At 50.5% G+C, this 117,026-nt stretch overlaps 3 protein-coding genes and 1 pseudogene across 3 annotated transcripts; 2 read left to right on the plus strand and 2 right to left on the minus strand.

Moving 5' to 3' along the window:
• Window positions 1-3,300: 3,300 nt before the first annotated feature.
• On the plus strand, window positions 3,301-35,929 carry LOC128848363 (zinc finger protein 420-like). The gene is made up of 5 exons (XM_054048344.1): window positions 3,301-3,914; window positions 7,558-7,684; window positions 11,177-11,290; window positions 11,711-13,223; window positions 32,966-35,929. Exons 1-5 carry the CDS (start codon window positions 3,801-3,803, stop codon window positions 33,966-33,968), a joined length of 2,871 nt encoding a protein of 956 aa, XP_053904319.1. The 5' UTR covers window positions 3,301-3,800; the 3' UTR covers window positions 33,969-35,929.
• Window positions 35,930-55,987: 20,058 nt separating this feature from the next.
• LOC128847919 (zinc finger protein 239-like) lies at window positions 55,988-60,592 on the minus strand (annotated as a pseudogene).
• An 8,313-nt stretch (window positions 60,593-68,905) lies between these two features.
• Window positions 68,906-111,584, minus strand: LOC128847920 (zinc finger protein 420-like). The gene is made up of 8 exons (XM_054047649.1): window positions 110,995-111,584; window positions 110,221-110,309; window positions 109,132-109,237; window positions 108,703-108,816; window positions 107,097-108,340; window positions 88,817-89,350; window positions 71,655-71,949; window positions 68,906-71,194 (listed from the first exon to the last, which is right to left on the minus strand). The coding sequence occupies exons 2-8, from the start codon at window positions 110,242-110,244 to the stop codon at window positions 70,086-70,088; spliced, it is 3,426 nt and encodes a 1,141-aa protein (XP_053903624.1). The 5' UTR covers window positions 110,245-110,309; window positions 110,995-111,584; the 3' UTR covers window positions 68,906-70,085.
• Window positions 72,128-78,062, plus strand: LOC128848306 (zinc finger protein 664-like). Its single transcript, XM_054048229.1, has 5 exons — window positions 72,128-72,518; window positions 72,718-72,806; window positions 74,970-75,096; window positions 75,709-75,822; window positions 76,112-78,062. The coding sequence occupies exons 2-5, from the start codon at window positions 72,783-72,785 to the stop codon at window positions 77,164-77,166; spliced, it is 1,320 nt and encodes a 439-aa protein (XP_053904204.1). The 5' UTR covers window positions 72,128-72,518; window positions 72,718-72,782; the 3' UTR covers window positions 77,167-78,062.
• Window positions 111,585-117,026: the final 5,442 nt, after the last annotated feature.

The following is a 117,026-nucleotide window of genomic DNA, read 5'->3' on the forward strand; positions in this document are numbered from 1 at the left end:
CCTCACACCCCAACACACATCCAGCCTTCTGCCCTGCACCCCCCACACCCCCCAGCCCTCTGCCCTGAACCCCCCACCCCAACACACACCTAGCCTTCTGCCCTGCACCCCCCACCCCCCCAGCCCTCTGCCCTGAACCCCCCACCCCAACACACACCCAGCCTTCTGCCCTGCACCCCCACAGCCCCATCCCTCTGCCCTGTACCCCCCACACTCCAACACATACCCAGCCTTCTGCCCTGCACCCCCCCCAGCCCTCTGTCCTGATCTCTGACCCCCCCACACACCCCAGCCTTCTGCCCTGAACCCCCTCCCCCAGCCCTCTGCCCTGACCCCTGAAACACCCCCCCCCCCAGGTCTGGGCTCCCGGCCGCAGGCCCTGATCAGCCCTCTGCCGGCCTAGGTGAACAGAACTCCAGGCTGGCAGCGAGCTGAGCAGGCTGGTGGCGTAAGATCAGCATTTTAATTTAATTTTAAATGACGCTTCTTAAACATTTTGAAAACCTTGTTTACTTTACATACAATAGTTTAATTATATAATATAGACTTATAGAAAGAGACCTTCTAAAAATGTTAAAATGTATTACCAGCACGTGAAACCTTAAATTACAGTGAATAAATGAAGACTCGGCACACCACTTCTGAAAGGTTGCCGACCCCTGTCTTAGATGTTCCTCCTGTCTACTTATTACAGCACTGTCCTTACTGAACCTTTCCCAGTGGCTTTTGCCAGCTCCAGGAGGCAGAGTTTACATTGCATTGCATGTCTGGCAAGTACTACATCCAAGTATTGCCACTGATATCAATGTCAGGTGTGTCTAGGTAGCAAATTCACAGATCTCTTTGCTTACTAAAAATTACAGTACAAAATTCAGTTTGGGAGGATCTAAATAATATGATAGAACAGTGCATTTTTGAATATTTGGGGGAAGTAAATTCTGCAACAATTAGTGGTGCGTGAAAAAGCACTAATGGCTCGTCTACACAGGCATCTTATACTGGTGTAAGCTAAGGTGCGAGTTTAAGCAGATCTTGTCATATTGGTATGAATCCCTATATGGACACTGCCAGTGTGGTACAGCAGTGGGATTTTTTGGTTTAGCTGATGTCGCTTGGGAAGGGGTTTAACTAAATTGTGGGGGGGAAGCCACTATTATACCAGAATAGGCATTTCCACATGGGGGGTTTCCTGGTATTACTACACCCTTATAACTGGCAACAATTTCCAGTGTAGACAAGCCCGAAGGGGTTGGATACCGAATCAAGTGTCCTCTGGCAGCTCAATACATCATTTCAGACAGAGTAGAGCCGCTGTAGCTGTGCACTGGGCTGCTCTGTGCCTTTAATGTCGCAGCCCTGGATAGGAGATGCTGAGATGAACCTCCCAGCAAGGACCACCAGCCTCTCTGCCATCCACACCCTCTTCTGGCAATCCCTGCAGATGGATCACTCCCTCTGTGGTAACTTTTATCCCCTCTGCCACTGTGTGGCAGCACATCTCCCCAGTTCTGATCCCCAGCTCCCGCTCGATGTTCCTGATTTTGCCAAAATGCCCCTCTCCTTCCTTTTCCTCACCAGTGTCATCCTCCTCTGAACACACTGTGGCCCCTGCACAAGTTCTGCCCATCCCTCTCATCTGATTTGCCCCCTCAAATCCTTTAGCCCAGTGGTTCTCAACCAGGGGTACTCAGAGGTCTTCCAACAGTTATATCATCTACTCTAGATATTTGCCTAGTTTTACAGCAGGCTACATAAAAAGCACTAGTGATGTCAATACAAACTCAAATTTCATACAGACAATGACTTGTTTATATTGCTCTATATACTATATGCCAGGACTTCTCAAACTGTGGGTCAGGACCCCAAAGTGGGTCGTGACCCCTTTTTAATGGGGGCACCAGAGCTGGTGTTAGACTTGCTGGGACCCGGGGCTGAAGGGGAAGCCCAAGCCCCACCATCTGGGGCCAAAGCCCAAGCCCCACCGGCCCAACGCTGAAGTCAAACCCAGAGGGCTGCAGCCCTGGGTGGTAGGGCTCAGGTTACAAGCCCCCCACCGGGGGCTGAAGCCCTTGTACTTTGGCTCCTGCGCCCCAGGGTGGTGGGGCTTGTGTTCCCCCCACCCCCTACACACACACACACACACACAGATGGGGCTCGGATGGGCTCAAGCTGTGGTCCCCCCTCCAGGGGCCATGTAGTAGTTTGTGTTGTCAGAAGGGTGTCGTGGTGCAATGAAGTTTGAGAACCCTGCTATACACTGAACTGTAAGTACAATATTTATATTCCCATCGGTTTATTTTATAATTATAGGGTAAAAACGAGAAAGTCAGCACTTTTTCAGTAAATCTGTCCTATGACACTTATGTATTTTTACATCTGATTTTGTGAGCAAGTCATTTTTAAAAGAGGTGAAACTTGGGGGTACACAAAACAAATCAAGACTCCTGAAAGGGGGACAGTAGTCTGGAAAGGTTGAGAGCCACTGCTTTAGCCCCCTTTTATACCAGGGAGCAGATTCTGATGGCAAGGGAGGGCAGAGGCTTCTTCAGCCCATGTTACTGAGCATGTCTGGATAGTTCAGGCAGCTGGGTAACAGCAAAGTACCAAATCTCCTCCTCCCTCCCCCAACAGAAATAATCTGAAGCAAAACACTCGTCCTTATGCTTCAGCCGAGGAGAGCGATTGGGGAGGTCTCAAGAGGGGATTTGCCCATTTCACACCCTGATTCCCCCAGGCTGTGTCCCTGCCGACAGACTCTGGGCTTTCCTTACAGTCGGTCCCAGGGAGGGCTGCAGCCCGGGTTGTTATCCAGGGGCACAGGAAGCCGGGCTGGGAGCAGCGGCTGAGAGCTGTTGTATCCGGCGCTGGGGCGAGGGAAGGGGGAGAGTTCAAGGTAGGTAGGAGGCGTTAATGATAGTCACAGAGACCACGCAGCTCCTGCATTTGAGTGATCGGTGATCAAGGCAGCGGGAAGAAGCTGCTGCTGCCGCCTCCATTGTGAGCCGGGAACCCGGGCTGAGCCGCTGCCGCTCCCCAGCGGGGTGTGTGCGGGGAGAGACCTGCACTGACCTCCCTTTGCATCCGTTCCTCCCGGTGGGGACTTTCTGCGGGGGCTGGAACCAGCCCCGGGCTCTGCCGACACCAGCCCCGGAGCCGGAGCCTGCAGGTGAGGGGAGAGACCCGGGGAAAGGGCTGGGGCCGGGCAGGAAAGTGACTCCGCACCACCGGCCCCTCCTCGCCCCAGCTCTGCTCCCGGGGCGGGGGTCTGCGAGTGCCTTGGGGACAGTATCAGGGGGGATCTCCGAAACCAGCTCCTTTGATTCTGCTCTTTTCTAAGGCCAGGTTCACACTAGGAAATTAGGTCAGTATAACTCTCTCACTCAGGTATGTGAAAAATCCACCCCCCAAGAAAAGCAACACAGTTAAACCATCTAATCCCTGGTGTACACAGTGCTAGATTGACAGGAGAATTCTCCCGTGGACATAGCTACTGCCTTGTGGGAGGTGGAGTACCTACCTCGACAGGAGAAGCCTTCCTGTTGGCGTAGGTAGCGTCTTTACTGAAGATGCAGCTGTGCTGCTGCAGCACTGTAAGTGTGAACCTGCCCTAAGATTTGGTTCAGAAACTTTTAAAAATGTCTCCGTGGGTTTAGTCCTGGTGGGAAGGGCTGGATCTGCGCTGCAGTAAAGTGACCAAGTGTTTTTGCAGCCTGGAAGAATCTAGAATCTGGCTTCAGGTAAAGAGCCCCGGGGGAAACTGGGGTGTAAAATGGACTAAAACATTTTCTAATACCTGCCCAATGGCCCTTCTTGCCTTGTCAGGCTGCAGAATGACATCCACATCTTGCTCCAGATCCTGCCATCCTCCCAGGGCACAGGGAAGAGACATGGCTGCTGCAGTTGTGCTGGCTCAGGTAAGTGATTGGCAGGGAGCCGGTGGGGTTGGTCTGGACGTGGGGGAGGGACAGGAAATACAAGAGGAAAGTTGAATGAGGAATGAAAAACCTCTGTTGAGTCCTTTGCTCTTTACAGAACAAACACAATATGGAAACACCACAGGGGCACTGCTAGGTCCCAGATAACCGTGTTTAGTAACTACACAGACATGCAAGGCCTAGCTACGTATTTACACTACTGCTTAGATTAGTCCTTGACAGCTTCTAAACCATAGAACATAGTGAGCCACCAGACAGCTCACAAAACGCTTAAAGGGATGTAATGGGGTTTTATGGATTGCTTTATCTCTAAAGGCAGCTAATCAGGGGAGCCCTTACCGTGTCCCTCTGCTTCAGCCACAGTGGGTTTCAACCGCCTGGGTTCTCAGCTACTAGCTGATATTGCCCTCACCTGACTGTTGAAGGGAGCCAGGAACCCTACCCTACCTCCCTATGCAGTTTCAGTTATCCCTGACCCGGTCCTTACCCCCAGGACTGGCCTGATGCCTCCATACATACCTTCCGTAATGGATGAACCAACAATCAACGTACACATTATTTAGAAGGGGAAATATACAGGAAGCCTATAAAGGGAAGGGAAAGATGGACTTGAAGTCGATACTTCAGTAACTCTATACAACTCGCAAGTAACAAAACCCCTAGGGTGGGTTGCCCGGGATTGACGAGTCCAGTTTATTCCATGCTAGTGGGCTGCATAAGGTGGAGGATCCCATGTACCCTGATGAGATGTTGTAGGCCTGAAGCTGCTGGAGTGCAGTGAGGTGATAAGAGTGCAGATTCACCCAGGGGTCTAACCTCTCTGTGGCAGCAATAGGCGTTATTCACAGTGGAAAAAGTCCCCACAGCACAGGGAGGCTCCTCGGCATTTCCCAGGCCAGTTGCGTCTGCCAGAGTTCGGCAAAGCAATTTGAGGACAAAAGCGGCAACACATTGGGAAGGGGGAGACAATCAGGGGATCATCCGCGCTCCCCTCAGGCAGTGGGGAGACTGTCGGGGCATCGCCCGCGCTCCCCTCAGGCAGGGGGGAGACAGTCGGGGCATCACCTGCGTTTCCCTCAGGCAGGGGGTGACAGTCGACGGATCGCTCGCATTCCCCTCAGGTGCGGGGAGACAGTCGGGGGATCGCCCAGGCTCCCTGCAGGCATGGGGAAGACAGTCGGGGGATCGCCCGTGCTCCCCTCAGGCAGGGGGGAGACAGTCGGGGCATCGCCCGTGCTCCCCTCAGGCAGGGGAGAGACAGTCGGGCATCGCCTGCATTCCCCTCAGGAAGTGGGGAGACAGTCTGTCCTCCTCTTATCCCCCCTCCAATTGGCTTACCCAGCCTTCCATCCTCTAGGGTTCACCCAATCACAAGGTTCAACACCCTTGATGAGGTTAGCACACTGCAGTCCTCCCCATTTCTCATTACCCAGCAACTTGCTTGGCTCCCCTTTTCATCAGAACCATTAACCCGGGTGACTGGGATATTACCCAATTCCTGCATGCTATGGACTCCTCCCTCTTTAATGTAAAAGACTATTGGGGGGGAAAAAAATCTCACCAACACATTACTGTCAAATTGACTATGGTTAAGAATCCAGCATGCTACAAATTCAATTTGAGTTGTTTTACATCTTTTTTCTGAAGACCATTGCACTGGCATCACAACAGCATCTAGCTAGAATCTGTACTTTCTGGCCTAGCTGTGTCAGCCACATCTTCCCGCTATGTGACGCTAGGGTCACTTGTAGTGGAAACAAGGTCGCAAGTCTCAGTGGTGCTGACACAAGTCAATGTCTGTGGCTGTACTGTAGGATGGGTGTTTTCAATAGGCATCACTGGGGTAGGAAATCCTGCTGAACTTGTGCTTAAAAGCTGGTTTAGGCAGACATTCGGTGAAAGACATCAGCTTTCTTGTGCATAAGTTCAGCTAATCTGTTTTGTATCAGAATCAATAATAATAATAACAACAATGAAGGGCTTTTATGCTCTGCCAGTCCAGTTGAATCCATGTAATTCTCTATTATTTAGTACTGGATCCTTTTACTCCACAACATACAGGTTCAGCATATGTTCTTTATTTATGTTACCTTCACTTTAATAAGACCTCAGGGAGAGAGGACGTCCATTGTATGTTTTTAGTAGCACTGAGGTTTTCCACAACTTTACTTCTGTAAGTAGCCTCTGATAATCCTGCTATGAAAAAGACAGAGCACACCCTGTATCAAGCTTCATTTGAAGTCTAACTTCATCTCCATTGTAAAGAATTCCAAACAACATTTTGTTTTCTTCTAAATGTAACAGTTCTAGAGATGCTATAACTGTCCCGGGGCTTGTCATGACTGCAAAGTTAACTGTGGTTATAGCTCGAGCGCTGCCCCTAACTTGAGTCACATCCACACACAAAACCCTTAACTTGAGAGCAGCTCAGCTGCCTGCAGAGTGAAGAATCGTAGGATGTGCCCCCAAAAGTCTTAGCAACACACACAAGTGAGAATAACACCAGTGTGGACACAGTAACTCAGGTGTTATTTTGCTGTGTGGCCTCTCTCACTCAAGCTAGGCTAATTTATGAGGAGTAGCTCATAAACTGGAGTTAACTCTGCAGCGAAGACATAGTCTCACTGGCCTCCATGTTCTCTCTCGATATCGGTGGAACAGTCCTCTACTGAGCTATTGTACAAGCCCATTTTCTCCAAATACCAGGCACTTTTAACCCTTCCCCCTTCCACCCTGATTTAATGAACAGTCCAACTGGCTGTAGGTAGCAATTTCTTTGTAGATTCACTTTTACTGGCCCTCTGCAGTCACTATTCCACTGTATTCCCAGATTTGGACCATGTCCTCAGTGCAAATTGTTGTGTCTTTTTACTGTGTAATGTGCCGAAGAACTCGATGAAACCACACAAGCATAGTTGGGTTCCAAATAATCACGTTTAGTAAATTTACACAGACACCCAAGGCCTAGCTACATACACACTGCCGCTCTGACTGGCTCTGGAGGCTTCTAAAACCTAGAATATAGTGAGTTCCACTAAAGAGCTCATAAACCATTTTAAGAAATACTAACCTAACCTTATACACTACATCTTCTTAAGGTAGGGCCTGGATTGTAGGGATAGGGTGGAAATACTCCTTTGTGAGGAAACAACCCCCCGAATGTGTTGATACCAAAGCTCTGTTGCCATCCTACAGCACTCAGAAGCCAAGAGTAACTCTGGAGGTGGGTTCACAAACTGTAGGGAAATGGTGGCTATTTTGAATAAAGGTAGTTTGACTCTACCCCCCTGAAAGTAATGGGAGGTGGCGGCCATGTAGAACAAGGGAGAATGTGTGAGTTCTGTGCAAGGAATTATGAGATCATGGGAAATGCCCCAAAATCCAATTAAATATTGTGAGACTCATGATAAAATCAGCAGAGTTGGCAGCTCTTGGCATCACTGTTTCACCATAAAAATAGTGTGTTTTTAATGACAGCTTTGAGAAATTTCCCCTTCCCCAGGGAAAATGTCCTGCTCTCTGTGGGGTGGGGGTGAGGGATTTTGCAGCCCTGCCTGTGACTGAGCTGGTGGGATTGTGGCTGGGGCAGCAGGTTCTGAGAGGGGGACTCTGGCTGTTTCAGGGGCTGGTGACCTTCGAGGAGGTGGCTGTGTATTTTACTGAAGAGCAATGGGCTCTGCTGGACCCCAGTCAGAGAGCCCTCTACAGGGACGTCATGCAGCAGAACTATGAGAATGTGACCTCGCTGGGTAAGGATTCCTGTCCCCTCGGGTATTAGAAGGAGTGGGAGTCTCTGAAGCATGCAGGTCGGCTTCTACTCAGGTTCTTCCCCGGTCCCTTAGATTTCAGGAGGATCAGCCCCCGAAACCATGTGAGAGAGACTGTTCCCTCCTGATACCCCTCCCAGGGGAGAGGAGATTCAGAGACATAGTGAAGAATCTCATCCCCAGAATTTCCAAGGGCGGGGATGGGCTGTATGTAGCACTCTGTGTTTCTAAACACGGGCTCACTCACACAGAGATGTCTCCTCTCCATCCTTTCCCAGGACTATCTCCATGGCTGGAAAGGGCTGTGGTCTCAGCAGGGCTAGGAAGGAGCAAGAGGTTGCACAACTGTGTTGTGCCAAAGTCATAAAAACCCCCAGTGTGTGGAGATTGCTGAACCTCCTGCAGGGGGAGCTGTACACCTCCCAAGAACCATCTGACCTCCCCAAAGGGTCTTCAGGAACATCTGTTTGGTTTATGCAGCTTTGGTTGATGAAGGCAGCTGTGTTGATATCATATACTTGGATTTCTTCAGGGCATTTGACTTGGTACCACATGACATTTTGATTTAAAAAGCTTGTGTTATATGGAATGAACAAAACCACACAGTAGATGGATTCACAACTGGCTCATTTACGGATCTCAAAATGCTTTTGTTAATGGGGATAAGTCAATGAGCAGGGCTGTTTCTAGTGGGTGTCCTAGGGATCAGTTCTTGGTCCAACACTACTTATTATTTTTATCAACAGTCTTCATGATTTTGTAAAATCTTTGCTGGTAAGGTTTGCGGACGACACAAAGATTAGTGGGGTATCAATAATGAGGACAGGTTATTGTTACCGAGTGATCTGAATTTCCTGCTTAAATGGTCATAATCCAATAAAATGTGTTTTAGTACCTGTACGGCCAAATGCAAGGTAATACATCTGAGAAAACAAGAATTCAGATTATATCTACAGTATGAAAAATTCTGGGCTTGGCTACGCTATGGAGGCTAGAGCAGCATAGCTACTGCACTGTAGCTGCGCTGGCATAACCCCATAGATGTAGCCTACAACAACGGAAGGGGGGTTTCAGTCACTGTAGAAACACAGCCTCCCTGAATGACTATCTTGCATGGTGTCAAGTATCGGGGTAGCCGTGTTAGTCTGTATCCACAAAAACAACAAGGAGTCCAGTGGCACCTTAACGATTAACAGATTTATTTGGGCATAAGCGTTTGTGGGTAAAAAACCTCACTTCTTGTATCTGAAGAAATGAGAATTTTTACCCATGAAAGCTTATGCCCAAATAAATCTGTTAGTCGTTAAGGTGCCACCGGACTCCTTGTTGTTTGAGTAACTATCTTGACGAAGCATTCTTCTGTCCACCTGTCTGTGTCTACACTAAAGGCTAGGTTGGCACAGCTACGGCAGTGTAGCTGAGCGCTGTAGCTACATCAGCCTAAATTGTAAGTGTAGACCAGGCCTCTGTCTTAGAAACGACTGATTTAAGAGAAGGTCATTAGAATCACTGAGTTTTAAGGCCAGAAGCGACCACCAGGTTATCTAGTCTGACCTCCTGTATATCACAGGCAGTCAACACCCCTCAGCACCTGCACACAACCACACAACCAAAATTAGACCGAAGTATTACAGATCTCAGGAGACTAGACCATTATGTGCAGCAGGCAGCGAATAAGAGGAACCAAGGTGCACAGAGTCTGAGGCCCCAACAATGGCAGGGAAACGATTAAGTTAGATACACCCACAGAATCCTGGCAAGTGACCCGCAACCACATGCTGCAGAAGACAACAAGGTGAACAAACCCTCAAGGTCACTGCCAATGTGACCTGGGGAAATTCCTTTCCAACCTCACGTACAGCAATCAGTTAGTCCCCAGTGTTGTGAGCAAGAAACAGCCAGCCAAGTACCTGAGAGAGAGAATCCTCGGTGCGACCTAAGAGCCCCGGCCCACCCCGCCCACTGCCCCATTTCCAGCCATGATCATCCCTGATGCTTCATAGGAAGGAAATACAAAAAAAAAACCCTCCCAGAATACATTGGGGGGATCCTTTTCTGATCCCTGCTGGTAGCTGGCTGAAACCCTGAAGCATAATTGAAGGGTGAGTTCACAGCTATCAGTCTCAGCAAGGTCTGAGTCACTAGTACCTCTCAGTAAAGGGACATTTTTGAGGGGACCTGTAAATCGAGAACTCCTCAAAAGACCCCACACCTCAAGGAGGCATGCAAAATGATCTGAGTAACCATTCAGATTTTAGAGCACTTACAAGAGTTGAGCTTTAAAGCCTATAAAATGGCAGGAATGGAAACCCACTAAATGTTTTTCTGTATTGGTGCGTGTGTACTGTAAAAAGTGTACATTTTCTTAAATCCCATTCTCAGTCTGGATCCCCCAAAGATTTAGGGAGTGCCATACACTATTTTGGGTAAAACTATTGAGACCAGCGTCACATCAATAGTTAGATCTCTAGCTCTATGCAAAAAAACAAACTAGAAACTCTTTATAAATGGCTGTTTTTTTCAGGTCTTATATCTCTGGCACCTCTAGCTCAAATGACCCCAAGTTTGGGTCACTAACTGTACCCTACACCCGTCTGACAAAGGATGTCAATTTTAGAGGACTTAGAAAGGTGAACCTTTCAACAGAAGTCGTGATGCAACCTTCACTATAGTGGCACTGCCATGCCAATACAATTTCCTGGTTTTTCAGAAGTTTGAGTTTGAAATACTTTAACTCTGTATTTCCTGGGTTTTTGGAGGTTTGGGTGTCACTGAATTTATTAAGTGTTTTTTCTGTTATTGAATTGTTTTTTGCGGTTTAGTTAGTCGTTTACAGTGGTCAGAAAAGAACATTTTACCCTGATGTACAAATGGCTAGTTGTGTTCTAGGATGGGGTCTCCGTTTGTATGTTTTCCTCCACTGAAGCATAAGAGATTGGCCACAGTTGAAGACAGGACACCAGACGGGGTGGACCAGTACTTTGAGGTGGTACAGAAGACCCTCTTTCTAGATTCCTGGCTGGTGTGTCTTACTCACATGCTCAGGGTCAGACTGATCGCCTGATTTGGAGTTAGGAATCAATTTTCCTGCAGCTCCAAATGGCTGGAACCTTGGTGTGGGAGGGGGTTAGCTTTCCTGAGTGTGCAGCATTGGGCCTAGCTCACCTCCTGGGATCATCTGAGCATATCTTGCCAAATAAATGCCCTGCCAGTGCAGGGGCCTCAGACATTAATAGCATGTTGATCTCTCCTGTTCTCTCCCTGTGCCACACAGTTTTACTGTCCTGGGGACTGAAAAGTCTCTGGGCTTAATATAGGGGGTACATCGGCTGTGATACACATTAGGTCAGACTAGATGCCCTTAAACTCTGTGAAGAATACAAGGACACCCACTCATTCAGCACATCTGGAAACCGCTGTGTCTCAGAATAATTGTAAAATCCTGGTCTCACCTGCTTTCTTTCCCCGGAGCAGGATTTCCAATTGCCAAACCCAACATAATATCCCAGCTGGAACGAGGGGAAGAGCCGTGGGTGCCAGATCTCCCCAGCTTTGAGGAAAGGGACATCCTGAGATACATCCACACAGGTGAGCAAGTGATTAAATAGACACAGAAACCACCCAGCATTGGCATAATCAGCTGGGATTCCCACAAAGGGCCCGTGAGCTCCCCCACTTCTGCTTCATCTCACCCAGGTCAGGATTGTGACTAGCTGGTGTCGTATCCTCATGTCAGATGCAAGTCAGGGCTTCCCATCCATCCTGACTGACACCTACCAGTAGCTTCCTCCCCACTGGGTGTTCACTTGGGATGTGGAGGCAGAACTGGTCCCCTCCTCTCTCCTTTCTGGGGAAGGGTTTTGGGGGGAGGGATTTGGCTCCTGATTTTTCCATCTCCCCAGCAGGTATTTGGTTTATTTCCTGCCAACCCATTCACTTTTTTGAGGTTCCCTTTCCCCTCGGGCACAGGGAATGACTCCTGTCTGGATTATCTCTCTGTCCCTGCAGGTGATGGGATGGTGGGTGAGAGCGAGGAGGAGAATCCTCAGCAGGAAGTTCCTGAGCAAGTGGAACAACACGGAAATCTATTAGGAAAAACAGAAGAGGACGTTTCCCAGAGTCCTGAGCAGAGAGAAGCCTGTGACAGACAGCAAGGAAATAACCCAGGGATGAAATTGGGTAAATCCACTTACCAAGTGGGAGGCCTGAAGGACCTTAAGAAAACCACAATCCAGCCAAGAGTCTTCAGTAAAGAGGAACCATATGACTGTGCTGAGTGCGGGAGACGTTTCAACCGGAAATCCTACCTTGTTAGACATCAGAGAGTCCACACTGGCGAAAAACCCTATAACTGCCCCAGCTGTGGGAAGTGCTTCAGTCAGATATCGCACCTTATTGTACATCAGAGAATCCATACAGGAGAGAGACCCTATAAATGCCTTGACTGTGAGAAAAGTTTCAAGCACAGTTCAGACCTTGTTTCACACCAGAGAATTCACACAGGGGAGAGACCATATAAATGCCCAGACTGTGGGAAGAGCTTCAGGCAGAGCTCAGTCCTTATTTCACATCACACAATCCATACGGAAGAGAAATCCCATAACTGTCTTGAGTGTGGGAAATATTTTGCTTATTTCTCATCCCTGATTTCACACCGGAGAATCCACACAGGAGAGAGACCCTATACATGCCACGACTGTGGGAAAACCTTCCGTCAGAAAGGTACCCTTATTATCCATCAGAGAATCCACACTGGAGAGGCACCCTATAGCTGTCTTAAGTGTGGGAAAAGCTTCAAGCAGAGATCAGACCTTAGTGTACATCAGAGAATCCATGTGGCAGAGAGACCCTATAAATGCCCCGACTGTGGGAAAGGCTTCAGCCAGAGTTCAAACCTCCTTAAACACCAGAGAATCCACACAGGAGAGAGACCCTATAACTGCCTGGAGTGTGGGAAGCGTTTTTCCAATTTCTCTTACCTGATTTCACATTGGGGAATCCACACGGGAGAGAGACCCTATAAGTGCCCCGACTGTGGGAAAAGCTTCAAACAAAGCTCGGACCTTATTTCACACAGACGTATTCACACAGGAGAGAGACCTTATAAATGCTCTGTCTGTGGAAAGAGCTTCAGCCAGAGATCAAACCTCAACGTACATCAGAAAATCCACACGGCAGCAAGACCCTATAACTGCCCCAAGTGCGGGAAAAGCTACAGGCGCAACTCAGAGCTTATTTCACATCAGAAAATCCACATGGGAGAGAAACCCCATAACTGCCCTGAGTGCGGAAAAAGCTTCAAGCGGAGGTCAGTACTAATTTCGCATCAGAGAATCCACACGGGAGAGAAACCCTTTAAGTGCTCCGAATGTGGGAAAAGTTTCTGTCAGAGATCGCAACTTATTAGGCATCAGAGAATTCACACAGGACAGAGACCTTATAAATGCTCGGAGTGCGGAAAGAACTTTACCCAGAGCTCAGCCCTTATTGTCCATCAGAGAATGCACACCGGAAATAAACCATATACATGTTCTGTCTGTGGGAAAAGCTACAAGGTGAAGACCTCACTAATATCCCACCAGAAACTGCACACAAGGTAGAAGGTGTTGGGAGCTCTCCCTGTGGTCTGTGTCCTCTTGAAGCAAAGTGTAAATGTGCTTCATTTGAGGGGGGTCTGGGCAGGGGCAGCAGGTGGGCACAAGGTTTGGGGTTTTAGTGGGCAATGGTTGATGGGGCCCAGAAGAGGCAGGAACGCTGGATACTGGGGAGCTGCGTTGTTTCTGGGTCTGAGTGAAGCAGATGATGAGATTAGTAGCAAGATGTTTCTATGGCTTTGTGACGAACCGGGACTGTTCTTACTGTGGTCTGTGAATGCTGACAGGGGAGTGTGGCTAGGATAGTCTGCATTGGGGGATGGGAGTCTGCCCGAAGGCGAATACCTGAGCGTGTAACATGAGAACCCAGGAAGGGGTTGGAGGCCAGGTGACACCTTGGCCCGGGAAACTGAACAAAGGCGGTGGGAGGGGTGGCTGAAGGCAGAGTGCTGGAAGCGGGCTGGAGAGATGGCTGGGAGGCAGAGATGGCTCTGACCCCCCAAAGGGGGGTGGGCTGGGATGCCCTGGGACCCCAAGCTGGACCTGAGGTGGGCCCTGTTGTCTGTGCCTGCAAGACCTGTCTTGGACGGTATTCCTGTCATCCAAATAAACCTTCTGCTTTACTGGCTGGCTGAGAGTCATGGTGAATCGCAGGAAGCCGGGGGTGCAGGGCCCTGAGTCCCCCAATACTCCGTGACAACTGGTGGCAGCGGCGGGATCTACTGCACCCCGTGGACGGCGCTTCCTGCAGTAAGTGACTGGGGAGCAGTAAAACGAAGGGGGATTGACGGGGCCCAGGCGTGCTGAAGAGTGAGAGAGAGACGGTTATTACTCCTGGGAGTGTGTGACCAGCGAGAAGGACTTTTGCAGTAACAGGGTCCCCCGGGGGGATCGCAGTGAGTGGTCCCAGGGGCGGAGGAGTCTGCAGCTTGACCCTGGCAGAGAGGTGGTGACCTCGAGAAGGGCTGGCACACTAGGGGTCACCCTGGGAACTGTGGGGAGCTGTGAGCACACCAGGCCGGTGAGTGGCCAGCAGGAAGATGTATGCCAAGCGGCTTAAGAGCGACCTGGTGGAGCTGTGCAAGCAGAGGGGGCTGCGCATTGGGAGGCTCACCAAAGAACAGCTCATTGCCCGGCTGGAGGCGGAAGATCGCGCGAATGAACTGATCCCTGTGTCTCAGGGAAGCAGCCTGGCAAATGCAGCGCAGGCACCAGTGTCTGTCCCAGCTGGGAGTGGTCAGCCGGCTGCTGAGGGCTTCCCAAGACCCCTCCTTCCTATGCCTAGGGGAAGGATGGGGAGGAGCCCAGCAAATACCGAGGGCGCCGTGACCCCCCCGGCCAGCAGGGGATCCTCCCGGCGAAGCTCGCCGGCCAGCAGAGGATCCTCCCGGTGACGTTCGGCATCCGTGGAGCGGAACTGGCTGGAATGGGAGAAAGAGCTAAAACTGAGAGAGCTGGAGGGTCGTGAACAAGAGAGACAGCGTCAGTGTGAACAGGAGGAGAAAGAGAGACAGCGTCAGCCTGAACTGGAACTGGCAAGATTGAAGGGCAGCGAACCCCCGGCTGCGGTGAGTGAGGGGGGACCCAGGACTGCATGGAGCTTTGATAAATGCATCCTGGCCCCACACAAGGAGGGGGAGGACATGGATGACTTCCTGGAGGCCTTTGAGACGGCCTGCGAGCTGCACCGGGTTGATCCCGCGGACAGACTCCGGGTCCTTACCCCCTTACTGGACTCCAAAGCCGTGGCATTGTACCGCCAACTGGAAGAGGCAGAGAAAGGGGACTACGAACTATTCAAAAAGGCCCTGCTACGTGAGTTTGGGCTGACTCCTGAGATGTACCGGGAAAGGTTCCGGAGTCAGGATAAAACCCCTGAGATCTCATATCTGCAACTAGCCGTCCGCATGGAGGGATACGCCAGCAAGTGGGCTGATGGGGCCCAGACGAAGGAGGACCTGGTCAAACTGCTGGTACTGGAGCAACTGTATGAGCGGTGCCCATCCGACCTGAGGCTCTGGTTGGTGGACAGAAAGCCAGAGAACCCGCGACATGCAGGCCGGCTGGCTGATGAGTTTGTAAAGAGCCGGTCAGGAGATAACAGGGAGGAGTCCCAAAGGAACAGTCATACCACAACGCAGAGAGAGAGTCACCATGGGACCTCCCCGTGGGAAAATACAGAAAAACCCCATCAAAGGGGAGCATCCGGCGTCAAGACCATCCGACCCACTTAAGGGGACCTATGGGACATGGGCTGCTACCACTGTGGCCAAAAAGGCCACATACGGGCCCAGTGCCCCAGGCTCAGGGACAGACTGAGCAGACCGAACCCACAGAGGGTTGACTGGGTAGAGACCCAGCCCGGTGAGAGGCAGCATTCCCAGGGAAGGGGGGCTGGCAGAGTACCACCTGCTAAGGAGGGAGGAGAGCTCCAGGCCAGCTCCTCTAGGGGGCTGGATGCTCCAGACTCAGGGTTTTTGGTTTATACGGTAGGCGCGGGGCTGTCCCTCCGGAGAGAGTACCTTGTTCCCCTGGAGGTGGATGGGAGGAAGGTCAATGGATACTGGGATACGGGCGCAGAGGTGACGCTGGCCCGGCCCGAGGTGGTGGCCCCAGATCAGGTGGTGCCCAACACCTACCTGACCCTGACGGGGGTGGGCGGAACACCAGTCAAAGTGCCCATGGCAAGGGTACACCTGAAGTGGGGGGCCAAGGAGGGCCCCAATGATGTGGGGGTACACCCGTATTTGCCCACTGAGGTATTGATGGGGGGGGGACCTGGAGAACTGGCCAAGCAACCCCCAAAGGGCACTGGTTGTGACCCGCAGTCAGAGCCGGCGAGGGGCACTGCGCCCTGGCCTTGGGGGGGGGTGCCTTGCCTGAGGCGCAGGACCCTAACCTGGTGGGGAGGGAACGCCCAGGGACACGGTTCAGGGAGGCTGCAGCTTCAGACCCAGCCGGCGAGAAAGAGCAGGTGGCCATCCCTGTCCCAGCTGCTGAGTTCCAAGCCGAGTTGCAGAGAGATCCCTCCTTGCGGAAGATAAGGGACCTGGCCGACCTCAATGCGGTACAGACCATGGGACGAGGTGGCCGGAAAAGGTTCCTGTGGGAGAAGGGGTTCCTGTACCGAGAATGGGCTCCCCCAGGGAAAATGGAGTCAGGGGGGATCAGGAGGCAGCTGGTGGTACCCCAGAAGTATCGCCGCCAGCTGCTGGGCCGGGCCCACAGGCTTGTGTGAAGAAACACTTCCTTTTGTTAGTTTTTACCTGCTGCCTATTCATTTCATTGGATGACACCTGGCTCTTGTGTTATATGAAGGGGTAAATAACACTTCCTTATTTACTTTCTCCACACCATTCATGATGTTACAGACCTCTATCATAACCCCCACTTAGTTGTCTCTTTTCCAACCTGAACAGTCCCAGTCTTTTTCACTGCTCCTCATATGAAGCTGTTCCATACCCCAAATCATGTCTGTTACCTTTGTCTGTACCTTTTTAATTTCTAACATATCTTTTTTGAGATGGGGAGACCAGAACTGCAAGCCATATTCAAGGAGTGTGTGCATACCATGGATTTATATAGTTGCATTATGAGATTTTCTGTCTTGTTATCTATCCCTTTCCTAATGATTCCAAACATTCTGGTAGCCTTTTTTGACTGCCACTGCACACTGAGTGGATGATTTCAGAGACCTATCCACAATGATTCCAAGATCTCTTTCTTGAGTGGTAACAACTCATTTAGACCCCATCATTTTATATGTATAGTTGGGATTATGTTTTCTAATGCGTGTTACTTTGAATTGATCAACATTGAATTCATGAGGGGGAACTCACCCGTTCAGCTCAAGAACAGAGGAAATGTCTGAGATTCCCTGGAAGACGGTGGATTTGCAACAAACATTTTATTAGGAATTTATTTGGAAAAAACAGAAACCAATCAAAGTAAAAACTTCAATGAGAAATAAAGATGAATCTGAAATCTGATTTTCTAGAAACAAGAGACCCTCCCCTCGCCCACCATCCCAAAACAAGGAGAAAAATTCCTCACAGGGCAGTTATTTCAGGAAAAATCCCATGTGCGATGTCAGCTGAGCCCCTGTCTGAAAACAGGGATGAGGAAATCCTGCTGAAACCCTTTCCATAGGTTCAGTCACTCATTCCGCTGACACAGTGAGCCAGGAAGGGGCAGACGAGGGTCAGCACCTCTGGCCTCCTGAGTCACTTCTCACAGAAGAATTAGTGACACCCCATGACTCCCTGTGAAGGGGAGCAACTATTATCCCCATCAGAGACTGGAGAAGAGGAGGCTGCACAGAGAGGAGGGGGAGTGACTGGCACAAGATCACGCCAGGAGACACTAGCACGAAGCATTATTGAACCCAGGGGTCCTGTCTGCCCATCTCTCCACTGCCACCCCACCCCTCCCACCTCTAACTGTGGGTATGCACAGAAGATGCTCTGTTATTGGCATAATTCGCCCAGTCATCACCTCAAAGAGTGTGTGATCTGTGGAGGCAGCTGGAGTTGTCCTGAGGGCCATTAAAATGAGTGGAATCAGGGTGTTCCGATAGTATCCATTGGCACCTACCACCTTCCGGAGCATTCGTTTGATGGCGGGATTTGACACACTCCCCTCTCAGAACTGGGAAGTGAACCTAGGAGTCCCAGGGTCCCAGCCTCCACTGCTTTAACTGACTAGCCCTTACTCCCATACAAGAGCTGAGAATAGAACCCAGGAGTCCTGAGTCCCAATTCCTCCTGCTGTCACTATTACATTGCCTGGGGATGTTTTGAAGGACAAAAGTATAACTTCAAAAAGAATGAGATAAGCTCAAGCCAAAACATTCAGGGATGGAACCCCATGCTCTGGATGTCCCTAAGCATCTCACTGCCAAAAGCTGTGGGGTTGGACAACAGGCTGGATCACTCGAAAATTGCCCTGTTCTGTTTATTCCCTCTGAAGCACCTGGCCTTGGCCACTGTGGAAGTCAGGACCATGGGGTAGAATGATGGACCATTGGTCTGACCCTGTATGGCCATTCTTATTCACTCCCCCTCAGCAGGAATCTCTCACTCCCCCTATCCAGCCCCTTTCACTGATGTGTCTGCCCATCCTGCTTTAAAAGGGATATCTGGCACCTCCATGTCTTTGCTCTTGCAGATCTAAGTGCCTCTGATCTCAGTCTCTGAGTCTTCCCCTCCCCTATACTCTGATGTCCTGTTCTTGGTCCCAGACCCCAGCTCTGTGCTGTACCGGGGGCCATTGAACCCCAAAATCAGGGCTCTGATCACAACCTAGAGGGGAGTGACCAATTGCAGCCACCAGACAAAACACCCCCATGTGTTTGTTGCTGTCTGAAATTGTCAGCCCAGACATCGCAGTGCGGGTGTTTGAAGCAGCCCTGGGCCATCATCTGAGCTGCAGGGAAACAGAGTATCTTTATGGGGTATCTTTAGTGTATGCTCAGTAATCCTTGCCCCTCAGAATCCAAGCAGCATGAAGATACAGTTCCTCCTTGTTAAGGCTTCTTATTCCCTCCCCCCCGCCCCCCTCTGCTTTGAGTTGCAAGTTCAACTGTTGGGAGGAATTCACTCGCATCATGTCTCCTAGTTTGTCTGGTGTCAATGGGCTTTCTCTTTCGGGCTGGATATAACCCTTGTTGGATACTAGTATGTCACGCTAGTTAATATTTCTCTCTTGTCTGGTGGTTTACACAATTACAGAGGCTCACAATGCAAATGCTCAACTATTACCTTACAATATGGGATGCAGTTATTATAAGTGAGATTAAGGTACGCAGCACTTACAAGCATTCAAAAAAGTCAAAACACTAAGCACATTTTTATAACTCTACCACCTATTTGACCAGTACTAACACACAGGTGAACCAGACTGGTTCTGGTTGTTTTTCAGTATCTAAGTGAGGCCCAGGAATCTTGGCATAAAGTGGCACCTGGTTTGCCAATGTCACACCAGAAACCACCTGAGCTCCCTAAAGAGTCTGCAGGAAAATTTTCCCATCTGTTTTGTTTATAAAAGGACCCATCTAGCAACAGCTCTGTCTCAGGACAACTGTAAAACCCTCATCTCACCTGTTTTCTCACAACAGGTTTTCCAATTCCCCAAACTGAACATAATTTCCCAGCTGAGAATTGGGGGAAGAGCTGTGGGTCCTGGACCTCCAGGGCTCTGAGGAAAGGCAGGTCCTGAGAAACATCCACACTGGTGAGGAATTGGTTAAACGGTCCCACAGAAACCATCCATCATTGGTATAAGTAGCTGGGATTGTTTTAAAGGCCCTGCAGGTTCCCTCAGTTCTGCCTTATTTTGCCCATTGTGCCCAGCCGATGTTGTATCTTTATGGCAGATGTCACTCAACTGCACAGCCACCCACGGAGACGCCCTGTGAGGGTCCCCAGCGCTCACTCTGCACCCGCACAGCCACCGAGGGAGACACCCTGCCAGGGTCCCCACATCCAGCACCCACACAGCCAGTCCAGGCCCACACTTGTGAGTGAAGCAGCAAGAACCTTTGGGAACACATCTACTCACACCAGGCACCAGAGCCTCCCCAGAGGGCAGAGAGACCCCCAGGCACGGATTGCACCCCTCCCTCATTAGACATTCCACTTGGGGCGGAGCTCCCTCTGGATATGACTCTGGGGACAGGGAGAGCCACTGCCACACCACCTGCCCTACCAGGGGCAGAGCGTGCCCTCCCGAGGCAGGAGGAGAGATTCCCTCTAGAGATCCTTCTCCAGACCGAAGCCCACCTCAGTTCTTCCTTCAGTTCACGGAGCCACTTGACACATGGGAATTACACAACAGTGGGACAGGTGCCTCGTTGGTGTAAATCAGTGGTTGTGACATTGGGGTCATTGGGCCAGAACCCCAGAGGGTGTTATTGAGAGAATCCAAAAGGGGGCATCTCTCAGAGCTGGCACAGGTCACAGCATCAGCAGAGTCTCACAGCACAGCCTGGCCAACACCTGTGACTTCCCTAGCTGGATGCATGAGTGTCTTCAGCATGGCTCAGTATCTGGGCTGTGACAGCCACATTTCCTCGGAGCATGGGGGTGGGGAGACATGTCACACACACTGGCCAGTGGGTTACACAAGCGCTGTTGGTGCCTGACTGTCTGAGCCCTCATGCAGGTGCCTAACTCTCAGGGTTTCCCCCCAGAGTGACCCTCCACATGTTGGGGTTGAGTTCATTCTGTGACCTGGGGTCATACAGGGAATGCATTAAAGTACAACTAAGCAGAATCAACCAATTCCTGGGCATTGCACGACTCCCCCATCACAGTGGGGGAACGCTAGAGAACCTTTGGGTACAACTGGGCCAAATCCCTCTGGGCCCTGCAAAGAACACACCCAACCAGAGATTTCCCCAGCCTACAGGGCTGCAGCTCCCCCAACCCCGGTCTGTCCTGTCCCCACTTACAGCTCACCCTCTCCCAGGCCTTTCCTCTTTTGGCCAGGGACACTGGGGTCTCCCTCCTGTCCCCAAAGGTGGGCTGCTGTCCTTAGTTCCACCCCTCCAAAGTCTGGTTGGCTGAGGACAAGGCACTCAGCTGTCCATCCCAATCTCCAAACTGACCTGAAGCTGTAGAACCTCAGCCACCTGCCAATGGGACCCCTACCCCGAAACGTGGTGCAGAAGGGATCCAGGCACAACCCTTTTCTCCTCCGTGAAACCTCCAGAGTGAATGAACCAGAGACAGAGTCCCAGAGACACGTGCCCTCTGCTGTCATCCTGGACTTTGGTCAGCATCCCTGGGGCCTTTTAATTTTGAGGCCCTCCTGGGACATTCACAATTCCTTACGGTCCTGTATTCCCCAATGATACCCCCTCTCCAGAGACACAGTCCTCCCTCCAGAAGTTTACAGGGCACAATCCATTTATTGTGGTCTAATTAATAGAAGAAAGCCCATGGGAAATAGAGTCATGAGGCAGGAATACCTGGGTCCCTGTAACTCAGTGCTCTGGGCTTCCACACTAGGTCCAAACATCCAGACAGGGTCTCCCCAGAGTGAGTGACTCACTGCCTTGCTCCATGCTGTAGGGACACCCTTGCATACACAGCCCCCTAGAACTGCTCTGGCCTTTAATGCTGCCCTATTACAGGGCAAACTACTATGTCACTCCCTCTCCCCCCATGTGGTCTCTCTAAGCCAGTGGCTCTCAGCCATTTCAGACTACTGTATCCTTTTCAAGAGTCAGATCTGTCTTATGTATCCCCAAGTTACACCTCACTTAAAAATGACTGGCTTACAAAAATCGGACATAAAAATACAAAAGTGCCAAAGCCACTATTATTGAAAAATTGCTGACTTTTGCATTTTTACCATATAAAATAAATCAATTGGAATATAAATATTGCGCTTACATTTCAGTGTATAGTATGTAGGGAAGTATAAACAAGTCACTGTCTGTGTGAAATTTGAGTTTGTACTGATTTTGCTACTGCTTTTTATGTAGCCTGTTGTAAAACATGACAAGTCAGACTCCTGAAAGTGGGACAGTAGTCTGGAAAGGTTGAGAGCCACTGCTTTAGCCCCCTTTTATACCAGGGAGCAGATCCTGATGGCAAGGGAGGGCAGAGGCTTCTTCAGCCCATGTTACTGAGCATGTCTGGATAGTTCAGGCAGCTGGGTAACATAACAGCAAAGTACCAAATCTCCTCCTCCCTCCCCCAACAGAAATAATCTGAAGCAAAACACTTGTCCTCATGCTTCAGCCGAGGAGGGCGATTGGGGAGGTCTCAAGAGGGGATTTGCCCATTTCACACCCTGATTCCCCCGGGCTGTGTCCCTGCCGACAGACTCTGGGCTTTCGGTACAGTCGGTCCCAGGGAGGGCTGCAGCCCGGGTTGTTATCCAGGGGGCACAGGAAGCAGGGCTGGGAGCAGCAGCTGAGAGCTGTTGTATCCGGCGCTGGGGGAGGGAAGGGGGAGAGTTCAAGGTAGGTAGGAGGCGTTAATGATAGTCACAGAGACCACGCAGCTCCTGCATTTGAGTGATCGGTGATCAAGGCGGCTGGAAGAAGCTGCTGCTGCTGCCTCCATTGTGAGCCGGGAGCCCGGGCTGAGCCGCTGCTGCTCCCCAGCGGGCTGCGGGGAGAGACCTGCACTGACCTCCCTTTGCATCCGTTCCTCCCGGTGGGGACTTTCTGCGGGGGCTGGAACCAGCCCCTGGGGCAGCCCCGGGCTCTGCCGACCCCAGCCCCTGAGCCTGCAGGTGAGGGGAGAGACCCGGGGGAAGGGCTGGGGCCGGGCAGGAAAGTGACTCTGCTAGGGTTACCATATTTCAGCAAGCAAAAAAGAGGACGGGAGGAGCCCCGCCCTAGCCCCTCCCACTTCCCGCCCCCCCCCCAGAACCCCCAACCCTCCCCCCGTTCCTTGTCCCCTGACTGCCCCCTCCTGGGACCCCTGCCCCTAACTGCCCCCCAGGACTCCACTCCCTATCTAAGCCTCCCTGCCTCTTGTCCCCTGACTGCCCCAACCCTTATCCACACCCCCACCCCCAGACAGACCCCTGGGACTCCCACGCCCCATCCAACCACTCCCCACCCCCTGACAGCCCCCCCCAGAACTACCGACCCATCTAAACCCCTCTGCTCCCTGTCCCCTGACTGCTCCGATCCCTCTCCCCACTCCTGCCCCCTGACAGCTCCCCCCCAGAACTCCCAGCCCCCCACCCCCCCGCTCCTTGTCCCCTGACTGCCCCCTCCTGGGACCCCTGCTCCTAACTGCCCTCCAGAACCCCTCCCCCTACCTAAGACTCCCTGTTCCTTGTCCCCTAACTGCCCCCTCCTAAGACCCCCCCAACTGCCCCCCAGGACCCTACCCCCTACCTGTACCCTGACTGCCCAAAACTTTCTCCACTCCCCCCAAAAAGCCCCCCCCCCGTTTCTTGACTGCCCCCTCCAGAACCTTCCTGCCCCCTCTCCTGCCCCCTCTCCTGCCCCCTGGCCCCCTTACCCTGCTGCTCAGAACATGGTGTTGGGCTCTGTGCGAGCCGGACACGTGGCTGCGCTCCCCAGCACAACAAAACCCGGTCCTTGGCCCTGCACAGTGCTGCCAGACCGGGCTGCAGGGGAGAGCTGCCGGCTCAGAATGCAGGGCGGAGCTCCTCTACAGCTGCTCCGGAGTCCAGCCCGGGACTTTCCTGCAGCCCTCCCAGCCGCTCGCTCTGCTCTGCCGGGGGAGGGGGGAAATCCCGGACATTTTGAGTGATTTACAAATTCCCCCCGGACGCTATTTTTAGCACAAAAAGGAGGACATGTCCGGGTAAATCCGGACGAATGGTAACCCTAGACTCTGCACCAACGGCCCCTCCTCGTCTGCGAGTCCCAGAGCTGCTGCCCTCCCTGACCCCCGCGCTCTGCTCCCCTGAGCGCCTGCAGGAGCCGAGCCAGCTCCGGGAGAGCGAACGCGCCGGGCCAGGGACTGAGTCTCCCAGCCCGAGGGGAGGGGGCAGGAGGGAGACAGGGGAAGAGACTGGCAGGGGCAGCAGGAGCAATCAGTGGGGAGGGAGGTTCCCGGCTCCCAGCCCTGCCCAGCCCCATTCCCTGCAGCCTCCCGGGGCAGATTGACTTTCCTGGGACAAGGTGAGGAGCAGGAAGAGGAAAAGCCAGTTCCTGCCTCTGCCTAATCCCCGCGCTGCTGGGGGGATGCGCTGCCCTGGGGACAGTGTCAGGGGGGATCCCCCAGAGCGGCTCCTTTGATTCTGCTCTTTTCTAGTGTTTGGCTTAAAGACTGTGTTACTGGAGGGTTTAAACATGTTTTAGTGGGTTTAGTCCTAATGGGTGGGGCTGGGCTGGGCTATGCTGCCATAAAGAGTCTAAATTTAAAGTATCTTTCTGCAAAGAAAGAGCCTGGGGAAATCGGTGTGAAATGGACTAAAACCTCTTCTATAGCCTGCCCCATTGCCCTTCTCGCCTTGACAGGCTGCAGAATAATGTCCACATCTTGCTCCAGGTTGTCCCATCCTCCCAGGGGACAGGGAAGGGAACGGAATGTAATGGAGCCAGTGCAGGTAAGTGATTTTCAGGGAGGTGGTGGGGTTGGCCTGCATATGGAGGAGGAACAGTAAATACAGACAGAGGGAAAAACTGGAAATGAAAAACCTTCTGTTGCATAGTTTGCTCTTTATACAACACACAATATAGAGAAACCCCAGGGGGCACAGTTGGGTTTTTCCAACTATACACTGCAAGTTTGCAAATGACACTAAACTGGGAGGAGTGGTAAATACGCTGGAGGGTAGGGATCGGATACAGAGGGACCTAGACAAATTAGAGGATTGGGCCAAAAGAAACCTGATGAGGTTCAACAAGGACAAGTGCAGAGTCCTGCACTTAGGACGGAAGAATCCCATGCACTGCTACAGACTAGGGACCGAATGGCTAGGCAGCAATTCTGCAGAAAAGGACCTAGGGGTTACAGTGGATGAGAAGCTGGATATGAGTCAACAGTGTGCTCTTGTTGCCAAGAAGGCTAACGGCATTTTGGGCTGTATAAGTAGGGGCATTGCCAGCAGATCGAGGGACGTGATCATTCCCCTCTATTCGACATTGGTGAGGCCTCATCTGGAGTACTGTGTCCAGTTCTGGGCCCCACACTACAAGAAGGATGTGGAAAAATTGGAAAGAGTCCAGCGGAGGGCAACAAAAATGATTAGGGAGCTGGAACACATGACTGATGAGGAGAGGCTGAGGGAACTGGGATTGTTTAGACTGCAGAAGAGAAGAGTGAGGGGGGGATTTGATAGCTGCTTTCAACTACCTGAAAGGAGGTTCCAAAAAGGATGGATCTAGACTGTTCTTAGTGGTACCAGATGACAGAACAAGGAGTAATGGTCTCAAGTTGCAGTGGGGGAGGTTTAGGTTGGATATTAGGAAAAACTTTTTCACTAGGAGGGTGGTGAAACACTGGAATGGGTTACCTAGGGAGGTGGTGGAATCTCCTTCCTTAGAGGTTTTTAAGGTTAGGCTTGACAAAGCCCTGGCTGGGATGATTTAGTTTGGAATTGGTCCTGCTTTGAGCAGGGGGTTGGACTAGATGACCTCCTGAGGTCCCTTCCAACCCTGATATTCTATGATTCTAAGTGCAAGGCCTAGCCACCTATATACATTTACTTGGTCTGGTTTCTGGCAGCTCCTAAGAAACACAGTGAGGGCCACTAGAGGGCTCACAAACTGTTTGAAGGGATATTACCCACTTCCTACACACTGGCTACTCCTGCCTCTTTGATGAAGGAGAGCATTTAAAAAAATAATGTAGCAATATGTTACTATCAATACTACTATTACTAGAAGACTGCACACTTTGTTGCTTCTGTAGGCCAAACTTATTGTACACATCAGGGGCTCCTGGCATCTTTTCATTCCCCTTGGCCCCCACAGGTGTGCCATCCTCCCATCCCTATTTTAGGGGCTCCCTGCAACCCCCCCCCACTCCCTCATGCAAAGGGTCTGCGTGCCCCCCCCTTCCCCATGCCAGAATCCCTGATTCTTCCTCCCATGTCCTCCCCAATTCCCCTCTTTCCACATATCGTGTCCCCTATGCCAGGAGAGCTATGTGCCACTGTAACAGGACCAGACACCTCCTGAGCACCCCGTCATGGACCGAGGTTGCGCTGCAAGTGTCCTGCCTCAGTTGCCCTCGTGGTTCCTCCATAAACTCAAAAGGACTTCTCTCTGTTCAAGAATACCCCTCCTTAGGGTCTGTTTTATTAGCAAAAAGTTCAAAATAAACCCCAAAATATCTTCCTTTCCACCCCTCCAGCCTTAAACTGCACACAGTCAATTCCCTGACATATTGTCCCCAAACTCCCAAGGTCTTCCTTGCAGGAGCCTTTCTCATTCTTTGTCACTGCTTCCTCTTCCTGTTTCCTCCTCTCCTCTGGCTCTTTCTAGAGTCCTCTATCATGCCCCATTGTGAGGCTGTTAATGAGGCACAGGCGGGCTGGACCTGTTCTTTCTTAAAGGGCCCAGTCCACCTTGTGGCAGCCGCCCTATTCCTTCTCTTCCCTCTCCCCTCTCCCCAACCCTTGCTTAAGGCCAATAGACTCTGTGGGTCCCTTATTATAGTCAATAAACCCACCACCTTTGTCTCACTGTTGCAGGGGTGTGCACAGGAATAAATTTTGGCCGCTTTTGGAGGGGCACTTTCTGTGCCTGCCCCCCATGGCCGGAGGAGCTGGCTCTCCCCTTTGTAGCCCCAGCGTTGGAGGACCTGGGGCTCCCAGCCACAGCCCTGGGGCCGGAGGAGCTCGCTCTTCCCAGGCAGCTGGAGGAGTTGGATCTCGCCCCAGAGCCGGAGGAGCTGTCGTTTCCTGCCCCGCCCTGCCCTATGGCCAGAGGAGTTCACTCTTCCTGCCCTGGCCCTGGAGGAGTTCTGTGCCCACAGTGATTGGGGGGGCCCGTGCCCCTGCTTGCGCCCCATTGCGCGTGCCCCTGCACTGTTGACACTGTTAGTAATTAAATACTGTTCCAGCTCTCCAGAGGACGAGCCCTCTGCTGAGCTATCAAACAAGTCCGTTTTCCCCAGCCAGCCAGAGATTATTTTTTTTTAACCCTTTATTTGTCCCCACTCAATGAGCAGTTTACTGACAGTCCCACTGGCTACAGGCAGCAGTTTCCTTTGAGTTCCATTTCCACTGGGCATCTGCAGTCACTGTCTATTCCACTGTGTTTCTGGATTCAGATCCCATCCCCGTTGCCAGTTGGGTCTTTTGCTCTTCAAACAACACAAAGAACTTGGAGAAAGTACACAGGAAGAGTTGGGTTTCAAATAGCCATATTTACTAAATACCCACCGACACCCAAGGCCTAACTACACACACTGCTGCACTGATTTCTTGAGGTTTCTAAAACTAGCACACAGTGAGCGCTACTAGAGAGCTCACAAATTATTTAAAGAGATACTAACCTACCCTTATACACTACACCATCTTTAATTTGGGCCCTGAATTTGTGGGACAGGCCCAGTGTAAATTACTATACTTGAGAAAGCAAATGCCTAAAAATGTTGATATCCAAAGTCTACAGCCAGAATGCAGAACTCAGAAGCCGTGAGTCTCTCCGGAAAGTCAGGAGATGGGCATAGATTCATAGGAAGTCAGAATGGACCATTGTGATCAGTTAGTCTGATATCCTGTATAACACAGGATTTAGGACTCCCCTGAATTAGTTCCTGTTTGAACTAGAGCATATCTTTTAAAAAAACATCCAAACTGAATTGGGAAAAAAAAAAATGCCACTAATGGAAAATCCATGCTAAGTTTTTCCAGCGGTTAATCACTCTCAGTGTTAAAAAGTTTGTGCCTTATTTTGGATCTGAATTTATCGACATTCAACTTCCAGCTATTGGATCTTGTTATATATTTATCTGCTAGATTGAAGAGCCCATTATCAAATTTCTGTTCCCTGTGTAGATACTTATAAACTGTGATTAAGTCACCCCTTAACCTTCTCTTTGTTAAGCTAAATAGACTGCGCTCCTGGAGTCTTTCACTACAAGGCATGTTTTCCAATGTTTTAATCATTCTTGTGGCTCCTCTCTGAATCCTTTCCAATTTTTCAACACCCTTCTTGAATTGTGGGTACCAGAACTGGCCACAGTATTCAAGTAGCTGTCGCAGAACTAGTATAACCTTTCTACTCATACTCGACATTCCCATGTTTATTCATCCAAGGTTTACATTAGCCCTTTTGGCCGTCCCATCATTCTGGGAGCTCATATTCAGCTGATTATCCACCATAACCTGCAAGTCTTATTCACTGCTTCCCAGGATATAGTCCCCCATTCTGTGTCTATGGCCTGCATTCTTTCTTCCTAATTGTATGATTTTATATTTGGCCATATTGAAATGCAAATTCTTTACTGACACCCAACTTACTAAATGATCCAGATCGCTCTATACGGGTGATCTGTCCTCTTCATTATTTACCACATCTCCAATCTTTGTGTCATCTGCAAACTTTATCAGCAATGAGCTTGTTTTTTCTTCCAGGTGACTGATAAAAATGTTAAATAGCAACAGGGCCATAAACCAATTCCTGTGGGACCCCGCTGGATACACACCCACTTGATGACGATTCCCTGGTTACAGTTACAGTTTGAGACCCGCCAGTTTTTAATCTATTTAATTTCTGCCATTTTAATTTGATATTATTTTAGTTTTTTAACTAAACTAATGTTGTGCAGTACCAGTCAAACACCTTTCAAAATGCTAAGTATGATCAGCACTATTACCTTTATTAGCCAAACTTGTCATCTCAAAAAAGGTACAAAGTTAGTCTTCCAAAAATTCATCTTGATTTGCTTTAATTACATTACCTTCCTTTAATTCTTTAGTAATCGAGTCCCACATCAGCTGCTCCATTCTCTTGTCCAGGATTAATGTCATGCTGACAGGCCTATAATTACTCAGGTCACCCTGTTTACCCTTTTTAAAAATTGGCACAACGTTAGCTTTCCTCTAGTCTTTTGGAACTTCCTCGGTATTCCCAGATTTATTGAAAATCAACATTAACTACTCTTCAGCTACTCCTTAGCCAGCTCTTTTAAAACTCTTGGATGCAAGTTCGCTGGATCTGCTGATTTAAAAGTGTTTAACATTAGTAGCTGCTGTTTAATATCTTCCAGATATACTAGTGAAATAGAAGGAGTTATCATCATATGATGAGACTATATTATTTAATTTTTTTAACATTCCAATCATGCCGATCTTCCCACCAAGTTTCAGTAATAACAAGTAGGTTGAATTTTTTCTCATTAACAAGCAATTCCAATTTCTTCTGTTTTTTACACAGGCTTCTAATGTGTAGACAATTAAAGAATTTCTTCTCTTTGTGACTCTTGGTGCCTTGAATAATTTTATTCTCAACATCTTGATCATTTGGTCTGAGTACTCATTTGTTCCCTCATTTGTTTTCTCCTTTTGTTTTTAGTTTAATGTCCTCTTGACTACTCTAGCCAGCTTTTCCCCTAGCAGATTGGTTTCCCTTCAACAGATATGGAGGCCATCCAACCTGTACAGCCCTCTCTTCCCCCTAGAAGATGGTCCAATATTTCATAAAACCAAAACCCTCCACTACTTACCTAGTCGGTGGTTCGCTTCCAGAACCTTCTGCCTTCCTTCGCTCCCAGGACAAGAAGCATCTGAGACTATCACTTTCACGTTCCTTTCCTTTATCACCCTTCCAATTTCTCTGAAGTTGCCCCATGACACAGTGTTATTAATGTTGATACGGACCATCACCACTGGATCTTTGCCCACTGACTCCAGAAGCCCTATCCAATCTAGGGCTCCGTCCTGGTGTCTGCCTGTCCCTGGCAGAATGTTCTTTCCATTCTTCTTAGCACAGAATCCCCAACAAGGCTCGTCTGCCTTCCTTGCATGGGTGGAGATCTCTTTGTAGGCATGCTTGATTGTCTTGTGGGTTGGGCAGGCATCCTCAGGTATGTCCTGTACAGGTCTCCATTCTATTTGGTTAGCTAGATATTGCAGTTTCCACACTGAGAACATGATAACAATGGGATACTTCTAGCTGTGTGGAGTTCCTTCTGGTCCTCTTCTCTCTGGTGTTCACGGTTTGCTCATCCTCAAATGCCTCCAGCTGTGGAGAATGTCACCTGGTCCTCCCGCCGCAGTGATTACAAATTGCCACGGCTCCTCTCCCTGGTTTTGTGGTGGCCAGTTCCATTCTTGAATCTGGGGTGCTGATGCTTCCTGAATTTGGTTGCAAGAACTCCTCAGCATCTCTGTATCTGTACTTGTCCTGTCAAACCACTAATCTTTCTTCCAGCGTAGCCACCAACTTGCACTTCATCCAGAGGAAGTTTGATCTGACCTCCTTCAGGAAAGAAAATGTGGCACGTCTGTTGCAGGTCACAACCATTGTTCCATTGCTGGCCATGTAAAACTGTACCTAGAAGAAACCTCTCACACTCCCTCCAAAAGTCCTCTGTTTGCCTCTCCAGTTCACCTTAAAAAACACTAGTATAAAAAAATAATAAATTTTGCAGCAATTTTATTTGCTTTCTGTGTTTTCAGTGTTGGGGCAGGGCTCCTCCCTCCCACCACCAGGGGCTAAGCTGCCTGGCCCCCAGTGTTTGTGTATTGCATTGCAGCCACGAAACTCCACCTGCAACAGTACATGTGCACAAATTAAACCTCCCTGCCGCTGCTCACAGGGGGACACCAACTACTGACCCTCCCCTACTGCTGGGAAGGGGGAGCTGTCCTTCTGGCCCTCTTCACCCCCTTCCCTTCCCATTACTTTGTCTCCACTCTGCCCCAACCAATGTCTTCCTGCACGGTCTCCAGTCTCTTCCCCACCTGCCCTGTATTCATCTATCTTTCCCTTTGCGGTCTCCTGTTTCTCACATCTGCAACCCATATGCCCCTGCAGCTCCTCAGCCTCTCTGGCCCCACAAATCCCCTTGAATCCCCCTCAGCCTCCTTCTGACCCCCACACATTTCCATTTATTTTCATAGTTTCCTGTCCAGTCTCCTAACCACAGAGTCACAGCCGTGACTGAGGAGAGCAGGGCTTAAGTCTCATTGTTTTCAATGTGAATTGGTGGCTGTCTTTACCAAGGGCAGCCTCACTCTCTCTTCCACATGCCAAAACTGCAGGGAATTGGTGGCCATCTTGAATCAGGGTAGTTTGACTCCAGCTCCCTCCCCTCCAAAGTAATGGGACCATGTTGAACAAGGGTTCAAACATGTGAGTTCTGTACCAGGAATCATGAGATTCCTATGAGAGCATGGGAATGTCCAAAACTTCCAACTAAATATTGTGAGACTCATGATAAAATCACCAGAGTTGGAAGCTCTGGGCATCATGGTTTCACCACAGAAACTGTGTTTTTAATGACAGCTTTGAGAAATTTCCCCTTCCCCAGGGCAGTTCCCTGCTCTCTGTGGGGAGGGGGATTTTCCAGCCCTGCCCACAACTGAGCTGGTGGGATTATGCTTGGGGGAACAGGTCCTGAGTAGAGGACTCTGGCTGTTTCAGGGGCTGGTGACCTTCGAGGAGGTGGCAGTGTATTTCACCAAGGAGGAGTGGGCTCTGCTGGACCCCAGTCAGAGAGCCCTCTACAGGGACATCATGCAGGAGAATTATGAGACTGTGATATCTCTAGGTAAGGATTCCTGTCTCCTTGGTTATTAGAAGCTGGGCAGTCTCTGAAGATTCTGGGTTGGCTTCTGCTCAGGGTTCTTCCCTGGTCCCTTAGATTTCAGGAGGATCAGCCCCATTGTCCCCAGAACCCATGGGGAAGCATCTGCATCCTCTATGACCCCTCCTATGGGAGAGGAGATATGGAGACACAGTAGGGTGCTAATACATCCCCATCCCCAGCATGTCCGAGAGAGAGGATGGGTGGTATGCTCCTATCTGTGTTTTTAAATATGGGCACACACTGGTACGCAGAAAGATGTTGTGTGTCCCTCCCTTCCCAGGACTGGCTCTATACCCGGAAAGGGCTCTGGTCTCACCAGGGTTACAAAAGGGTTAGAGGTTGCACAACTGTGCTTTGCCAGAGTCCTATAATCCCCAGTGGGTGGAAATCCTTGAATTTCCTGCAGGAGGAACTGCAGGTCTCCCAGGAACCATCTGACCATCCCAAAGGATCTCCAGGAACATTTTTCCATGTGTTGAATTTATACAAGGACACCTACCCAACCCATCTCTGGGTCAGAATAACTGTAACATTCTTAAAAAGAACAGGAGTACTTGTGGCACCTTAGAGACTAGCAAATTTATTGTAGCATAAGCTTTCGTGGGCTACAGCTTACTTCATCAGATGCATGTCTGAAACCTGTAAAATTCTTCTGTTTTCTTTTCCCTGGAGCAGGTTTTCCCATTCCCAAACCGGATGTGATCTCCCAGCTGGAATGGGGGGAAGAGCCATGGGTCCTGGATCTCCAGGGCTCTAAGGAAAAAGAGATCCTGAAAAACATCCACATAGGTGAGGAATTGGTTAAATGGATGCAGAAACCACCCGCCATTGATGTCAACAGCTGGGATTCCCACAAAGGCCCCACGAGCTACCCCAGTTCTGCCCCATCTCACCCAAGTCAGGATTGTTCCCACGAGGTGTCGTGTGATTCATGGCTTCCCGCCCGCCCTGCTTGACACCTGACTGTAGCTCCCTTCACCCGGAGTTATTGGATGGGATGTGGAGGCAGAATTGGTTCCCTCCTCTCTTCCGGAGCAAGGTTTTGGAGGAGGGGACATTCAGCTCCTGCTTTTTTCAATTGTCCCAGCAATTATTTTGGTTTGCTCCCCACTTTGCACTCTCCTTTCTGAGGTTCCCTTTCATCCAAGATCAAGTTGATATTCATGTCTGAATTTTCCCTCTGTCCCAGGAGGTGGTGGGACGGTGACTGAGGAGGAGGCGGAGAATTCTCAGCGGGAAGGTCTCGAGCAAGTGGAACTGCATGGGATGCAATCAGGAAGAGCTGAAGGGAACAGTCCCTGCTCAGGACTCCAGGAAGCAACCTGCAAGAGTCAGCTCAGGCCAGAGAGGCAGCTGGGAAACCACCGAGGGAAGACACGGGGTAAATCCACTCACCGTGGAGGAGTTTTGAAAGACCTTCCCAAAGACACGATCCAGCCAGGAATCTGCACTAAAGAAAAAACGTATGATTGTGCTGAGTGTGGGAAAAGCTTCAGTTGGAGATCACATCTTATTGTACATCAGAGAAACCACACGGGGGAGAAACCCTATAACTGCCCCGAGTGTGGGAAAAGCTTCAGTCGGAGCTCTACCCTGATTATACATCAGAGAGTCCACACGGGAGAAAAACCCTACGAGTGTCATGACTGTGGGAAGAGCTTCAAGCGCAGCTCAGAACTTCTGTCACATCGACGAACCCACACGGGAGAGAAACCCCATAACTGCCCCGACTGTGGGAAAACCTTCAGTGATGGCTCAAACCTCATTAAGCATCAGAGAATCCACACGGGACAGAAACTCTATAACTGCCCAGAGTGCGGGAAGAGCTTCAGTCGGCGTTCACACCTTATCACTCATCAGAGAATCCACACGGGAGAGCGGCCCTTCTACTGCCCTGAGTGTGGGAAGGGGTTCAATCGGAAGGCTCATGTCATTACACACCAGAAAACCCACACTGGAGAGAGACCCTTTAGATGTCCTGAGTGCGGGAAAAGCTTCATTCGGAGCTCAGACCTCACTATACATAAAAGAATCCACACAGGAGAGACACCCTATAAATGTTCCGTCTGTGGGAAAAGTTTCAAGCAGAGCTCAGAACTTATTTCACATCAGAGAATCCACACAGGAGAGAGACCTTATAACTGCCCCGACTGCAAGAAAAGCTTCAGTAATAGCTCTGACCTTATTGTGCATCGGAGAATCCACACAGGAGAGAAACCCTATAAATGCTCCGATTGCGGGAAAAGCTTTGGTCACAGCTCGGCCTTTATTAGACACAGGAGAATCCACACTGGCCTGAGGCCCTATAACTGCCCCGAGTGCAGGAAAAGTTTTGCTCAGAAATGGCACCTTATTAGACACCAGAGAATGCACAATGGAGAGACACCCTATAAATGTTCTGTCTGTGGGAAAAGCTACAAGGCAAAGGTCTCCCTCATGTCCCACCAGAAACTGCACACAGGATAGAAGGCAGTGGGAGCTCTCCCTGTGGGGCAATGGGTCTGTGCTCCCCTGAAGCAAAATGTAAACCTGCTGCAATTGAGGATGGGCTGAGTGCGGGCAGCAGGCAGGTGGATGGTTTGGATTTCAGTGAGGGCGGCTGGTGGGGCCAGAGGAGGGGGAAATGCTGGGCATTGGGGAGATGAGTCATTTCAGGGTCTGGGGGAGCAGGCGATGGAATTAGTGGGGAGACATTTGTGCAAGTTCCAATTTAGCAGGGAGGTAAAAATTTCCCGTTGCCATCCAGTCATCCTTGCAGCTCCTAAGGCCTTGAGAATAGATGCGCTGGGATGTTCTGTAGGGCAGCACCAAGTAGCCGTATGGGGCTATAGTTATAAGGCAGCCAAGAGCTACTGCTCTGAAGTAACAGGATTTCAGAGCAAGTCTCGGTGTATTGAACATCCCTGTAGACGCTTGGGGGGAAGGAGGGGAGAGAGATGAACTGGACATTGGGGAATCCAGGGGGGAGATTCTCCAGAGAGGTTTGATTGCCCTGTAAGAGCCGGGGACTTGGGACATAGCACTCCTGGGTTTGGCTCCTGGCTCTGAGAAGAGAGTGTGGTCAGGTGCCTAGAGAAGGGTGAAGGAAGTGGGAGTTAGGACTTCTCGGTTCAGTAGCCAACTCTCTTTGTGTGACCCCGTATCAGTCACTCCCCCCCTCTGTGGTGCCGTTCCTCCCGTCTCTGCCCTGGGGATAGTAATAGTCGCCCACCTCCCTGGAGAGTTGTGGGGTGTCACTAATCACTGTGTGCTCGAGTCTAAGGCCACAAGGGACCACTGTGTTCCCCTAGCCTGACCTCCTGCATAGTGCAGGCCATAGGCCTTCTGTGAATTAATTCCTGTTTGAACCAGAGCAGAACTTTTTTTTAAAAACATCCAGTCTTGATTTAACAATTGCCACTGATGGAGAATCCACCACAACCCTTGGTAAGTTGTCCCACCGTTGAAAAGTTTGTGCCATATTTCTAGGCTGAATTTGTCCAGCTTCAAATTCCAGCCATTGGCTCTTGTTCGATCTTTGTCTGCTAGACTGAAGAGCCAATTGTCAAATATTTGTTTCCAAGATACTTACTTAGAGACTGTGATCAAGTCACCTCCTAATCTTCTCTTTGCTAAAGTAAATAGATCAAGGTCCTGGAGTCTTTCACTATAAGGCATGTTTCCCAAGGCTTTAATCATTCTTGTGGATCCTCTCTGAACCCTCTCCAGTTTATCAACAACCTTCTGGAATTGTGGACACCAGAACTCGACACAGTATTCAAGTAGCTGTCACACCATTGCCAAATATGGAGGGTAATAAAACCTCTCTACTCCTACTCAATATTCCCCTGTTTAGACATCCAAGGAGCACATTCGCCCTTTGGGCTATTGGCAGCTCACGTTCAGCTGATTATCTATCATGACCCCCAAGTCTTTTTCGGAATCACTGCTTCCCAGGATACCGTCCCTCATCCCTGTAACTAAGGCCTGCATTTTTTGTTCCTAATTATGTTAGTTTATATTTGGCCATACTGAAATGCATATGGTTTGCTGGCACCCAACTTTATAACAGTCCCCAATCTGTGTGTCACCTGCAAACTTTATCAGGGATGATTTTATGTTTTCCTCTAGGTTACTGATGAAAATGTTAAAAAGGATACCACAAAAAAATGATCCCTGCAGGACCCCCTGAGAAACACCCACTCAATGATTCCCAGTTTATAATTATATTTTGCGACCTGTCAGTTAATCAGTTTTAAATCCATTCATGTGTGCCATGTTGATTTAAACCCATTTAATGTGAGCCATGTATCATTCTAGTTTTTTAATCAAAGTATCATTCAGTACCAAGTCAAATGTCTTACAGAAGTCTAAGTATATTCAATCAGTACTATTACCTTTATCAACCAGACTTGTAATTTCATTAAAAATAAATCAAGCTAGTTTGACAGGATCTGTCTTCTATAAACCCATGTTAATGGGGATTCATTATATTACCCTCCTTTAATTCTTTATTAATCAAGTCCCGTATCAGCTACTCCATTAATTTTCCCAGGATCTTCAGCTACTCCATTAATTTTCCCAGGATCTGTAAGGCTGGCAGTCCTACTATTGCCTAAGTCATCCCATTAACCTTCAAAGCACAACATTAGGTTTCTTAGTCTTTTGGAACTTCCTCAGTGTTTCAAGAGTTATTTTTAAAATCAACATTAATGGTCTAGAAAGTTCCTCAGCTAACTCTTTTAAAACTCTTGGATGCAAGTTATCTGGACATGCAGATGTAAAACTGCTTAACTTTAGTAGCTGCCATTTAATATCCGCACAAGATACAATTGGAATGGAAAGAGTGTTGCCGTCATACGATATAACTACATCATCTATTTCATTTTTGTTCCCACATACAGAACAGAAATTATTGAATACATCTGCTTTTCTGCATTATGTTTGATAATTCTGCTATTTCCATCTAGTCAGGAACTAGTACTATTGTTAGGACTCTTAGTTCTTAATATACTTAAAAAAACCTCTTTCTTATTGTCCTTAATTTTTTTGGCCATGGAGTTCTGCTTGTCTCTTTTTGATTCCCTTCTCAATTTTCAACAATTTCTAGCTTCTGATTTATGTTCATTATTATTAACTTTCCATTTCTTCCATTTGTTAATATATTGTTTTCTTATTTTTATAGCTGTCTTCACTTCTCCTCGAAGCCAAGTTGTTGCTTTTTAACCAGTTGTTGAATTTTGGACATCTAGTAAAGTATTCTTATTCCTGGTTACCATTTACATTTTTCTGTTTAAATTCTTCCTCGCAGCTGATTTGTCTCATCATTGTTTTCAGCTTTGTGAAATCTGTCCTTTCAAAACATCAAATATATACAGTATTGGTTGGGACTTATGATGTTTGCATGTAACACAGGTGATTGAGTCATGATCACTTGTGCCTAAGCTACCACTAATTTTTAGTTCTGTGATCAATTCCTCCTTGTATGTCATGACAAGATCTAATATAGAATTCCCCTGTGTTGGATGCAACACTTTGAGTTAGGAAGTTGTCATTTATAATATTTAGACACTCCAAGGATGTTTTATTAGTGGCTGCATGAGACCTCCCACGTACGTCACTCAGACTGAAGTCTCCCGCTCATGTAGCTTTTTCCATACACATATTAAAGGTAGATACTTAAGGAGTCAGTCATCCTGTTGTTCCCTAGTGTGATTTGGTGGTCTGTAGCAGACACCAACTAGTACCCCAGCTTGTGCTTTATGTGTTAGTACCTTGATCCATAAGCATTCAAGATCATTTTATTCCTAGTTATCAGTAACTTAGAAACAAGTAATGCTATTTTGACAGAGTGCCACTCCCCCTTCCTTTTGTCCACTTGATCTTTCCTGACTAGGTGAAAACCATTGATTTTAGCATTCCATTCATGTGCATTATCCCATCAGATTTCACTAATAGCAACACAGTATCAAGTGTCTCATGACAATAATATAAAATGGGAAATGACTGCATAGGCAGAAGTACTGCGGAAAGAGATCTGTGGGTCATAGTGGAGCACAAGCTAAATATGAGTCAACAGTGTAACACTGTTGCAAAAAAAGTGAACAGCCTTCTGGGATGTATTAGCAGGAGTGTTGTAAGCAAGACACGAGAAATAATTCTTCCACTGTACTCCATGCTGATTAGGCCTCGACTGAAGTATTGTGTACAGTTTTGAGCACCACGTTTCAGGAAGGATATGGACAAATTGGAGAGAGTCCAGAGAAAAGTGACAAAAATGATGAAAAGTCTAGAAAACATGACCTATGAGGGAAGACTGAAAAAACTGGGTTTGTTTAGTCTGGAAAAGAGAAGACTGAGAGGGGACATAAGTTTTCAAGTACATAAAAGGTTTTTACAAGGAGGAGGGAGAAAAAATGTTGTTCTTAACCTCTGAGGATAGGACAAGAAGCAATGGGCTTAAATTGCAGCAAGGGAGGTTTAGGCTGGACATTAGGAAAAACTTCCTAACTGTCAGGGTGGTTAAGCACTGGAATACATTGCCATGGGAGGTTGTGAAATCTCCATCATTGGAGATTTTTAAGAGCAGGTTAGACAAACACCTGCCAGGAATGGTCTAGATAATACTTAGTCCTGCCTTGAGTGCAGGGGACTGGACTAGATGACCTCTCGAGGTCCCTTTCAGTTCTATGATTCTATGAATATTGTCAAGTATCAGAGGGGTAACCATGTTAGTCTGGATCTGTAAAAAGCAACAGAGAGTCCTGTGGCACCTTTAAGACTAACAGATGTATTGGAGCATAAGCTTTCGTGGGTGAATACCCACTTCCTCAGACACATGTATTCACCCACGAAAGCTTATGCTCCAATACATCTGTTAGTCTTAAAGGTGCCACAGGACTCTCTGTTGCTTTTTATGAATATTGGCATCTTCAGCTAGAAAGTTTCTTTATTATTACTGTATTTTATTATTCTGCCACTGTCTCATTCTTCCCTATCTCTCTCTGTCAGGGGAGTGTTTTACTGAGTTGAAGGGTTTTAGCTGGATTCCCTTGTCCCTGATTTCAAGCAGAGACTCAGAACACACTGTGATTATTCCTGAAATGATTGCCCTGGGAGGGAATTCACCTTGCCTCTGGATGGTGGGGGTGAGGTCTTGTGTTTCTGGACATTTAGATTTTGGTTGAGTCTTTATTTCACATTGAAATTTTTTCAACATTGGTTTCTGCTTTTCTGAATAAAAGATTTGTTGCAAACCCTTCGTCTCCCTGGGCATCCTGGGGAATTTCCTCAGTTCTTGAGCTTAGCACAAGACTGGATATACAGACACCTCCAGAGGGGTAGCAGCTTGTCTCCTCACCAGCAGCATCTCCAGTGTCTATTCTCTCTTTCAGCTCAGTGAGGAATCTATTTGCTCCTGGGCAGAATCTTGACATTTCCCCGAGGACACAGAGCAGCTAAAGGACTCTCAAACATCCTGGCTGGACTCCATCCCAGGCGTTTGCTTCCCACCAGGTGTCTGGCTCCTGCTTCTAGTTTTTTGGTGCTGTGATACTAACTCTGTGGTGTCTCAACTGTCTCTATTGGGGAAAAGGGGATTTATCCCTTAGGCACTCTGCTATCCTGTTCTCTGTCCCAGATGCCAGCTCCATTGATCTATAAATTGAGCCATCAAACCCCAGGCTTGATTTCACCCCCTGCCGTGGACCTGCTTTGGAGGGAAATGAACAACTGCAGCCACCAAACAAAACATCCACTGTTTTGTTATTTTTTTGTTCTACATTTGTACAATGCCTTGCACAATGGGGTTCTGGATCATGACTAGGGCTCCTTGGTAATACAATAATAGAACAATAATATAAGGTTCCTAAAAAATCCCCTACCACAATTGGATCTGCTGCAGCCATTTCCATTCACCAACCCCTAGGAGGACGGAACAAGGTGAAGCTGTCTGTGGTGGTTATTTTGGCCATAGATTTCTCCTTCTGTCCTTTTGATTCCCTTATCAATTTTCTATCATTTCGAGAAGGGCAATTGGGGAGGGTTCAGGAGCTTTAGTGCATTTCACAGCCAAGTTCCTGAGTCTTGTTTCCATTCCAATCCCTCCCTCTTGCTGTCACACTAGAGACTCTGAATCCCTCTACAATGAGAAAAACTTGTAGTTTCAAAAGCCAGTTACAGTTGCTAGGCACCAATCATTTTCTGACCTCTCCCACCATTTACACATTCCAGTCCTGAAGAGCAAGGACAGGGGAAGCTGAGGCCTTCTAGATCCTGAATTGTGCCCTTAATAAAAACTCCTCAGCAGATTTTTCGGTTTGTATTGATGTGAACAAACAGATCAAAGCAGATTACCTAGTAAATAAACAAAAACACAAACTGAGCTTAATATACTAGAGAAGTAGGATATGAATTACCAAATTCTCACAAGGAGTGATAAAGTGGCTGGCAGATTCTTAAGGCATAAGCTGCCATTGCTTTGCAGCTTGAGTTTCACAGGTTTTCATACGCAGGCTAGAAATCCCTTTAGCCTGGGATCATCACTTCGCCCAGTTCAGTCTTTGTTTCCAGGTGTGTTGTGGTAGGGAGAGTGAGGTACAATCATGTCATTTCCCCCTTTTATATCTTCTTCCCACTTGCTGGAAAGCTCTTTTGCTGTGACCTGGGTCAAACAGTTCCCATTGTGTAGTGCTATCTCTGAGAGGGTTCTATTCTACACAGTTCCTGGGGTAATCCTTGTGCTTGTGTGCATTTCCTCAATAAGCCATTAACATTGTTTGGCCTTTTTACTGTTGTACCTGAAAGGCTGCTTGTGGGTGTTTTCAACCTAACAACATGTTTCAGTAACATACATAGCCCAACTTCATAACTTCACATACAATGATAGTACATACAATCTAATGAGATATTATAGTCTAGCAAATCAAAACTTTTAGAATGATACCTCACAAGGCATACTTTGTCCAAAACATATCCTAATTATATGACTGGTGAATATGGGGGTGTTGGTGTCACACACCCATCCTCTCCCTTGGATGGGGATGGATTAACATCTCCACACTGTCTCTGAATTGCCTCTTCTCTGGGAGGAGTGTAGAGGGGATAGGCTTTCTCTCAATGGTCTGGGGACTATTGGGATGATCCCCCTGAAATATAGGGGACCAGGAAAGGATCCTGGGTAGAAGTGATTTAGGTACTTCAGAGATACCCCTACTTCTAATACCCAAGGCACTAGGGTTCCTTACCCAGCAAGGTCATGTTTTGATAATTCTCCTGTATGACGTTTCTGTAGAGGGTCCACCAGAACTCCCTGTCCCTGGTTGAAATACACAGCCACCTCCTCAAAGGTCACCAGCCCCTGAAACTGCCAGAGTTCCCCACTCAGAAACTGCTGTCCCAGTCAGAATCCCACCACCTGAGACACAGGAAGGGCTGCAAAATTTCTCTGCTTTCTCTAGGGAAGAATGGAAAAAATGTTCAAAGCTTTCATTAAAAACCTCCACTGTTTCTGTGGAAAAACTATGATGCCCAGAGCTGCTAACTCCAGTTATTCCATTATAGATCTCACAATATTTGTAACATTTCTCCATGCTCTCCCGATTCCTAGCAGAGAACTTACACGGTCCCTTGTTTGACATGACTGCCATGTCCCATTTCTTTCACGGGGTCTGGAATCAAGATGCCCGTATTCAAGATGGCCACCATTTCCCTCCAGTTTTGGCATGTGGAAGTGAGGCTGCCTCTAATAAAGATGGCTACCAACTCCCATTGTTTTCCATGAACCAGAAGCCATCTTCTCAGGGAATATGGCTGCAGCTCCATGGTTAGGAGACTGGACAGGAAACTGAAGAGTAAAGGGAATGCAGGGAGCTAGAGACAGAGTGGGGGGGGTGAAGGGGAATGATTGGTGCACACATAAAGCAGACGGGGTGAAGGGAAAGTGGGGGCATGAGGCAGACTGTGGGCAGGTGCAGTGTAATGTGGGGTGAGGCAGATACAGGGTAAGTTGGGAGCTCATGGGAGTCTGAGCGTAGTGCAGAGTGATTTGTAGGGGGCAGATTGACCCTGAAGGGTTTAGGAAGATGTGGGGGCTTGGCAGGGAAGATGTAATGGAAGGAAATTGGGGTGCAGGGAGGAGGTTTATGAGGCTTCAGGGGAAGGTGTGTAGGAAGGACAGTGAAGAGGTGCAGGAAGGAGTGTGAGGACTAAGGGTGGGCAGGGGCATGTAGGGACATAGCAGAGGTGAGAGGTAAGAGACTGAAGGGAAAGAGAGGTGAACATGGGGGTGGGGCAAGCATGCAGGAGACTATCTGAGATGGAGAGAAGACAGGGTGCTGGTAAGCAAGCAGAGAGGAGAAGGGCAGTTCCCCCTTCCTGGGGGTTGAGTGAGTAGTGTGGACCTTCAGTTTTGCATGTGTGGTGTTGCAGGTGAAGATTCCCCCTGTAGTGACACAAACACACACACACTCTTCCCTCTCCCCCCTCAGGAGGAATGAAATCCACCCTACAAACTCTGACACTGGAAGGGAAATATAACTGCCCCCAAATTTCCTGTCAGAGGGAAGCGGGTCCCGATGCACCACTCAAAGGGATTTCTCCCTGTGTCTGTGATGTGATATCTGTTGGACACTGCAGCTGACCCATTCCAAAATTCCAGGGAATGTTCTAGGGATCCACTGGCAGCATCCTGCTGATTGGGTGAAAATGAAAACCAGAAAAGCCTGATTCAGAGACTAAATCCAGCCCGCAGGGTGCCCACTGGGTGCTGCAGGCACAGGAATCCCTCCGGTGCTCCCTGCTGCTGTGTGCACATCACAGGCAGTGGCTGAGCTGTGTGCACATCACAGGCAGTGGCTGCATGGCGAGATCAGACAGCCTGGACTGTACCAGACATAACACAGCCTTAGAGGACAGCTTTTGGGGGGACCTGGAGGGGAAGAAGTCGGGTTTGGGGGAGAAGCAGCAGGGAATATAGGGGTGGAAGGGTGGTGGAGGGGAGCCAGTGAGAGTGGGGGGAAGGAGTGACCCTGGGGGGGGGGGAAGAGTGAAAGTGGAGGGAAGTTGGGAAGAGTGTGGGGAAGGAGTGAGGAGGAGAAATGAGGAGTGTGGTGGGGGGAGTGGAGGGAATAGAACAGGGAGTGTTTATACTCCTGAGTGCAGGGCTGGGGGTGTCTGTGACTCCCATGACCCCCAAATATGCCCCCTTGCTCCCCACTTCCCTCCCCCACTCCCTACACATCCCCTCCCCACCCACCACATTGCAGCATAATCTGCCATCACCTGCTGTTCTCTATACAGATCATATTTCACAGGCAGAAACTTCACAAGCTGCTCTCTCTCATGGGGTGCACAGCTCAGCCAGCATGAGCGAGGCACTGCACCGCCCTGCAGTGATTGGTTAACCCCCTGTGAGATGCAAGCCCAGCCCCTGCCTTTCCAGGAGGTTGATAGCTGGGGCACAATCTGCACTGGCAATAGGCCTCTGATATCAGCACATCCAGGGCTTTGTTTCCTCACAGTGAGGAATTTCCACCACCCCCTGCTGGGCATGTCACAGAACTACTAACTGTGATATGTAACCTGTCACTCAAATCAGCTTCTGTACCAGATGACTGAACGATAGCTAATGTGATGCCAATTTTTAAAAAGGCTCCAGAGGTGATCCTGGCAATTACAGGCCGGTAAACCTAACTTCAGTACCAGGCAAACTGGTTGAAACCTTAGTAAAGAACAGAATTATTAGACACATAGATGAACATGATTTGTTGGGGAAGCGTCTACGTGGTTTTTGTAAAGGGAAATCATGCCTCACCAATCTTCTAGAATTCTTTGAGAGGGTCAACAAGCATGTGGACAAGGGTGATCCAGTGGATATAGTGAACTTGGACTTTCAGAAAGCCTATGACAAGGTCCCTCACTGAAGGCTCTTATGCAACACAAGCAGTCATGGGAGAAGAGGGAAGGTCCTCTCATGGATCAGTAACTGGTTAAAAACAGGAAACAGAGGGTAGGAACTGGGACTGTTCAGCTTGGAAAAGAGACAACTAAAGGGGGATATGATAGAGGTCTATGAAATCGTGAATGGTGTGGAGAAAGTAAGGAAGTGTTATTTACTCCTTCACATAACACAAAAACCAGGCATCACCCAATAGGTATCAAATTTAAAAGAAACAAAAGGAACTACTTCTTCACACAATGTATAGTCAACCTGTGGGACTTATTGCCAAGGGATGTTGTGAAGGCCAAAAAATAATCAGTTATGATCATGGAGGATAGATCCATCAATGGCTATTAGTCAAGATGATCAGAGATGCAAAACCATGTTCTGGGTGTCCCTAGCCTCTGGCTGCCTGGAGTTTGGAGTGGACGACGGGATGAATCACTCAATGATTGCCTGGTCTGTTCATTCCCTCTGAAGCACCTGGCACTGGCAACTGTTGGAAGACAGGATACTGAGGTAGATGGACCATTAGTTTGACTAAGTATGGCCGTTCTTATGTAATTCAAGGCCCACATTTAAAGAATCCAGCAGAGATTTCATGTTCTGTTCTCCTCCCCTTTTCCTTCCCGCCCCCCATTAATTTCTGACCAAACTTCCAGCAGCTGCTGGACAATCTACTACCTGAGCATGTTCCATTTCCCTGCCCTGTCCCCTGGGAGAATGGGATGATCTGGATCGAAACACGGACGTTATTCTACAGCCTGTCAGGGTGAGAAGGGTGATGGGGGAGGTTTCAGAAGGGGCTTTAGTTCATTTCACACCCCAATACCCCCACCCCAGGCTCTTTCCCTGCAGACAGAGGATTTAGACTCTGCTAGTCTGGGAAAACATTTGCTCACTTTATTACTCACGTGAGCCAGCATCAGCCTTTGAATTTACACCCACAATTATTTCCAGCCATTCCTCTCCCCTTCTTCTACTGAGTGTGCAAAGGGCATCGTGTGCACAGCTACAGCTCTGTGCCCACTGCACTACCCTGGCTGGGGGCACATTCAGAGGCTAATTCACAGGCACATGTCACTGTGTTGCCCCTTTCAGTTCTGGGGTTGGGCAGTGCCCGTTTTCTGTGGGAAACCAACTAACCCATCACCCCGACACAGCCCTGCCTTTCTCTAGGGCTTTCGGGCTTCACCCCCATTCACACACACCCAGCCTCCCACCCCTGGGCAGAGGGTCTGGCTCAGGGCCAGACCCAGAGACCTGCCCGAGGTGAACAGACAGTGGGGACCCAGCTCCCTGTGCCCCTGGCTGGAGCTTTTCCCCAGAGATCTCCTAGCGCTGTGCAGAAGGGCCCGGTCTCCCCTCCCAGCCCCAGCGTGGTCCCCCCAGGTCTCTGCATCCCCTGCAGGCTCCAGCTTGGGAGCTGGGGCGGCAGAGCCCGGGGCTGCCCCAGGGGCCAATCCCAGTTGGGCTGGGCACAGAGCGAGATTAATGCAGGTCTTCCCCCAGCATAGATCCCGCTTCAGCCGCTGCTTGGTCCCGCTCCCAGCTCCCAGACAATGGAGGCAGCGGCAGCAGCATCTGACCCAGGAAGCTCCAACCATGAGCAGAGTGAGAGGCAGCGATTGCAGCCTCCCGTCCCCGAGCAGCCCCCAGCAGCCCCTGATGGCCTTGGCTAATGAAACCCGCTGCCTGTGGGCTGGAAACGTGGCACATGTCTGGATCCGGCCTGACTCTTTCTCCCAGCCTGGGAACATGTCCCACAGAGCAGCACCCCCTGCTGCGGGTCCCACCCCCTGGTACTTCCACTGCTAGGGACAGTTCACCCTCAGGGTTGGGGGAATAAACATCCCTGAGAGTCAGGCCTGTCCTGGATCACCAGATCCCAGCTACATGGGAGTGATTTGCGGGTGGTGAGAAGCTGGTGGAGAAGCGAGGACAGGGCAGTTTCAGAGGCAGGAGTATGATGATGCACAGAGCCCAGGTAGGGGACTGAGAAAGCTCCAAGTGCTAGAGGGTGGACCAATATGGGATGGGGTGGGTCTGAGAGCCCCGCAGGGCGATGAGGTGGCCCAGAGAACATGTGGGGTTGTGGGGCTCAGAGATTATGTGACTGAGAGACAGAGAGTGAGAGGGGGTGAAAGAGGTGAGAATATAACGAAAGGAGGAAAGTAGATGAGAAGGGAGGGGATCAGGAGGTGAAAGTGACACAGAGCTAGAAGGAAAGGAAGAAATAGTAACAAGTGAGGCACAAATGGGAGGTGAGGGGGTAAATGGTTATTTAGCTCAGCTATCCCTGCTGCTTCAGCCTTACCCTCTGTCCCCCAGCCCCTGCTGCAGGTGTCCCTGTCAATCTGATTTCCTTTATAAGTTGTCTGGCGAGCCAGGGTTCCTCTACATTCACTTCCCCCTCCTAGCACTGCTAGCTCGGTAGGAATCAGGAGCCTGAAGAGATTGTGAGGTGACCAGAGACCCATGGATCCAGAGAGATCCCCAGTCAAAAGGACCCCATGAGGTGAGACACAGCCCTGAGGAGCAGCAGGGGATGCTGCTCTGTGGGACACATTTCCAGGCAGATTCTGGCCGGATCCCTCCTGAGCTCAGTTTCCATCCCCAGAAGGCGAGCACAGTGAGGGAGTTTCATTAGCTGTTGCCATCAGAGGGCTCTTGTTCTTGCTAAGGAGGGGAGGCTGTGCTGTCTTCTTCTTTCTCTGCTCAGGTATCAGTGTTGATCTCCCTGGCTCAGAGGGTTACTCAGAGACAGGTGGTTGTAGATGTGCTGGGTGGGTGGCTGCCCTTCTACAATCCCAACAGAAGGGAAAATGTTCCTTGAGACTCTCTGGAGATGTCAGCTGATTCCTGGGAGATGTGCGGTTTCCCTTGCGGGAGATTGAGGGATCTCCACACACATAGGAATTTTATGACTCTGGCACAGCACAGTTGTGCAAACTTTTACCCCTTTGCAACTCTGCTGAGACCAGACACAGACACAGATCCAGTGCTTTCCAGACACAGAGCCAGTGCTGGTGAGGGAGATTCAACATCTTTCTGTGTACCATCATGCAACCATGTTTAAAAATGTTCATAAATGAGCTGGAGAAAGGTGGCAAAGTTTGCAGATGATACTAAACTGCTCAAGATAGTTAAGACCAAAGCAGACTGTGAAGAACTTCAAAAATATCTCACAAAACTAAGTGATTGGGCAACAAAATGGCAAATGAAATTTAATGTGGATAAATGTAAAGTAATGCACATTGGAAAAAATAACCCCAACTATACATACAATATGATTGGGGGCTAATTTAGCTATAACAAATCAGGAAAAAGATCATGGAGTCATTATGGATAGTTCTCTGAAGATGTCCACGCAGTGTGCAGAGGTTGTCAAAAAAGCAAACAGGATGTTAGGAATCATTAAAAAGGGGATAGAGAATAAGACGGAGAATATATTATTGCCCTTATATAAATCCATGGTACACCCACATTTTGAATACTGAGTACAGATGTGGTCTCCGCATCTCAAAAAAAGCTATACTGGCATTAGAAAAGGTTCAGAGAAGGGCAACTAAAATGATTAGGGGTTTGGAACGGGTCCCATATGAGGAGAGATTAAAGAGACTAGGACTTTTCAGCTTGGAAAGGAGACTAAGGGGGGATATGATAGAGGTATATAAAATCATGAGTGATGTGGAGAAAGTGAATAAGGAAAAGTTATTTACTTGTTCCCATAATATAAGAACTAGGGGCCACCAAATGAAATTAATCGGTAGCAGGTTTAAAACAAATAAAAGGAAGTTGTTCTTCACTCAGCACACAGTCAACTTGTGGAACTCCTTGCCTGAGGAGGTTGTGAAGGCTAGGACTATAACAGGATTTAAAAGAGAACGGGATAAATTCATGTAGGGATATTAAAGAAGGTACTAACAGTGATTCCCCCAAGTGACAGTGCCCCCCCATAATTTGTCCCCCACACTTTAAAATCCAACAATTTCACCAAGTACAAAAATCTCTTGGGTCTTCTGTTAAAACTTGTAAGCTACTGTCTGTAGAAACCATTGATTGTATCTGTTTTGTGAAAGATACTTTATTACTATGTAAAACTTACAAACAAGTTAATTGACTTTGTTCTTGAAGTGAGTACTATGTTACCACCCCTGCTGTGAGCCTTAAGCCGTTAAGTGACTTTCACTTAATTGTAACAGCAACGGCTCCTAGGAACAGACCCCCACCCTCTGTGATTAAAGGGCCGGGAGTCTCAAATGAATTAGCACACACCCTGAACGTGGTGGAGACAGTAAATTAAAATATGGTTAAGATATGGAATGTATGCTGATGAATGCTTGATGTACATGAATGGTTAGTATCAGGGGGTAGCCGTGTTAGTCTGTATCTACAAAAACAACAAGGAGTCTGGTGGCACCTTAAAGACTAACAGATTTATTTGGGCATGAGCTTTCGTGAGTAAAAACCTCACTTCTTCGGATGCATAGAGTGAAAGTTACAGATGCAGGCATTATATACTGACACATGGAGAGCAGGGAGTTACTTCACAAGTGGTGAACCAGTGTTGACAGGGCCAATTCAATCAGGGTGGATGTAGTCCACTCCCAATAATAGATGAGGAGGTGTCAATTCCAGGAGAGGAAAAGCTGCTTCTGTAGTGAGCCAGCCACTCCCAGTCCCTATTCAAGCCCAGATTAATGGTGTTGAATTTGCAAATGAATTTTAGTTCTGCTGTTTCTCTTTGAAGTCTGTTTCTGAAGTTTTTTTGTTCAATGATAGTGACTTTTAAATCTGTAATAGAATGACCAGGGAGATTGAAGTGTTCACTTACTGGCTTGTGTATGTTACCATTCCTGATGTCCGATTTGTGTCCATTTATTCTTTTGCGGAGGGACTGTCCGGTTTGGCCAATGTACATGGCAGAGGGGCATTGCTGGCACATGATGGCATATATGACATTAGTGGATGTGCAGGTGAATGAGCCCCTGATGGTGTGGCTGATGTGGTTGGGTCCTCTGATGCTGTTGCCAGAGTAGATATGGGGACAGAGTAGGCAACGAGGTTTGCTACAGGGATAGGTTCCTGGGTTGGTGTTTCTGTGGTATGGTGTGTAGTTGCTGGTGAGTATTTGCTTTGATACAACCGAATTTGCTCCAACCCCTCAGACAGAGACAAACACCTACAAGATCTTTATCAAGCATTCGTAAAACTACAATACCCACCTGGGGAAGTGAGGAAACAGATTGACAGAGCAAGACGGGTACCAGAAATCACCTACTACAGGACAGGCCCAACAAAGACAATAACAGAACACCACTGGCCATCACATACAGCCCCCAGCTAAAACCTCTCCAGCGCATTATCCCCAATCTACAACCTATCCTGGAAAATGATCCCTCACTCTCACAGACCTTGGGAGGCAGGCCAGTCCTCGCTTACAGACAACCCCCCAACCTGAAGCAAATACTCACCAGCAACTACACACCACACCACAGAAACACCAACCCAGGAAATAAGTGGTCAAACAACATTGTTTACTTTTATCTTTTGCTTTATTATTATATTTATAATAAATGTGGCATCTTTGCCTTATCCCTCTTAATAAGATCCTGCTGGTTTTTATTCTATTGGTATAACATTCATGGAGGTTAAGTCCATTAATGGCTATTAGCCAAGATGGGTAAGGAATGGTGTCCCTAGCCCCTGTTTGTCAGAGGGTGGTGATGGATGGCAGGAGAGAGATCATTACCCTGTTAGGTTCACTCCCTCTGGGGCACCTGGCATTGGCCACTGTCGGTAGACAGGATACTGGGCTGGATGGACCTTTGGTCTGACCCAGTATGGCCATTCTTATGTTCTTGGGGGGGGGGGGGGGAATAACACAGATGTGACGGGATCCCCAGGTACAACCTGGCACTGGGGTACCACTGTGCCCCCTTAACTCTCTAGCCTGGGCTGTCTCTTACAATGCTCTGCCAGTGACAAGCAGCAAACCCCTCCAGGCGCTGTGATCACTCAGCCATCAGTGTGTGGAGACCCACACCCACCTACACTGCATGACGGCTCTCTCAGCCAGTCATGAATTATACAGAGAGAGGCACCAGAAAATCACTCCAACCCCCAACTTTGCACCCCATCTTATACTGCTCAAGACTCCCTTGGACTGTGCAAGCTCATTTATTAGTCCACCACTCCAACCAATTGCAGTGGACATGCAACAGCCCTTATTAACCTGAGCTGAGATTCCCCTAGCACTTCAACCAAAAACACCATTTTCAATAAAACATAAAGCAGGATTATTAACTATAGAATGGTAGGTTTTAAGTGATTATAAGTAGCAGCCCCAGAGATCAAAAGTTGGTTACGTAAGAAATGAAAAATAGAATTGCAGTCTAAATTCTACAGATTAAGCAAGATTTGAATCAAGCAGTTTCTCACCCCGCTGGATGTTCCAGGTAGTTTACAGTTCTTAATACACAGACTTAATACTCTCAGCCTGGGACGAATCTCCCAGTTCAAAGTCTTTGTCTTCCACACAATCTTCCAGGTGCTAAGATGGGGGAGGAGAGAGGCCCAGCAGTGATGTCATCGTTCCTCACTTATACTTCCTCTACAGGTGCCAGAAGGATCCTTGCTATGATGTGGGGGTTAGGCAGCCCCCATTGCATATGTGCTCCCTCTGAGAAGTCTTAGACAGTGGATTCTTCTTGCTGGGCCATAAACATCTGCCTGGTCTGTGACAGTCGCTCCTTTGTTGCCACTGAAAGGCCAGCTGTGGGCGTTTCCAAATTACCACACATTTCAGTAACAAATCTATAGCAATACTTTATAACTTCACATACAGTGACAGTACATACAATTCAACAGGATATTAATCAGATACCTCACAAGGCTTGCATTGTACAAACATATAATCCAATCACAGTGGTGGTTCCACTGTGTGCTATTTTGAGGGTCAGAGACCTTGGCTACACTTGAGAGTTACAGTGCTGTAAAGGTTCCCCAGCGCTGTAACTCACTCCCCGTCCACACTGGCAAGGCATTTGCAGCATTGTATCTCCGTGGTTGCAGTGTTGCATGTACTCCACCTCTCCGAGAGGAATAGCGAGTATTGCGCTGCCGCTGCAGTGCTGCGGCGCCAGTGTGGACACCCAATGCGCTGTGAATGGCCTCCAGAGTTATTCGGCAGTATCCCACAATGCCTGTTCTAGCCACTCTGGTCATCAGTTCAAACTTTACTGCCCTGGCCTCAGGTAACCAACCATGTGACCCACCCTTTACATTCCCCGGGAATTTTAAAAATCCCCTTCCTGTTAGCTCAGCCCGGCGTGGTGTGCAGTGCTATCAGCGAATCTTTCCAGGTGACCATGCCTCCACGCACCAAGCGAGCCCCAGCATGGAGCAATGGCGAGTTGCTAGACCTCATCAGTGTTTGGGGGGAGGAAGCTGTACAGTCCCAGCTGCGCTCCAGCCGTAGGAATTACGATACCTTCGGGAAGGTATCAAAGGACATGATGGAAAGGGGCCATGACCAGGATGCCCTGCAGTTCAGGATTAAAGTGAAGGAGCTGTGGAGTGCCTACTGCAAAGCCTGCAACGCAAACGGCCACTCGGGTGCTCCCCCCACGATCTGCCAATTCTACAAAGAGCTGGATGTGATACTTGGGATTAACCCCACCTCCACTCTGAGCACCACCATGGACACTTCAGAGCCGGGGGGGGGGGGGAGAAGATGATGATGAGGAAAACAGGAGTGATGGTGGTGGGCCGGATGGAGACACCCCGGAATCCCTGGAGCCATGCAGCCAGGAGCTCTTCTCGAGCCAGGAGGAAGGTAGCCAGTTGCAGCGGCCAGTACTTGGTGGAGGACAAACAGAAGAGCAGGTTCCTGGTAAGCGGGGTTTTTTTTTTTTTTCGGGAAGGAATTTTTTTGGTGTGGGCTCTTTGGGAGAGGAGGGTTAGGCATGCATGCCTAGATGCGGAATAGTGCATTGATGTAGTTTATCACATCGCGGTAATCGGCCTCGGTAATTTCCTCAAATGTCTCATCCAGAACTTGTGCAATGCGCTTGCGCAGGTTTATCGGGAGAGCCACCGTGGTCCTTGTCCCAGCCAGGCTAACATGTCTGCGCCACTGTGCTGCGAGGGGCGGGGGGACCATTGCTGCACACAGGCAAGCTGTATATGGGCCAGGGCGGAAGCTGCATTGCAGTAGAAGACCCTCCCTTGCTTCCCAAGTCACCCTCAGCAGCGAGATATCGTCCAGGATGAACGCCTGTGGAAAATGTTGGGACAGTGTTCAGTGTAGGTGCCCCCTGAAGCTGTTGGCTCTCCCCAAGGCACAGAAACCCAGAGGACAGTGCAGCCCTGAAACAACCAGTCCCCCTTACTCACCATTTTGAGGCTCCCGTGGGATATGTGTGCTCTGTTTTGGACAGGAAAATTATGCTATTGTGTAGACCCTGTGTGTTTTCTACTCCTTAAGTGCGGGGGGAATCATTACTCTGTCTGGTATAAACAATGCTGCCTCTGTTAAATGCTGCATTTTGCCTATACAGCTGCATCAACCTTGAGACCTCAGCCGTCCCTCTTATCACCTGCTCAGAGACTGCAAAGACTCAGGAAGAGACCGTGAAAAAGCAAAGAAGACATGCTGCAAGAAGTGATGCGGCAATCTATTAAAGAGAATGAGAAAGCACAGAACTGGAGGGAGAGAGAAAGCAGGATCCACCAGGAAAACGCAGCGCACCGGTGGCAAAGCACCGCGCACTGGCAGCAAAGCACTGATAGGCTCATAAGCATCCTGGAGCACCAAGCAGACGCTATCCAGGAGCTGGTAGCCATGCAGAAAGAGGAGCAGTACCGCAAACGCAAATGCCACCCCCCCCACAGCCCTTGTCCCAAAACTCTTTCCATTGTGCCCCACTGTCACCTCCAACCCACTTTCCCCAACTTCCGTGTTCTTCACGCCACCCGCTGCCTCCAACACCAGTATCTTCACCACCCAGCCCTGAAAACCACGACCCTTACCCTCTGCACTCAACCCCCATCACCATGCAGTATAGCTGTCCTGAAGTGCAGCACTCACTGCACAGCACACCAGACAGGACATAAGCGAATCTGTGATTGTACCGTTCCCGACTCCACCCCCTTGTTTCTTTTCAATAAATGGATTCTTTGGCTTTGAAAACATTCTTTATTATTGCATAAAGTAAAAGACTCCTTAGCCCAGGAAATAAACAGGCACTGCAGTCTGCTTGTCTGCTTAGCAAACACTGATTTCCTAAAGATTGGAACTACTGCACTTCACTCCCGTGCAGGGCACCAGATATCACTGCTGGTTTTCAGCCTCAAATTGCTCCCTCAAGGCATCCCTAATCCTCACAGCCCCGCGCTGGGCCTCTGTAATAGCCCTGCTCTCTGGCTGTGCAAATTCAGCCTCCAGGTGTTGAACCTCAGAGGTTCATGCCTGAGTGAAGCTTTCACCCTTCCCTTCACAAATATTATGGAGGGCACAGCACGCAGATATAACCGCGGGGATGCTGTTTTCGACCAAGTCCAGCTTCCCATACAGAGATCGCCAGCGGCCCTTTAAACGGCCAAAGGCACACTCCACAGTCATTTGGCACCGGCTCAGCCTGTAGTTGAACCGATCCTTGCTGCTGTCAAGGCTCCCTGTGTAGGGTTTCATGAGCCACGGCCTTAGTGGGTAAGTGGGATCTCCAAGGATCACAATGGACATTTCAACTTCCCCTACCGTGATCTTCCGCTTTGGGAAAAAAGTCCCGGCCTGCATCTTCCTGAACAGCCAAGTGTTCCGAAAGATGCGTGCGTCATGCACCCTTCTGGGCCAGCCTGTGTTAATGTCAATGAAATGCCCCCGGTGATCCACAAGCACCTGGAGAACCATAGAGAAATACCCCTTCCGATTAACGTACTCGGATGCTAGGTGGGGTGGTGCCAGAATAGGAATGTGTGTCCCATCTATCACCCCTCCACAGTTAGGGAACCCCATTTGTTCAAAGCCATCCACTATTTCCTGCACGTTACCCAGAGTCACGTTTTTTCTGAGTAGGACACGATTAATGGCCTTGCAAACTTGCATCAACACAATTCCAACGGTCGACTTTCCCACTCCAAACTGGTTTGCGACCGACCGGTAGCTGTCTGGAGTTGCCAGCTTCCAGATTGCAACAGCCACCCGCTTCTCCACTGGCAGGGCAGCTCTCAATCTCGTGTCCTTGCGCCGCAGGGTGGAGGCAAGCTCCTCACACAGTCCCATGAAAGTGGCTTTTCTCATCCGAAAGTTCTGCAGCCACTGCTCATCATCCCAGACTTCCATGACGATGTGATCCCACCACTCGGTGCTTGTTTCCCGAGCCCAAAAGCGGCGTTCCACGGTGCTGAGCATGTCCATGAATGCCACAAGCAATTTCGTGTCGTACGCGTTACGCGTCTCAAAAGCATCATCGGAATCCTCACCCTCACTCTCACTGTCACTTTGGATCTTAAGGAATAGTTTGACAGCCAAACGTGACGTGCTGGCGAGACTCATCAGCATACGCCTCAGCAGTTCAGACTCCATTTCCCGCAGACAGATCGTGCTGCACAGAAACCGTTGAAAGATGGCGCCAAAGATGGACGGAAACAAAGGGATTTCTGGGATGCAAAACGATGCATCATGGGGCATTGGGACAGGACCCAGAATCCCCTGCACCCACGCCCCCTTCCCACAACCCACGGCACCAGAATGGGAAAAGGTGCTCTGTGGGATAGCTGCCCATAATGCACCGCTCCCAATAGCACTGCAATTGCTGCAAATGTGGCCACGACAGTGCGCTGGGCAGCTGTCAGTGTGGACAGACTGCAGCGCTTTCCCTACTCAGCTGCACAAAGTCAGGTTTAACTCACAGCGCTGTACATCTGCAAGTGTAGCCAAGGCCAGAGTGTCACAACAGGAGATACCACTCATCCTCTTCCTTGGAAGCTCTGGGAAGGGGTAAATTTGTAGGCCCGGTTATCACAAAAGTTACCACTGAAGGAGCGAGAGCATCAGAGAAACCACAAGGAAACTGGGAGCAGGAGCAGGCATCCAATAGGAAATGAAGGCCTGGGATGGAATCTGACCAGGATGGCTGAGAGCCTGCAGCTCTTCTGCATTCATGAGGAAATGTAACAATTCTGCCTGGGAGTCACAGGACTCCTCACTGAGCTAGGCACGGAGACACTGGAGATGCTGCTGGGGAAAAGGAGATGGGCTGCTCCCCATCCAGGAGCATCTGGCTATCTAGCCTGGCAGAGACCAGCTGCTTCAGTTCTAAGCGACCTCTGGGGCTCAACCCAAGCCACAGCTCCTGAACTCTGCCTCTGAGGCTGTTTAACCCCTGCACTGATTAAACCTGCCGGACAGGGGAAGGGAAGAGACAGAGACTGAACCCAGAGGCACTCAGAGGCATGAGAGCAAAGATGTGGAGGAGCCCAGATCCCCTTTTAAAACCAGATGGACAGAAACATCAGCAAAAGAGCTGGATATGGGGAATGAGCGATTCCTGCTGAGGGGCAGTGAATAAGGGAGGAACTGACCTGGTTTGAGGCAGTTTGCCCACCACCCCTCAAGAAGAAACTTGTGGGACGCCCACGGTGATGAGAGACTCATTCAAACATTTTATTATTTATTTGGAAAGCCAGAGACCAAGAGAAGTACAAATGTAAACAAGAAAAAGACTCTCCCGAAATTCCAGAAACATGAGACCCTCTCTCCTCCCTGACCATCGACAATAAGATATAAAATCCTCCCATAGCCATTACAGTCAACCACACATGTCATTTGGAACCAGAAGTATGCAATTAGTCAGAAGCAGAGACAAAAAAAAAAAAAAAAAAAAGCAAATACAGTACAGTACTGTGTTAAACATAGACTAAGAAAAAAATAAACAAAGTTTTAAAAAAAGATTTAACAAGGTAAGGAAACCATTGCTTATTTCATTTAAATTAAGATGGTTAAAAACAGCATATTTATTCTACATAGTATAGTTTCAAAGGTGAATTAAGTTAATGTTCAGTTGTAAACTTTTGAAAGAACAACCATACCATTTTGTTCAGAGTTATGAACAACCTGCATTCCCGATTTGTTCATAACTCGGAGGTTCTACTGTATTTCAGGAATAATCCCAATGTGTAACAACATGAGCAGAGCCTGTCCCTGCAAACAGGGTCAAAGGAAACCAGATGAACTTTCCCTTTGGCTCACTAAAAGTTTCCTAGCAGAAAGATTCAGGGGAAGGGCCACTCGTATAAGGTCACAAATGTAAATATTAGTAGAGCTGGGAACGGAACCTGGGAGTCCTGATTCATAGTTGTCTCTCCTGTTCTAGCCCATTAGACCCTACTCCTCATGCAGAGTGCAGAAGAGAACCCAGGAGTCCGGATTCCTAGTCTCCCTGCTCTCACTATTACACCATACTGTCCACACAGCAACAGTGCAATACCCCAAAGATCTCACCCCACAGATAACACCCCCACACATTCCCCAATCTGCAGCCCACCTCTCTGTATCCAGAAATATTCCATACCCTGAGCACTGCTTTGAAATCCTGAGACTTCACATCAGCAGCTCTCACTGCCTTATAGCTACAGGCCCCATGGCTGCCTCCCTGAATAATGTCCCCTTATCCCCACCACGAGGGGCCTTCGGAGCTGCAGAGATGGTCAGACACAAACCGTGACTGGGTATTTTTACCTCTTCTCTACATTGGAAAGTGTGTGTGGAATCCACAGAAATGTCTCCCAACTAATCTCTTTGCCTGCTCCCTCCAGACTCTGAAATGACCCATCTCTCTAGTACCTAGCGTTCCTCCTCCCTGGCCCCCACCAACCTCCCACCACTGAAACCCCAACCATCAACCCGCCTTCTGACTCTACCCAGACTCTCCTCAAATGCAGCACATTTATACTTGGCTGCAGGAGGGCACAGACCCATTTACCCACAGGGAGAGCTCCCAACACCTTCTATCTTGTGTAGAGTTTCTGGTGAGCCATTAGCTCCAACTTTGTCTTGTAGCTTTTCCCACAGACAGAACAGCTGTAGGGTGACTCTCCTGTGTGGGTTCTCTGATGTTTAGTGAGGACTGAGCGCTGACTGAAGTTTTTCCCACACTGGGTGCATTTATAGGGTCTTTCTCCAGTGTGGATTCTCTGATGTCTACAGACAGGAGCTGTGCTTGAAGCTTTCCCCACACTCAGGGCATTTATAGGGTCTCTCTCCCGAATGGACTCTATGATGTACAATTAAATTTGAGCCACGAGAGAAGTTTTTTCCACACTCAGAGCATTTATAGGGTGTCTCTCCTGTATGAACTCTCAGATGTGCAGTGAGCTTTGAACTACGACTGAAGCTTTTCCCACACTCGGGGCATTTATAGGGTCTTTCTCCACTGTGGATTCTCTGATGTTTAGTAAGGTCTGATTTCACCTTGAACATTTTCCCACAGTTGAGGCATTTAAAGGGTTTCTCTTCCTTGTGGATTCTTTGATGTACAATCAGGTTTGATCTCCGACTGAAGTTTTTCCTGCAATCAGCACATTCATACGGTTTCTCTTTAGTGCAGATTCTTGGCTGGATTGTAGTTTCATTCAGGTTATTCAGATCTCCATCTCGGTGAGTGGATTTACACGATCTCTGCTTTTGGTGGTTCCCCTGCTGCCTCTCTGGTCTGGGCTGACTCTCACAGGCATGTCCCTGCTCCAGACTCTGGGAAACTCCCTCTTCACGTCTTCCCAGTAAGGTCCCCTGCAGTTCCACTTGCTCAGGACCTTCCTGCCCAGGTTTCTTCTCCTCATTCTCACCCACCAACACATCACCTGCTAAGATAGAGAGAGAATCCAGACATGAGTCCTTCCCTGTGCCAGGGAGAAAGGGAAGCTCAGGAAGGGGAACGGAAAAGGGGTGGAACAAACAGGAATAACACTTGGGGAGATGAAAAGGACAGGAGCCATGAGTGACGTATGTCATGAGGACACAATACCTGCTGGGGACAATCCTGAACTCAGTGAGGTGAGGCAGAAAGCAAGAAGCTCAGGGCCCTTTGTGGGAATCCCAGCTGTTTATGCCAATCATGGATGGTTTGTGAATCCATTTAACCAATTCCTCACCTGTGCAAGTGTTTTTGAAGAGCTCCCTTTCCACATAGCCCCATGGTTCTTCCCCTTGTTCCAGCTGGGAGATCACCTCGGGTCTGGGAATGGGAAATGCTGCTCCAGGGAAAGAAAAGAGGTGAAACTAGGTGTGACGCTATATGAAATATGGGAGACATTTTAAGATATTGTTGATACCAAATTTATAAAATTGTAAGCAATCTGACCAGATATACCATGTAAAGTGTCTGTGAAAATGTTATAATTTGTTAAGTATGATAATTTTGTTTATATGTTTGTATCACCTTTGTATTATGAGTTATAGATGTGTAGGGTACATCTGTATTTCAAAACTTGTGCTGTATTTCTGGGTGACACCCCCAAGACAGATTGGCATCAGCACTGCCTAGCCTGTTCAATGGCCCATCAAGGGTCATCAGCTGTACAATGAACCCACTGAAAGAAGCCAGGGACTACACCTTATGAGCCAGCAAGTCATGTAGGGGCATGCTTATGGAAGAGAACTCTAAGGCTTTTCCATGCCATGGGCTAGGCACTAGCGTAGCTAGTGGGGTGCAGGGGAAGCAGCCGCTTCCCCTGCCTTTCCAAAAGCGGCTGGAGGAGCGAGGGGGCATGCAGGCTGGCGGCCGGGCCGGAGAGGAGCAAGGGGGGGCCCAGGCTGGTGGCCCGCAGTGCAGCCCGGCAGCCATGGCCGGGCCAGAGGAGCGAGGGGGGATGCAGGCTGGTGGCCCGGCAGCCGCGGCCGGACCAGAGGAGCAAGGGGGGACGCAGGCTGGTGGCCCGCAGCCATGGGGGGGCGGCGGGCACGGCCGGAGGGGGGGGCACAGCATGGCGGCCGGAGGAGCGAGAGGGGGGGCCACGGGGGTGGCACGGCAGGGACGGAGGAGCCATGGAGGGGGAGGGTCGGTGCGGCTGGAGGAGAAGCCAAGGGGGCATGGCCAGAGGAAGAGCCAAGGGGGGGGGGGGCGCCTTTTTTATCTTTGCTCCCCCTCTTAAAAGCTGGCTACGCCACTGGTGCTAGGCAGCTTTTGTTTGGGACACAGGAAGCTGGTAGTGTTTGGGCAGCCCGGCTCTTAAACAGAGCCGAAGAGTCAGGGAGGAACAGAGCCGCCATTTTCCCGGACATGTTCGGCTTTTTGGCAATTCCCCTTGGACGGGGGTTTGACTGCCGAAAAGCCGGACATGTCCGGGAAAAACAGGACGTATGGTAACCCTAGCTTACCTCAGGCGGCTCCCAGGTGGCGGCGCAGTGGGGATAAGGCAGGCACCCTGCCTGCCCTGGCTCTGTGCCACTCCTGGAAGTGTCCGGCAAGTCCCTGCAGCACCTGGGGGGGCCCAGTGGACTCTGTGCTCTGCCCCTGCCTGCAGGCACTGCCCCCGCAGCTCCCACTGGCTGCAGTCCCCAGCCAATGGGAACTGCAAAGTCGGCACTCGGGGTGCAGGCAATGCACGGAGACCCCTGCCCCCACTCCCCACCCACCGCAGAGACATGCTGGCCACTTCCAGGAGCAGTGCAGAGCCAGGGAAGGCAGGGAGCCTGTCTTAGCCCCGTTGCGCTGCCGGACTTTTAGCAGCCTAAAAATCTCCCAGTTGGCTTCAGTAGCCTCCAGGAGACCAATTCCAAGAGACTCCTGGCGAAACCAGGAGGGTTTGCAACCCCAGATGGGGGGGTGCTCCCTGCACGGGCCCTGCAAGAGCTGAATTGGGTTAGTTGAGCCCAATCAGCTAATTCGGCTGCCAACAGGGGAGCGTTAAGCTAGAGGCAGCTAATTAGAGAGAGGCTCACTGTGCAGGGACAGGCGGGGCCTATATAAACCAGGAAGCTGGCTACAGACAGGGGCAGCAGGCAGGCTGCAGTCACTCCCTGGGAGGAGGGAGCTTGGCTTGGCAAACCAAGAGAAGGGAGAGATCCAGAACGGGTGGTAAAGCTCAGGGGGAAAGCAGCGAGGTATGGGGTAGACCAGACTTGGGCTGCTGCTGAGAGAGCCCTTGAGCCAGGACCCAGAGTAGAGGTGGGGCCCGAGTCCCCCTACCAGCCACTGAAGAAGTGGTACTGGCAGGGCAGCGAACAGGAAGACTGCCTGAGCCCCAGATTGTCAAGAGGGACTTTGGTACCCTGGAAGGGGGGGGAGGAGACGTAGGGTGATCAGGCCTGAGTCATGAAGGGGAGACTGCAGTTCCAGCAGTGAAAGAGGCCCGCAGGATGATGGGAGACACTGACAGAGGAGAAGCTAATCCCCCAAGCTGCCAGGAGGAGGTGCCACATGCCATGAGTCAAACCCATTACAGGCAGGGCTGGAAAATCTCCCTGCTTACTCTGGGGAAGAAGGGTAAAGAACCAGTGGGGGGAAGAAGTAACCCGGAGGGAGGATTGAGGAGGGGAAATGGGGATGTGGTGGGGGGGAGATGAGAGGGAGTAGAACAGGGACTGTTTCTAATGAGCCCCAGATTTCATCAGCTCAACCTCAGCAAATATGCGGGGGGATGGGATTTCTGGGGTCAGGTGGGAAGGGGAGGGGGCAGAGTAATGAGCAAATGGAGGGCAAAGGGTAAAGCAACTCAGTGCAGGGCTGGGGCATCTGCAACTCCCATGACCCCATCTCTGTCTCCGCATCCCTCTTACCCTTCCTACACATCCCCTCCCCACACACCACAGTGCAGCCTACAGAGGAAACCCCCCAGCTGCCACCTATACAGACCACAGTCCGGGGGCAGCAGCTTCCCATGCGGCTTACTCCTTGAGAGAGGCAGTTTGAGATTCAAGCCCATCCCCTGACTTTCCAGAGAGCTCGTGGCTGCTGTGCAAGGGCAATGGGCCTCTGATATCCGCACATCCAGGGTTTTGTGTCCTCACACAGGGGAATGTCGCTGGATATCAGGCCCTTCATTCACAGAACCCAGCAGAGAGATTTCATTTCCTCTTCTCCTCCCCTTCTGCTTTCCCTGTCCCCCCAAGAATTCACTCCAGACCAAATCCACCATATCCTACCTGAGCTTGTTCCACTTCAGCCATTTCCCTACCCTGTCTCCTGGGAGAACAGGACAATCTGGAGTGAGACATGGACGTTATTCTTCAGCCTGTCAGGGTGAGAAGGACAAGGAGAGGGAGGTTTTAGAAAGGGCTTTGGTTCATTTCACACCCCAATACCACCATCCCCATCCCCCCCAGCTCTTTCCCTGCAGACAGAGGATTTAGACTCTGCCAGGCTGGGAAAACGGTCACTTTATTACCCGCTTGAACCAGCATCAGCCTTTGAATTTACACCCACAGTTCTGCACCCACAGTTATTTTCCAGCTATTCCTCTCCCCCACTGAGTGTGCAAAAGGAATCCGTGTGCCCGTGACACTGCCCTAGCAGAGGGCGCATTTGGGGGCTAATTCCCAGGCACATGTCACTGTTTTACCCCTTTCATTGGGTTTGGGGCAGTGCCCCTTTTCTCTGGGAAACCAACTAACCCATCACCCCACTGCAGCCCTGCCCTTCTCTAGGGCTTTCCCTGGAGAGCTCTCAAAGGGCTTCACCTCCCAACCCCTGGGCAGTGGGTCCGGCTCAGGCCCAGCCCAGGGACAGACCCAGAGACCTGCCCAAGGGGGTCAGACAGCAGGGACCCAGCTCCCTGTGCCCCTGGCTGGAGCTTTCCCCCAGAGATCTCCCAGCACTGTGCAGAGGGGCCCAGCCTCCCCTCTTGGCCCCAGCATGGTCCCCTGGGTCTCTGCATCCCCTGCAGGCTCCAGCTCGGTAGCTGGGGCAGGCAGAGCCCGGGGCTGCCCCAGGAGCCAGTCCCAGTTGGGCTGGGCACAGAGTGGGGTTAATGCAGGTCTCTTCCCAGCACAGACCCTGCTGCAGCTGCTGCTCGGTCCCAGTCCCAGCTCCCAGACAATGGAGGCGGCGGCGGCAGCAGCAGCGTCTTACCTGGGAAGCTCCGAACCCGAGCAGAGCGAGAGGCAGCAAGTGCAGCCTCCGTAGCCCCCTGGTGGCACCAGCTAATGAAACCTGCTGCCTGCGGGCTGGGAACGTGGCATGTGTCTGGATCCGGGGTGTCCTGACAAACCCTGCTACAGACAGAATGTGCTGCATGACTTGTATGTTTGAATCACTAAAAACATTGTCCAGGGAAACATTTGCATTCTATTGATATGATTAAACGTGTGTTCTGGCAGTACCTTCTCCAAGGATTACTGGGGGGCAGGGCAGATTTATATATTTAGAGATATTACTAACACAAGAGAGCTATGTCCCTTATATGCAAACGTTTGAGCTATAATTTTGAGGAAAAAATTAACTGTACAGTTGGTAAAGCAGCTTCTTAAAGAGATGGTTTATGAACTCATATATGTATTGCGCACAGGGACTGAGCATCTGCTGAAGCCGCTGGCCTCGCTCTTGCCTCACTTGGAATTAAAATCTGCTGCCTGCTGTTCACAGAGGGGCAAAGGGAGCACATGGGGGATGGAAGGAATGGGCAGGGTCTGGAAACTGACTGTGGGGGGGCGGGGCAGGGAGGGGGCCCACGGGCAAAATCAGGGATGTGGGCAGCAGGGCCATTTCAGGTGTGTGTGGGGGGAGACTTTAACCATTATTCCATTCCAGGGGCTACTTGAGGACTAATGACCCACAACAGTTTGCTAGAAAGTAGCATGTTTATTACACTGATAGCTAAGCTCAAAAAAGGGGGGGGGGCACACTCACACTTGCATACTCACACTCCCAGGACAGGCACAGCACTGGAGATGTCAGGATCCGTCAAGGTAAGTGTCCCACAGCGCAGTGATGGATGGTGTGATGAAGGTAAGTCTTCCCGAGGCACGATGGAATGCAATGTGGTAAACCACTGGCCAGGTGGTCCGGGCAAAGGGCCTTCATGGGAGGTACAAGCTTGTGAGTGCACTCCTGAGCACATGGCCCCTTCCCCTTTTAAGGACCTGCTCCTCATGGCCTGCGACTAGAGATGACTTGGCTGCGTCTGGTTGGTCACACTCCACCTCAGGAAGTGTCTATGCAGCGTCCATGCATTGGGTGTGTGAGTGCTGCCTAATTAGAGTCCCAGACACCTTATCTACCTGGGAGTTCTTCTGATCTTCCAGCTGTTCAACCAGCTCATTCATCCCACAAGCATTCCAGAAGGGAGGGGGAAAGCCACTCCACAGGTATTCAAAGAGGGAGAGGAGACAAAGGGGGGTGGGGGTGTAACAGACCTTTTGAGCATACAGGTTATACAGAGCATAGTCATACAGAGCATACAGATCACTGCTGCTCCTACAACAGTTTTAAGTGTAATTTAAACAATATTTGTGGTGGTGGCAGCTCAGGCTTGTTTCTTCACAGCAGGGAAAGATTACAAGTTCTCTGTTCTGCAGCACGGCTCTTGCACCCTGGCTGTGCTTTACTTTCTGCATTTATCTAAGTGTAGACAATGGAAAAAATCAGTTCTACAACTTAATTCATTTCACTTTCAATGTCCTAGTGCGCCAATGTTTAGGTTTCAAACACTGCACAGGAATCTTGGTCTAAGAACTATTTTCACTCAGATATGTCGCCTTTTAAAAAAGGTTTTGGAACCTTTAGTAGACTATGGTTTTATAACTTATATTTTTTTAAAAGCTAAGTTATTGGTGCTGGAATGAGGGATACTGGGGGTGCAGCACCCCCTGGCTTGAAGTGGTTTCCATCACATACAGGGCCAGCACAGTGGGTGCATGATCTCTAGATTATTCTTGGACATGACATTTTTGGAGATCTTTCTAATTCATCATGAAAGACATTTTCAGGTTATGTTTTGTAACTTGGTCTTTCACCACTAACATAAATGAGCTGATGCTAAATTACAGGGGTTAAAATGAACATTTAAAAGTTTGTCAAGGGCGAAAGTAGCATTAGAAAGTATGTGCATTAATTAACAAAGGAAGGGAGGTGAAACTAATGATGGCTCAAAAGTAACTGAGGTACCAGATTTTTAAAAAAAAAAAAATCTCTTAAAAAGTCACCTCACTACATAAATTAAATGATGGATGTTAGCAGCATGGATTTACAAATGTTGGCAGCCAAATCTTACTAATTGTTCAGATTGGCTTGGGTTTATGTGCCCTGAAGGGTTAATACAAATAGTGATGATAAATACAAAGGATTAAGTTGGAAGAATTTGAGAGAGTAAACAACATATCAATGAAATTCACGGGTGGTACTCAAGTTTGTGAGACTCTGCCACCCTCAGAAATATTAAAGAGTAACTAAACAGAAGCTAAGATTACTTACCAGTTGGAAGAGAAGGACATACAGCACAGCAGACACACAGCTATAAAATGGCTGCTTAGGGGCAGCAGTTGCTTGTATCTGCACAAAAGGACCAGTAGCTCCTCAAAAGGGGGAGGGGGGGGAGAGATCCTAGAAAAAATGCAACCCTGAGGAGATTTGGTAAGATCAAGGCATTCCCAGGGGAATCAGTATTTGTGTGTAACAGCCTATATAGCCCTACCTGGTAACCTGACCCAAAGCCCACTGTAGGCAAAGGAAAACCTCTCAGACAAGTAGGACTAACTGGCAGAATTAATGGCCACACTGGGGTACTGCCATTCCCCAGATTGGAGAATTGGAAAAAATTGGAAAGTTTTAAGCATAATGTAAGTAATATTTGTGGCGTGACATGTCATATTTGTTTCTTGACAGCAGGGGAAGATCCCAGGTGGTCATTCTTCAGCACCACTCTTGTAGCCTGAAACTTGAGCTAGCTGTGGGGATAATTATTCCCCGAATGTGTGTGGGGCAGCAGCCCCCTCCTCCCCTGCCTGAGCAACCCTGTGTCTACTGGTGCCACAAGGGGCTTGCTCCTGCCTTTGTAACATGTGAAGGTGAGGGTCAGTCTACGCAGATCATGATGACATTTGCAGCAGGCATCTTCTGACCTAAGCACAGAGCTTCCTTCCCCTGACCGCTCCCAGTGAGCATGTTTGTTTCAATGAAAAGAATGAATTTGAAAAAAGTGCTGCAGAAGCCCCCAGCCTTGCTATTGGCTCTGCCAGATACACCTCTGCATTCCTATTGGCTGAGCAAAGACTAGCCAGCACAGGGAGGGGTGGGGGAGGAGAGTGAGTGACTTTCAAGCAGCTTGGCTCTGGTTCCTGGCTTGGGGGGGAGGAACAAGCCGCGTAGCTTTCACTGGGGAGGAGGGGGAAAGAGGAGGAGTAAGCCAGGCAAGCAAAGTGACTGCTGCTGTCTCCTTTGTGTTTTGCATTTGCTGCTGCAGTTCTTGCCAATCGGGAGATGGAACCAGTATCTCAGGAGCTCTGACTCCAGCTGCTCCTGATTTCTTGACAGCCAGGAGCCAAGCAGGAGTTTGCATTGGCTGGGCCTTTTGTTCTGCTTGATGAGTGTGACTGCTGCTCTCACTCAGGCTGGGGAGGGGGGGAGAAGAGCGAAGTGACGCTAGCAGCATGCGGCTGGGGGTGGGTAGCAGGGAGCCAGGGCTAAGCCCAGGGGTGAGGTGCTGCCAGATGGTGGCTGAGGGCAAAGCCCTGGGGCACAGGGAGTGGCAGAGGGGGTAACAGCAGGGGAGCTGGAACAATTTGTACAGTGGGGGTGCTGAGAGCCATTGAACCAAACTGCAAATCCTGTATATCACGGAAACCACTTCCGCATCTATGGGTAACAGTTACCCCAATGGGATGAGCCACCTGCCATGTTTGCAAAAATAGAGTGTAGGGCAGAGGGACTTTTTTATTCCCCCTTGCACAGGACAGTACGTCTCAGCACAGGCTTCCCAGGGCTGGGTTCTTAACGGCACAGGTATCCCAATGCCTAGACATGGCAGCGTCTCTATCGGATATAACGTGCTGAGATGCTGTACGAGACTTGATTCCATGAACAATTTAACATACACCCCCAAAAAACTGTGTCACACATCTTGAGTATTTAAAAGAATCTCTTATCACTTTATATGGCTGCATAGAGCCTCCTGGCAGTTGACACATTTGTTTTATCTGCTGCTGGCATTCCCTGAATTGTGCTCCCTTTCTTGTAATTTATTTTAAATATAGTTTTGCTCCTTCTAATTGTTTACCTTTTACAATGTCGTTACTCTTGGCACTTCATCATTTACCTTTGTCAACACTATGCAGATGGATGTCATTGTGCTATTTAATTTCTATTTTAATAGCAAATCATTGAAAATATTCAGAAGTAAATAGTGGCTAGTAGTTTTAGCAATGACGTCTGTGTTTCTAGTAGTATAGCACTTCCTAGGCTTTTACTGTGACTTTTAATTTGGAATTTTTAATTCTAAATTTTTATTTTTGTAGCGCAAGTTTATTCTGTTGGATCCTGTGACTTCCAGCCTGACTGATCTCCTGGCCTGGTGTCAAAACATCTTCATTTTCATTTGATCCACCAATGGGGATTGCTTTTCACAACTGTTGCTTTGCCTCTCAATCCAGCCCTTACTGCCTTTTTGCATGTCTCTGCTTGCAACCGTGTAGAACTTGGTTCCCAAATATTCACTAAGGGCAGTATGCAATTTGCTATTAAATCCTCATCAAAGGCAAAAATCTATAATTTTTACTGAACATAAAAACGGCCACACTGGGTCAGACCAAAGGTCCATCTAGTCCAGTATCCTGTCTTCTGACAGTGGCCAGTTCCAGGTGCTTCAGAGGAAATGAACAGAATAGGCAATCATCCAGTGATCCGTCCCCTGTCATCTACTCCCAGCTTTTAGCAAACAGAGACTAGAGCAGGGGTAGGCAACCTATGGCATGCGTGCCGAAGACGGCACACGAGCTGATTTTCAGTGGCACTCACACTGCCCGGGTCCTGGCCACCGGTCTGGGGGGCTCTGCATTTTAATTTAATTTTAAATGAAGCTTCTTAAACATTTTAAAAACTTTATTTACTTTACATACAACAATAGTTTAGTTATATATTACAGATTTATAGAAAGAGACCTTCTAAAAACATTAAAATGTATAACTGGCATGCAAAACCTTAAATTAAAAGTGAATAAATGAAGACTCGGTACACCGCTTTTGAAAGGTTGCCGACCCCTGGACTAGAGACATCCAGAGGATGGGGTTGCATCCCTGATCACCTTCGCTAGTAGCCATTGATGTACCTATCCTCCAGGAACGTATCTAATTCTTTTTTGAACCCAGTTATAGTTTTACAACATAATGAACACACCTCTACAACCCAAAGACTGCTTGACAACCAGAAGAATTCAAAATTCATGAGTTATATGCCCTCAAGTCATGGAATTTAAAAAAGAAATAAATATTGGGTTTTTTTTAATATGTCTTTTTGTTCCTGGCCCTTTGGGGTACAGGAGGCTCAGATCCACAAAAGTAGGAGTCTAATCCCCTGAATGAATGTTGGCCTAGCCTCATAGTTTTGCTGTTACCTCTCCCAAATAATTCATATACCTAAAGCCATATCTACACTACAAACTTATGTTAACTGAAGTTACACCAGAATATAGTTGCTGCAGTTAATATGTCACTTGTGCACGTGCCTACTTGGCTCCTCGTGTTGGTGGGAAGCGCACTCACCAGGAGTCTTTGATTCCGAGTGCAGTGCACCATGGGTAGGTATCCCACTATGCAACTCGCCACCGTCCAACGCACTGTATTTTGGAAAATTTTGGCAACGCGCAGTGGGGTCCAAATGGGTCACACGGGGTGACAATTTTATACATATCCCATAATTTTTGCATCTTTTTTCCTATATCCCACAAACCAGCGTGGCCCTCCTTACTGTCTGCCATCTCTGACAGAAGCATGGAGCCTGCACAGCTCTGCACTATTGTTATGAGCGTTGCATGCTCAGGGTGCATGATCCTGCAGTATATGCAGAGCCACAGGAATAGACGTGGGGGAGATGAGGAGTCCATGCAGAACAGACTGCTGTGGGACAGAGCGACAACCAATTCAAGCTTGTTGGTGGCATTCACGGCGCAGTCGCAGATGGTGGAGCTCCGGTTCTGGGCCCGAGAAACAAGCACCAACTGGGAAGATCATGATCCCACACCTGCATTAAGATGCGAGGAGTGGCTGTAGAACTTCTGGATGCACAAGGCCACATTCCTGGATTTGTGTGCAAAACTCACCCCAGCCTTCCAGCGTAGGGACACCAAAATGAGAGCTGCACTGACAGTGGAGAAGTGAGGGTCAATCTCACTGCGGAAACTTTAAATGCCCAATTGTAACTGGTCAGTCAGAGTCTCTCAACTAAATACAGGGTGGAATAGATTTATGGTAAGTAGTTAACACATATTAGAAGAGACCATTCCATGTCAAGTGGCCTGTTAACACCTCCAGTCAAAGGGGCATTAGTGGGTTACACACTCTTGTCTCTTACAAGGCTGGGAAAAGGGAGTTGGAGCGAGGACTTGAATCCTTTTGCTCTCCGATTCCACTGGGGTAGTGCGGAAGCCAGGAAAGTTCCCCACAATAGCGGAACCGTTCCCCCACTTACACAATTGGTGTCACGAACAAGATCCTATCTGTAGGATTTGCCCCATTTGTTTACTGGTTGAGTTCTGGTAGCACTGTCCAGGTCTGGTTGAGAACCCTACAATGGCTGGAATTGAAGCACTATGGGCCTAGTTTGCAATGGAGCTGGGCTCTAGGACAGAGAACAGGACAGCAGAGTATGGGGAGGGTTGTTTCTTAGAGTGTTACAGTGATGCAGTTACCGCAGCAAGGAGGCAGAGCATCAGCGAAACCTCCAGGAAACTGGGAGTAGGAACCAGGAATCTGATGGGAAGTGAAGGCCTGCAATGGAGGACATCTGAGAGCCCTACAGCTGCTCTGTGGCCCTGGGAAATGTCACAATTCTGCCTGGGAGTCACTGGATTCCTCACAGAGCTGGGCACAGAGCAGGAAGAGGGGACAGACACTGGAGATGCTGCCAGGGAGGAGATGGGCTGCTCCCCCTCTGGAAGCGTCTATGTATCCAGCTTTTCAGGACCAGCCCTGCTCCAACTGTGTGTGACCACTGGAGCTCACGCCCAGCCAGGGCCCCCGGATTCTGCCTCTGAGGCTGTTTATCCTCTGCACCAATTAAACCCCTGGGAGAGAGGAAAAGAAGACACGGAGTCTGAGCCCAGAGACACTCAGAGCCGCAAGAGCAAAGACATGAGGCACCTGAATCAACCCCCTCCTTCTAAAGCCACATGGGCAGAGACATCAGGGAAAGGGCTTGATACAGGGAGTGAGCGATTCCTGCTAAGCGGGAGCAAATAAGGGGAAAACTAACCCAGTCTGGGGCACTCTGCCCAGAGCTGGAGAACAGAGGAAATTCCAGGGATACGCTGGGAGATGAAGGAGAGATGCACAACAAACATTTAACCAGGAATTTATTTGGAAAATCAAAAACCCATTGAGGTAAAAACTTCACTGAGTTTTCATTGAGGTTAACCTGAAACCTGAATGCCCTGAAACACGAGACCCTCTCCCCTCCCAGACCATCCTAAAACAAGGAGAAACTCCCACCCAGGGCAGTTGTTTCAGGAATAATCTGAGTGTGTAACAGCCTGTGCCTGAGAACAAGGACAAGGGAACCTAGCTAAAACCCTTCCCTTCAGCTCTGTAACACACTCCCCCTGACAGAGACCCAGCAAGGAACAGGAGAATGTCACATAATAATACAACGCATTACAATAATGGTAATAATGCAACTTTCCTCCCATGGTGCCTCTTTCCTCCTGAGCCACTGAATACACAGTAACTAGTGACAATCTCAAAGCTCCATGGGGTGGTGAGTGACTGCTAGTATGTGCGTTGTAGAGATGAAACAATAGATGCACAGAGAGGAGGGGACGTGGCTGGTACAAGATCACACCAGGAGACACCAGCAGAGTTGGTTATTGAACCCAGGAATCAGGGCTCCCAGTCCTCCCTGCTCTAACCCATTAGACCTCACTCCCCTCTCAGAGCCGGGGTCCTGTGTCCCAATGCCCCCTGCTCTCCCCATTATACAATACTGCACTCATAGGAACAGTGCAAAACCCCACCTTGCTGGGGAATCTCCACCATGAATTCCCAAATTTCCCCCACCCTGTCTGCAGAGGATTCCAATAAACAGTGAATTGCTCTGATATCCTGTCACTGCAGATTGGCTGCAATCTGCTTTATCACTATGGCCCCACAGGGCCCCTCGCTGCTTCCCTAAATAAATCCCCCTGCCCCAAGAGGGCTTAGCAGCTACAGAGACAACTCAGACGCAAAGTGCAATGCAGCATTTTTACTTTTTCTCTACATTGGAAAGTGTATGGGGAACCTGCAGAAATGTCTCCCCACTAATCCCATTGCCTGCTCTCCCCAGACCCTGAAATGACCCATCTTCCACCGTACCCAGTGTTCTCTCCTCCTCTGGCCTCCACCAACCACTCCCCACTGAAACCCAAACCATCCGCCCACCTGCTGCCCCTACCCAGACCATCTGCAAATGCAGCATATTTATACTTTGCTTTGGAAGGGCAGAGACCCGTTGCCTCACAGGGAGAGCTCCTGCCACATGCTATCCTGTGTGGAGTTTCTGGTGGGACATTAGAGAGACCTTCACCTTGTAGCTTTTCCCACAGACAGAACATTTATAGGGTGTCTCTCCCGTGTGGGTTCTCTGGTGTGAAATAAGATGCGATTTCCGAGTGAAACTTTTCCCACAGACAGAACATTGAAAGGGTGTTTCCCCGGTATGGATTCGCCGATGTCTAATAAGGCCTGAGCTGTCACAGAAGCTTTTCCCGCATTCAAGGCAGTGATAGGGTCTCTCCCCCGTGTGGATTCTCTGATGTACAAGAAGGATGGAGCTCAGCTTGAAGCTTTTCCCACAGTCGGGGCATTTATAGGGTCTTTCTCCGGTATGGATAATTTGATGTCTATTAAGGTGTGAGCTATAACTGAAGCGTTTCCCACAGTCAGAGCAGCGATAGGGTTCTTCTCCCTTGTGGGCTCTCTGGTGTGAATCAAGGTGTTTAATAAGTTGTGAGCTCCACCTGAAATGTTTCCCACAGTTGGGGCACTTATGGGGTTTTTCTCCCGCGTGGATTGTCTGGTGTTTAACAAGGTTTGAGAAGTGAGTGAACCGTTTCCCGCAGTCAGGGCAGCTATAGGGTCTCTCTCCCGTGTGGACTCTCTGATGTACAGTAAGGTTTGATCTCTGATTGAAGCTTTCTCCACAGGTAGAGCAGACATAGGGTGTCTCTCCGGTGTGGATCCTCTGATGTTTAGTCAGGGCTGAGCCGTCACTGAAGCTTTTCCCACACTTGGGGCAGTTATAGGGTTTCTCTCCTGTGTGGACTCTCTGATGGACAAGAAGGTTTGAACTCCGATTGAAGCTTCTGTCACACTCAGCACACTGATACAGTTTATCTTTGGGGCAGATTCTCGGCTGCATCAAGTCTTTATTAAGGTCTTTCAAACTGCCCCCCTGGTGAGTGAATTTATCCTGTCTGTTCCCTGGGTGGGTTCCCTGCTGCATCTCTGCCCTGTGCTGACTCTCACAGGCGTCTCCTTGCTCAGGACTGTGGGACATGTTCTCTGATAATGCTCTGTGCCGTTGCACTTGCTCAGGACCTTCCTGAGGCAGATTCCCCACTTCGTTCTCACTCCGCGTCCCATCACCTGCTGGGATAGAGAGAGAATCCAGACAGGAGTCACTCCCTGCACTGGGGGAATGAAAACCTCAGAAAGCAGAAAGGCAAATGGGGGGAAAAATCAAAATAACTGCTGGGGAGATTGAAAAATCAGTAGGGGACTCCCTCCAAACCCTGTTTCTCCCCGGGAAAGGAGGGGACCAATTCTGACTCCACATCCCATCTGAACACTGTGGGGGACCGCCAGGTGTCAGTCAGGGTGGGTGGGAAGCCATGTGTAACGTCTGCCATGAGGATATGACACCTGCTGGGCATAATATGGACCTGGGTGAGATGACAGAGAATTGAACGAGAGCAGGGGTTTACCATGATTCTGATACAGAGTTGTTTTCCAGATGTGCTGGGTCCAGGGAAATCTAAGGGACCAGAGAAGAACCCTGAGCAGAAATGAACCCAGGACATCTAATACCCAAGAGGACAGGAATCCTTACCCAATACGGTCACGTTCTCATAGTTCTCCTGCATGATGTCCCTGTAGAGAGCTCTCTGATGGGGGTCTAGCACAGCCCACTTCTCCTCCGTGAAATACACAGCCAGCTCCAGTGCTGCAGGCACATTCACATGGCAGCAGGTCCCCAGGGCCTGTGAGATCAGAGAGTCACTTTCCTGCCCGGCCCCAGCGCTTTCCCCCGGGTCTCTCCCCTCACCTGCAGGCTCCGGCTCAGGGGCTGGTGTCGGCAGAGCCCGGAGCTGGTTCCAGCCCCCGCAGAAAGTGCCCGCCGCTGGGCACAGAGCGGGTTAGTGCAGGTCTCTCCCCGCACGGAGCCGCGTTACTATAATTCTCATTTACGCTTTGCAGCGCCGAAGCCGTTCGAAGCCCTGAACTCTCCCCCTTCCACCCCGGATACAGCCGCGCTCGGCTGATCCAGCCCCTTCCTGTGCCCCGGCTGCCGTCCGGGCTGCAGCCCTCGCTAGGGCCGGGCCACGTTCCCCGCCCGCGGGCAGTGGGTGTCATTAGCCGGGGCCACCAGGGGGCTCCGGAGGCTGCGCTCGCTGCCTCTCGCTCTGCTCGGGGTCGGAGCTTCCCGGGTCAGACGCTGCTGCCGCCGCCTCCATTGTCTGGGACGTGGGAGCGGGACCGAGCAGTGGGCGGCCGCAGCGGGGTCTCTCCCCGCCCCAGCTCCGGAGCCGGAGCCTGCAGGGGATGCAGAGACCCGAGGCACCGCGCTGGGGCCGGGAGGGGAAACAGCGCTGGGAGATCTCGGGGGTCCTGGAGAAAAGCTCCAGCCAGGGGCACAGGGAGCTGGGTCCCCGCTGTCTGTCCCCCTCGGGAGAGGAGTGGCTGGAAAATAACGGTGGGTGCAGAACTGTGGGTGTAAATTCAAAGGCTGAATCTGGCTCAAGCGAGTAATAAAGTGACCAAGTGTTTTCCCAGCCTGGCAGAGTCTAAATCCTCTGTCTGCAGGGAAAGAGGGGGGGAGGGGGGAGATCGAGGTGTGAAATGAACCAAAGCCACATCTGAGACCTCCCCAATTGCCCATCTCGCCCTGACAGGCTGCAGAATAACGTCCCTGTTTTGATCCAGATCGTCCCATCCTCCCAGGGGACAGGGCAGGGAAATGGCTGAAGTGGAACAAGCTCAGGTAGGAGATGGTGGGTTTGGTCTGGAGTGAATTCGCGGCGGGACAGGGAAAGCAGAAGGGGAGGAGAAGAGGAAATGAAATCTCTCTGCTGGGTTCTGTGAATGTGGGGCCAGAAATTCAGTGACATTCCCAGCAGGGGTTGGGGGATATTCCCCCGTGTGAGATCACAAAACCCTGGATGTGCCAATATCAGAGGCCCACTGCCCTTGCACAGCAGCCATGAGCTCTCTGAAAAGTCAGAGGATGGGCTTGAATAAGAACATAAGAAGGGCCACTTGCCCCATCTCCTATATTCACCTCTTTTTCCCTTCACAGTCTCATACCTCTCACAGCTGCTATATCCCCACATGCCCCTGCACACCCAAAGTCCCCTCACACTCCTTCCTGCACCTCTTCCCTCTCCTTCCTACACCACACCTTCCCCTGAAGCCTCCTAAAGCTCCCCCTGCACCCCAATTCCCCTCCACTCCATCTTCCCTGCCAAGCCCACACATCTTCCTGAACCCCCTTAATGTCAATCTGCCCCCCCCACAAATCACCCTGCACCCCGCTCAGCCTCCCTCTAGCTCCCAACACTTACCATGTATCCACCTCACCCCATTCCCCACATTACATAGCACCCTCCCACTGTCTACCCCACACCCACACTTTACCCTTCACCCACTTCGTCTCTCATGCCTTCCCCACTCATTCCCTTCACCACCACCACTCTGCCACTGACTCCTCACATTCCCTTTTCTATTCAGTTTCCTATCCAAACTCCCAAGCACAGAGCAGCAGCCGTATTCCCTGCGGAGAGCATGGCTCCTGTTTCAAAGAAAACCATGGGAGGTGGTGGCCCTCTTTATTAGGGGATGCCTCACTTCTACATGCCAAAAGTGTAGGGAAATGGTGACCAGTTTGATTTCAGACCCCCTGAAAGTGATGGGAGATGGCAGCCATGTCGAACAGGGGACAGTGCAAGTACTGTCAACCTGTGGAACTCCTTGCCAGAGGATATTGTGGAGGCCAAGAGTATGACAGGGTTCAAAAAAGAACTAGATAAATTCATGAAGGATAGGTCCATCAATGACTGTTAGCCAGGATAGGCAGGAATGGTGTCCCTAGCCTCTGTTTGCCAGAAGTTGGGAATGGGCGACAGGGAATGAATCACTTTACGATTATCTGTTCTGTTCATTCCCTCTGAAGCACCTGGCATTGGCCACTGTTGAAGACAGGATACTGGGCTAGATGAACCTTTGGTCTGACGCAGCATGATTGTTCTTATGTTCTGTGCTAGGAATTGTGAGATCATGGGATAATTTTATAACTCTCAACTAAATATTGTGAGACCTGTGATGAAATCACTGGAGTCAACAGCTCTGGGCATCATAGTTTCACCATGGAAACAGTGTAGGTTTTTAATGAGGAATTTGAGAAATTTTACCCTTCTTCCCCAGAGAAAACAGGGAGATTTACCAGCCCTACCCATCACATGGTTGACCACTGCACATGGCACCTCCTACCAGGTGCTGCCCTCCTCTAGCAGTGTCTCTCCCATCATCCTGTGGACCCTCTCACTCTTGGAACCGCAGTCTCCTCTTCATGACTCAGCCCTTGGGACAGGTCACCATACATGTTCCCCCCTTCCATCCGGGCTATCAAAGTCCCTCTTGACAATCCGGGGCTCAGGCAGTCTCCCTGCTCACTGCCCCACCAGTGCCACTTCATCAGTGCCTGGTAGGGGGACTCGCCCCCCTCTGGGTCCTGGCTTAAGGGCCCTCTCATCCGCAGCCACTCTCTGGCCAACCCCATACTTCGCTATTTTTCCCCTGAGCCTTGCCACCCTCTCTGGTTCTCCCCTTTCACTCGGTTTGCCAAGCCAAGCTCCCTCCTCCCAGGGAGTGACTGCAGCCTGCCTTTCTGCTGCCCCTGTCTGTAGCCAGCTTCCTGGCTTATATAGGCCCCGCCTGCACCTACATAGGCAAGCCTCTCTCTAATTAGCTGCCTCTAGCCTAAAGCTCCCCTGTTTGCAGTCTAATTAGCTGATTGGGCCCAACTAACCCAAATTCAGCTCTTGCAGGGCCAGTGTGGGGAGCACCCCCCATCACACTGCCTGTGACTGAGCTGGGGGCATTGTGTCTGGGGGAACAGGTCCTGAGTGGGGGACTCTGGCTATTTCAGGGACCAGTGACCTTCGAGGAGGTGGCTGTGTATTTCACAGAGGAGGAGTGGACTCTGCTGGACCTATGTCAGAGAAACCTCTACATGGATGTGATGCAGGAGAATTATGAGAACGTGACCTCGCTGGGTAAGGATTCCTGTCCCCTTGGGTATTAGAACCAGGGGGATCTCTGATGAACCAAAAGTGGCTTCTATTCAGGGTTCTTTCCTAGTCACCTAGATTTCAGGGGGATCAGCCCCATAGTCCCCAGAACTTTTGAGACACAGTCTGTCACCTCCATACCCCTTCCAGAGAAGAGGCAATTCGGAGACAGAGTGGAGATATTAATCCATCCCCATCAAAGGGAGAGGGTGGGTGATGTGTTCCTCTTGTCTTTTTAAACATGGGCTCATTCTCACATACTGGGATTTTGTGTGTCCTGCTCTTCCCAGGACTGGCTCTGTGCCTGGAAAGGGCTCTGGTCTCAGCAGGCTTACAAAGGGGTAAGAGGGTGGATGAAATCTTGTTCTATGCCAGATTCTTAAAATCCCCCAGTGTGGAGATCCTTGAATCGCCTGCAGAGGAAACGGCACATCTCCCAGGAACCAGCCAATCTGCTTGAATGGTCTCCAGGAACATTTCCCCATCTGTTGGTTTATTCAAGGGCACCCTCCCACCCAGCACAGCACATCTGGAAACATCTGTGTCTCTGAGTAACTGTAAGACCCTGGTTTCACCTCTTTTCTTTCCCTGGTGCAGGATTTCCCATTCCCCAACTTGAGGTGATCTCCCAGCTGGAACAAGGGGAAGAACTGTGGGTCACAGAGCTATGGGGCTATGTGGAAAGGGAGATCCCGAGAAACCTCAGCCCAGGTGAGGAATTAGTTATATGGATTCACAATCCACTCATTATTGTCACAAACAGCTGGGATTCCCGCAAAGGGCCTACAAGTTTCTTGCTTTCTGCTTCACTTCACCTGGGTCAGGATTGTCCCCTGCACGTACTGTCCCCTCACGGCAGACATCACTCATGGCTCCTGTCTTTCCTATCTCCCCAAGAGATATTTCTGTTTGTTCCACCCCTTAGCCATTCCCCTTCCTGAGCTTCCCTTTCTCCTCGACACAGGGAAGGACTCATGTCTGGATTCTCTCTCTGTCCTAGCAGGTGATGGGTTGGTGGGTGAGAATGAGGAGAAGAATCCTGAACAGGAAGATCCTGAGCAAGTAGAACCACAGGGGACTGTACTGGGAAGATCTGAAGGCGATGTTTCCCAGAGTCTGGAGCAGGGGAATACCTGTGAGGGTCAGCCCAGACCAGAGAGGCTGCAGGGAGACCACCAAGGGGAGAGACAGAGTAAATCCACTCTCCGAGATGGAAGTTTGAATAACGTGAATGAAACTATGATCCGCCCGAGGATCTGCACTGAAAAGAAACCATATGAAGATGCTGGATGCAGGAAAAATTTCAGTGGGAGTCCAAACCTGTTTGTACATCGAAGAATCCATAATGGAGAGAAAATCTATAAATGCCTCGAGTGTGGGAAAAGCTTCAGTCGTAGCTCAAACCTCATTGCACATCAGAGAGTCCATACAGGAGAGAGACCCTATAAATGCCCAGAATGTGGGAAAAGCTTCAGCCGCAGCTCAAACCTCATTGCGCATCAGAGCATCCATACGGGAGAGAGACCCTATAAATGCCCTGACTGTGGGAAAAGCTTCAGCCGCAGCTCAAACCTCATTGTACATCAGAGTGTCCATACGGGAGAGAGACCCTATAAATGCCGCGAGTGTGGGAAAAGCTTCAGTTGTAGCTCACATCTCATTGTACATCAGAGAGTCCATACGGGAGAGAGACCCTATAAATGCCTCAAATGTGGGACAAGCTTCAGTTGTAGCTCACATCTCATTGCACATGAGAGAGTCCATACCGGGGAGAGACCCTATAAATGCCTTGAATGTGGGAAAAGCTTCAGTTGTAGCTCACACCTCATTGTACATCTGAATGTCCATACAGGACAGAGACCCTATAGATGCCTCAACTGTGGGAAAAGCTTCAGTGGTAGCTCAAACCTCATTGCACATCAGAGAGTCCATACTGGAGAGAGACCCTATAAATGCCCCAAGTGTGGGAAAAGCTTCAGTCGTAGCTCACATCTCATTACACATCAGAAAGTGCACATGGGAGAGAGACCCTATAGTTGCCTTGACTGTTGGTAAAGCTTCAGTTATAGCTCAGTCCCTATTAAACATCAGAGAACTGATACTCTAGGGAGACCCTATAAGTGTTCTGTCTGTAGGAAAAGCTACAAGGCAAAGGTTGCTCTAATATCCCACAGGATAGAAAGAAAGTGGTGGGAGCTCTCCCTGGGGGCAAATGGTTCTGTGTCCTCCTGCAGCAAAGTGTAAATGTGGAGGGTCTGGATAGGAGTAGAAGGCAAGTGGATGATTTGGATTTCAGGGGAGGATGGTTGGTGTTGGCCAGGGAGGAAGGAACTCTTGGTACTGAGGAGCTGGTCATTTTATAGTCGGGGGGAGCAGGTGATGGGATGAATTGGGTGACGATTCTGTGGGTTCCACACACACTTTAGAGTACAGAGAAGAGTTACTGTTTGTGTCAGGCTCATCTCTGCCTCGGGACGGAGGTAGGGGGATGTTATTCAAGGAAGCAGTGAAGGGGGCCTGTGGGTCTGTAGTTATAAGGCAGTGAGAGCTGCTGGTCTGAAGTGACAGGATTTCAGAGCAGTGCTCAGTGTACTGGCTATCTCTGCAGACAGTGAGGTGGGCTGGAGCCAGATGAGGAGGTGAGACCTTTGGGATATTGCACGGTTGCTGTGTGGGCAGTATGGTGTAAGGAGGGGATTAGGAATCAGGACTCCTGGCTTCTGTTCTCCACTCCGGGTGGGGTATAGGATCTAAGTACTCCTTGGGGAATTCTGCACCAAAAAATTAAAAATTATATGCCAAAAAAATTTAAATTCTGTGGGCAATATTTTAAAATTCTGCAAAATTGTATTGGTCCAAATAACACTACATAATCACGCCAGTTTCAATTATTTTAGTAATTTATTTCAAAATACCTGTCAGCAAGTATTGCTACAGACATACACAAAAATTCCCCCCAGGAGTAGTTTCAGAGTAACAGCCGTGTTAGTCTGTATCCGCAAAAAGAAGAACAGGAGTACTTGTGGCACCTTAGAGACTAACAAATTTATTAGAGCATAAGCTTTCGTGGACTACGAAGTGGGCTGTAGTCCACGAAAGCTTATGCTATAATAAATTTGTTAGTCTCTAAGGTGCCACAAGTACTCCTGTTCTTCTTTTTCCCCAGGAGTAGAGAGTTAAAGAAACCGCTATGATAACCCAGTTCCTGTTTCTCTGCCCCCTCCATCCCCCAGAACCCAGTCAGGGGGCCAGAAACCCACAACCCCTTCCCTCCAGAGCCCAGATGTGCCCCCCCAGCCAATACACCTGACCCCCCTACCTCTCAAGAGCCCAGCTGCAGGGTCCCCCCGGCCCATATACCCACATCCCTTCCCCCCCAGAGCCCAGGGATAAGCCTGATGCTGGGTCCCAGGCTTGTGTGGAGTTTCCTGCACTCCACCGCCTGGTTCCCTCAGGGCGTGCTAGGAATTGCAGCTGCCAAGAACCCTCCTCCCCCCACCCAGCAGTGTTGTCTATGTGCGAGCTCTGCTCTACTGGGTCCAGCAGCCCCTAGTGGCGGCCAGCAGCTCTGCAGCCCATTTCTGTGAGGGAAAGGAAATTCTGCGTGCACATTAATTTCTGCAAAATTCTGCATTGCGCAATGGCACAGAATTCCCTCAGGAGTAAGTCTAATGGGTTAGAGTAGGAAGGACAGCTATGAATCTGCAGTCCTGCATTCCATTCCCAGCTCTGCTAATGGTTACATTTGTGACCTACCAGCAGCCCTTCTCCTTTCCTGGCTTTCCCTGGTGGGACACTGTTTTAGTGAGCCAAAGGGAAAGTTTTAGCAGGATTCCTTTGTCCCTGTCTGCAGGCAGAGGCTCTGTTCACGTTGTCACACGCTGGGGTTATTCCTGAAGGAACTGCCCTGGGAGGATTTTTCTCCATTTTCTGGATGGTCTCGTGTTTCCGGAAATGTGGGTTTCGGGAAAGTCTTTTTCTTGTTGACATTTTTACTTGTGTTGGTTTCTGCTTTTCCAAAGAAATGCTAATAAAATGTTTGCTGCAATTCTCCCATCACCCTGGGTGTCCCACAAGATTCCTGTGGTCTTGAGCTCTAGGGATGGTGGGCCAGGTGTCCCAAACTGGGTCAGTTCCTCCCTTATTCACTGCCCCTCAGCAGGAATTGCTCATTCCCCCAGATCCAGCCCTTTTGCTCATGTCTCTGTGCATCCGGTTTTAAAAGGGGATCTGGGCTCCTCCACGTCTTTGTTCTTGTGGCTCTGAGTGACTCTGGGTTCAGTATCTGTCTCTTCCCTTCCCCTGTCTGGCAGGTTTAATCAGTGCAGGGGATAAACCACCTCAGAGTTCAGGAGCCCTGGCTGGGCGTGAGCCCCAGAGGTTGCTCAGGAGGACTGGAGCAGCTGGTCACTGGGAGGCTGAATACATGAACATTTCCAGATGGAGAGCAGCCTATCTCCTCTCTGGCAGCATCTCCAGTGTCTCTTCCCTCTTTCTGCTCCATGCCTAGCTCAGTGCGGGATCCAGTGACTCCCAGGCAGAATTGTGACATTTCCCCATGAACACAGAACAGCTGCAGGCTCTCAGATGTCCTCCATCCCAGGCCATTGCTTCCTATCAAATGCTTGCTCCCGGGTTCCTGGTGGTTTCTCTGATGCTCTTGCTCCCTCTGTGGTAACTGTTGTGACAACTGGACCTACAAATTTACTATTGTTGTCAGGGGCACCATTTCAGATTGGCGGCGAGGGGAGGGAGGGAGAGGAACTTTAACCATGATTCCAGGAGCTACTTAAGCACCTGAAAACGCTATTTCTTTTGGCAGATGATATTTGCATTTAGAAATTACCTGACAGGAGCACTGTATCTGATTCCTATATAAAGAAAATATATATATATATATATACAAACACCAGTTAAAGCCATATTTTAATTTTATATGTAAGTTTAGAACAATCAGGAGATAATGCAGTAAAATATTCCCAATCCCAAGCCTTGAGGTATCATAAGAACAGCCATACTGGGTGAGACCAAAGGTCCATCTAGCTCAGTATCCTGTCTTCCGCCAGTGGCCAGTGCCAGGTACTTCAGAGAGAATAACAGCACAGGCAATCTTCAAGTGATCCATCCTCTGTTGTCCAGTCCCAGCTTCTGGCAAACAGGCTGGGGACACCAACCCTGTCCATCCTGGCTAATAACCATTGACGGATCTATCCTCCATGAATTTATCTAGGTCTTTTTTGAACCCTGTTATAGTTTTTGGCCTTCACAATATCTCCTGGCAACTAGTCCCACAAGCTGACAGTGCTTTGTGTGAAGAAATAGTTCCTTTTGTTTGTTTTAAACCTGCTGCCTATTGATTTCATTTGCTGATTGCTAGTTCTTGTGTTATGAGAAGGAATAAATAAGATTTCCTTATTTACTTTCTCCACACCAGTGAACATTTTATAGATCTCTCTCATATCCCTCCTGACTCATCTTTTTCCAAGCTGAACAGTCCCAGTCTTTTTAATCTCTCCTCATACAGAAGCCATTCCATGCCCCTAATCAATTTTGTTGCCCTTTGCTGTACCTTTTCCAATTCCAATATATCTTTTTTGAGATGGGGCGACCAGATCTGCACACAATATTCAAGATGTGGGCGTATCATGGATTTATATAGAGGCATTATGATATTATCTGTCTTCTTATCTATCCCTTTCCTAATGGTGCCTAACAATCTGTTAGCTTTTTTGACTGGTGCTATACACTGAGCAGATGTTTTCAGAGAACTATCCACAATGACTCCAAGATCTCTTTCCTGAGTAGTAACAGCTAATTTGGACCCCATCATTTTGTTTGTATAGGTGGGATTATGTTTTCCAATGTGTGTTACTTTTCATTTACTTTCCTCTATCAGTTTTGGAGCCTTAATACAAGAACTAATAACTTTTATGGGTAAATAGAATTCATGCAGAATATTTACTCAATATCATTGTCCTTACAAGATCACACCAATCACCCTCAAACACCCACATACTTTTTAATTTTAATTATATTACCATTTGGAGAATTATACTCAAGCAAATATATGCAGTCTTAATTTGTATCTCATTTCTCATCAAAAAGTTATGAACTCGAAAGTAGTTGCGTTTCCCCTCAAACATGCTTCTAAAACATGGAATAACTAACAAAACAGAGAAGAAATCCATTTTGGCACTAGCTTAAAAAAAAAGGAAAAGTCAAAAAGCTTTTAAAGTGATAATTGGAAAGAAAAATATTACAATAAATTGGCCAACATGAGTTTCCTATCAGCTGTAATACATCTGAAGGTGTATTTCAGTAGATAAAATATTATCACCTTTTTCTATGGCAATGTGTTTACTTTTCCAATTATGTTACTCAATAATTAGAAATAAAGTCTTAACACTGTAATCTATTTATACAATGCATTTGATATTTCTCCAGCACAAATGAAAACACACTCCAGTTCAAGGGACTAAAGGTGTAAGGACTCAAAACATAAAAATGAATTTAAAAATTGATCTTGCATTTAATGAGCTAAAAGCCTGTTTTAACCTCTGGAAAATGTTCGGTTTTATAAAGTAATATAGAAATCCTGAGTATCTACAGTGACCCAACTGGAGGATTCTTAACTGTGCCTAATGAAAATATAATATGACACTACATGTCTTAGATGTTATTAAGGGAAAAAAATGTCCCAGGGGTATAAAGACTAATTCAAGAAAGAAAATAGTTTATTTGCTGAGTGAGAAGCAGAGGTATGGCCAATAACTTCCTCTGATTTCCATGAGGAGCAACTGAAATGTCTAAGGGAAGCACTGACTGTTACACTGGAAATAAAACTGAGCAGTTTTGTGGGGGAGACTTATGGAGAAGGAAACCCCCCTCCCCTTAAATGTACCATTACTTTCCTGCCCGGCCCCAGCCCTTTCCCCCAGGTGTCTCCCCTCAACTGCAGGCTCCGGCTCAGGGGCTGGTGTCGGCAGAGCCCGGGGCTGCCCCAGGGGCTGGTTCCAGCCACCTGAGAAAGGTTCCACCTGGGCTGGGCACAGAGGGAGCGTTAATGAAGGTCTGTCCCTGAAACAGCTCCTTAGCTGGGGGGAGCCCAGATCCCAATGGAGGACACAGCAGTGTCTGACCCAAGAAACTCAACCCCCAGTATCCTGAGCACTAGCAGCCTCCTCTGCCTTAGCAATAATTAACAAAGAGCCCTAGTAACTAGAGTGACCAGATAGCAACTGTGAAAAAACAGGACTGGGGGTGGGGGGTTGTAGGCGCCTATATAAGAAAAAGTCCCAAAAAACGGGACTGACCTTTTAAAAACAGGACATCTGGTCACTCTACTAGTGACAGCAATGAATGAGTTGGTATGGCAACACCCATTTTTTCATGTTCTCTGTGTATATATATCTTCCTACTGTATTTTCCACTTCATGCATCCGAAGAAGTGGGCTGTAGCCCACGAAAGCTTATGCTCAAATAAATTTGTTAGTCTCTAAGGTGCCACAAGTACTCCTGTTCTTTTTGCTGATACAGACTAACAGGGCTACCACTCTGAAACCTATTAAGAGCTGCACACCAGCATCTCTATGGCCACTAGAGGGTGCTGGCTAGTGCCAATGAATGGGCTCCCCTCGCCCTGATCAGCATAGCATCGGCTCAGCTTTAGTGCTGCTGCTGCTTTTGTGATGTATGAACCCACTCCCAGGCTCAGCCGGAGCCTGCAGGTGAGGGGAGAGACCCGGGGGAAAGGGCTGGGGCCGGGCAGGAAAGTGACTCTGCACCAATGGCCCCTCGTCTCCAGGGGCGTTGGAACAATTTGTAGAGTGGGGGTGCTGAAAGCCATTGAACCAAACTGTAAACCTTGTATATAATGGAAACCACTTCAAGCCAGGGGGTGCGGCAGCACCCCCAGCTCCAGCACCTATGTTCCTTGCCTCATCTCTGCTCCTGGATGCGAGTCCCAGAGCTTCTGCCCTCACTGACACCCCCAGGTAGGGTGACCAGATCACCCAGGTCAAATATCGGGACGCGGGGGGCGTGGCGGGGAGCGTGGTGGGGGCAAGACCAAACTCCCCCCCCCCCTTCCTCCACAAGCGCTGGAGAGAGGCTCTGGTGAGTGAGAGTCCGGCCTGGCCCCGAGTGCAGGCAGGACTCAGTTGGGCGGTAGGGAGAGTAGGGGGGCGGACCGCAGGGCCAGGCGGCGGCTGTTCTCCCCCCCGAGCAGCGGCACTCGGGAGCAGCCGCAGGGGGAGGAAGCGGCCGATGGCCAAGCTCAGTGGCTGAGGCTCAGGTCCTGCAGGGGAACGAACGGGGCTGGGCTGTCGATGCCTCCGCCCCGGGGCTGCCGCGGGATTGCACCACCTGGGCAGCAGCCCAGACGCGACTGGCCAGGGGCTGGGCGCAGCGTGCGCGCTTCTGAGTCCCCACAACAAGCCCAGGCTCGGGGGATTCGGGCCCGGGCACCAGAGCCACAGACGCCGAGCTTGGCCATCGGCCGCTTTCTCCCCCTGCGGCAGTGGGAGCTGCAGCAGCGGCTGCTCCCGAGTGCCGCTGCCCACGGGGGAAGAACAGCCACCACCTGGCCCCACGGGCTGCCCCCCTCCTCTCCCTACCGCCCGACTGAGTACTGCCTGCGCTGGGGGCCAGGCCGGACTCTCACTCACCCCGGCCCCGCGCTTCCCCTGCGTCTCCCAGGCCTCCCTCCGGCGCTTGTGGAGGGAGGAGGAATGGCGAGCCTGGGGAAGAGGCGGGGATTCGGGGAGGGAGCCAATGGGGGAAGGAGGGAGCGGAGTCAGGGCAGGGGGGCGTGAGCACTTCCGGGCTTCGGAGTATTTGCTTGTTTGTCCAGTGACCCGACCTAACATTGGTCGGGACGCAGGACAAACAAGGAAATAGCGGGACAGTCCTGATAAAATCGGGACGTCTGGTCACCTACCCCCAGGCTCTGCTCCCCTGAGCAACTGCAAGAGCTGATCCAGCTCCGGGAGAAGAGAGCATAGGCGCCGACTCTGTGGGTGTTCTGGGGCTGGAGCACCCACAGAAAAATATGGTGGGTGTTCAGCACCCACCGGCAGCTCCCTGCCCCAGCTTACCTCCACCTCCGCCATGATCACGCCGTGCGTCCTGCTTCTCCCCCCTCCCTCCCAATGCTTGCGCCACGAAACAGCTGATTCGTGAGGCAGGGAGGGAGGGGGAGGAGGGGGAACGCGGTGCACTGGGGGAAGAGGTGGGGCTGGGGCAGGAATTTGGGGAAGGGATCCAATAGGGGCAGGGAGGGGGCAGAGTTAGGGCAGGGACTTTGGGGATGGGGTTGGAAGAGGGTAGGGCCGGGGGCAGGGAAAGGGTGGAGTCGGGGCGGAGGGGCGTGGGCACCCACCGGTGCCAGAGAAAGTTGGCGCCTATGGAAGAGAGGACCCAGTCTCCCAGCCCAAGCGGAGAAAGACAGGGAGTTAGGGAAATAACAGGGAGAGGAGAAGAGTGGATGACACAGAGAGGGAAGAGTGGGGTATTTATTCTTAATTTAAGAATCTTGCTCTGGGGAGTGCAGAGGTCTTCCAGGCCAAAGGACCGGGTGAGACAAGGTCATGCATTAATGACAGTGCAGAATGTGTTCCTGTCCCTAGACTCCATTAATGCACATGCACCAGGGGGCAGAAGTACCACTGCCCTCGATGCTGCCCCATCCCAGCTTGCCTGAGCAACCTTAATAACATTCTTTAGTCTTTGTTTTTTGTTTTTTGTAGGTAATACTGATATAAATTCTCTGATATTGCTGCTCTTTACAATGATCTAATCTGGAGATAGCCTCTCCTGTCTTTAGTGCCTTTCTCCAAGAAACAAATGTTACTGCAATAGCCATCAGATATTTTCCCTTATCTCAGTAATTGAATTTTTATATAAAAATCCCTCCCTCCTCCCCGATTTCAGTCCTTTTCTGTTTATTAATATTTTCACAAAACATTTGCACATTTTTCTATCTAAATATCCAGTGTTGATGTAAAATCTCAAATGTTGTCCTTGTAATTGACAAACATTAATGTAATACTGTGCTTTGTCATAAACCCTTCATCTTCAGCCCAACAACCTGGAGAGACAATCAGGATCAGTGCTTTCCACTGAGTCCCCATGTTCCCTGCCTCAGAGCTCTTTCCCCACAGCCAGCTTGACGCACTAAGGCATATCTGGGGCCTACAAAGCTAGCCATCGAGGCAGCAGGCAGCCCAACATTTGTATTTACGGGGCAGCTGCTCCTGTTCTGGGGGTCTGCAGTGGATGGGTTCCAGGGCTGGGGAAATAAAGCACCAAAGAGAGTTCCCAGGAACCCACCAACTCTACTAAGGGCCATTTTTGCTCATTATCCAACACAGACGACTCCGGGAGTTTGAGAAACTAAATTCTACTTTATTAATTAAAACCAGGAAATAAAAGCAAAACTCCCCCCACTGCCTAGGAACCAGCAACAGGCCTGCTTTTTAAAGCTGGTAGAAAAGTGCAGACACTCCCTGAGAGATGCTGAGATCCAATCAGAAAAACCAACGCTCTGAGTACAGGAAATGCAGAGAGCTCAGGTTAAGGGGAGCCAGCGAACAGGGTGCATTTTACAGCAGCATCCCTGCTGAGGCTTCTATTCCTGTGGGGATGTCCCTGGTGTGTGTGGGGAGCAGGGGGAGAGTGGGGCAGAGAGAGTCAGACTTAGATCTACAAAGATATTTAGGCTCCTAACCTGCAGATTTAGATCCCTAAATCCCATTTTTCAGAGCCACTGCAATCTACAAAACCCTCACTCTACTGCCGCCCAACCCCGAAGGTGCCTAAACTCAATCGGCATCTAACTTTTTGCTGTAACTGTTCCCTAGGCACCTGTTTCTGCCTCTGGGCATGTGCACTGCTGCCGCTGCTCTGTGTGTGTCCAGGCATCTCAGCCCCAGAGCGATCCATGAGCTTGGGGGAGACAGGCATTTGCCTGCAGGGAGCAATCAAGAAGATGCTGTCCCTTTAGCCCAGTGGTTAGAGCACTCACCTAGGAGACAGAGGTTCAAGTCCCCCTCTAGCTAGTGAGGAAAAGGGATTTGCTACTGCTCAGGTGAGAGCTCTAACTACCAGGCTATGGGATATTCTGATGGGGGGTGGGGGGTGTCCTCTCCTACTGAAGTTGTTCCACTTTAATTCAATAATGTAATATTAATGAGGCCAAAGAAAACGTGAGAATTGCTCTACAGTCCAGTGGTGGCAGATCACTGATCAAATCCCTTCTCACCAGGCAGAAAAAAGGACTGGAACAGGGGCCTCCCACAACCCAGGTCAGTACCCTAATCATGGGGCTAAATTTTTTTAAAGAAGGGCCTCCTCCCCCTCCTCCTTGGATGTTCTGGAGCCTTTGCGCATGGAGAAACCACAGGGGCACAGTGGGCTGTCCCCAGTAACCACTGTTAACCAAATATATCCAAACAGGAAAGGCCTGGTTACATACACACTACTGCTCCTCCAAGTGGTTTCTGACTGCTTCTAAGCATAGAACACTGTGAGCACCACTAGAGGGCTCACAAACCATTTAAAGAGATCCCCTACACTATATTCTCCTCCTTCCTTAACATAAAAGGATATTATAGAAAAGTTACAAATGTATTCTCACTCCTGCTGTTACTCAATATACAACATGCTACAAAATCAGTCTGAGGTGATTTATGATTTCCTCGTCTAGACAACGTTTCACAGGCATCACAACAGCCTCTGGAACAGTGCCTGTGTTTCTGGGGGAGCAACACCTTCCTGCTGTGTAGTGTTAGGGTCACTTGTAGTAGAAACTGGGACGTGAGACTCACTGGTGCTATCACGAGTCAGTGGCTGCGGCTGTATTGTAGGTGGTCTGTTTTCAACAGGCATCACTGGGGTAGGACATCTTGGGGAACATGTGCTAAAAACCTGGTGCTGATATCTTCTCCATGACATGTTTGGTGCCACTTCTATCCAATAAGACAGTGCTCTGGGCAGTGACATCATCACTCCAGGCTTCTATTAATTATCTCTGTAGTCTCTTACTAAGACACTTTCTCACACATGAAAACTGCCTAATTCAGGATGACTTTTTGCACTCAGTTGATCAGACAATATCTTATAAATGTCCCTCAGCCTTTAACAAGTCCAGTCCGGACATTAAATGATGTCTCATAAGCAACATCACTCACGTCTGATTTGTTGCAGTACTTATTGCATTTCTATAGGCCAAGGGAAAATTCACAGTCTTGTGTTATAAGTTACCTTTATCCAGAGGCATAGCCCAAATCACTTGCTTGAATGTCTGGATAAACCGTTCCAGTATCCCTGTGTGGCAAGATGGTGAAGAACTGGTGTGATATGTTTGATACTATTTATCTGACATACAATTTAAACTCTTTGGATATGAAATAGCGGTATTGAACTGCTACCATATGAGGAGAAATTAATAAGACTGGGACTTTTCAGCTTGGAAAAGAGACGACTAAGGAGGGATCTGATAGAGGTCTATAAAATCATGGCTGGGGTGGAGAAAGTAAATAAGGAAGTGTTATTTACTCCTTCTCATAACCCAAGGACTAGGGGTCACCAAATGAAATGAATAGGCAGCAGGTTTAAAACAAACAAAAGGAAGTATTTTTTCATACAACGCACAGTCAACCTCTGGAACTCACTGCCAGAGGATGTTGTGAAGGCCAAGACTATAACAGGGTTCAAAGAAGAACTAGATAACTTCATGGAGGATAGGTCCATCAATGGCTATTAGCCAGGATGGGCAGGGATGGTGTCCCTAGCTTCTGTTTGCCAGAAGCTGGGAATGGGCAACAGGGGATGAATCACTTGATGACAGCATATTCTGTTCATTCCCCCTGAAGCACCTGGCATTGGCCACTGTGGGAAGACAGGATACTGGGCTAGGTGAACCATTCGTCTGACCCAGTATGGCTGTTCTTAAATGCAGTCACTGTCTATTTCACTCTATTCCTGGATTAGGATCCCATCCTTTCATCAACTGTTGTGTCTTTTGCTCTTTACGTAAAATACATAATGTGAAGAAACTACACAAGCACAGTGGAGACCAAATAGCTGTGTTTTGTACATATATTCAACGTGCAAGACCTAGGTACATACCTATACCACTGCTCTGGCCTCAGAGAAGACAGTGAGGGCCAGCAAAGGCCCTCACATACAATTTAAAGGGACACTACCCAATCCCTTTACACTATACTTGGTTTGCACAGGAAGAACAGAGCTGGAGGAGGACCTAAGACCAAGGCAGGAGGAAGAACTCTCAACCCCAGCAGGGAACATTTTTGTGTGGTGGCTCCCATCTAGTGTCTTCAAGACTCTTTTGGGGGTGGTATTTGGTTACATGATGGAGACAGAGCCTAATCCACAGTTTACACAGGGGTGTCTGGGTGTATGCCCACCAGTGTGCAGGGATGGGGCCGAGAATGCAGAGATGCTCCCTAAATCCCCGGCAGGTGGCGAAGCTCTGAGTTTTCACAGGGGTGGCATTGAGTCCAGAGTATATAGGCAGTATCCAGAATTGTAGAGGGTGGCAGAGGGGCTGCAGAGCTAGGCAGAATCCCCACGGGCCAGATAATTTTGGTTGGTCTTGCCTGGTTAAACACAAGATCAACACACATAACACCCAAGATGGCAACTGACGAATGTAAGTTATCTCCTTTGGTCAGCCCTAATAGACTCTAGTGTGGAGTCTCTGATGCGTTACGAGATTTGAGCTGGTGCTAAAACATTTTTCACATTCGCCGCATCTATACGGTTTTTCTCCCGTGTGGATTCTCTGATGTTTAATGAGATTTGACCTTTGGCTGAAGCTCTTGCCGCAACTGGGGCATTTATAAGGCTTTTCTCCTGTATGGATTCTCTGATGCCTAATCAGAGCTGAGCTTTGTGTGTAGCTTCTCCCACAGTCCAGGCATTTATAAGGCCTCTCTCCTGTGTGTAGTCTCTGGTGTCGGATAAGGTCTGAGTTTACACTGAAGCTTTTCCCGCACTCGGGGCATGTATAGGATCGCTCGCCCGTGTGCAGTCTCTGGTGCCTAATGAGGGCGGTGCTCACAGTGAAGCTTTTTGCGCATTCAGGGCACTTGTAGGGTTTTTCTGCCATGTGTGTTCTCCGATGCTTAACCAGGGCTGAGCTCTGGATGTAGCTTTTCCCGCACTCGGGACACTGATAGGGTCGCTCTCCTGTGTGGATCCTCTGGTGTATAGTGAGCTGTGAGCTCACGATGAAGTTTTTCCCGCAGTCGGAGCACGTATAAGGTTTCTCCCCCGTGTGGAGTCTCCGGTGCGTGATGAGGTTGGAGCTCACGTTGAAGCTTTCCCCGCAGTCAAAGCATTTGTAGGGCCTCTCCCCGGTGTGGATCCGCCAATGGGTGATAAGGTTGGAGCTCCGTTTGAAGCTCTTCCCGCACTCCGTACACGTGTGTCTTCTCTCCCCCTCGGGGTTTCTCGGCTGGGCTGGGGTTTCCTGGAGGCCCTTGCAACCTCCCACACCATTGTTGCATTTGCCACCTTTCTCTGATGGATGATTTCCCTGCTGCCTCTTTAGCCTGTGCTGAATCCCACAGCCTTCTCCCCACTCGGGGTCCGGGGAGACATGCCCTTCAGCTCTTCCTGATAATGTCCCAGGGGGTTCCACTTGTTCAGGACAATCCTGCTGAGGATTTCTCCCCTGGTTCTCACTCACCGTCCCATCACGTGCCGGGATAGAGAATCCAGACATGAGTCCTTCCCTGCACTGGGGAAAAAGGAAAGCTCAGAAAGGGAATAGAAAATCGGGGGGGTCGAGGAAATGAAATACAGTAACCGCTGGGGTGGTTGAGAAAAAAAGGGACCCGATTTAGACACTAAGAAGAGAGGTCAGTGGGGAGCTATTGCCAGATGTCAGTCGGCATTGGTGGAAACCATGAGTGACGTCTGCCATGAGGGTATGACACATGCTGGGCATAAGAGATGGTGGGGCAGAACTGGGAGAACTCACGAGGTTTTTGAGTGAATCTCAGCTGATGGTTCCCTACATCCATTTCATTGGTTCCCCACCTGCGCAGGTACCTCTCGACATCTCCCTCTCTGCAGAGCCCTGGAGATCTGGGACCCACAGTTCTTCCCCTCTTTTGAACCAGACGATCACGTCAGATTTGGGAAGGAGAAATCCTGCCCAGGGAGTGAAATCAGGCAAGATCAGGATGCATTATATATTCATAGAATATCAGTCACAAAGAACATTCCCTTATTTTAACCAGCCCCCATGCTGTGATAGGGATGTGTGAAATGTGAATATAGGGAAACGTGGTCACTGATCCCCACCCCCATGGAAGAGGCAGATGTCTGTGTGGGGAGATATTGCACCTCAGTAGGAGTTTCTGGAGGACATGCTAACTCAGACTGATATAAAGTCCCTGCCTGTTTCTAAACCTGCAGAGGCCGGGGCTGACCCCACAGATGGAGCTAGTCCCAGAAAGGGAGGGGAATTGGGGTTCTGTGTGAGAGAGTGAATACAGACGGGAGAAGACGAAGCTTCTGCCCCCGTGTAAATTATGGGGGATGGATATGAAGTAGGATCTCCCTTAGGTTTCTGACTCCCATGGGAAAAGGTATAGAGCTGAAAGTCTCTCTCTCTCACCAGACTGGGGACTACGGGGCCCAATCCCCTACAGCCTAAGAGACCAGGAAAGGACCTGAGCAGAAGCCAAATTGGGCATATCATAGACCCTACAGCTTCTAACAATCAATACTCCTGGGGGAATACTGCACCAAAAAAAATAAAAATTCTGCACACAATATTTGAAAATTTTGCAAAATTCTGCATATTTTATTTGTCAAAATAACACAGTATAATCATGCCAGTTACAATTATTTTGGTAATTTATTTCAAAATATCTGTCAGCAAGTATGTCTGTAACAATACAGATTTAAAAAAAAAGATTCTGGTAATTTTTTTTTTTTTTTTTACCAATAGATTCCTTACGAGACATATTAATACAGAACTTAGTGTAATTCATTTACATTGCAATACAGAATTGTATTTTCTGCACCTGTCAGAAGCAGTGCAAAGGCTTAGGGGAGTCAGGGGTAACGGAAGAGCTGAGGGAGAGGGAAGGAGCCTAGGAGTGAACCTGGAGGGTGTTGGGTGTGGGTATGTGGTTTTTCTTTGCAGGTGGGAAGAGGGGAGGGAGAAATGTTACGGTGTTGGGAAGCCTCCTCCATGCATACCCTGGCTGACCCCACGCCTCTCCCATTCAGCCAGGCACATCTGCCCCTGTCCCTGCACCTCTCATCCCTATGGGTCTCTGCAGCTCCTCTTCCCCCGTCCCTCAACACTGTCACCCCATTAGCTCCTGAGCCCATGCTCCAGTCTATCCCATTCTGAACCCCAGTCTGTGATCCCCCAGCAGCCCTGTGTGCCCCTCTCTGTCCTGACCTGGCTCCGCAAGCAGGGTGCTGTGATAAACTCTACTCCTGGAAAAATTCTGCAGCATGGGGCACAGAATTTTGTATTTTCCCGCATAAAATACATTTTGCCCAAGAAGTGCTGCAGTTTCACCTTTTGCCCACCAGAGGCCGCTGTGGTGCTGCTGTTCTGGTGCCACAATGGCCTCTGGTGGGTAAAAGGAGGAACTGCAGCACTTCTTAGGCAAAACATTTCTTATGCGGGAAAATACAAAATTATACGATACAGATGAATTCTGCACATCCACAGAATGCGCAGAATTCCCCTGGGGTAAATCAAAAGGACAGGAATCCCCTACCCAGCGAGGTCTCCGTCTCGTAATTCTCCTGCATGACATCCCTGTAGAGGGCACTCTGACCGGGATCCAGCAGAGCCCCCTGCCCCTCGGTGAAATACACAGCCACCTCCCCTAGCGTCACTGGCACCTGAAACAGCCACAGTCACCCACTCAGTACCTGCTGCCCCAGCCACAATCCCACTATTCACAGGGGAGGAGGGCCAATAAAATGGAAGCTATGGGAGAGCCAAAGCAGCCAGGAGGCTTCAGGGGGTGAGGAGAAAGAGAGAGCTTCTTGTCCTTCCCAGAAGACAAAGGAGGGGGGCGCCATCACATTTAATCACACATCTACTAGCTGATACAGGAGATGGAGGCACCAAGCAGGGGACAGGGACGGAGCCCCAGTGGGAATCCCAATACGTTCCCCATTGCTAGCTGCTGGATGTGAGGGGATAGGGCAGCTCCCCTGGGCCTCACTGCTGGGTGGCCCCTTCATATTTCATAGTAGCCTCTGGCTACTGGGCTCAAGCTTCCACACGGAGAGGCTGGCAAGTTTCCCCATTTCTCTTCAGGGGGTTGTTTATTGTTCCATAAATTGGGGGAATTCTGCCCTCTTCCAACAGGCCTGTTCCTATAAACCAGGACCCAGATTCAACAAGTCCCAGCAGGTTTCTCACACCTTGTCACCCTCTCTTTCTCCTCTTGTGTCTCCTTCAGGACAGGTCCCTGAGAAATCCCCTACCTGAATCGGCTTCACTGCAGCCATTCCTCTACCCGGCCCCTCAGGAGAATGGGACAATCTGGAGCGAAATGTGGATGTTATTCTGCAGCCTGTCAGGGCAAGAGGAATGACTGGGGTGATTGCAGAAGGAGTTTTAGTTCATTTCACACCCCAATTCTCAACAGGCTCTTTCCTTGCAGAGAGACTCTACCTGCTGGGAAATCATTTGGTCACTTTGTAACAGCCCAGACCCAGACTGTCCCAAAGACATTTTTAAACCCTCCACATAGCAAAGGGAAATTTCACTGCCCCAAAAAACTTTGTTAACACAGAGGTAAGGTGACTGACCCACCTCGTGTCCTTCCAGACCATTGAATCAACTCTGTGTAAACCTCTGAAAACCAGGAACTAAAGAGTTCCAGTACACACTAGCCCTGGCAGTGTTTTCATACTGGGGATGTTTACCCATCCCTGTGGAACTCTATGGGAACCCCATGGCTTATCACTAGGGCCCTACCAAATTCACGGCCATGAAAAACACATCATGGATCATGATATCTGGTCTTCCCCTGTGAAATCTGGTCTTTTGTGTGCTTTTACCCAGATTTCACGGGGGGAGGGGGGGGGGGGGAAGGGGAGACCAATGTTTCTCAAATTGGGGATCTTGACCCAAAAGGGAATTTCAGGGGGGTCCACAAGGTTATTTTTTGCAGGGGTCATGGTATTGTCACCCTTATTTCTGCACTGCCTTCAGAACTGGGCAGCTGGAGAGCAGCGGCTATAGGTCGGGCACCCAGCTCTGAAGCCGCCTCACCAGCAGCAGTGCAGTACCGCAACCCTCCCCTACAATAACCTTGCGACCTCCCCACAACTCCTTTTTGGGTCAGGACCCCTACAATTACAACACTGTGAAATTTCAGATTTATATAGCTGATATCATGAAATTTACTATTTTAAAAATCCTATGACCGTGAAATTGACCAAAATGGACCATGAATTTGGTAGGGCCCTACTTATCACTGGAAGCAGTAGCCGGCTCGGGGTGGGTGTGTGTGTGTGGGTGTGTGTGTGTGAGACAACAGGACAGCAATGGGGTCAGATGTGTAAATCAGGAATAAACCCACACACACACAAACTGCACAGAGATGGCTACATCTGCCACATTTCAAGTTCTCTCTCCCACACATCTTCTTTTCCCTGCATCTCTGTCTTATTTTTCACCTCCTCCCTGACAGCGCCTCAAACCAAACAGGATATCCCACTAAGGCTTATTCATGGTCCCCATGAAGCGTCTCTCTCCTGCAGTTTGGCTCTTGGTGCAGATAACCCCAAAATCGTGAGCCAGACCCCCAAAAGCATGACATTTGCTAAAAATAAAAATTAAAAAAATTGCAGATTCAGTTTGTGTGCATTTAGGCTATTGTGGTTTTACTTAAGTCATCAAGCTTTTCTGTGCAACCTTGAAGGCTAGAAGCTGAGTTTTAATGACAGCTGAGAGTCTCACCCTAACGCCTGGACTAGAAGGGCAGTGTCTGCCCTGAGATCTCCCAGACACAGTTTAGAAAGGCAGCAGATCAGTCTCCAAAAAGCGGGAGAAACACTGAACCAGACCAGTGGCTCTCAGCCTTTCCAGATGACTGTCCCCCTTTCAGGAGGCTGGTTTGTCTTGCATACCCCCAAATTTCACCTCACTTAAAAACGACTTGCTTACAAAAAATACATAAAAATACAGAAGTGTCACCACACACTGAAAAATTGCTTCCTTTCTCATTTTGTCTGTATGAAATTTTAGCTTGTACTGACTTCACTAGGCTTTTTATGTAGCTGTTGTAAAACTAGGCAAATAGCTAGGTGAGTTGATCTACCCCCTGGAAGACCTCTGCACAGCCCCTGGAACACATCTTTCCCTGGTTGAGAACCATTGGACTGGACTAGAGGACCTGGGGCTTTAAGAAAATCATAAAATAACAGGAGACTCGGACTGCCAGATCTGAGACTGTGCAAAGTCACTTTCCTGCCCGGCCCCAGCTCTTTCCCCCAGGTCTTTCCCCTCACCTACAAGCTCCGGCTCCGGCGCTGGTGTCGGCAGAGCCCAGGGCTGGTTCCAAGCACCGGAGAAAGTTCCCACCAGGGCTGGGCACAGAGGAGGCTTAATGCAAGTCTCCCCCCGCACAGACCCCACGCAGCAGCTGCTCAGCCCGGGCTCCCAGGTCACAACAGAGGCAGCAGCATCTTCCGTCAGGCTTTAGCACTAACCCACATCAGGATCCGCCTGGGCTCTGATTCCTCTTCCTTTCCCCCCCAGCAGCGCCTGCCTCCCTCCTTTCCCCTCCCAGCATCAGCTGCTGGAGCCCAGCTGGTTTAGTCCCTTCCTGTGCCCGTCAATACCCAGTCGGGTAGCAACACTCCCAGGGACTGTCTCAGGCTGGAAGAAGCCTTGTTCCCACAGAGCCGGGAATAGAACCAGGTGTCCGGACTCCCTGCCCATCCCCCCCGGCCTGAGATCGTCTCAGCCTGGAGGGGTTTGGGTTTGGTTTTCACTACAGCGGGATCCACCCACACCTTGGAGAGGCCCCAGGCACCAGCCAATCCCCGGCAAGGAGACACCCCACCCCACCCTCCTATGTCCCATTGCAAAACCTTCCCCTGAGCCCTGGCAGCTCAAACCCGGCGGCTGCCCCTTGGCCCGGGCAGGGAGCGCTGCAGGTCGGGCGCCGCTCCCCGAGCCTCAGCGCTGGGAGGAAGCGAAGCAGAGCCAGTGCTGCCCCCGGTGCCAGGAGCCCATACCCCGGAGCCTGCTGCAGCCCTGGGGGCAGCTGGGGAGCACGGTGGGGATCCCCAGCGGATCTCCAAGGGGGTTGTGCGGAGCTGGAGGATGCTCCGGTGCTGGGGGTGGGCGTGTTCAGAAGTGGGGGGTTGGAAGTGCGAGGAGGGTGCTTGTCACTGGGGTGTGTGGGGAGCTGGAGGGCTAGGGGGTGTCACGGGGAGGTTGGGAGCTGGTTGTTGGGGGGCGCTGTTTGTAACTGGGGTGTGTGGGGCATGCCTGGGGGGGGGGAGTTGGAGCTGGGGTGTGGAGATGGCGTGGGGGGATGTTTGGAGCTGGGATGTTTCAAGTTAGGGGGTGTTGGTGCCTAAGGGCGCCACCTCTCAGGTACAAAAACCGGGACATCTGGGATGATGCAGAGCCCACACAGCTGGCCAGCGGGCGGTGTGGAATCAGCACCCTCAGATTTCCTGGGACTGCAGCTTCAAAAAGAAAAAAGGATCATCCGGGGAAAATCTCGGCAGAGGTGTGGGTGTGGGTGTGGAGGTGGGTAGGATATTTGGAGCTGGGATTTGTGCCGGGCACTGATTCTAACTTGGGGGGGGGGTTGAGGTATGATAGTGGGGGGAGCAGGCAGCTGGTATGTGGGAGTTGATTTATGGGGCAGTGGTTGGAGCTGGAGTGGTGGTTGGTGGCTGTGTTTAGAACCAGTCTGCAGGGAGATGTTCGGAGTGGGGTGAGTTGCGGGGGTGGGAAGGGGGTTGGAATTAAGGCTATTTGGGGGGGAATAATTGGAGCTGGTGGATTGGGGCTGCATTGCCTCCCCCCCCCCCCCCACACACACACACTTGAGCTGCTACTGTTTTTCTCTGTGGAAAATCCGCTGGCCCATGGCCTTGCCCCTCTGACATCTATTTCTGCTGAACCCACAAGACTGAGGGCCTCCTCCTGCCCTGGGATCTGTATGGGCGAGTACTGGGGATGCTGTACCAACATCTGCAGGGCAGGACTGGGGCCTGAAATTTGGCAGCTGGGAGGCCATTGGCGTCAGTTTGTAAAAAAGCACCTTCTTCCCCCTCTCCCCCCGCTTCCAGGAGATGTCACAAGCGTGTCTGGTCTGTCTGAGGAAAGAAATAGAAGACAAAGCTTATAGGGAGAGGAAAAGCAAAGAGCCACTGGTAGGTACCCACAGCCTCCCACTCAAGTTTACCTGGGATCAGTTTGCCCTGAGCGACATGGCAAATGCAGGGCCCGTCCTGCAAGCCTCCGCCAAGAAACCCTCCTCGTTGGAGCCTAGGGAGGAGGGCAGGGTTGGGCACATGTTTGGTAACATGATGATCTCCGGGTGCAAGAGGCTGCTATGCAGGAGAGGGTCTGTCTGTGTATTGGCTTGGGGAGACCCAGCCCAAGGGCTGGTCTGATGTTACAGTGACTGGGGTTTCTCTAGAGCAGTGGTTCTCAACCAGGGGTACATGTACCCTGGGGGTACTCAGAGGTCTTCCGGGGGTACATCAACTCATCTAGATATTTGCCTAGTTTTACAACAGGCTACATAAAAAGCACTAGCGAAGTCAGTACAATCTCATATTTCATACAGACAGTGACTTGTTTATCCTGCCCTATATACTATACACTGAAATGTAAGTGCAATATTTATATTCCAATCAATTTATTTTATAATTATATGGCAAAAATGAGAAGTCAGCAATTTTTCAGTAGTAGTGTGGCTGTGACACTTTTGTATGTTTATGTCTGATTTTTTGTAAGCAAGTCGTTTTTAAATGAGGTGAAACTTGAGGGTATACAAGACAAATCAGACTCCTAAAAGGGGTACAGTAGTCTCCCCAGCAGGGCTCCCCACCCCAGCTCACCTCTGTTACACCCCCTCCCTGAGCACGCCGCCCCCGCCGGCAATGGCCGCTGCACTGGGAGAGGGAGTCTGAGCCTCACGTGTCAGTGTGCCGCTGGCAGCCCAGCCTGAGTGCGGGAAGAGCTTTAGCTACAGCTCGTCCCTCGTGAAGCACCAGCGAGTCCACACGGGCGAGAGACCCTATTCCTGCCTGGGCTGCGGGAAGAGCTTCTGGCAGAGATCCAACCTGGTTGTGCATCAGATACTTCACTGTGAGAATAGACCTTACAACTGAACAAACGCCCGTCCCAGCCCCAGAGCATTTGCAGTTCTCAGGAATGCCAGGGGGCATTCAGTCGCCAGCTGCCTGTCTCTGGGGTCAGGAGACAGCAGAACCTACTCCAGCCTGATCGGTACCGTTCTCTGGCTCGGCAGGCGGAGGAGGAGAGACCCCGGTCGGCTCCACCTGCCTGCTGCAGCCCCAGCTTCTAAGTCCTTTGCTTCATGGCAGGGGAGGAAAGAGATCCTCCAATCTGCCTTCTGTGCCTGGGATGGACGCCTCTCCCTTCCCTATCCCTGGAGGATACTCGGGCCATGCCTCACTCCCGAGACCTGTGCCTAGCTTCCCCCAGCACCTGGGGTGGGATCCCCACTCACCTGAATTTGTTACCTGGGGGATGGACACCCCATAGACCTTGTAATCCCCTCAAAGCCCCCACGGGACTGGCTGCTGGGCCTTGCTGTTTGGGATCCATTCCCCAAATGGTTATTTGTCTCACGGCCGTTTGTTTTCGCTCATTTTCTCCTCTCTCGTCTGTGAGACTTCCCTGATGGCTGAAATATGAACATTTATCAATAATAAAACAAAAGCATGCTGAGTCTCAGGCCCCTGGTTACAGGAGACTCAGCAGTTTCTTCTGGCACAGAAATCCTTGGGCCGAGAAGCAGTGGCAGGGTGAGGAAGGTTAGAGCCTGAGGCCTGCCACGATGTGATGAGAAGGGAGGGTGTGGGGGAGTGTGGAGGGCTGGGAGAGCTGTAGGAGGTCGCACTGAAAAGTTGGGAGAGCTGAGAACGGCTAACTCACTGCACCAGCAATGGAGATGCAGGAAACCACATTGAGGGGGATGCTGTTCCTCAAGAGGAAAGGGCTGCAAATGACAGCCCCGGAGAAGGAGTGAGTGCTGATCCTTGACTCCAGAGAGGAGTGTCAGCAGAGCTAAAACAGACCCTGGGGCTACTCTCCCCCCAAGCCATACAGATCAGCTGGAACTGAAGCCAGGTCCCCCGACCCATCACCAAGGCCACAGGGAGACAAAGTCCCGGACAGCTTACCCTATCTACTGCAGTGTCCTGTGTGGGGACAGACATCCCCTGAGATACGAGGGGAAATGTACACTCTGAGCTGGGACCAGAGGGGGATTAAAGTCTCTTGGGGCCCTGAGCCAGATCTGTAGTCCCACCCCCGTTCCACCTCTTCCTTACAACACCCCCTTCCTCCCCCCCACTTGCTTGCTCCTTTCTACCCACCCATCCCCTGCTGCAGCCCCAAGACCAGAGAAGCTCTGTGCCCTCACCTCAGCCCCAGTCCCGCAGCAGGGAGCGAGAGCTCCTCCAGGGCCACTGGGGGGGGGATTTTTCTGGGGGCCCCTGTTGGCCTCTGTGGTAAACTGCCACTGGCTGGGAGAACCATAGAAATCACAGAAAGCTGCAGTCCATGCCAAGGGGGATCCTCCCTCCCCACATAGAAAGGTGAGGAATTGGGCAAGGGTCAATGTGGGCAGGGGGCACTGGAGCTGTCTGGGTGGGGTGGTGGTGTCTACTCCCAGTGTCCTTACACTGCAGAGAGCTCCAAGGAGCTGAAGGCAGGCAGGGTTTTCCTGGGTGGGGCGAGAGTCTGAGGCCAGGATGGAGCCATGGAGGAAGGGGAAAAGACAATACTGCCTGGGGGCGTCATCTGGCCCCAATGATTTCTGCAGCATGGGGCATGGGTCACTTGCACGTTTAAACTAGTGTAAATGGTGGATTCTCTGTTACTTGAAGTCTTTAAACCATGATTTGAGGACGTCAGTACCTCAGCCAGAGGTTAGGGGTCTGTTACAGGAGTGAGTGAGGCTCTGTGGCCTGCAATGCACAGGAGGTCAGACTAGATGATCATGATGGGCTCTTCTGGCCTTAAAGTCTATGAGTGTGCAGGGCTGCAGGCTGTCTGGGGAGGGTCAGCACTGGGAGGGGACAGTCTCGGCCATGGGTGTCACTGTCAGGGACAGAGATTCCCTCTGGCCTGGGCTGGGACCGGGCAGATTATCAGGGGAGCTGCGTTTTTACCCCCAGCACTGAAACCAGGACAGAAATAAGGGCGTAGCATCCTGGAGAAGGTGTCAGTGAAAATGAAGAGATGGGACCTGTCAGTCACATTGAAAAATGAGACCTCGCCTGCCTCATAGTCCAGGAAAATCCCCACCCGGCTGGGCCTGACGCTCACGGGACAGGGGGTCAAGAGGGAGGGACAGGCATTGTGTTCTCCATCCCTCAGCCTCACGGCCCAGTATCCATTCCCAGCTGTGAGTGTGAGCAGCCCCTTCCTACTCACAGATTCCCTACAAACCCTCGGGTCCCAGCCTATCTTGTCTCCCACCTCCTCCACCCAGTAATATCTGCCTATGAATACATCAGTGCCCAGGACACACACAAAGTTCAAACCTCTCAGGCTTTTCAGGCAGATCCTGTCGTGTGTCTGTACACCCAGTCAGACAAGCCAGGGGCTCTGGCAAGCTTAGATGTGCAGGTCCTAAGCTGCACATGGATGGAGCTTGTTAACTCATCAGTTGAGGTAGGAGTTGGGCTCTGGACTCAATGTATGGCCCATGCTCCGCCACCCCAAATATGACTGCATCAGGGATGGGGCATAATTTGACTCTGGAACTCTTCCCATAAAGTCTGTGCATCTGTCCCAACCCCCAGCCAGGGACACCAGACCGGGGGGAGCCAGGGGATCATGGCCCCCTCACTTTTTAACAGCTGTAAGGGAGAGCCGGGGGGGGGGAGGGTGTGACGGACGGAGAGGAGCAAGCAGGGGACAGAGTCTCGGAGGGATGAGCCAGCGCGGGAGCAGGGTCTCGGTGGGGGAAGCAGTGGTGCGAGGCCAGGAGCTTGCGGGGAATAGGTGGTGAAAGGATGGGGCCTCAGGGGAATGGGCAGTGTGAGGGCAGGACCTCAGCGGGAGGGGCAGCATGGGGGGGGCGAGGCCTTGAGGGTGGGGCAGTGGGGTCACAGTTCAGGTGTTGGTGGCCCCCCCAATTTTAAGGACCTTCTGCCTCTTCTGCCTCCAGCCCCTCCAAACCCACTCTGGCGGCCAGAGTTGGTTCAATGTGGGGAGGGAGGGAGGGACGGACAGCAACAGCATCAGATGAAGCTGGCAGGGTTCCATCCTCTGCGGCTCACAAGGGAGGCCCCTCCCCAGAGCCTTCTACCCCAACCCTTTCACTCCCGACTCCTCTTCGGTAGTGGACGGGACAGTGTGGCCGATATCATGAGCGGGTGATTCCTGAGTCCAGCTCAGGCTGCAGGGGGATCCAATCCCCTCCCAAGAGTTCCCATAGGAGCTGAGAGAGGCCTGAAGCTGCCCAGAGATGGGGGATTTTGTGTTTATTCTGCAGACCCTGCCTCCTGCCCCAGGGACTATACAGGGCAGGGAGGAAACGCCCACTCTGTACTGTGGGTTATGATGCTTTGCCTCTATTTCCATCAGTGACTGATCTAAAATTAGGGACTAAACAGCTACTAATGGGGGTGCAGGTTACTTTCCCTTTAATCCCAGTGACCAACCTCTGTCCCCGGCCCTGACACTCTCTCCCCCAGTGGATGCGACTCTGGATCCAGACACGGCTCAGCCCAACCTCAGATCAGAAAAGTGAGCGATGGGAGACACACGACAGGATCTGCCCGACAATCCTGAGAGATTTGACACATGCCCTGAAGTTCTGGGGGCTGAGGGATTCGTGGGTGGGCGGGAGGCGTCATGGGGAGATGGAGGTGGGAGATGACACTGAATGAGAACTGGGACGTGGTAGGGAATCTATGAGCAGGAAGTGGAGGGATGAACTGCCGTATGAGAATGGAGACTGGTAAGACTGATAAGTGGATATGAATACGAAGCTTTTCCCCTCTTCCCGTGAGTATCAGGCCCAGCCGGGAGGGAATTTTTCTGGACTTTGAGGTAGGTGAGGTCTCATTTTACAAAGTAATTGGCAGGTCCCATCTCCTTGCTTTTGTCTCCCCTTGGCACTCTGCTCACTCACAGCTCAGGCTGAGGGATTCTTTGCCATAGGGAACTGGGGGTCTCCTTGGCCATTCTTATTTTGGTGCTTAGTTAGGGTTCAGCTTGAATCCCCTACACCTGAAAGCTCTGAACTCAGGGCCGGTACAAGGAAGTTTTGCGACCTAGGCGAAACTTCCACCTTGAGCCCCCAGCCCTGAGGCAGCTCCCCCCCACCGCCCTGAGGCGCCCCCCCCCCCGTGGCAGCTCCCCCCCCAACAGCTCCCCCGCCCGGGAGCTGTGCAGCAGATCCCCACCCCAGCTCACCTCTGCTCCGCCTCCTCCCCGAGCACGCCGCCCCCGCTCTAATTCTCCTCCCCACCCAGGCTTGCGGCGCCAAACAGCTGATTGGCGGCGCAAGCCTGGGAGGCGGGAGAACTGGAGCGGTGACCGCGCGGCACCCCAGCCCAGGAATGCTATAAAAAAAAATTGGGGGCACTGCTTTTTGGCGCCGCCAAATCTTGGCGCCCTAGGCAACCACCTAGTTTGCCTAAATGGTAGCACCGGCCCTGTCTGAACTACACTCCTGAGCCCCCTGAAGTGGCCCCTACACAATCTTCCAGTGGCCTTAGTCCCGGTTAAACAGACCCTTTCCCTCTGCGGGGACAGCTGTGCTGCTGCTCTCACACAAAGCAGGCAGGGCCCAAGGTGCACAGGACATTGTAGCAGGACATATGGACCACAGATGCTCTATGTGTACTTGGTCTGTAACCCAGCAGAGCTGAGACAACTGGAGAGGGCTGTGTCTCCTTTCAAAAGGGCCTCATGCCTTGGTCTCTGCCCCATGCGGATATCACACTATCAAACCCCCAATTCAGACAGCGCCCAGTGAACTCTCTGATCCCCACCATCAGTCTCATATCATATCTCATCAGCCACCCACACACAACACATATCCCTTCCCCGCCCCACACCCCTATTATCTGCAAGAAGATGATGCTCACTTCCAATTTATCTGGCGAATCTCTACTCAAATATTGTTTGCTCTCTGGTTTAAGGATGAGCACTTACTCTCTGAAGCATCAAGCTGCAATGCTCAAGTTGCAATAGAGGGGGTCAGATAAGTCACATGGCCTTATTTCTATGCCTGATTGGGCAAGTAAAGACCCACTTCTGGCATGAATAATCACATGGGAGAATTTAAAACCTGGTTTCCCCAAATAGTCGTAGTTGATTAAGGGCTTGTCGACATAGGGAAAGAGACCGGAACAGCTATTGCTGAATGATTTTGGAAGTAGATTAAGCTAAACCACAAAAAGTCACTCTTGATATGGTATAAGAGCATCCGCACAAGGAATTATTGTGGAATAGCTCTTGTGCTTTACACTCATACCCTAGCTTATTTTGGAATAACTTCCCTGCGTAGATAAGCCCTTAGAAAGTTGCTTCTAAGTTTCCCGTTACAGGTGATCAATCTGCTTGAGGGGAAAAGTGACAGTGAACACGTTTCAAAAGTCACGGCTTGTTCACTGAAGTGGTTCTGCAGTATAATGCCCCCCAGGGATGAGATCCTCAACTGGGGGGCATTAGCCCTTTGGGGAATAATGCAACACGGGTGCTAATTGCCTAGCAGAGAGGGCACTGGCCTGCGACTCGGGTTCAATTCATGGAATCACAGAATCATAGGGTGAGAAGGGACCGCAAGGGTCATCTAATCTCATCCCCTGCCAAGATGCAGGGTTTGCTGTGTGTAAATTATCCAAGAGAGGTGGCTCTCCAGCCTCCTTTTGAAAACCTCCAGTGAAGAAGCTTCCACAACCTCCCCAGGCATCTGTTCAATTGCCCTATTGTTCTTACAGTTAGGAAATTTTTCCTGAGATTTAATCTACATTTGCTATGCTGTAGTTTGATCCCACTGCCTCTTGTCCTGCCCTCTGTGGCAAGAGAGAACAACTTTTCTCCATCTTTTTTATGGCAGCCTTTCAAGTATTTGAAGACGGCTGTCATGTCCCCCCTTCATCTCCTCTTTTCCAAACTAAACATACCCAGTTCCTTCAGCCTTTGCTCAGATGGCTGCATTCCATACCTTTCATCATCTTTGTCGCTCGCCTCTAGATCCTTTCGTTTCTCCACATCTTTTCTATACCTTGGTGACCAAAATTTGGCACAGCACTCCAGCTGAGGCCTAACCAGCTTGGAATAGAGTGGCACTATCACCTCCCATGACTTGCATGCTGTGCCTCTCTTAATGCAACCAAAAGTTGCATTTGCTTTTTTTTTTTTGCAACAGCATCGCATTGCTGACTCATGTTGAGGCTGTGATCCAACATAACTCCCAGGTCATTCTCAGCAGTGCTGCTGCCAAGCCAGTTACCCCCATTCTGTAGTTGTGCATAGGGTTTTTCTGCAGTAAGCGCAGCACTTTACATTTGCCTTTTTTGAATTTCATTTTGTTGTCTATAGCCCAGTTCTCTCATTTATCAAGATGCCTCTGAACTTTAGCTCTATTCTCCAAAATGTGTCATCTGCAAATCTGATCAGGATGCTCTCCAGTCCTACATCCAGGTCATTAATGCAGACGTTAAACAACACTGTACACAGAACAGGTCCCTGTGGAACCCCACCCGAGACCTTCCTCCAATCTGACATCATTCAATTAATAATTACCCTTTGTCTGCGGTTGTTTAACCAATTACATATCCACTTAATGGTAGTTCTGCCAAGCCTGCATTTCTCCAGCTTACTTATCAAAATGTGATGTGGGACTGTGTCAGAAGCCTTGCTGAAGTCCAGGTAAGTTATGTCCACCACATTCCCCCATCCACCAAACCAGTTACTCTGTCAAAGAAGAAAATCAAGCTGGATTAGCATGATTTGTTCTTAGTAAATCCATGCTGGCTCCTTGTGATTGTCCTTAGATGTGCGGGTTACCCCTTCATCCTCCAGGAATTCGCAAACAATGTTATACATTGCTCTGTTACAGGGGTGGCCAAACTTACTGACCCTCCAAGCCGCATATGGCAATCTTCAGTTCAAGAACCAGGGCGTGACTGCCGAGGCTCAGGGCTTCAGCCTTGCGGGTGGTGTGTGTGTGGGGGGGGGTCTCAGGCCTCAGTGCCATGGGAGATGCCAACCAGGGCTCGGGGCTGAAGCCTTGCTCCTGCTGAAGTTCCAAGCCCCAGCAGGCATGCCTTGTGGGACTGAAGCCCTGAGACCTCCTGTCCCGCTGGGCAGAAGCCTGAAGTGACGCATGTGGAGGGAGGCACATGGGGTCACATACACCCCCTCCCCAATTTTTGCCAGGGTTTGCTGACCCTGCTCGGTTACATGGTGCTTTAGGACCCCCCTCCCTGCATAACAGCTGCTGGAGCTGGCAAGCTGGGAGCTGCGGCCCTGGGGAGAGACAGCGGCAAACAGCTGGGAGCTGCAGGGAGAGCCGCTGCTTTTGCTGCGGCCTCTCCTCGGGGAGCTAAAGCAGCGAGCCCTCCCTGCAGCTCCCAGCTGTTTGCTGCTGCCTCTCCATGCGGAGCGAGGGAACAGCTGGGAGCTGCGGGGAGGGACTGCTGAGGGTAAGAGGAGGTGTGTGCTTGGGGGGCATGACTCAAGCTGTTGGGGGGGCAAACCTTTAAATTGTGCTCCCCCCCCCCCCCCCGTTTTCAGCAGCCACCAATCATCTCTGGCAGAAGCCCCTAGCCCCGCCACCAGGCAGAAGCCCAAGCTCCTCCCCCCCCAGTCTGATAGGTGGAGAATGGGGTGGGGGGGGCTCCGTGAGCCGCACCTGAACTGTAAAAGAGCCTCGTGGCTCACGAACTGCAGTTTGGCCACCCCTGGTCTAGTAGCTTCTCAGGGTATCAAAGTCAGACTGATTGGTCTATAGTTCCCAGGCTCCTCCTTCCCAAATCCCAAGCTTGGCCGGGGACCCCAGACAAGTCGCTTCCCCATCTCTAACAGGGGGACAATGACATTCACCTCCGTCAGCTTTGAGATCTCTGGATGAATGGCCCTATAGCAGAACTAGGTATTATCATCATCAGCTAGTGCTGCCCCAACCACTCCAGCAGAGCTGTACCACTGTTCGCCAGCAGAGGGTCTAGCCCTGTGTTTCTTCTCCTGCAACTTCCTAATTCTCCACATAACCCATCTCTCCCGCATGCAGGGCTGTCACTAGCAGGGTGTGGGGCCCAGGACATAGAAACTCTGCACTTATCTGCTGGGGGGTGCTTCCCCCATCTCTGCCCAGGCCCCGCCCACTCCACCTCTTCCCCCAGGGCCCCGCCCCACCCTGCTTCTTCCCACCCCTGCTCTGCCCCACCTCTTCCCACCCCCCGCCCCTTCCCGCCCCCTCCCCACCCAGTTCCACCCCCTCCCCCAAGCGCGCTGCACTCCTCTCCCCTCCCCACCAGTGCCAGATGCTGCAAAACAGCTGATCAGCAGCAGGCGCTGAGAGGGAGGAGCTGATTGGAGGGGCCCGCCGATGGGCAGGAGGTGCTGGGAGGAGGGGGAGGTTGGTAGGGGGGACTCCTCCTTCCCTCCTCCCCCCCCGCTGCTCAACTCCCTGTTTGCCTCCTCATCCCTCTCGCCCGCCTGCCTCACCTCCCCGCCGGGCACCCACCTCCTCATGAAGCGCAGGGCCCCCCAAAGCACGGGGCCCGGGGCTGTCGCCCCGATTGGCCATACCCTAGGGACAGCTCTGCCCCCATGCTGGTGGCTGGAAGTTGAAGCTAGATAAATTCAGACGGGAAATAAGCACACATTTTAACAGTGCGGGTAATTGACCGTCGGAACAACTTACCGAGGGTGATAGTGGAGTCTCCATCACTGAAAATCTTTAAATCAAGATTGAATGTTTTTTCTAAAAGTCAGGCTCTGGTTCAAACGGGAACTGTTCCAGGGAAGTCCTATGGCCTGTGTTACAAAGGAGGTCAGACTAGATGATCACAATGGTCCCTTCTGGCCTTGGAATCTAGGAATAATCTTCACCCACTGAGCACGTCCTCCCTAATTCCCCAGCACTCGAGAGGAGGGCTCTGTAATTCCCTCCCAATCCCCGCCCCAGCGTGCAGGACTATGTAATTCCCCCCCGCACACAGGGCTCCAGACAAGCTCCACCAGCTTCTCAAGAAAGTAGAAGGAAGTTTCAGGGAGGGAACTTTTTTATTCACATCGGACAGGAAGTGACCCGGACACGGCACGGAACCGGGAAACTAAAAAAAGGTGTCTGGAGAGAAGGGAGGTCTCTGCTCCCCCAACCTCAGGGTGCGGAGCGGGCAGGTGCCGTGGGGAAACAGAGTTGTCATCCACTCCAGGGTGATGGAAGCACTGGTGGAAGTGGGGGAGGGGGTTCTTACCCATCCTCTACTGGAGGAGAAGGGTGTGTGTGTGTGTGTGTGTGTGTGTGTGTGTGTGTGTGTCTCTCTCTCTCTCTCCAGACTCCCTGTCAGATCAGCAGGAGGTGCGAGGTCTCCAGACAGCTGGATCTGCAGCAGCTGCAGCAAAAGGCTGTCTCACAAAGCCCATGAGTCAGCTGCTGCCATGTCCTGGCCCCAGACAGGCTGGCGGAGGATCACTCCCGCTGGCTGGCCCTAGCCGTGGGACCAAGGGCACCATGGCCCCCGTGATGCAGCCTGCGGTGGGTGATGACATTGGAGCTCTGGCTGAAGCGTTTCCCGCAGTCGGGGCAGACGTAGGGTTTCTCTCCGGTGTGGGTCCTGCGGTGCTTGGTGAGGGAGGAGTTGACATTGAAGCCTTTCCCGCAGTCCAGGCAGACGTAGGGCCGCTCCCCAGTGTGCACCCTCTGGTGAGTGGTGAGGTGGGCTCGCTGGCTATACTGCCGCCCGCACTCACCACACCGGAAGGGCTTCTCTCCCGTGTGGATGCGCCGGTGCCGCACCAAGTTGGAGACCACGGCGAAGCTCTTCCCGCAGTCGCCGCAGATGAAGGGGGTCTCCCCGGTGTGGCTGCGCTGGTGGGTGAGGAGGTAGGAGCTGGTGGTGAAGCCCTTCCCACAGTCGGAGCACTTGTAGCGCTTTTCGCGCCGGGAGGCGCTCTGGTGCCGGTCCAGGTGGGGCCGGTCGCTGAAGCCCTTCCCGCAGTCGGCGCAGCTGTAGGGCCGCTCGCCGGTGTGGGTGCGCTGGTGGGCGATCAGCTTGGAGCTGATGGTGAAGCCTTTCCCACAGTCAGGGCACTTGTAGGGCCGCTCGCCCGTGTGCAGCCGCTGGTGGGTCAGCAGGTTGGAGCTGCCGCTGAAGCATTTCCCGCAGTCGCTGCAGGCGTAGGGCCGCTCCCCGGTGTGGATGCGCCGGTGCTTGATGAGGTCCGAGCTGACGTTGAAGCACTTCCCGCACTCCAGGCAGACATAGGGACGTTCGCCAGTGTGCAGCCGCCGGTGGGTGACCAGGTGGGAGCGCTGACTGCAGCGCCGCCCGCAGTCGGGGCACTTGTAGGGCTTTTCGCCCGTGTGGCTCCGCTGGTGACGCACCAGGTTGGAGACCACGTTGAAGCGCTTCCCGCAGTCCCCGCAGGCGTAGGGTTTCTCTCCGGTATGGATCCGCCGGTGGGTGACCAAGGCCGAGCTGTGCCCGAAGCCTTTCCCGCAGTCGGGGCATTTGTAGGGCTTCTCACCGGCGTGCCCACGCTGGTGTCGCAGGAGGTTGGAGAAGGCACTGAAGGTTTTGCCACAGTCAGTGCATGGGTGGGGTCTCTTTCCCCCGTGGGTCCTCTGATGCGCCAGGAGGTTGGACCGCTGACGGAAGCTCTTCCCGCAGTCTTTGCACGTGTTCAGTCTCTCCCTGGGGCGTGTGCCCTTGCGCAATAGGGAGTCTTTGCGGGTCCTGAATATTTCCCCGAGGCGAGTGGGATGATCTGGACAGGAGTCAATTCCCTGCACTGGGGAGAAAGGAAACCTCAGAGTGGGGAACAGCAAAGGGGAGAAAATAAACCAAAATAACTGCTGAGGAGACTGAAAAATCAGGAGTCAAGCCCTTCCCCTGAGGAGAGAGGAGCAAGTCTACCTCTGCATCCCCGTGAACACTCAGCAGGGAGGGAGGTTCTGCAAGGTGTCTGTCAAGACGGGTGGGAAGCCATGAGCAACATCTGCCATGAGGATATGACCCCTGATGGGGACAATCCTGATCGGGGCAGGACAAGGGATGAGGCAGAATTGGGGGTGCTCATGGGGCCTTTGTGGGAATCCCAGCTGTCTTCTTCACTCACCGATGGCATCTGTGTCAGTTTCATGGATTCCTCACCTGGGCAGTCTCCTCTCGGGTTCTCCCTTTCCCCAGAGCCTTGGCGATCCGAGACCCATGGCTCTTCCTCTTGTTGCCGCCAGGAGACAGCATTGGGTTTGGGAATCGGAGATCCTGTTCACGAGACAGCAGAGAGGCAAAGACCTTGGTTGGTTAAACCGTCCTGGGAATTTATGGGAAGAATGTTCTGGGATTTGGATGGAGGGGGAACATTCATGGACCCCTTGGGGAAATCTCCCTCTGCCCCTTTGAAAGCCCAGGAGGTGGAGACAGGATTTAGGATCGTTCCATTTCCAAATCTCTCGTCCCATGGGAGGAAGCGCGGTGGTTCTGGCCTCATCACAGAAATCTAGAAGACCTAGGCCGATCCCAGAGCTGCAGGGACTACACAGTTTCTAACAAACAATGGGAAAACACACGCTCCCTTACCCTGTGAGGTCCTGTTCGCATAGTTCTTCTGCATGGCGTCCCTGTAGAGGGCCCTCTGACTGGGGTCAGTGAAATACAAAGCCACTTCCTTGAAGGTCACCGGTCCCTGAAACAACAGGCATTTGCCACTCAGCACTTTCTACCTCAGTCACAATCCCACCAGCTCAGCCACAGGGGACCCAGACTGGTGTGTCCGCTCCATTCCCCAATACATTATGTCCTGACAGTTCCCATAACCCCCCAGGTTAGATCTGCATCCAAACTGGTCCCTCAGTCCAGGCTGCTCCACGCACACCTGCTCTGTCATCACACCCAGATTTGCCTCTTCCTTGCTGCTCCAGACATAAGAATGGCCATCCTGAGTCAGACCAATGGTCCGTCTAGCCCAGTCTCCTGTCTTCCAACCGGTGCCAATGCCTCAGAGGGAATGAACAGAACAAGGCAACTATCGAGTGATCCATCCCCTGTCGTCCAGTCGCAGCTCCTGGCAATTGTTTTGCAATGTAAGGAAAGTCAGATCAGAGAGCTGCGGCTGTGGAAAATGCGTCTGATGCTGCAAGATCAAATCCAGGCTTGTCTTGACCTGAAGGCCCGTCCGACTCCGTACACGCATGGCCCTCATCCCATCCGCATTACAGGGAACAGCAGCGCAGAGAGACTAAGTGGGAATCAGGGGTGTGACCTAGTGGTTAGAGCAGAACGGGGCAACACGGCTTCAAAGTTACATCACATCCCCGTCCTTCAGTTTCCTCGTCAGTACAATGTGGATAACAAAACCAGCCTAGCTCCCGGGTAGGTGAAAGCCTGGGGTGGAAGGAGCAGCATTAACGTATTATTAGCCAGAGAGAGGCCAACTCAGAAACAGCTCCCTTGCTGCGCACGCTCGCAATCACAAAAAGTCACCCAAAGATGCTGCTTTGAATGTGGCAGTTCTGTCCCCAGTTTGTCACAGGGTCGGGTCTCATTCCACCCAAGAGGGGAGATTCCTGCTTCCCGGTAACAGGCACCTGTCCCAACCCTACCCTGTGTATTTCCTGCCTGACTCTCTACAGGACAAACCCACAGCAGCTCCCTGAGAAATCCTCCTACCTGAGCAGGCTCTGCTCCAGCCATTTCCCTGCCCTGGCCCGCAGGAGAAGGGGATGATCAGGAGTGAACCGTGGACCTTGTTCTGCAGCCTGTCAGGGGGAAAGGGGAGGTTTCAGATGGGACTTGAGTCCATTTCACACCCGATCTCCCCCTAACTCCATCCCTGCAGAAAAACCTCCCAGATTCTGCTGCCCCTACCAGTCTCTCCCCCTGTCTCCATCCCACCCCCTCTCCCTTCCCCTCGGGCTGGAAGACTCGGTCCCTGGCCCGGCCCAGGGCGTTCGCTCTCCCGGAGCTGGCTCGGCTCCTGCAGGCGCTCAGGGGGGCAGAGACTGGGGCGGGGGTCAGGGAGGGCAGCAGCTCTGGGACTCGCAGACCCCCCGCCTCCCCGGGAGCGGAGCTGGGGCGAGGAGGGGCCGTTGGTGCAGAGTCACTTTCCTGCCCGGCCCCAGCCCTTTCCCCGGGTCTCTCCCCTCACCTGCAGGCTCCGGCTCAGGGGCTGGTGTCGGCAGAGCCCGGGGCTGCCCCAGGGGCTGCTTCCAGCCCCCGGAGAAAGTCCCCCCGGCTGGGCACAGAGCGGGGTCAGTGCAGGTCTCTCCCCGCACAGACCCTGCGGGGGAGCAGCGGCAGCTCGGGATCACAAGCAGCAAGTCCCATCCAGGAGCCGCACAGCCGCTCCTCCCTCCCCCGAGCATCCACACGAGCCCCAACTGCTCTCAGCTGCTCCAGCCCCTTCCTGTTCCCCTCAATACGAAGCCGAGCTGCAACACTCACTGGATGGAGCCGCCCTGATCCAGGCTGGGGGGCGAACTAATACAGATGCTGAGTGAGGCCCACCCAGCTCAGCGAGCCTCCAGCCTGGGGGAGGCGGCTATCAGTGACCGCCCCCGGCTCTGCCAGGTCCAGCAACCCCCGAGCAGAGAAAACTCAGCCCTGTTCCTCCTCCCAGCTGCAGCCCCAGCTCCTGAGTCCTCTTGCCTACCTCGTGATGAGGGAAGGCGTGACCGAGAACTTCCCCTCTGCTGTATCACATGCCCAGTGACGGGCTGTTAAGGGTTAATGGGATTTTATGATCCCAGTGTTGTCACAGGAAAAATCACGAGCTAAACCACAGGATAATCACAAGATGGGCTTAAAAGGGGTGAGGTTTTAAAAGGTCGAAGTTACTTTTGTTTGCTTTCTACTTTTTGGAACCTTTAAAGAGTTCTGTTTTCCAGGTTTATTTGGCATGGGTGGTGTTGGTTTTGGTGTGGTTTAGGAGGCTTTTATGTTTGTTTGTTTTTAAAAGAAACATACCCCCTTTTCTAAGTGAAAGCAGAGATTTTCCCATAATCACAGGAGTCCAGGAGCTGGGACTTATCACAAGACTGGTAAGTAAAATACAGAGAGTTGGCATTTCTGTTATTTAATATATATTTATTTATGAGTTCTGTTGCAGAAGCATCCACACATTTCAACCAGGACTAGAGCTGTGTGTACACACACACACACACACACACACACTCTCTCTCTCTCTCTCTCTCTCTCTCTCATATCCCTGGACTCTGAAGGGATAAAATCACCCTGAAGAAAGCAAAGGATTTTTAGTAGGATTATTTAACTGCTTTCCTTTTAAAAACCAAAAAAACTTTTTATTAAGGCAAAGTTACAATAAAAGGTTAACATACTACATTACTTATCCCATCAGTATTAGAACCTGGCTAAACCAGAATCTTTCCTTTGTTTTTAACAACTATTTTACAATGTTGCCAGCTCTCACAATTGCATCATGAGGCTTGCAATCTTTGGTGCATTTCTGAAAGTCCCAGCTCCTGGATTCATGTTATTCCACAAAAGTCTCAGCTTTCAGTTATAAAAATATAGGAATGTAGGGGAGGGGCCCTTCTGGGCCAGTGAGTAACCCAGTCCCCCGTTCTCGCAGGCAATCCCATCATATAATCCCATTCATGAATTTATCAAGCTCTATTTTAGTATTAATTAGGTTGTTTGCCCCCACTACGACTATTGAGAGGCTGTTCCAGAACTTCACTTCCAATTTCCAACCTAGATTTATTCATGGCCGGTTAGTTGCCCTGTTGGTTTAAAAGGAAAGCTTGCAAATTTGACCTGATTGCGTCATAAAAGTTCAAAATGTAGAAGGCTAATAAAAAAGCCATCTAACTATCTATCTATCTATCTCATGATCTGCAAGGTAATATCATGATCTTGGGAAGGACCTGACTCATGGTTTTTGAAGATTTGGGGTTTGTTGTGCTGTATTCAAATCCAGTGAAAACTGAACATTTGGGAGAAAACATGACTTTGTTAGTGGTCCGACACACTGCTTCTTCAGCGAATATGTGACAGCTCACAGTTCGCATGTCTCAGGCCTCCAACTCCCAGCAAAGCTCAGGTGCGTCTGATTCAGACATCCTGATATTGCTCAGTTCAGAAAAAGCAGGGGAGGTGGATTTTTAAAATGGAGGTTTCCTTTATACATCATTAAAAAAAAAAAAAAAAGCACAAACTCAATGTTAAAACATCCCTTTGCAGGTGACTTTGAAGAGTGAGGATCAGCGTGCGAGCAGCGACTGAGAAACGCAGGACGGGTAGCGAAGACTCTCCATGTGTGACGGTAGAAAGGAGAATGAGACACCAAAAAGCATCGCTGCCCTCTGGTGTGAACCCCATCCCCCAGCCACCCAGTGTGGGTCCCTCATAGGTCCTTGGGGTTAGTCCCATGCCCCAGCAGCACCCTGGCATGATCCCCCCTCATGTCCCCCTGGTATGATCGCCCATAGGACCTTGGCTCAGGCCCCTCACCCAAGGGGGCCTCTCTCCCTGTTTCTGACCCATCCCTCAGGCACCTGCTCCCAGCCTGGTATCTGTTGCCCCAGGGGACCCCCCTCACCAAGCAAGCAGGCAGTGGACAAGTTTGGGTGGAGGCAACACAGTGCTGCCCCTCAGACCAGTTTGTTTGGGGCTCAGCAACCCCTCTGGAGGGGGATCACACCCCAGCTGCATCCCAGGGCCCAGCCCGGCACTCCAAGCAGCACCAGTCTCCTGGCACCTGGGGAAGCTCAACTGGGATCCACTCCCCATCCTGGGGAGCCCAACCCAGGGCTCAGCTCCATCCCTCATCCCCGGGTACAGCCAGAGGGAAGCAAGAGAGTGATGGAGTCACATAGGTTGGGGAATGTCTCCTCCCCTCCTTCAGGATGGGGGGGGGAAGAAAGTGACCCACCCCTGAAGCAGAGGAAGCTGGTGGGGCTAAAATGGGGCTCTGGTGTCCCCTCATTGAATTCACTGGAGTAGGGTGTAAAGGGGCCACCTTTTCCCCAAGACCCTGCTTCCCACTCATTCCTCTCTGTCCCCTCTCCCTTGTCGCTCACCCTTGCGGGGTGCGGGGCAGGCCAAAAGTTGGGAGGGTGGGCGGAGGGAGGCCATAAGAACATAAGAACGGCCATACTGGGTCAGACCAAAGGTCCATCTAGCCCAGTATCCTGTCTGCCAACAGTGGCCAATGCCAGGTGCCCCAGAGGGAACGAACAGAACAGGTAATCATCAAGTGATCCATCCCCTGTCACCCATTCCCAGCTTCTGGCAAACAGAGGCTAGGGACACCATCCCTGTTCATCCTGGCTAATAGGCATTAATGGACCTGTCCTCCATAAACTTATCTAGTTCTTTTTTGAACCCTGTTTATAGTCTTGGCCTTCACAATATCCTCTGGCAAAGAGTTCCACAGGTTGACTGTGTGTTGTGTGAAGAAATACTTCCTTTTATTAGTTTTAAACCTGCTGCATTTGGTAACCCCTAGTTCTTGTGTAAATACAACTTCCTTATTTACTTTCTACACATCAGTCATGATTTTATAGACCTCTATCATATCCCCGCTTAGTTGTCTCTTTTCCAACCTGAAAAGTCCCAGTTTTATTCCTCTTTCCTCATATGGAAGCCATTCCATACCCCTAATAATTTTTGTCGCCGTTTTCTTAACTTTTTACAATTCCAATATATCTTTTTTGAGATGTGGCGACCACATCTGCACACAGTATTCAAGATGTGGGTGTACCATGGATTTATAGAGAGGCAATATGATATTTTCTGTCTTATTATCTATCCCTTGCTTAATGATTCCCAACATCAGGCTGTGTTAAGGAAGGGAATGCAAACATCCTACTGCCATGATATAGGATAGGTGAACCTTCCCTGAGTATGGTGTGTGTGCTGAGTGCAAAAACAGAGAGAGTGCAGATAAAGACAGGAGATGGTTGGGGATCTGAGGAGAGATTTCTATATGGGGAGATGCTGAAAAGACCAGGGCAGTTTATCGCAGAGAGGAAACAAGTGAGGGGCCAGTGAGGGATGAGCAGAGTTAGGGGGCTGGGGCTCTGCTGTTCAGAATCAGCCTGGCTCAGCGTTCAAGGAGAAAAGGAGCCAGGTCTGGTGTAGGTGCTGGAACTGGGGGTGCTCACTTGAAGTGGTTTCCATGTAAGGTAACCAGACAACAGGTGTGAAAAATCGGGATGGGGGTGCGGGGGTATTAGAAGCCTATATAAGAAAAAGCTCCAAATATCAGGACTATCCCTATAAAATCAGGACAGCTGGTCACCCTATTTCCATGATATACGGGGTTTACAGTTTGGTTCAATGGCTTTCAGCACCCCCACTGTACAAATTGTTCCAGCATCCCTCTGGTCCCTGCTCTACCACAGCCAGGCAGAGGTTTTGCAGCAAGAGGGCTCTAGTGATGCTGAGGGAGGGGAGGCTGGTCTGTTAACTGTCTGGCTTGAGCTTCCTGGGTCAGAGGCTGTGGTGGCTGCATCTGAGCCCGGGCTGAGCCTCAGCTGCTCCCCAGCGGGGTGTGTGCGGGGAGAGACCTGCATTAACCCCCCCTCTGTGCCCAGCTGGGGGGGACTTTCTGCGGTGGCTGGAACCAGCCCCTAGGGCAGCCCCGGGCTCTGCCGACACCAGCCCCTGAGCCGGAGCCTGCAGGTGAGGGGAGAGACCCGGGGAAAGGGCTGGGGCCGGGCAGGAAAGTGACTCTGCACCAACGGCCCCTCCTCGCGCCAGCTCCGCTCCCAGTGGTCTGCGAGTCCCAGAGCTGCTGCCTCCCAGTCCGTTTACTAGCTAAGAGTGCAGCTGTGGTCTGGGTGAACCGAAATGTAACATGCAGAGAGCAGTGAGTCTCCATGGGGCTAGGGGAGGGTGTGAGCAAGGAATGAGAACTGTAACCATCAGTGTCCAGCATAACCTATGGGAGACTGGAGCAGCAGTGCTGGCTTGATGCGCTGCCTGGGACTGACTCCTGGCACAGCCAGCACCTCTTGGAGCATAGCTAAGGTCCTGCAATCAACACATCCAGGGTTGGCAGGATGGCTCTGCTTCAGGCACTGGACTGGGACACCTGGGTTCCGTCCCTGGCTCTGCCACTGACTCTCCGTGTGACCTTGGGGAAGTTGCTTAGGCTTGCTCCGTGCCTCAGTTTCCCCCTCCGTAAAATGAGGACGTTAGTACTTCATCTCATCGCTTGGCTTTAAATAGTAAACTCTTTAGAGCCCAGGCTGTCTTGTCCTATGTGTCTGCACTGTGCAGCCATGGGGTCCAGATCTCCGTGGGGGTCTCTAGCTGCTACCGCAATGCGCTCGATAACTGTGCCCCTCTCTTCCCCAGAGCGTCCTGCATCTTTGGACATGGCTCTGGTTTCTACAGCTGTGTCTACACAGCCCATAGCCCTGAGCCTTCCAGACTGGCTCGACAGATTCGGGCTAGCAGGCCTCACAAAAATAGCTGTATAGCCAGTGCTTTGAAGTTGTCTAGGATTGGGGGTGAAGGTGGGCTTCAGAGCCTGAGCTCCAGCCCAAGCCACAACTCCAACGCGCTGTCTACACGGCCATTTCTAGAGCTGGGCTCACACTTGCCCAAGTCTCTCAACCCAGGCTGGGAGACTTCCTGGCACAGGTGGTGTAGACATACCCTACAGCCACAGAATGTGGATTTACACCAGAAATGTGTCTGACCCACCAAACCCCTGTTGTGTGGCCATCTCTCCCTAAATAGCACTTCCCTACTTTGCAGGGGTGTTGTAAAGATTGTGCGGGGCTCAGATATTACAATAATGGGGCTATCAGAGTTGTCTAACAAATAAACAAACAAATAATGGAGATATCCCATCTCCTAGAACTGGAAGGGACCTTGAAAGGTCATCAAGTCCAGCCCCCTGCCTTCACTAGCAGGACCAAGTACTGATTTTGCCCCAGATTCCCAAGTGGCCCCCTCAAGGATTGAACTCACAACCCTGGGTTTAGCAGGCCAATGCTCAAACCACTGAGCTATCCCTCCCCCCCAGATTGATATAGCAGAGATCTTCTACAAAACACCCTCCCCCCCTCGGCAAATGTTTTCTTTTCCATGAACACGTCCCGCTGTGTTCCGATTTCATGCACACAATGGGGCCAGAAGTCAAAACATGGGTTTTTAAATAAAATATCCTGCAAATCTACGACAAACCCTGATCTCTCCTGTTTTAGTTCCAATAACTAGGGTTTTCTGATGGCTAAACCCGACGTGATCTCCCAGCTGGGACGAGGGAGAGAGGTCCCAGCTCTCCAGAGATCCAAGGAAAAGCAGATCCTGAGAGATGCCCGCGCAGGTGAGGAATCACTTAAAGCGACAGAGATGTGCCATCGGTGAGTGAAGGAAACAGCTGGGTTTCCCAAAAAAGCCCGTTTGAGCCCCCCCAGTTCTGTCCCATCTCACCCAGGCCAGTTTTGTCCCTGACAAGTGTTGTATCCTCATGGCAGCCATGGCTCATGGCTTCCTGG

This window comes from Malaclemys terrapin, chromosome 13, assembly GCF_027887155.1.
Source record: "Malaclemys terrapin pileata isolate rMalTer1 chromosome 13, rMalTer1.hap1, whole genome shotgun sequence".
Lineage (NCBI taxonomy): Eukaryota > Metazoa > Chordata > Testudines > Emydidae > Malaclemys > Malaclemys terrapin.

What these genes read in the sequence shown, in the direction of transcription:
- LOC128848363 (XM_054048344.1), top strand. Translation starts at nt 3,801, where the DNA reads ATGGCCCTTCTTGCCTTGTCAGGCTGCAGAATGACATCCACATCTTGC. An exon ending in CTGCAGTTGTGCTGGCTCAG is followed by an intron (nt 3,915 to 7,557) that starts GTAAGTGATTGG and finishes TGGCTGTTTCAG; the next exon opens with GGGCTGGTGACCTTCGAGGA. An exon ending in CCTGAGATACATCCACACAG is followed by an intron (nt 11,291 to 11,710) that starts GTGAGCAAGTGA and finishes CTGTCCCTGCAG; the next exon opens with GTGATGGGATGGTGGGTGAG.
- LOC128848306 (XM_054048229.1), top strand. Translation starts at nt 72,783, where the DNA reads ATGGCTGAAGTGGAACAAGCTCAG. An exon ending in TGAGAACGTGACCTCGCTGG is followed by an intron (nt 75,097 to 75,708) that starts GTAAGGATTCCT and finishes TCCCTGGTGCAG; the next exon opens with GATTTCCCATTCCCCAACTT. An exon ending in CCCGAGAAACCTCAGCCCAG is followed by an intron (nt 75,823 to 76,111) that starts GTGAGGAATTAG and finishes TCTCTGTCCTAG; the next exon opens with CAGGTGATGGGTTGGTGGGT.
- LOC128847920 (XM_054047649.1), bottom strand. Translation starts at nt 110,244, where the DNA reads ATGGCTGGAGCAGAGCCTGCTCAG. An exon ending in CTGGAGCAGAGCCTGCTCAG is followed by an intron (nt 109,238 to 110,220) that starts GTAGGAGGATTT and finishes CTGTTGTTTCAG; the next exon opens with GGACCGGTGACCTTCAAGGA. An exon ending in TGAGAACGTGACCGTATTGG is followed by an intron (nt 71,195 to 71,654) that starts GTAAGGATTCCT and finishes TCTCTATCCCAG; the next exon opens with CAGGTGATGGGACGCGGAGT.